The 144,179-nt window shown below is 28.5% G+C and overlaps 3 protein-coding genes across 4 annotated transcripts; 2 read left to right on the forward strand and 1 right to left on the reverse strand.

The window, feature by feature from the left end:
- The first annotated feature begins 357 nt into the window (after nucleotides 1-357).
- LOC132937423 (uncharacterized) lies at nucleotides 358-41,642 on the forward strand. Its single transcript, XM_061004241.1, has 2 exons — nucleotides 358-469; nucleotides 40,274-41,642. Exon 2 carries the CDS (start codon nucleotides 40,280-40,282, stop codon nucleotides 41,000-41,002), a length of 723 nt encoding a protein of 240 aa, XP_060860224.1. The 5' UTR covers nucleotides 358-469; nucleotides 40,274-40,279; the 3' UTR covers nucleotides 41,003-41,642.
- A 16,693-nt stretch (nucleotides 41,643-58,335) lies between these two features.
- Nucleotides 58,336-105,808, forward strand: LOC132933649 (uncharacterized). Of its 2 annotated transcripts, XM_060999914.1 has the most exons (6): nucleotides 100,624-100,726; nucleotides 101,191-101,465; nucleotides 101,560-101,874; nucleotides 101,943-102,358; nucleotides 103,730-104,048; nucleotides 105,627-105,808. In XM_060999914.1, exons 1-6 carry the CDS (start codon nucleotides 100,624-100,626, stop codon nucleotides 105,777-105,779), a joined length of 1,581 nt encoding a protein of 526 aa, XP_060855897.1. In that variant the 3' UTR covers nucleotides 105,780-105,808. The 2 variants fall into 2 exon arrangements, 1 of the variants encoding a protein (XP_060855897.1); XR_009662917.1 differs by lacking the exons at nucleotides 100,624-100,726; nucleotides 101,191-101,465; nucleotides 101,560-101,874; nucleotides 101,943-102,358; nucleotides 105,627-105,808 and adding an exon at nucleotides 58,336-58,500 and having other exon boundaries at nucleotides 103,730-103,863.
- A 2,287-nt stretch (nucleotides 105,809-108,095) lies between these two features.
- LOC132936521 (cullin-3-like) lies at nucleotides 108,096-115,358 on the reverse strand. The gene is made up of 10 exons (XM_061003261.1): nucleotides 115,148-115,358; nucleotides 113,300-113,419; nucleotides 113,052-113,234; nucleotides 112,747-112,941; nucleotides 112,397-112,573; nucleotides 110,444-110,614; nucleotides 110,240-110,371; nucleotides 110,037-110,164; nucleotides 108,516-108,753; nucleotides 108,096-108,445 (listed from the first exon to the last, which is right to left on the reverse strand). Exons 1-10 carry the CDS (start codon nucleotides 115,211-115,213, stop codon nucleotides 108,278-108,280), a joined length of 1,578 nt encoding a protein of 525 aa, XP_060859244.1. The 5' UTR covers nucleotides 115,214-115,358; the 3' UTR covers nucleotides 108,096-108,277.
- Nucleotides 115,359-144,179: the final 28,821 nt, after the last annotated feature.

Consider the following 144,179-nt stretch of genomic DNA (forward strand, 5'->3'; position numbering starts at 1 on the left):
ATGGGACTTGCGAAGAATAATTTTTCAAACCAAATTAAAATAATTAAACCTAAACGAATATTGCAATTAAACATAACATATATTGGGATTCTTGTACAAGTTATTAAAATAATTAAAATAAATATAAACCAATAATATAATTAATAAATTATGATAACAATAACCTGCAGCAGTATCATGCATAATATAACAAATAACTGTACTGTCTACCACAGAAGTATATTATATAGACTATACACTTTACAGGGCATTATAAATCTACATGATTACATTTATAGTTTTCCTTTATAATTTTTTTTATTGTTATTAATTATTATTGAACAAAATACATTAACAGCTGTAGCAACATTAGAATATATTATTTAAAATGTTTTTTAATCTAATATAATTATGCAGTAAAAACATTATTATTTTTAATTATACTGAATATCAATGTCAAATACTGAAGCATAGAAGAAATTTAGCAACGGTAAGTAAACCAAGAATATTATGCATATAATATATAAATATCCAAGTTAAAATAACTTTATACTAATATTATTCGTGATTATATTGTTGTAATAATATTTTTAAACAAAAAATTGCTGTCTGGGATATAGTATGATACATTAATTATAATATAATATTTTTTTTTGATGCTATCGCTGAAGTAATTATTATTATTTTAGATCGTGTCCCTTAATGCCGCCTTTGTATTCACTTATTTTAATATTATACTAAAGTTATTATATCATTTGTCCATTTTTTTATTTATTTAACTTTATTAATTCTATGATAATACATTTAAAATTTTATTGTCGTAAATTATACAGATACAGTTCTAAATTTAAATAGGCACCTACAGCCTTGACAATATTTCATACAAAGTATTTCATAAGTTGTTCTTATTTAAATTAATTTAAATAAAACCTTACTTAAAGCTTTGCTACTCCTAAAAGTTATCGTCATCAAGTTCCAAGGACATATCGTAAGTTAAAAAATATATAATAATGCAGTCACGGGCGTCGATAACCGAAAACACCTCACTCAAACGTCAGACACATGTATTATCATAATTCATAATAATATTATAATGAATAATATTACATCGTTTATAATATATTTTAAAAGATACAACGACAACAACTATAACTTCGTTATATTATTCATCTGCGTGTCATGATATTTTCTAGATCAGATACAAATACACAATTATTCAATATGGCATATGCCCCCAAAAGTAAAAAAATATCGCTTCGTCGCTACGGCAGAATGAGCCGTTCGACGCGACGACGACAATAACATAGTGGTGTATACTGTATTATATACATTATACAGTTTTTTTTATTGTATTTTTCATATATTTCATTGTATATATGTGTTCAGTGTATAATATTATAATACCCATAACCGTAACACAACGTCATTATTTGAAAAGAAAAACAAACCGAACGCGATGACTGGTATGATAACTACATAATAATAATAATATGGTGATTTAAAAAAAATAATACGGTCTATCGAAAGAGAGATAGTAATAATGTGGTAACCTATTACCATAACCAAAATGTCTGCTCATTATAATATATTATATGTGTAGCGTACTATGTTGCGTCTGATAATATGTTAATAGACATCGCGCATAGTACCAATAATGTTATTATTGTTATTATTTTTATAATTATTAAGAGCTCACGGTCGTCTGGCGGCGATAGGTTAGGTTAGGTTACCTCTTGACAGCAGACATGTCTGACACTGACCCACCACATAATATTTTATGTTAAAATGCAGTAGGTACTCAATTCACCGCGTTTCTACAAACAGCGGTCGGTCGAGGTATATACGTCCAGCGTAAATGTCCACTCGACAATTTTAATGTAAATCTACATAGACATTAGACCGTGAATATTAGATATTATTGAATTCTTAATGTTGAGAGGTCAGAGGTACCGGTTTTGTACACTTATCTTATTAGATATGTATATAATCATAGAAATATAATATGTACACGCAGAAGAATACGTACAACAATAATATATTATAATGTATACAAAACGCACAATTTAGTATGCACGCATTAGACGAGTGACTGCATCGTCGTATATTCGTTGTGTTTTCCTCGGGACTCGATAGCACGTTTTCAAGCACGTTTCACTAAGACGTCGTTTTAGATGCCTACGTATACCTACTATTATACCTATATAAAATATATAGGTAAGGTCAAAATAAGATTAAAAATAAAACCACTTCGCTGGTGCAGCAGGAGATTTGTGTGTAATACATCTAATTATTCGTGGCTACACGTGGGGATTTTAAAAAATAAAAACGTGAAAATGTTTTTATAAAACATAATATTATATCTGTATTTTAAATTGTAATATAATATGTGTACCATTAATTTGTATACATGTTGACACATAGTAGGTATATATTATTAATATATATTACTATATAAGCACTGTATGCAAACTATATACACTATATGTATAACAACTATTTGCTGCTCCTATACTAGTAGGGTTGACTCTCGGAATAGAATATTAAAAACACAAAACTATCTAAAACGGCAATTCTTGTCTGTCATTAAAGACTGTCATCACATCTCTTGATTTATATATTTTTTACCCGAGTATAATATAATTATATTATTTTATGTATTATAATTTATAATTTATAAATGACTAGGTGAATAATATTTACTATAGAAGGCTTACAGTTTATTTTATCTATTCGCAAATTACCGTTTATTCCGATGTACAAACGTGCAGTTATAAATTTTACCTCAAGTTGTGTATATTTTAGGTGCGGATATAATATGGACAAAGGCCTACCCTAGGGTATCACGAAAATTTTTTTCAGGTTTTCAATATGTCGAAGGAACATAATAATTATAACGTAAATTTCATATTACATAATTAGATAATTTATATTACCTTTTAGCAGTACCTATCTCCCGTTTTTGTCATTTCTATTTATTTAACTGTGAGATTTTGAACGCTTAAAATGGTTTATAATATAAAAGAAATAAAAAATTCTGATTGATTTTATAAATTGCATTCGATTTAAATGTAATAATTATTAACAGTTGTATCAAATATTTGTTGGATTAGGTACATTTTTATTGAGTATAGGTACCAACTATTACCTATTATAATAATATAGTATATAACATGTAAATTGTTTGAATTATTATAATTGATTCAAAAAATTTTAATATATTTGATTTATTTTGATCAACGTATTAGAGTGAATTTACTAATTATCAAGCTTTAAGTTAAGTTCTAACGTTGGCTTTAACGCTTCTAACCCTTTTTTAATTGTTTTAAAATCGAAATATTGTAAAAAAAAGTCCCTAAAATTAAAAATAATTAACTATTAAAAATAATAGACCCTCCAGTGACAAAATATATGTTGCTGCCGTTTGAAGCGTTATATTGATTCGAAAGTTTTATTTATAATATGAAAGTTTGTTAACAGATATCAAACTCTGATCTTGCATACATTTTATTAAGAACGTGCTCTTTAGTTCCAAGTTGATATTAGTTATCTTTATTATTAATTGCAAATTGCGATATAATTTCCAAGTATAACCGTCGCTTGGCCAACATCAAATATTGGTACAGTAAAATAATTATTATCAAATTGTTGGTATTGGTTACAGAAAATAAAATATTCATTATGACTGTCAACTATATTTCAGACCTGTATTTTATATTACTGACATATATTCTGGTAGAACAACCAGAAATAACTGTTCTGAAATATATTTAATTTGTCACGCGCAATTACAAGTTAAGCTATAGGTACACCTAATATCGACCGAATCGATAATAATGTAATATAATATAATAATATATGAATTAAAATCGCTAATATTTGCTCAAAACAACAAAATATAACAATGTACGTTTATCGTCATTGAAAGTTATTCATCTAAGAAAAAAAATACTTTAAACTAGGTAATAATGTACTCGGCATAAACATTTATCTAGCCTATAGTAGGTGCTATTACAAAGTTTTGAAATATACCAAAATATTTACCAGACAGTGCAAAAAGGTCGTTTTAGATATTTATATTATATTTCATACGTAGATAATCCATGCAGTGCACTAAATTATTATCATACACTCACAACTCATTATATAGCCAAATTAATTTATGAAATCCAAGATTCAATAGTCATACTTATAATATTTATTCCACGACCATGCGTAAATTATTTCACGTAGGTATAATATGTTTGATTACACCAAAAAAAGATGAATATGCATAGTTGGAATAGTTCGTGCATACGGAATTAGATAAATTTCGCGTTTTGCATTTTAGCGTTGGTACAATTATTGTTTCACGCGAGTACCTACCTTTTCTGTAAGCCAATTATTTTTATATTTTTTACAAATGTCGATATTGATATGCTAAGATTTATATGCTAATTTATTTCGAAAAATAAATAAAATCTGATTTTTCACTAAAACAAATACTGAATAGCGAATAATGTATAGTCCGAATTTGCATTATACGCTTAATTTTGATTACATGTAAACGGAATTAAATTAAAATATTCGTTGAACTGTTTTAATTCCCACGTTTGGTCGTATTACCTATAGCTATTTTTTCTTGTGATCACAAGCCAATTAATCGCACGTCATTTCATTGCGGTCACATTAAAATCATTATAGGAATTATTGTTCGCAGAGAGAGGGTGAATTGAAAATCTTATAAAAAAAAATAGCTTATACATCGCTAAAACGTCATAATAATACGTAATGATAGTATACTCGCCCCGCAGGGGATAGAAATAAAAAAAAACCTTTAATTGAATACCTATTTATAAGAAATTCTGAATACCTTTTGTAGCGCCGACATTAAACACGACGATGTTTATAATAAATTATTATTGCAAACACGATTCAAGGGGTAATCTATATTGTAAGCGCACTATTATAGCGCAGCATTTTTTAGAATTTGCGTTTGAATGTTGATATCATACATAGGTCTTTTATAAATGTACAGGTTTTTTTGTGTGTAGTAATAAAATAACAATTAAGAATCTAAAAATTATATTATAATATTAATATCATTACATTTAAATATTTAGTTCTATGATGTGGGCGCCTTTTAGTAATTGATGTTTGTATATAGTCCATATTTGTTAATTTACACAAAACACACAACGCTTGTAAATGTCGACACGGTTGAGTTTTGGTATTAATAAATAATAAGTGTTGAACATAAGGCTGTCTAGTGCTTACAACGTCCCGAGGATAGACTGATATTGACTAATTCCTAATACCTACTTTAAAACATAATTGCGAAGAGTTTACTTGAACACTTAGTAAGTCCGACATTATTTCAGTAGCACACTCAAAATTAAGACGTTATTGCTGCATATAGATGTATTTAAAATTATTTAATTATTTATTTTGTGTGCATCAAATATTGTAGGTACTCGTTAGTTAGCGAATGAATAAAATGAAACTGCGATGATAAAATGTGTGAAAGTGTTTTAATTTTGAATAATCGAATGCAAAGTATAAAACCTTATAGGGCATATATTATAATAACAACTATAAACGCCCCGACACACGAAGCGTACCTACGACGTTTATATAGCGCGGTAAACTTCAGTCGTTTGGAGTTTTTGGGTACAATAATAAGAAATAACTACGGTAAAATATTTTCTTTGTTGCACGTAAATCGCACGGGAACCTGCACGCCTCCTTGTGTGCCACCTCGCTGTCGGCTATAGACGTTCACATGGGGAGGATTTTTATTATTTATTATTATTATCATAATCATAATCATCACCACCGTCATCGTCAGTGTTATTTTTTTTGTTCGGCCGGACACACACCGGCTCCACATTGTGCCTAGGCCGACGTGTTTGTTGTGTTCATGCACATGCAGCATGTTGTTATCGTTTATTATTTGGGTCGTTCGCCGGTGCACGTGCAGTATATAAATCACATAAACACACCCTCTGAAACCGGTCTGGGCATTCTTGTAATAATTCAAACGTCGGCGTCGCGTTGTCGCACACCCCTCGACGGTATAACGATGACGGGGGGAAAAAACTGGACGCCGAACGCCTCTCATACAAACTCAAGGTGAAATTCCATTTACCTAACCGTGCACGCAGAGCATTTTCTTCGAACATGTTCGACCCTCTCACTAACAAACAGTTTATAATATACTATATAGCAGGGGTGCCAAACCACAGCTCGCGTCTTAACATTTTTACCAATATAATATAATATTGTTATGTAAGTATTATGTGCTCTCCGTATTATTTTTCACTATATTTTTCAAGTGATTCTCTTATCGCTGGTCATCCCTGCTATATAGAAATATGAAACGCGAAAATTACGACCCAGCGCTGTTTAATAATATTATTTAATATTATGCAGCGTTTTTGTCTGAAGCAAAATAAAAAAATCAAGATATTACATATTATATATAACTTATTGTGTATTGTTATAATCAATTTAATAATAAGGTGAAAATAAATTGAGCTGAATCGTCGTCTGATCCAAATAGATATCAACTTAAAATACGAAATACTGCGGATGGCTTAATTTTAGGCATAAATATTTAATAAAAATACAAGACCACTTAAAAAATGTACCATTTTTCATGCTAACAAGTAATACGAATTCTGTACTAAAATAACGCATAAAATGTACTAACGTATTTTATTAGGTTTCTACAAAACGATTAAGTTCGGGCCACGTGAACATTATCTTGCCTATAATATAGGTCTTTGGTAGTTAATATCAGTGTTTTTAAAGACTTAATTTCTAGAAATGCATTAACTGAAAGAAAATACGGGCATCATACTATATTATCAAACGTCGATAACGCGTATGTAAAAGATAAAATACAATGTTTGTAGTTTCCAGCTAATCGTTTCAAAATGTATTTCGATTACAAACAAATATTTTATTTCAGAACTTCAGAAAATGTTTTAATTTTCTTCTGGCTCAAAAATAAGTACAAAAAACGAAAAGCAAAATATCTATAATTATGATGACAAAAACGTATTTATAAAATAAATAGTAAGGCTGGGCATTAACGAGTTAAAAAGTTAATTTAATTTTAACTTTTTAACTTAACTAGTTACTTTTGGCTTTTCATTAACTTAACTGTTAACTTACTAAATTTCTTTCCTAATTAACGTGAAATTAACGAGTTAATTTTTCATTTTAAGAAGTATATTTCACTATTTCAGTCTATTTCGTTTTCATGTAAAAAAAAAATGTATCGTAAATTGTTTAAAATTAAAAATTATTATCATTCGAATATAACTTATATGGAAATACTGTATGAAGTATAAATACTATATCCTATAATTTAGTTTTGGGTTGGAAAAAATTAATTACGCTAGCGTTTTATAAACAAATTAACTTTTCTTTAACTTAACAAAAAGTGTGTATTAACTTTTAACTTAACTGAGTTAACCTATAGTTAAATGAACTTTTAACTTTTAACTTTTTGTTATTGGTGCATATTAACTTAACTTAACTGAGTTAAAAAAAATCATTATCTTGCCCAGCCTTAATAAATACCGTTTAAAATAACAAGAATGCAAAATAATATTGTTAGTTTTTTAATACTATCTATAATATGTATGTGTGAAATACATTTTGTATTTAGAAAGCATTGGGTTACAGGCTTGAAAAAAAATTTAATTTGTAATGAAATCCACGCCTTACTTATAACTGTTCTACCTAAATTTTATATCAACTAATTAAAACGTAAATAATTACATTTTCTAGACCCAGAAACAATTTGTATTCGTGACTGGTGCACGGTAGTTTAATAATAACGAATAGAAATGAGACAATCACATAGGTAGTTGTTATTTAATATATTTCTCACACAATGTCACAGTTAAAATATATATGCCATATGAAATGCCTAACATTACTCCTTAAAACACATCAGCCTAATAAATATGATTATTTACAAAAGGAAACATAATAACAATATTGTATTTTAAATAACATCATACAATTATTTAGAATGGATATCAGGCAATTGGAAATTTATTTTTTAAATACATTTTTAAATGGAGAAGTATAACAATGCATTTTAGCGACGTGTATTATAATAATTGTATAACTTAGAACAGTTAAAACAACCTATCATACCTCACATAAATACCTATAGTACTAGAATGGAAAACTTTATTTTCCCTAAGGCAAATACAACAAATTTTTTTAATAGCCACAAAGACCAGTGCAGACATAATAATATAATCACCTAGCTGGATATAATTATTGTAAAGATGCAACCGGGGTTATCAATAATACGGTTACATGTTCAAAAAATATTAAAATAATAAATGCGTAGTGATAGATAATATTCTTTTAGATTCAATACCGAATGTTTTTATAAGGAGTTCGGTGTAGGCAATTTCTTACTCGTTGGAGTTTGTACGTGTAATGTGTGTAATTGTGCGTAATAATTATTGTAAGTGATCATTAGTGCGTATGGGCCTGTGAACGTGCTACCCACATAATATCAATAACTCACTACACAAATTTTAATTATTTTGTTTCTTTTGGTAAAAAGTACCTATCAATATTTTGCCAATAATATTAACTAACATATTTATCTGATAACATATTTTCTGAAAACATATTTGAATATTCTTCATGAAATTTGCTTAAAAACGATTTGTTTTTCTAAATTATGTTTTGTCTGCGTGTCTATTCCGCATAGAGAATCAAATAAGCGCATATTTATGTACAGCTTGACATTGGACCTGCGACAACAGCTGGCTATCACTGATTATCGATATTCGTTCCTTCACTTCCTTCCAGCTCTTTCACTTCAAACTGAACGTGTTGATCGTGCAGAAATATGCAGGCACAAATTAACATAGGTAGACAGCGAGTATCGTGGGTGTAGGACGTTTGTGCCAAGGCTTGAAATCGATTTTAAATATCGATAAAAATCGATAAAAATCGTTAAAAATTATCTAAAAATTGACATTTCACATTGAAAACGAAAACAATTTTAACCAATAATGTATACCAAAATCATAATCGTTTTAAAACTTTTATAATCTACAAATCGATTTAAAATTTTAAAAACAATTAATTAAATTTAAAAATCAACAATAGGCTGATAGGCCTTTAATATTGTTCATATGTAGACAATAATAAGTACTTAACTAATATTTCGTTTTCTCAGGTTGTTACACAGCCGTGTGAACGACGATAGGTCTCTTATATGGTTCGAAATTAAAATCATAAAATCATAAAATTTAATTGATATTTTAAATCGAAAAAACAAAGATAAATGATGTTCAAAATTTAATTAAAAATCATAATACAATTAAATCGATATCGCTCAACGATTTAAAAATCATAAAATCAATACATTATTTTTAATTTAAATCAGAAAAAATAAATAACGATAAGTAAAATGAAAATTTTTCATTTTAATTTCAAAATTTGTTTTGCGCATTGCTTTATTGTAACAAGTAATCTTTCTTGGCCATTTGCATATCGCTATTGTTAAATATGCATATATATATATATATATATTATATTTATAGTATATAGATTCGCGAATTGGTCATTAATTTCATTTATAAAATAATAAATTACGATAATTGACGGTATAATTATTTTTAAATCTGATTTTTTTTGAATCTGTTATTTTATAACAATGGTCATATTCACGTATTATAGATTATCGGTGTATCATCACCATCGCCCTATACCTGTTATAGTGTACCTATATTGGATCGTGCGATGCACAAACGAGTATTGCAAACTATTCGACAATCGATATGAAATACAATTATTTGGACATTTTGGCAGCCGTTATCCGTTTTATTGCTGGCTAGACGGAATGTTTGAAGACAATTAAAACTAAAATGGACGGTATCGGTGTATAATGAATAATGACATTATGTATAAGGGGGGAGCCGTACACGTACGTGTAGACGCCACGGCTGTGGTTTACGGAGAGTGGATAGGCGCTATCATTTTTTATATTCAGTGTGTGCGGATGGCCACTGCCGCCGACTGACTAAATGTGACAACTCTACACCGTTATGCAAAGGGACACGTTGTTCTCGCCTTCTACTGTTCGGACGTGAAATCAAACGTTTGACGAATCGAGTTAGTCCGATACGGTTTTCAAGTCGGCTGCAGCGAATTCAGCCGTTGTCATATACCTACCTGTTTTATCAGCTGTTGGTTAACATCTTTTTTTTTGGAAAAGGTATGAATCACTTATTTTTTCATTATTATTATTATTATTGTTATTATTCCTATGTTATCACAATAATATTATATACTATATACTGCAATATTATTTTTCGAGTGAGAATATTATATCATAATACATGATATGTCGCGCGTTTATGTTTGGTTATCTAAAAATAATATAATATTAGTATTCGATATAATATAATAGAGTATTAATATACTATTTCCAACATTTAATAATAAGTCTTTTACTATAGCCATATAAAACACAGTATAATATGTGTTGATGTTTTAGTACAAGTGACAACCAGCCTACACTACACGCTATCGTGAAAGTAGATTAAACACTTATGAAAATGTATCGGCTATTTTGTATATAAATGTGTCCTTAACTGTTTACAATTTACATATATTACTGCTCGTATAATGAAAATTTATTTACATAGTTAATGAAATACGAAACGGTTACCGTTTCATGAAGTGGTCCACCATTTTTAAAAAAAAATATATTTAAGAATACTTAAATATTTATAAATATTGTATAATATAAATATTAATATTAATCTTGTATAATTATGACATATATAATTAATAATAAGATTAATTTAGTGTGGTCAATGGCCAATGTATTTTAAATGATAATTTCACGAAAAAGTGACTGTTTCGTAATATTTTTTGGTAGGTATTTTCATATAATATATTTGTATTATGAACACTAACCTAAGAGAGATTTTACAACTATAAAAGAAAATTGTCAGCCTTTTTGGTGGACTTAAGAGTTGTTATCAACCAATCATTATGATTTATTTAAATAGTTATATTATAAACTTAGCTATTGTCCTATTGATATGTTTGATAAGTAAACAAAATATTATAATATCACATGGATAACAAATAATGTACTTGAGTGGTGATAACGACAAGTAGAGATGACTAATATTACACGTAGGTAATAACACAAAGATGGCATTATTCATAATATTATATAGTTACAAAAAAATCTATCAAAAAAATATTAGAAAGGGATCATTATAATAGTACGCTTGACTCATTATACCTATTTATATTTAAAACATAATATTATGAGATAATTATTTTTCTTTACTGACATCTAAGGTAGTAACGTCATTAACTTTCCATACATTTTAAACACTGGAAATTTGTTTAGCTTCGTGTTTTATAATTCTTATTTTCGTAAATTGTTGTAGAACGATATCGCTAAATCGCTTAAATAATTCATTGAAGTGTTTACTAAATCTTTTTGCCCAGTCACAGTAAGTGATCCTTGGATTATACGAAGGCACTTCCACGTGGAAACCGAACACTTGAATATCCTCACTATTTTACGTTTGCAATGAGTAAATTATCCGGAAAACTTCATAAATACATCCGCAGAGCCGAGAGCATCTTTGATTAAGGCACCCGGTACCAATATCATTTTGTTTACAGAATAACACATTACGGGAATAATGACCGTGTCTTGTATAATCAATAAAATTTGATAATTTTTTTTTTTCAAATTTATAAAGGGTAATATTCTTCAGGTCATATTACATTCCATTTTTCAATATTTTAATGTCAATAACTTCATTCGATCACACATGTCTTCGAATCAACCGATGAACAATAGTCTGCGGGGAGAACAGTAACACCGTGCGCAGGTCGACTGACGTCCGCTAGAGTATGTCCATATTATTATAATTATTGAGTATACCTATTGTTAAGGGCAACACAGTATTATACATACGATCGTTTGCCGTTTAAGTTTCTGAGACAAGTGTACAGTGAATTAGTGCATTGTAAAATAATAAATTATTATATTTACATATATTTTATACATACTTAAAATATTACAAATGCATTATGTCGACATGATGGGTCGTGTGCAAGTCAGTGACTTGTGGTCTGAGTATATATTTTATAAGCCACTTGAGTACCTCTCACATACACACACACGCAAGCACGCACGATCTACCTGTTGCGATGCCGATTCCTAGATATCTCTTGTAATATTAACCTGTAGTTTTAACGCAGCAAAATATTGTATTTTAGTCGAGCGGGTGGGTGGGTAACATAAATATGTTGTATTGTTGTTGATATTGTTGTTGAATATTCTGTTAGGACCAGGAAAAAAAATAATCATAGTATGTTTACAAGATAATATGCACTATTTCAAATTTTTATATTAGTATGATCCATGTTAAATAGTTGGTTCAAATTATAATAGATATTATTATATTTACTACGGGACCACTGCAGATGCATAGTGCGTAATATAGGTAAGCGTGTGTTTGCAATGATAAACAGAAATAATAATGAAAATTATAGCATTTCATAGTTTATTGATGAGACATTTTAATTTTAAGTTATGCGGGCGACTATAAGGTTAACGACAGTCGTTGTCAATGTCATCTAATATGAGGTTTTGGAGTCTATACTGTGATGTCTTTATTATCAGTTGATTTCATTGTACAAGTAATACTATTTGATGAATTATTGCAATAAACAATTAATATATTAATAAAATGCGATACCAGTATACAGTGATATTCATAGTAAATTTAATTTATAAAAAATTGTAATGTTCTATCTAAAAATAAAATCATAAAATTAAACTTCATACGTTAGTTTATATTGGTACGTTTAATATACTTAAAAAATTATAAACCATAGATACTCTTGAATAGCAAATATCGAGTTACTTGTGAGCTACGTTAGTACGGTCTAAAACATGTGTCATCGCGATCGCATACAATAATATTACGGCAGCCAAAGAAAAATATAAGAAATTACGCCCGAGTCATGTGTCACAGGAACAGTGGCAGATTTACGGGAGGGGGGGCATGTCTGGGAGCTAAGACACCCACCGTTCCGCATATCGAACATTATTTTTAATATACATTTCTTATCCATTAGTTAACATCACTACAAACGTATCAACTATGTAGACTGTACTAACACAGAATAAGTTTAATTTGTTCATAATAAGTACCTAAAGAGTATTCTTAAAATAGCATCCACTTTGGAAAAAATCCTTTATCCATCATTGAACAGTGCACATGGGCATCCCGTAAAATGTTTATATAGTAGGTATATTATAATTATACTACTCCGCTCTTTATAATTTCAAATACCTATACTAACAACTATAACTCAGAGGAAACCAACGGGCGAAACACGGTCCGCAATTCCGCATACACGATTTTCTACGGACCCTAATGGCTGCGTAATTGTAAAATATATAATATTATAGTTTTTACATTACATTTTTATAATAAAATAACGAATAAAAATATTTTCCGATATTATTCTTAGTATGGTATACATATATAATATAATATAATATCATATACGTGTCTCTTTCACCAAGCGTTACGTTGAAAGCACATAGACCTAGCCTAACCTGACCTAGCTCATTTGTAAAAATTAATTCAGAGAAGTTGACTGATAGCATTGATTATACATAGTAATATACTATGTATAATCAATGCTGATAGCTAATACGTTAGTCGTTAGCGCTACTGCGTTATTTCTATGTCAAAAAAACGATATCTAAGAATTTCCAAAGTACGTTTTATTACGATTTAGTGTGATTGTTATTAATTGTTAATGTGTGAAAAAAGTCATTGGGTATTTAAATGTGTCTTGGATCGTGGGAAGTTTGGTAAGTTTCAAAACGGACCCTCGTAGAAATTAGTTGTGACCCCTGCAATAGCTATAATTATAAGCTAGTTAACTACTCATTTGAAATTAAATTTTTTTACATACAAATTTACATACATTTATATATAAATTATAAATTTATTTCGTACACAAACGTCACTGTATACCATGTATAAATATTTATATAATTATTTATTTATATTTATATAGATAAGTAGATTATATTTAAGCATATCCAACAAGTTTCAATTTTCTGTATGGATTTCTGTAGAATCCCTCAACCTATTTACCCCCAACACATATTCACTGAAAATAAGTATTAAAACTTTTCACATACTACAAAGTCACAGTCTCACAGAGTTCTAAATAATTTAATATACACCATAAATACACTGGATTTTACTGATTATATTCGGTATACAATGAGTTATCTAGCCATAAAGACGACAGCGCATGGTGGTATAAAATGCAATGCCTATCACAATTTTCATATGAATAAATTTAATTTGCTTGTATCTATGTATTGTGATGATCAATACTAGATAATTATAAATCATAATTAATATGACACGTTTTGTTCTAATATTTTTTCATATTTTTCATTCTAATAATTTCCCAGATTATGTAAGTACCTATCTAGTTTTCAAAACTAATTTATTATTCGGAAAATATATCCATACAAAAATAAAACTAGTAGATCTTCTTTAACTAGTGTATGAGTATGAGTATCTACAACTCACATATAACCAGTATTACCTACGTATTCAATTTGTTATTACATAAATTAAACAATAAACATTGCTTTTTTATTGTGGGGAGGGGGGTACAATATTGGTTTGAGGGATTACCTACCTAATCCCAATTGTGTCATTGCACGGGTATTTGGAAACGTCAACAGAATGTTGTTCAAATGGACCCGTCGTCGTCGTTATCGTTGTTACCGTCAAACAGACTATTTTCTGTTGTTGTTAGGTAAATGAGCAAGTATGAGGACAATGGCATGCCTGAGGCCCTGATAATAACTTTATTTTAGACATAATCAATATTAAATAGTAATTAAAAGTTTGATAGATAAGGGGAATGTAAACTTTTTTTAAACACTTTTTTACATTTCTGTCCAATTGGTACCGACACATTATGCAATGACTACGAAACTAGTATCAAAAATCTACCAGGTTTTCGATAGATTTTGCTAGAGCCCCTGAACTTTGTAAATACACAAACAAACATGCCGGTCCCATCTTTGTGGGTGCACCAGTACATTGTATTTTTAGTTATATTTGTCCAGTGTTGACACATTTTATAATCGATAATGTACAATTATTATATTATAAAATGGGTAAACCCCAAAAATTAATATTTTAGATACTTCCAACGGGTATGATATATTGTAATACGTTTCTAATGGAGCAAAAACATTTTTGAATCAACATTAAAATCCTTTTTAAATGCAATAATAAAAAAAGAATACTTTTAGTTAGGTTTCTATATTAATTACATTTATATTTATTATTTTATTTTTAAAATTATATATAAATACGTACATTTTAGAATGTTGCTTCAAAAAAGTTTCAAATTTAGTAAATTAAAGTTTGATAATGTAAAATTGTGGTTAATGAGGTACCATATTTAACTAATGTATGTATATTGTATAATAACATCGTATAGATTTCGTTATGCAGACTTTATCACGGTATATTATATTATATTATAATTATTACCATGTATAATACATAAATACGTATAAATATATAGTACGTTTATGTAGCCACATGGAATATTATAATACACATACGTTTATGCCTATATAGACATTGACTCCTTAAAACGCGCTGTCCTTTAGTGACTTTTAGGAGTTTAGTATAGGCAATACAACAAGTGAGTGTGTATATTGTATCACTGACTGATTGCTCCTCAAATAACCGAATGTTATAATAATATATTATTATAAATGATTCATAAATCATAGATGCGCCAAAAAATATTTTTGTTTTAATATGGACACAAATATTGAAATATTACGTCAAAATGCTTGAATATTGAATACATTCCTCATGTTATATTGACTATACTGCAAAGAAAAAAATGATCTAAATCTACAGTAATTATTTATGATTGTTTGAAGTTACAATTTAGAAAACTTGGATTTTTTGTGTAATAATTCGAAGAAAATTGATCGTAAAAACATTCCAATATTACTAAAATAATCATTTGCTGTAATTAATAGCAGGGACTGAAACCAAACCTAAAAAACCAGTCCTGGTACCAGAACCTTTAAAATATTAAGAACTGAAACCGAACCAGAACTTTTAAATTAAATAATTTTATTTATCATTATTTAGTGGTATTTCTGTTTCGTGTATAAACTATGTATGATCATAATATGAGTTTTCTAATATTTCGCATACTATTAATTAAACCCGCATTGCAGGTGGATATTTAAAATTATTATAGTTTTCGGTACCTAAATTATCTGGAACCGATATCTTTATTTTTTTACCAAAAAACCAGAACCGAACGGGAACAGTTATTTTATTTTAGGAGAACCACTAACCAGTACCGGAACCGATACCGATAAATTCAAAAAGTTCCAGTCCTTGCTTAATAATTATTACAGACTTATACCCATTTCAATATACATTTGTATTTCGAATTTTTTAATTATTTTTTTTAAAGCGTTGATAAAGAACTTGAAAATTAAATACAAGGTCTCCCATAAGTTATTCTTTTAAGAATTTAAAATCCATAGGTACGATTTTCTTTTGTAAACTTTTTAAGTTCAAAGTTCAAAGTTTAACAGAGTTACGAAAATTTGTAAATTCATTATTATGTACTAATAAATGTATAAGATATTCAATTTTTATAGTCTAAGGTTCAATACAAAGTTCTTCACAAGTAGTATTGTAGCTCTTACTAAAACCCAAAAATCTAAATAAAAATATCGTCACGATTTTTTATTATAAACATTTAAATTTTGATGACTTTGGATATTTCAATTTTAAAATAATGTAGTTACTTATAGCTATAGCAATTTTAGTTATTTCGTTATAATTCAAAAATATTCATGGGGACTACTTGGAGTATTTCTAATTTGTATATGTATATAATTATATTTTACTATATGTATTAATAAACTTAGAATGTACATGTATAAGTAGTAAAATTAATTATTAAAAAAGCAATATATAAAATGGATATTATGATAAAATATGCTTAGTAATTAGTTATAATATCGGTAAAAATATTCAGATTTCTTAAGAAAAATTTGTCTTCATCTTAAAGGCGCATTAGATGTTTCGCGCGCTTGGCGACGTCTCACTACGGCAACAGCCGATGGCCTGTCTCACCTGCTGCGTTAAATATTTCACATCAAAAAGTTGAGCGTAAATCATCAATAATTGTTCAGAGTTTTTGAAGTCCTAAATCCAATCCGTGACTTGCAGTTGCCCAACTAGGTAAAATTATTTCTCAAAGCTAGGTACACTGACACCGATTTGTCCGTGAATCGACGTATTCTAAAACTGAGCGTATATACGATATTTAATTTATTTATACAGGATTTGCTACTAAATAAAACTGCACACGGGCAAAGACGAAATAATAAAGATGCAATATTTTCGCAAAAATTTATTTGACCTGCCGTATAACTAACAGATATATCTAAGTAGTATATTATATTTATATAGGCTGACAAACCACCTTCTCTTAAAATCGTTTTTCGCAAGCAATTTTTTTATCATTCAATTAAAATTCAACCAAACACATATGTTACAGTGACTTAGGTACTCAATGACGAGGTACACTCGTCACCTATACAACTGTACAGCAGAGTGGTTACCTATGACTTCCTACCATTTTTAGTTATTCTTGCTAGGTACCTATGCTGTAATACAGATCGTTCCTTTTTGTCGGTGACAATGGTTTTATTGGGGATGGCCGATTTCTACGAACGACAGTCTGGCCATTATTTATTATTCTATAAGAGTTTAGTTTATTTATTATAATTATGTGTGAGCATATCTTTACACTAAAAGCTACAAATCATATACCTATTACCTATATTCGACGGTGGTCATATAATTTCAGTATTTTTAACATATATAGGTACCTACATGCAAAATATACTTGCTATTCATTTAAGTATTGAATCTTATTTGGAACTCTAGTGGGTAGTAGAGTAGGTACCTACTTGTACGAATATATTTTTTGTTTTCTATTTGTTATTAATTTTTCACCACTTCTCCGGGATTGATGGTCACCATTCGGTTGAGGTTGCAGGTAATCGTACTAGGCCCGTGACCCATAAGTACGAGTCATAACATAATAATAACTTTTCATATTATGTTAGATGTTTAAATTTATTTATTTATTTATTTACTTATTTATTTATTTACTTATATATTTGTTCTATATATATACTTTAAAACGTTTCGCTACACGATTATACAAAAGGTACACCACCATCCCGGATCTACATTGTTCACCACAACGAGACCATCACTGACAATGGCAATCTATATATAGAATTAAAATGTATAGTATATTTAGCCATGTATGAAAAACAAGGTGAAGATAATAAATAATTGACAATATATAGTATATAGTACTAAGACGTCACGGATGATTTACAAATGTTTTCTTTCACCTTGATGATTTATTAGGATCTAGGGATGACCTACGTCCGCACATGGACATATTTCACCGGAATAACAGTATCTATATTGCTGAGTCCTGTAGATGTATTATTAAATTCTGTGGTACCTAATACTTATTATAGTTGTACTGGGCATCATCGATGAATGTCGTACAGAGAGCCTTTCCAAACGACGATGGACAATAATATATGGCTGTACAATAGATCGCAGACTAAATTGTTGAAATGTTTTTTTTTTGTGTTGACCGGATGGACTTCGACGAATCAGTAGAAAGGTTGTCTTTACACCAGGGGTGTGCGACTAAGGGCGAGGTTTGTAAAGGAAGCACTTTATTATATAGAATATAATGTACCTAGCATACTCGCAGACAAGCTCTTTTCATTGTTGTTGTTGTTGTTGTTGTTGTTGTTGTTGTACATTCCTAATCATCTATATATACCGTCCATACAGTTAATATAACGCGTTTATAAAATAGTTCTCCACAAAATCACTCTGAAGAGTGTACACAAATGTACGTAGTAATAATCATAACATTAAAATAAAAAAATTGTTATAACCTATAATTATGATGTTTGTGAGTTCCTTCAGACCTCCCTCCCCCCTTGATACAATACTATACCTACGTGTTTAGAATATTACATTCGACTTACATTGAAATCCATCACCTCGTACAATTAATAATGCCGCCTGCCACCCGTTAATTCAAAATAATACAATATTATTATTAAACTATCTAATTGTTTCGTCGATACTCCTAGAATACTTACGCTTTGCTGCAGTTGTCCAGTTTTCTAAAAAAATTCCACAAATCAAATATGTTGTGATGTTAGAAGTGACGACACACCTATTTATTATAATATGTAGGTACCTAAAACGTATATTGTACACATAATAATATTATATCTTATTATTATACAACAAATATTTTGATCATAAGACTGACATCTAGTGTATTGGTAAATATATTTATATTCATCTACGCACTAATAAAATATGTATATTATAATTTTTTTCTCGCTCCATTCCAAAAATGTAAGTTAATCCCCAGTTTATCACTTCTAATATTACTATACAATTATATTATCGTCGATATTCAAATATATTATATACTACAGATAAAATCACAACCCTTTTTGCATAAGTTTTATGTTTTGTAGTTACACAAGAAATCAACATTGTTTCAGTATAATATGGAAAATAAATTGTAAATATGTATCGTATTGGTGAAATGGTATAATAATTGTCATGTTCGTCACCATGTTAAGTTTTTAAATATTTTTTAGTTCTAATATTCTTTATTAAAAACCTTAATAATTATTTCTTATTAAAGGAAGAACCTTTTCAGACCACTTCTTAAAAAGTTTGTTCCAAAACGCCTATAAATTTGTTTGAATATTTTAAATTGACAACATTTTAAATGTTGATTATTTGAAAATTAAATAGGTATCTTAAAATGTGGCCTGATCGATCACAAGTACACGTCATATTAACGAATACAAATCAGTTTTCAGAAGTCTTATCGCGTTATCGGGTCCAACGGTTAAATTGACAAAAACTACATACAAATGAGCATAAATTGTTTACTGTTCACGTGTGCAACGTCGTGACGGTGACTTGTACGTGCGCCTGCGCGGGAGCGCTCAGCTATTTTATGTACACACAGTCACACACACTAATATTATTATCATTTACTACACACACATTTACTAGACCCACACACATATAATTTGAGAGTTGCCTATTTTGAACTCATTAAAAACTGTCCGTTTGCAATCCCCTTTAATCACAGCGTATACTGCTGTTATCTTCAACAGATAAATAGTACATTAAAACATCATAAAAACTTTTTCCTATGAACTATTAAATAAGTTTTATTTGGTTTTCTAGTTATTTTAGGAGCGTATAACCTTAAAATGATAATATTTTACATAAGGTATACGCCGAAAATCGCAATTCTGCTGACGGGTAAATGGCGTATACCTCCGTACGTAGGTACCAATACACCTCTGTAGTGACATCGATTTGATGTATATTATACCTATATAAGGTACAAGCATTGTTTTTTGAATGTACATTTTACTAACACGTTTACTAACTATTTTCTTTTATTTTATAAATTGGTTACGTTACTGCTTTTTATATATTTTTGAATTACCGGACATCGCCCGATAACATTTTTAAAATTTTATTTTACCTAACAGATTGCGTCCCAAGTGTATTCCAATTTTCATATTTTAACTGTCTTAACGTCATCACAATAATAATACCTATTTGATAACATTTTTTTTTTACTGATCTACTCTACAATGCTTTTCCAATGAATATTCATTTTTCCCCGGCTATATTATAAAACATTGTTCAAGTTAGACAAATTTAGTACGACAAAATGTATTTGTGCATTAATATAAAAATATTAACCTAATAAATAGATACAATATAATATCACTATTTATGACTGTTTTTACTATTTAATATTTAAGCGTTGCAAAAATGATTTTAAAATTAAAATTAAAAATAATAATTATACTAATAAATTTTAACCAAGCCAACAATATATTTTTGTCGATTCCAAGCCTGTAAACTGAAATAACAATCATATTTTTCGATAGGATCCGCTTAGACCTGCGATTTGCACCTAAGGACATCCAGACGATATGCCGATCATAAAATTTATAATTGATTGACTCGGAAGACTGCGTATTACAATTTAGCAACGTTTCACTAAATTTCGTATGGAATCGTGTAATTTTTTGGGTACAAAATAATTTTTGTTGTCATCAAATATTATAGTGATTGTCCGAAATCGAGTTGCGAAAAAGGTAAATCGTGTTTCACCCGTTTTTGGCGCCCACTCGACAATTCCAAATCATAAAATAATTTTATTTGTAATTATTATAATATTATATATAAATAAAATAAATGAGATGTCATACTGAGTTATATCACTCAATGGTTTCGAGACCCCTTCTAGATCACGACAGTGTTATATTATTATTAGTTATTAGTTATTACGATATCGTGGAGTTTTTTTATTGAGTGGGGTGAGCCGAATACACAAAAAACTAATTATTGACTGTTTTTCCGCAAGAACCAGTGCAGGACGGCTAGATGAACTAAAAAATATGACGCATTAAGTCGTAAAACATACTTATGGACAATTACACATACACTATCCAGTGTGGTTTCAGAGTAAAAATACGTATCACAAAAAAGAGAGAAGAATATAATATTTTTAAGATAACCTCATAATAACTGTTTTTGAATACTTAAATTATTTCTTGATGAGTTATTAAATTAAATATTCGAAGCTCTATTTATTTTACTTTTTTAAAATAACTGTAACTTTTTTAGTATGCTGTACCCATTTAAAAAAAATGGACATGAGGTTGACTCTAAGTGTGGTTTACTTTGCTTTAAAACCACTATAGAACAATAAATTCATCACTATTCTCCGTATATATCTGCGATGTTTTTACACTACAAAATTGGTGGTATCACGTCTTCTTAAATAAAAATTGTTATTAAAATTAATTTTCTGAAGAATCAACAAATATTTTAGATTTAAGCTGTTATTATAAACAACTGGACTGGACTGGAACCGAACCTAACAGAACCGGAACCTTTAATTCAATAAATAAAGTACCGGAACCGAACTAGAATTTGTAAATTAAATTAGTTCTTTTAGGTTCAAAAATAAAATTATTTTATTTATCATAATTCATAATTTAATGGTGTGACTGTTTTCTGTATAAGCTATGTATGATCATATGAGTTTTATAATATTTCTCATACTTTTAATGAAAACCGCATTCCTGATAGGTATTTAAATTTATTATAGTTTTCGGTAGTTACCCTAAGTACCTTATAAAGGCTAAATTATCTAAAATTGGTACCAAAATTATTGGGAACCAATACCCTTATTCTTTTAAACAAAAAACCAGAACCGGACCGGACCAGTTATTTTATTTTTGGAGAACCAGAACCATAGGTTCCATACCGATAAATTCAAAAGGTTCCAGTCCCTGAACTGAACCGAGTTAAAAAATTGCATTAACTTTCCCAAGCATGATTTAATTTAAATATTAAAATATTCAATATAATGTTATACATCTTATATTATATAGCGGCTGAATCATAACTATTTATTAAGCAGTACCACTATTATAATAGACGTCGACTTCGACCATAAGTCATTATTTAAAAATGTTTGTATAAATTGTATATAATATGTGTATGTATTTATTAATTATTTTATTTATATGTTTGGTTCAACTGGTCAGAAACAAAATTAAATATACGTCTTATCGGTTTTTTAAACACGATGAAAGATTGTCAAGTCATTTATATTATTATAAGATAAAGAATAAATGATATTATGTGGTTAATATATATATATAATTTATATAATATATTAACATTTTAATAAAATCATTTTTATATAATTATATTATAAGAATAATTAAGGAATAATAATAACCCTGTGCCTGGTAGCAAAGTTGCGAGTTGGCCAATTACAACATAATAATATAATATTATAGATAATAAAACATTTGTAACAAGTATAAAATACATTTTTAAATAAAACAATATATACTTTATAAAGATTTTTAGTATAAAACTTTAAATAATGTTTTTAATAATTTATTAAAATAAATGGCTATGTGGATTGTGGGTATACAATTAGTTTATCTTTTTTTTTAAATCGTATACAGCGTGTTACAACTAACAAACAAACGTATGTCGTAAAACGTATGTAGTTGAACGTATGAGAAAAATTATGAAAATTATATGGTCAATAAATAATTTAAGATTTACATGTGTGCCTCACGTAGTATGCGAGTATGTGTCTTTCTTTAATTCCATGATAAGTAATTTCATACGCAATACAACGACAGTGTCTGTCAGCCTATATATTACTAAGTATATTCTATGATATATATTTTTATAATTCTATCAAAGTAATATGGTAGCCACGTGGTCGTTTCCACCAAATCTAGGTGAGACATAGGTATTCTGGTACTGTTTTCTAAAATATTTTCGAGAAATATTTTAATTTTACACTTTGTTATTGCAGTTGACGTGTTAGTTATTCTGTTTTGAACATATTTTATTTTTACTATATAATTTGGATATTAATTTATTTAAAACTGTTTATTTTGTTTATTTTTATAATATATTATATAATAAATACCTAGCTACATACATTAGATTAAAAACTTGAAATTAAATGTTTAAACTTTAAATATATATTAATATTAAAATGCATATTTTAGGACTGTTCATTGAAGTGTGCATGGAACGATTCGTAATAATTTGTAGTTCTGCATACACTATCACTGAAATTAGAACACACTATAGGAGCAAACGTACTATTATTGGAAATATAATTTTCAAAATACCATACATTTTATCACACAAAACCAAAACTATGTGTAGTGGATCTTAAATCAGAAACGATAATTTTGGAAAAAAAATGATTTGGTGGAAACGAAAGCAAAACTTTTTTTTTCCTTTTGGCGGGAAATGATTGTTGATGGAAACGAATATTTACTTTTTAGTATTGGGTGGAAACGATGCATGCTCTCTTAAAAGGATGATGTCATAAATCGCGTACATCTTTAATTTTTTTGACTGGGAACACTTTAAAAGTTATGCCAATAAGTGACTAATTATACGCTGGGTCAATGATTCGGCACTATGCAACCATTTAAATAGGATTGTGACATAATGGTCCAGAATTATTCTTGGAACGTGAAAAATTTAAATTCCAAGCTTCGTTTTTTATGATTTTATTCTCAGCCTGCAACACACTAAAATGGGGTGGGAGATTATGTAGACGAAATAATTTTGGGTGCAAATTTAATTTATTATCAGGGGTGCTATTAGTTCTGACTACAGTCGTTAGGGCAGGTTGAATTATTTATTGCCGAAAACATTGCATTTTAAAATATCGTTGTATGTATACAATATAATATTATATTATAGCACATACCAAAAGTTTTAAGCACCTACGAATAATATTTTTAAATTACAACTAAAAATCGTTATTCTTTGTTTAAAACTCTGTAATTTTTGCCAAATTTTAACTTATATAATGTCTGTATAAACATGTATTAGGCATGTCGTATACTTATATTATTTTTATAATAATAACATCCTATGAGAAACCTTGTATTATACTTTCAAGCTTTTTGACTAAACGAAAATTACTACTTTAGTAATTTTACTATTTCTAGTTTAGTTCTATGTTATATGCATGACCTTCAACATACTATAATAGTAGATAATTTTCAAATGCGTGACAATATTGACATATAATATGAATTTAATCAAAATTCAAAAGTAAATAATATTGTGTTAGTGTTAAACAGACAACAGAATGACCGTCGACCTATACCAGTTTGTTATCAGTGTTTGAACCTATTGTAACCTTAGTGAGAACTATTAATAATCACCATCGCATGCATGGAGAATGGAGTTTAAACATGTATAGTTGATAAAAGGTTCATTTCATCATAGTTTACATTGGTCATCTGCAGCTCGAGTTTTTGTACATTATAATATCTGTTGAGTTGTAGCCCGAATAATATTTATAATTTTAAGTTGTGTCTATCATACATTTATACATATAATATTATAGCTTTCCGTTTAAATTTTACGACGGTTGACAATTATAATATTAATCTTTTATTGTTCGTCGTTTTATGACATGGCTATCATATATTATATGTTATCGATCGTTGTCTGTTTAATAATGACAGTTAAAAATAAGGAAATTAGAACTAACAAAAAATATTAAACATGTTTTAGCCAGTGCCATAATGTCAATTTAAAATATATAAATTCATTTTTATAATGTATATTTTTTAATTAGTTCGTACCAAAAAAAACATTGTCCAACATTTTTATATGTGCAAAAAAAAACTGGGCTGCAGAAATTCAGAAGAATATTTTTACCGCGAGATGCAACTAGTAGCCACTATAGCCACCTAAAATTTTGGGGACCTTGAGTTTTATAAAAAAATGTAGGATAAGGCTCGTTTTGCAAATATGGTTTGACACTTTATTAGGTATTTTATTTTTGGTATTATAGGAGAACACTACGTAGTACGTACTCTTAGCATCTTATAATTATATCTACAAGTTGTTAAGCTAATGGAAATGTGTGGCTACCTAATTGTGTACCTGGAGCGCCATCTTCTAATATTGGTTGGAAATAAATTAAGCTATCAATGTCTATTGAAGAAAACATAATTCCAAATCCAAATATGTATTGCTGGAATATTTATATTGCTTGGATCGATTAAAGCTAATGAAATGCATGCCTTATTAATTCACCGGTATTTTTTTGAAACGAATTATAAAAAAATATTATAATTTTATTCATAGAGATTGCACAAATTCTAGTTTAGAACTGATTGTGAATAATAAATTACCCATACCATGTGTATACGTCAGGTAAAAACCCGATTTCATTGACTAGTTGACTAAATAAAATAAAAAAATAAACGTTTTTAATATTTTAACTCACGAACACGAATTATTATTTTATTTTCAACAAATGCATACGGACCTTAACATATCCAGTTACATAATGCATTCTAAACTACCTATCTAATCTAATCACCGATCTCGAGTCTCCGGTTTATAGGCAGTTTAGTCACATATTTGAACACGTTTTGTTGTCATACATTGGACAAACGTGGGTCCCCTTTCCCTTCTTAACCCGAACACACGTCGTGTCGGTCACCCTCGGCGGCGATAGACGGCGTAGCTGCAGCATCGGCACCGTCCTGTTCAATGCTCGTGCTGCAGTCACGCAACCGCAGCCGCCGACAGTAGACGCATTACATCCGAGCGAGCAGCACGTGCGCGTGAAAGTTAACAATATTACTATTGTTTTTACTTTTTTTTTGTTGTTTTTTACCGACGGAACAGTACTAAAATGTCGACTTTAACGGAAAACATTCCACTCAGATTGGGTCGGAAAATGAACATCATTAAAGAGGTGACAAATGAAAATAAACAAAATAACGAACTTCCGTCCGAGGACAGTTGGGACGACACTTCAATACCGTCGATGTCGTCCGAGGAGGAGGTTAAGGACCAGCAGCAGAACGACGTCGATACGATAGTCAACACTCATCTTCGGTCAAATGTCGGTCAGTATAAGTCTTCCTTCCAGCCACTTCCTTCGCCGCCGACCGTACTGCCTCGCACGTTGAAGTGTGGCCCGTCTCCGAACGTTGGCTGCACCATCGTCGTCGACGTCGCCAACGAGGCCGGTCAGCGGTCATCGGACGATGTCGAACTGGACGTTATTGGCACACAACCACAGCTTATGCAATCAGAAGAGTCACAGATACAACAAGAGCAGCTCCAATCCACCGCCGTCCCTTCCAAGGAGAATCGTCCAATAGAATTTGCCAGCGAAGACGAGCCGGAAATCAATGGATGCTGTGAAGCCTGCCTCTACTACACCATTAAGTGCTGTGATTTTTTTTCACTGGTTTGAAGACACCATTGCCATGTAATATTTTAATCAGCATATATAATAAATAGAATAGCTAAATTAAAATTTCTTATAAAAATGTCATTAGGTGTTTCAACATGCAATATTATTATGGACGACTATTAGCCATTAGTATGTATAAAAACTAGTATAGAGGATCCCCAAAAACAGTAGGCTATGCTATTCCATATTCTAAAATATAATTGTCAATCTAAAACTGGGCATTCTAACCTTGATTTTCTAACATAATATTAATATTAAAAAAATGTTTCCTTAACAGGGCGTCGTACCCGCATACGCAGTGGTTTCCGTCTTGCTAACAACTAAATAAATTTAACAATATATGTTTTTATACTTAATAGTTAATATTAGGTACCTTAGTATGTAACATAGCCTGCTAGTGCTGGGGAACCTTTGATAATTAATATAGTATAATAAAATAGTCGTCCATAACAGTAATACTACTGCGTTATGAATTTTTAATGAATAATTAACTTTTTTTTTTCTTTTAAATTTGTATTTTTATAAATTACATTTTATATTTTTCCGAGATTATTATGTTAATTTATTGATAAGCTAAACCTATTTATTTACACACAATTTAAATGAATATAATTATAATTTACATTTGACATGAATAATTCAGTTTAATAAATAATAAGATGTTAAATACATTTTTGTTTTTATTTTTAAATTTAATAGGAATGTATCATTGTTTAGGTATGTGAATATACCTACAAATTAAGGAACAATTTTCGTACACAGTGGCGTAGCCAGGGGGGTTGGGTGTTCAACCCTCCAATCACCACCTCATGAATGATCCTGACTACGCCACTGTTCGTACTACTAAATTTTCGTGTCCGTTCTCTTATCAAATATAAAAGTAAAAATATAATTTAGGTTTGTAGTGGTTTGTTATTTTATAATAATTCAATTCACTTAAGAGGATGCTACCCATGCATTAATTGTTGTCTCCGTGTTACACACGTCTACGACATATCAAATTATCGTTCACTAGTTTCAATAGTGTGCTGTTAGTTTTTATATTAGAGTGATTTGACCTATTATCAATTTTTTAGATAATAACATTATCTATGTTTAAGGAGTTAGTTTTTATTCGATATTTTAATTTTCAAGCAAGATATGAGCATTTTTATTTTTTGATATTTCACATAACCATATCGTGAACATAAAACATTGCTCTGTTGTGGCGGCCAGTTTCACTATAGATTTAGAGTATGATAATTCAACGGTGTTTTATTGATAGGGCGTAACCCTAAAAAAAAATCGAGATCGATTTTTTGGTATAAACATTTTTAGAAAGTTAGGTGCATAATCTGTAAAAAGGGCGTTTATTAGATAAGAAATATGTCTAACTGATAACAATTATTATACTGAATGGAGGCGCCCTTTTAATAAAATAAAAGTAAAAATATTAGTAGACATGTAAAAAGGGCGTTTACCACAAAATTTTTATTGGTTATGATTTATTATAAGAAGGGCGTTCAAGAATATGAATTTAAAAGGGCGCATACAACGACTACTACTTTTAATGATAATAAATATAACTCACATACATTTAAGGATTATAATGATAACTTTTATCAAATTATCAACATGTCTACTATATGAAATTATATTTGAGATGGACCAATATTTCAAAAATATACTTTAAAAACACTATTTAGTTCCTCCTGAATAATTTCAATTATGTGGTTTGCGCTCTTTCAACAAAACACCGTCGATATGTAAATTCAACTAACTAGGTAGACTTTTTTATATATCGGCGAATTAAGGTTGATAACCAAAATTGCCGAACATCCCCCTAATCTTACATCTATTATCATATTTAAATAGTGGTGGGAAGGAGGAGGGGGGTTGGTGTCTCACTAAATGTTCTAGAAATAACAGTATTTTTCATACTGATTGATAACATTATTTTACTTTGGTTTTCTTACACAAAATACTAAGTAGTATACATTTACTGTAAAATAAAAAACAAAATGGTAATAGATAATGGAGGAAAACAATATACGTTTATGCAGGTAAGAATGTAAGATACTCAAGACTGCATGCGGATCATCGTTCCATCATTCCTAAATGGTCTGAAGAAAAAAAAATGTATATACAATTAACAATAATTTTTATTGTAAATTATTCTTAGGTATTATTATTATTTGTGTAGCAAAATCCTGTTATCCATTTAATTTTAAATAACTTTTGTGAACGGGTCTTATTCCCATAAACTCCCCCATAGATAATCTACTTATGGTTATTATATAATATTTTTTTGCGATGCGATGATACCAGTTGCAATACCTATAATAATTTAATTCTATAACAATCTAGTTATTAAACTATTTAAAAATAAATTAAAAATTTCAAATCAAATTTGATTATTTTAAAAACAGTGTATTTAGTATAGTGTGGTTAATATTAGCACACCAATTTGCCTGGGACACTATGATTAAAATGGTTTTATTCCAACCCACTGAACGGAACAGGAACATAAAATTATATTATACATACCCAGTCACAAAATACTTCGTACACTTACTACCACATTCGGTATGCACACCACCAAAATGTAAATGTTTGCGTGTTTACTTCGATCAACAGTGATGACCTACGTGTATGCTGCGACTCTGCAGCTGTGAGTGATTTGTGTGTGTATACTTATAACTTATAAGTTATAACTACGGACAACAAGGTAGGTAAATAAAATATAATATATAGATACACATACGACATACCTATATAATATATTTATTTATTCGTATGACTTTACGATGAGCGGTAGCACTAAAATATTTTCTTATTAGATACATAACAGGTTAAATTTAATTATAACTATTATCATTATAAAATAAATATATAACTAATATAAATAAACATTTCAAGGCACAAAGTACCCTAATAAAGCAAAACAGAACAAAAATCACAATAAGTATCACATTAAATTAAATTAAATTAGTTTATATGTCTATAAATACAGATAAATACCTATATAATTGGTAGATCGTCACTAAAAGGTAGACAAATATGGAATTCATAGCAACACAAACAAAATGTGTAATATGATTAATCTGATACCACACACCACCCACGTAACTAAACAAATAATAATAATTTAAAAGTTACAAGCCTGTACAAGTTAATCATAATTTTTGATTGAGTGAAGTTAAGTTGATTGAAAACATTTTAATAAGTTTAAAGTTTATAGTAAGTTATCCTATTTTTTTCTTCAACTCAGTTAAGTTAATAGTTATATGAAAACTTACAACTATCTTATTAACTTAACTTAAGTTAAGTTATTTTTTTTTAATTTATAAAAAGCCAGTAATATGGTTTAAAATAATAAAAAGTAAATTTTTATGCAATATCATAATATTAATATCATCAATAATAATTTTATTATATTTATTATTTAATTATTTATAAATTAACGTAACTTGGATTTGATTAAAATTTAATAGTAACTCGTTATTTATAAAGTTGATATCAATAAAAATCAGTTAAGTTAATAAATATAAAGTTTTAAAAAGTTAAAATTAACTTAACTTCAACTTTTTAACTTGTTTATGCCCAGGCTTCGAAAGTTATATCTCTATGACTCACGCACGCGAAATAAACACAATATAGTAATGGTTTAAATTATACTTATAATACCCATAAGTAATTGTTTTGGGATAAATTATGCGTCAACAGAATGTGAAGCTAAATAGCGTTTTTTTACACACGACAATATTATAATTATGAATCTTCAGCCAGTCGTTCACGCGACAGACAAATTGTGCCGATATTGGTAACTAAAATTTGCAATAAAACATGTAATAGTGATTAGCACCTATATTATAAATGCATAAAATATACTAAGTAAAAAGGGGTACCTAAGTGGGTTACGGTCTGCTGTACAGGGAGTTACAAGACGTTCACTGTAATAGATAGTGTTATATTTGAATTAAATGATATATTATAATTTATAATATCATTGTACACGAAAAACAATTCTTAGCGAAGATCAGAAAAAGTCAGTCCGACCCATGGACCGGAACCTTTATGATTTTATCAGTTTGGGTTTAGGTTTCTGTTCTCAAAAACCTAAAATTTTGGTTTTGGTTCTGGTTTCGGTTTTTAAAAATATCAAGTTTCGGTTAATACCGGTTTTGACCCTTATTATTTAACTTTTTTTTTATTTTATTTTTATCAATAAAGTGAAATATAAAAAAAATTAACATATTAATAATCTCTATTTAGTGACAGGTATTTGTAATTAAGTGTAACTATTTCAGAATTTAGGTAATATTATAAAAATGAATTATTAAAAAAAAATAAATAAAAAATAAGAATGAATTTTTGACATACCCATGTTGTAATAATTTAAAACTTATATATACAAATATACATTTTAAAAATATATACTGCAGTAACGGTGACGGAAGAACAGTTCAGTAGTAGGTAAAGTCAAAGTGTCGTACAGAGCATAGTTCTATTAAGAGTTAACGATACCCGCATTAGGTTTAGGTATTTAATATTATCAGTGACGGGTAATTAGTAAGGTAACAATTTATTATTATAATTTATAATTTATATGACAACTTCACTGAATTCTGAAACACTTATAAACGTTGAAATTGCTATTATTTTCAGAAATTCTACAGTATCAATTGCGAATTGCGATTTTATTAATATCGGTTACATGGAAATTAAAATTTGGATTTTTGGTATTTCTTTTATGGCAATTCTGTTGTACACATAATAATATTCTTATTTCTTATCAATGATAAACTTTTATAGATCTACGGTTTTATAATTATTTATTATTAATAATAATTAGTTATTACCTACTTACACCATAGATAAAGTATCTATTGGATTTAGGAACCGAAACAACCCGAAAAACCCGTAAAAACATCTACATCAAAATATAGGTTTCAGTTTGTATTGAAGGGTTCAGGTCCGGTTTCGGTCCCAAGATTTTTAAAAGGTTTCGGTCCAAAAACGGTTAATTTCAGTACGGTCCCAACATCTGGTCAGCCTACGATATTAGTATATACATAACTAAGTATATTTGATGATATTTTTGTGAATAAATTAATTTGCTCATCTATTTACGTGGAACCTTGTTCATATTTTTCAATCCTTAGCTATACAAATTTAACATTTTATAAATTTTTAACTACAAAATAATTTTTAAATATTAAATTTGATACAATTTAAACTTTAAATGCTTAAAAAATAATTGGGACTTTGTATTTTTAACGTTTTTCAACTGTCATTGTAACAATATATTAGGAACGTTGAATTCTCAAGCTTTTTGACTCAACAAATAAAATAAAATTGACATTATTTTATAGAAAAAAAAACTAAAAATATTGGAAACTAAAAATGTCCGTAAACAGTTCAAAGCAAGACAAAATATTTTGAAAGTCTTATGGTGTGTATAAAATGCTAATATAAACATTCAGTGAAAATTTCATGTATCTTCGGAAATAAAACATTTTAAATTTAAAATAAAATAATACACATCGCATTGTAAATCAATACATTCATTACTCCGCTCAAAATCAAAAAATTAATATGTTCGCAAGCAGCTCAAAATGAGTCAAAATATTTTTAAAATTTTATCAAATTTAGAAAATGACAAAATGAAAATATGTTGTAAACATTGGAACCATAAACGATTATAAAAATATAATTTGACTTATCAGTAACATTTTTTTTGATAAAAGTAGAGAAATTTAATAGGAATATTATAATAAATTTTCAAATCTTAGATATAAAAAGAACATTTTTATGAATTTCTAACTTGAAATAGTTAGCAAATTTTCGTGATTTTTACAAATTTTGTAAAAATTCGAACTTCAGACGCAAAAAATATTATGTATTTACGTTCTATTTTTTTTTAATTTCCACTAACAACAACTTATACGAGGAACCTATTGTATAAAATTTTCAAGTTTTTCGACGGTGTGAAATTTTTATTTACCTTCGGAAAAGATACCGAAGTTGAAAATCGAAGCATTTTTCAAGTACTAATCATGTAAGTACACAAATACAAAAAAAAAAAAATGTTTAAATTAAAAGAAAAACACATCATTATAAAATCAATACATTCATCACTCCGCTCAGAATCTAAAACTAGTTACATTTGCTTTCCACGGTTTAAGACGTTTAAGTTAGCACGTTGTTTGTTCGGTGAACTCGCGAACTTATAACATTAAGTACGATATAAGACTAAATGTTTTACAAATAATTAATATAACTCACGCGTAATAATTAATATTAAAGCTAAAAACTAAAATAAATCACAAAAACCGATAATTTGCGGATTGTCTGTGTGTGTGTGCGTGTGTGTGTGTGTGTGTGTGTGTGTGTGTGTGTGTGTGTGTGTGTGTGTGTGTGTGTGTGTCGGATACAGGGTGCCTGAGGCTGAAATCGTGATACAGCAGTGGTGTTGGGTAGGAGTACATCATTTTTTTTAAATAAATAAATTATAATGTTTGTGTGGCGGTAAATGGTGATGAGTGGCAACACCGCTGCAACTATAATGGTTTCTACTAACTAAATAGACGTATTTAGTGGAGCGTGGGCATCTTGCACCATTTTTTTTTTTTAAATTTTGGTATTATATAATTTTCATTTATGTTATTGTGATTTGTGAAATGGATTTAGGACCGTAAAGCCAGGCTGTGGCAGGTTGTGAGCAATGGGCGGCAGAAAATCATATATAAGGCTAGCAGTGCGCCATGACAATATGGTGTTTATGATTGATAATATTAAGTCGATTATTTGTATGTTTATCAAATACATACGTGTTCAAAACAATTTAAACAAAAATCTTGGAATAACAATAAAAAATGGGTGGTCTTAAAATATTAATTATTACGATAAAGTAACAACACGCGTATTTGCGGTGCTATATCAAGTCTGCAATTCACTCGTTTTCATAACCAATATTATATCATACCTATCCTAATAATCGATAAATCTATACAAAACTATTATAAATAAGATCTCTCAGATTTTCTAATGAATTGTAGTATTTTCTTTTTATTGTCATTGCCTATAGTGATGAATTGTTGATACATTGATTATAATGTATTTCACAACTATAGATAATGAAAGTGCAGATTTATACAGATTAAATTACCTTAAGATGATGTCCAAGCGCTATTTGTCTTATTTATCCGACCCACATGGCCACATGCCACATAGCATATTTCCGTTCAGTAGAACCAACCTTGACTCTTGAGTGTATATATTCCTATGTTATATTATATTATACTATTATTAGGTATTATAGCCATTAGGGTAATAATACTCGCTGAAATGGTTTCGGTGAACGCGGTCAACTCGAATTTTGATAGTCGGAGAAATTATATTTTTCCAGGAAACGGCTTATATATACAACATTGCATCTATATAATTATTATGGAGATAACACTTTGTTATTTTCAATTATATTTTATTTCGTGATTCTATCGCTTTCAAAGAATTTTATACATGTAATTTCATTAATCATACAATTTTATTGTTCTGCTTATTAGCAGTCGGTGTGCACGATGACCGCGACAGTGCAACCACAATACGTTTAAATGTTTATAATTGTTCACAATTACATTAAAATATATTTCTTTATTTAATTTTTTTTTTTATTTAAGACTTTTTGGAAATTAAAGGGAGATTATAGTATCTTGCTTGTTGGCGTTAAATGGCATACTCCTCTAATAGTCAGCCTATTATGATTTTACTATTGAATTTTGTCACCATTTTAATTTCAAAAGCTTATAAAAAAAAATTGTAAAATGTGTTTTTAATATTTTTAGTTGGTATATTAACTTCTAAAGAATAATAAATTAAATTTTCAAATCATATTGTTATAAATTAAACATTTTAGACTTTTTTAACTATAAAATAAAATAAAAACTTTTGAAATGTCGACAAATTTCGTAAAAATGCTATAGCTTTAACCCGCCAGCGCCGCTCACCTCGTTAGTATTTTGAGAGCTACTTATTTATTTATTAGTTGATTCATCTGATACTATTTATACCTTCAATCGCCACATGTTTTAATATACTTTTGCCAATATAATAATTTTATGAATAATTCTTGATTAGATATCGACATGCAATGTTGTTAATACCCATAAGTTGAGCGTTGCACTTACTCAATAGATTAACCAAATACTTTTTCGTAAACTCGGATCTATTTTTAAGGAGCACACAACGTTCATATGCGTACTGTATAATAATCAGCAAAATATTTCAGACCACTAGGGCTAAGATGAATGATAATGATTATATTATTATATAATTATGTATAAAAAATTATAAATTAATTTTTAGTGGTGAACAATTTATAATTAAGAAAAAATGTAAGAACATTTTTTGTAAAAGATTAAAATATAAATAATTTGTTGTTGGTTTCAATATTTTATGTTCATTGTATAATAAATAATGATGAAAAAACCACGAGGTGAGCTCACTCATTACTAAATGGCAGGACCCTGCATAGCGATACCAACGACGAGTTAAATTCTTATAAAAAAAATATGTTTACTATGTATTAATTCAAATAAGATCAACTTAAAAGGAACCTTATATTACATTGTCTCAAGGTTTTAGACCAAACGCACAATTTTTTATCAAAATTTATTAAAATAAAATTAGAATGTCAGTCGTCTAAAGCAGTGTTTCTCAAACTTTTTACTGTGGTGACCACCTTTTTGAATTTCAATTTTTTAGCGACCCTCCATTCACTTATGTTTTGTATGTACTCGCATAGAATATAAATTTTTATTAATAATCAATATTAAAAGTACTGTTTATTGTACACACTACACAGTATAAAATACATGTAATATTATAATTATTATTAGTTAAGAAAAAGTATTAAACGTTAAATTTTACTTCATATGCGACAATAAGTGATAAAAATGCTATTATAAACATTTGGTAAAAATGTCTAGTATCTACGGTTAATCATGTGATATTTCTTCGTTTTCGAGTTACATCATAACAAAATAAAATCATTACTGGTATGTAAAGTTTTATATCACATTTTTAAAAAAATTAAGTGTAATAAAAATAATTATAAATGTATATGTTTTGTTATGTCTACTTATGTAATTTGTAATATAAAATTATAATTTTGGTTATAATAACATGTGTTGTTTTGTAAAAAAAGAAAATATTCAATAATAAATTGGTAAGGGGGTCCGTGATTTCTAAAAATCTTTCTTCAGGGGTCCGTGATCTACAGAAGGTTAAGAACCGCTGTCATATGGTGTATAGTGTATATGAAGACGTCGTTGTTATTCGTCAGTCACACACAAAATATTATACGAGTGATATTGTAAAATATTTAGTATACACGCTGATAATAATATAAAGGTAAACAATATCATCTTCGATGGCGTCTTCTACCATTGTTATCGTTTGTTCGAACCTTGAACTTATTACGTAAATATTTAATAACATCAAAGTTTTTGTATTTTTTCATTTAAAACTGTATGTATATATAAAATAACTTAATTTTAATTTAATATGAAATTTACTTATATGTCAATAATACGCCGTGTTTCACTATTCATTTATTACTTGTTTTAAATCTATTTGAATTGTATTTAAAATATTTTCTGAATGGATGTTTTATGTGGACATTATAATATTATGTTTATATTAACTATAATACGGTTGTTAGTGTCCGTTTTTTCAAATTACGAAATTCTATAAAATTTTAAAATTATATTTTATATTTTAGTTACTACCTTAATTATAATACTTTTACACTAATCTACAGATCGATACCTATTTAGGGGGAAGGGGTGAGGGGTAGAAACTGAGTAGATTTTGTTAATTTATTTTTTATTTAAAAGAAGAGCAGAGGCTCTAAGTAGATATAAATGTGGCCCCCACGTCAATTTTAAAACCATTAGAATTATCAATGTATATTATGAGAAAAACAAATTATATTAAGAATATTATATTATACTAAACACGTATTATAAATAAAAAGGTGAGTTAAGTGGATGTCGCTCTGCTGTACAGTAGGTTACAAGTGGGTCACTGTAATGGATGGTGTTAAATTTGAATTCAATGATATAATATCATTGTATAAGAAAAACGATTCTGAGCAAAAACGGTCAGTCAGCCTATGATATTACCAAGTAAATTTGATGATATTATTGTGAATAAAGTAATTTATATATAACCTTTTTACGTGGAGCCTTGTTTTCAATTTTCAATCCATAACTATAACAGTTGAATATTTTATAAATTTTTAACTACAAAATAATTATTTAATTATAAATTTGATACATTTTGTCAACATTTGAACTTTAAATGCTTATAAATAAAAACTGTGACTAAGGATTTTTAATTTTTTTCATCTGCCTTTGAAACAATAACCAAGGAGCTTTCTATGAAATTTTTAAGCTTTTTACCCAACAGATAAAATTTTATTGATATTTATAGAAAAAAAAACTAAAAAAAATGGAAACTGAAAATGTCCATAAACAGCCTAAAAAAAGTCAAAATATTTGGAAAATGTTATGGTGTATAGAAAATGCTGATATAAACATTCAGTCAAAATTTCATGTACCTACGGTCATTTGTTTTTGAGTTGCGTTAAAAACCAAAATCGATTTTTTCGAAAACAGATTTTGTGTAAAAATTCCCGTTTTTCCTTAATTTTTCTTTTGTTTTTCCCGTCGCTTTTGAAAACTACTTTTAACCCCTCAAAGTACCAAATATATTCACTTTCCTATCAGAAAAGTTACTGTTTAAGAAAATCCAAGCACTTTTACCATCCTAAAATGTGATGACAGACACAAAAAAAAAAACACACACACATTATTGTAAAATCATTACATTCATCGCTTCGCTCAGAATCTAAAATGAATGTACAATAATTATTATTGTATAGTCGGATAGTGATAGAACAGCATACATAAATTATCGATAAGGGTGATGAAACAATTAAACTCGTGTGACACAGCAATGTCCTATGTTGGTAGTGGCCCTGGGTGGGGAACTCTTAGGGTTGGTAATTTTTTGATGTCCGAATAAAACAAAAGTTTTGTAGGTTTTTAATTAAAAATATTTTTTAAGAACACTTTTAAGAACTTATCAAACATCGTTTGATAAATATTCTTATAGTAACAAATTCACATTTTCGGCGTTAGAAATTTTATTGTGGCGATATGGTTTTTTTTTACGGATGCACCGAAGCGATATTGCATCACTGACCAATGTGCAGTGAATACCTTTATTTTGGAAATACCATAGCGCTCACACAGTCACATTAGTTTCAATTCTATTTCCATTCGTAATATTTTCTAGTTGGTATTGGTATTAGGTACCTATTCTCTGGCCCACGAGAGTCCATACGTAAATCGCGCATCGATACTGACGTACCCGACGTCTGCCGGCCAAAATTTCTCCCACTATAGTGCCATTCCCACCACTCGGCAACGTGAATACAGCGGCTCATAAAAACACAGCTATTAATTGCTGTTTTGGGGGTGTCATATGATTCTCCATATTGAATAAAAAAAACTAAAAAAAACAAAAAAAAAAAATTCGTTATAAATGAGTAGTATAATACTTATTGAATTTTTTATACACGTATAAAAAGTTTAAAATTTTTATAATTCCTTGTATTATAGCTGAATGATTATTCAATTCCGTGCTTATCTTTTAATATGTTTTACTCTCATACACATCGAATGAAAATTATTGTTGAGCCCTCGACCCACCGAAAAACGGAAAATTTAATTTGAGGTCAAAACGTAGGTATAAACAATTAGTACGCTATAACGGACAAGGTCAAAGTGGACGCGTCGCGGTCGTTGTGAATAATTACGATAATTGAAGTGGATTTTGGACGTATTGCCGTGTGATATTTGGGGTTCTCAATATGTTTGAAACATGATTTCGGAATCTTTGCCTTACAATCACTATTACTCATAAAACAAATATATTATTTTGTATCCATAAAAATTACACGATTCCTTACGAACTTAGCCAAAAGTTGCAATGTTGTGCGACGCTCATCGATTATAAATTGTATGATATAGGATACACTAAGAACGAAACGTGTGTTCTAAACTGAGAAGTATTTACAGAAATTATTTATAATATTATTATAATACGTTCAGATATATACATTATAATAATATAATAATAGTTATTATATTAATAACATTATTACCACATTATCGAAGTATTATTTATACATTTAGCAACATTTATCCGCAATTATGTCGTTTTGGGGGATGATAAACTCTTCCGAATGTATGGTTAAGTCTCCAGGTATTAGTAGTTTTTAATTTGGTAGTTGGTACTGAATTATTATCACAATAATTTTTTTTTACACGTAGGTAAAAATGCGTAGGTATATGTCATTATAAAATTATATTTTTCATATTTTCCCGTATTATAGCTGAACGATTATTGCATTTTGTACTCATTTACCCTTTAAAATCTAGTATGCATTATTTAATTATTATTTAATTACACTCTCATACGTTATATATAAATTGTTTACGAAATTAAATATATTTTTAATCAGTGGGTTTATATTTGAAGCATTTAGTGAAAGGCGATAATTTACAATGTATCTTTAGGTGGCTTTATATATGTCTAACACTGCACTGAATCGGAGGAGGGCTATATTAAAATATAATACAAAACATAATATATATATATACCGTTGTACGAAAACACATTTGGGTTTTAAATAGTGAAAAAAAAAGTCAAGAAGGATCAACACCCCACCCCCACCTTGCACCTTTTGTACATCAGGTAAAAAGTAGGTAAACGCGTATACGGTATAACGGGCAAGGTCCAACCGGATGCGACGTTGCAAATTGTGATAGTGGAAATGTTTTGGACGTAGGCATTGTCGACCGATATGTGGGGGGTTCTTAATATCCGATAGATAAAATTCCGATAGACCTCGCACCGTTATTAAGTATATCGCTGACCGTGGACATTTTATAACATTGTCAGTCGCTCTGTTGTCACCGTAACCTTCGGACGTGCCCGTTTCATTAGCTCTCCGACCGTTAGGTACGACTGTGCTGTATAGGACTGTGCTGTATAGGACTGTGCTGCAGGTATAGTGATTTTTTTGGTCACTCGTAATTTTTATTTTTATTTTTATTTTATTTTTATAATTAATAATTTTATTTTTTTATTTACAATATTGTTAATTTCTTGTTGAACATAGCGAAATATGGAGAACAATACGAACAACAATGGAAACGCACGCAAGAGTAAATCGGTGAGGTTCACCCAGGAACCTCAAGTATTTGTTTTTCAGTCCAACAACGACGGGGAACCGATAGCGACGAGCCCATCTCCTCTTACGCGACCGGAACAGGGCTCCGTCCGTGAACGCGCCAGGCGGTACGATCAGAATGTGGCGTGGCGCTCGATCCCTCTGCAACCGAGGCCCCCAGCACTGCCTCCGAGGAACCCTGTTCGGGCGCCCGTCAACCGGGCAGCTCCGAAACCGTTACCGCCAAAGCCGCTGCCACGAGCCAAAAATGACTCGACTGTTACAAATATCCGCCAAAAGGTACGCATTTTCAGGCGTTGCCCAGACACCCGTCCCATAACCGAAGGGCGTGAAGTCATGCCGCTGGTACCGCACTACCGCATGAAGGTGCCGGATACGCCGCCGCCGCCGCCACCGTCTTCAGTGCCGTTAGCGCCGTTGGCGCTATCAGTAGCAGCCGCACAATCCGCACGATCCACTCCGTCCACGTCCTCCACACCATCCGCGCCATCCGTGGACGACGACGACGACAACGGTATACGTGTAGCGGACCAATCCGACGACGTTCAGACCGACGGGACCACCGCTGCCGACGGCCACGATGACGACGACAGACCAGGATGCATACAGGGTTGCATTCTGTTCATCGTGGGTTGCTTCTCCTGCATCATTGGATAATTTAAGGTATTTCGCGTAAATGTATAGTAAATATTTCGATTGTTTTCGATTTTCATACGTTAGTCACATTACCTAGTTAGTAATTTTAATGTTAAGTTAAGTACACGTAATGTGTTGTCTCTGTCTTACACACGTACGACATAGATAGATTACGACTAGCACAGTTTTGGTTTCAAGAGTAAAAATACCTATTTTAAAATGAAAACATGAAAATATTTCTAGAATCACACTCAATATATTTTTTAATGTCCATATGTATTTCAATTTTTTATTAGATATTTTTATTCTAAAACCAAAATTGAGTTCTACTCAGACTGCGTAAACGCGATTTGTCCATGTCGTACGTGTGTAAGGCGGAGACAACACGTGCGGGTGTATCACAAATCTCAGTAATATTATGTATACGTACAATTAACATACGTCGGACGGACTACATTAGAGCCACTTATTGGCTATCGTCAAAAATGTTTTCTTATAATATTACTGTAAATATATAAGCCGAATATTCGTCTGACGTGTACTTGTCATTATTGTATAAATAATAATCTTTTTTTTTACGCCGGACGGACTACATTAGAGCCACTTATTGGCTATCGGCAAATCTTCTCATAATAATATTGTTGTACATATATAAGCCGAATGTCCGTCCGACGTTTACTTATCATTAATGTGTAAATAATAACTTTTTTTTTGTTTAATACAACAAATTCTTATCTTGTATCTAAAATATGGTTGTTTTGATTTTTTTCCCCTGTGGCTTACCAATCCCATACTAATATTACATTATATTTTACTTAACATTACGACAATTATAGTTCGTATGTTATTTCAAGGCAGCTATAAGCGCTCATATGCGCAGTGTATAATATAGTTACACAGTGTTCAGTCGTATAGGTATGCAACAGTGCATTAGTATATAGACACAAAGTAAGTTTAAAATCGTGTTTTTGGTTTTTTCCCATCAAGTTCATACCTTGATAAGTAGTAGGTACTACCCGTATAGGTACTTAAAAACGAAAAACCATTTACACCGCCATCTGATAATATAAACTCCATATATTGTGTCACGTAATGTCTACGCATCTGCCGAGTACCTACCTACAAGGGTGTTCACGTATAGGTATAGGTATAATTCGTCAAATGGATGTCTACCTTATTATCATATTTTTTGTTATATAATAATATGCTATACGTGTACATAGGGTGTAGTATACGTGTTTACTCTGTACATATTACATAATAAATAGGTTCGTACGATGTTGCTTTAAACTTTACAACAGATCAGAATCGATTTGCAAAACTTTTTCAGGACAACCGCAGTAATAAATATATTATGTAAATTATAGCTGTATAGGCGTATCGTCAAAAATAATTTTAAGCAATTAATAATAATAATATTTTATTATATCGAGTAATCCGGTAAACGAGGTAAGTGAACCACCTGTAATGTATTTAGGTGTCGGTCGTTCGTCGAATGTAATATTTGCACCTATAGAACTGAATAGGACAAACGTAAATTGCATCCAATACATTTCAGGTATACATTTTTATGCACCTAGTAAATTACGCAAAAAATAATAAAAAATATTATATATAACAAATATTATTTATAAGATAGCCATTATAAGCATTATCCAGATGACACCACGAGGAGGCGGCTATCACTATTCTCGAAAAATGATTTTTGTTTTGGTTAAAATAAATAAATAATTAAAAATTGGAAAAATAAAATGTGTTTAAAACAATTAGGTTGGGTGTGTTAAATCGTTTAAAAAATATTTGTTAGATTAAATTATATGTATATAGGGTAAATAACAATAAAAAATAAATTATTTACACCAATAAAATAATATGTTCAATGGTGTTTAAAATAGACATTAATTAATTATTCAGGGTTACTTAAATACTATGACGGCCGCAATTTACAATCGCACATTGGATCAAGGTTTATAAGAATTAACCACCCCATAAATAACATTTCTGGTTATTATTATTTTTCTTTTTTAAATTTTTAAATAACTAAAACTGCAGAATAGTATAAATGCATAGTTGTAATTAATAATAATAAATTATTGTTTTAGCTTAATTATTACATCTCTATGTATTAATACGCAAGCGCGTTTTTGCCTTGCCTACCTGCAATAACTCAAAGTCTCCAACTATATACAGTATACAATAGGGAAAAATAAATATATATCATTGAAATTAATGTACTGTGAAATAGAAAAATAGGAAACACAAGAGTAAATTTGTACACATAATATTATAATGGTCCGGTGTTATCCAAATATAAAAGACAATGGCTGTAGTAGCTTATATATTAGACACTCTTATTATTCTAATTATTGTTGCATAACACATAATAATATAAAATATAGACGATACGTGACATGTCTACAATACATTGTATCTAATAAATAGATAATTAATCGCTTCAATCATCACAACAAGTTTGATTTGCGGAAATTTTTCAGGAAAGCCGGACAACTGCAGTAGGTACGACCTAATGCGTATTATTGAAGTATCGTCGAAAGTAATTTATTTGGCCGATAGTAATAATATTTTATTTATTTTTTTTTTTTTTTATTGATCTTGAGTCCGGCATCTGAGGCCATTAGCTATTTTTAGTTTTTACTGTAGGTTATTAAGTCGGTACGGGGAGGAACACGTATGTGTTTAGTTTGGCAGAATTTTTGATTGGGCACCCGTAGGTATCTGCCATGCCCGGGTGGGGGATGGTGACACTTGTTTTCCGGACACCGTGACTTGTCCGAAGAAAAATGCCGCCCATGGCCTAGGAATCGAACTCGGGTCGACTGCGTAACAGCCGACGCCTTAGTCCGCTCGGCCACTCCGTGCCCCTATTTTATTTTATCGAGTAAACGGATGGTATATTGGTATATAGGTATACCTAGTACCGGCCCAATGGATTTAGGCAGGGGTGGACTGCGAGGTAAACGGCCCAAAACCCTTTATAACAGCTTCTTTAGGAATACCTATTTTTTCGGGTAGTGTATCAAATATATAATACACCTATTCATTCGTCTTTTAGTCCAGAGAATCTCTGAAAATATACCTACTAAATACCTTAATTATTGCAAATATTTCCGATTACAATTTATTACAGTGATAACACCATATAGGTACTCAAAATATTAGGTATTGATTTCAAGTAGACCAAATAAAAACGCAGTTACGTCTCTTCTGCTACGAGGTATAGTATATGAGGATACCTCGTATTTGAACTTTAAATGCTTATAAAAAAAAATTGTGCATATGTATTTTTAATATTTTTTAACTGATATTGTAACAATATATCAGGAGCCTTGCATTAAATTTTCACGCTATTTTACCCAACAAATAATATTTTATTAATATTTATAAAAAAAAAAAAACTAAAAAATTGAGAACTAACAATGTCCGTAAACAGCTCAAAACGAGTCAAATTATTTTCAACATTTTATCGTGTATAGAAAATGAAAATATAAACATTAAATAAAATTTCCATGTATCTAGTTTTTGAATAACAACAAAATAGCAAAATCGCTACATGAGAAATCGAATGATTACCCGATATTATAAAAATATGAACTACAAACACTCATAAAAATTTAATTTGATTTACTTGTGGACATTCTTTTTTTTTATAAAGATAGACAAACTTATTTATAATCTTGTATTATATTTTCTAACCTTAGATTTAAAAAGAAAAATGTGTATGAATCCTCAACTCAAAATAATTGGTAATTTTTGTTAAGATTTGAACTTTAAATGCTTATAAAAAAAAACTGTGACCACGGATTTTTAATATTCTTCAAATGTCATTGTAACCATATAGTATGAGCCTTGTATTAAATTTTCAAGCTTTTTTACCCAATAAATAAAGTTTTATTGTCATTCATAGAAAAAAAGTTTAACAAAATTGGAAACTGAAAATGTTCAAAAACAGTTCAATACACATCAAAATATTTTTAAAATATTATCGTACATAGAAAATGCAAATAAAAACCACCAGTCAAAATTTCCTGTTTATACGTTAATTTGTTTTAGAGTTAAACCAAAAACCAAAATCAATTTTGTCAAAAACCGATAATGCGTAAAAATCCACATTTTTCCTTAATTTTTATATTATTTTTCCCAGCGCTTTTGAAAACTATTGAGATTTTTAAAATTTTCCTCCTGAATGCACCAATTACAACAACATACTATTGAAGAAAATCCAAGCACTTTTACTGTTAAATAGTGATTACATACACAAAAAAAAATTTAAAAAAAACACATCATTTTCAAAAATACATCTCTTGCTCATAATCTATAATAGTTTTTAGAAATCAAATTTATGCTAAACAATATTTTTCTAGCATAATTCAAGTAAGTATTTTTTCCATTAAATCTGAAGTATTTTTCACAGTTTAAGCATATTTGAAAAATCTACATTTTCAAAAATATTACATTCAATAGACATTTTAAAATTCTTCGACTCTAAAGATGACCTCAGTCATTTAATTATTTATAGTTTACTAATAACCTCTCACATTTTATTTGAATGCACGACAGAGTTAAAATGTATTCATACACAGAGTACATATTAAAAGAAAAAAAATTAATATTTTAATATTTCAAAGAAATGAGCAATTTATTGACATAATATATTAAACAACAATATTAATTGTAATGGACATTTTTTTTTTCAATTTTATAACATAATACATCCTAAAATAAAATTGATTTATTTCTGAATGCATTAAATGTTTTCAAGGAAGACCTGACGGATGAAAGAACTTTTGTTCTAATCAAATAATTAGGTATTTTTATTTTTATAAATAATTTAGTCACTTGAACTACGTGTATAATATAAAAAAAAATTTTTCTAATGAAAATTGGAAAAATTTAAAATAGACAATTTGTAAAACTAATTATAAGAACAACTTTGTAGGTAAAAACATTTATCTCAGTCAAGTAATTTATTTTTTAGAATTTTTGATAGTATAAATATTTTTTTGAGTAAATTAATTTAGAATGTAATTTTTTTATAACTTTTTTCAAAATATTAGTTTTGGAAAATTCTGGACAATAGACTTTCACAATTTTTGTCTTTTATTTGCATCATATTTTATTTTTTTTATCAAGTCTTCCTGACACATCCTGTATATAAATTATAAATAGACAATATGTTATATTATATATTTTATAAAAAATGATAAATATATAATCTTTTTGATAATTTTGATGTTTGTTTACTATTGTTTTTATAATTTATTTCATAATTGCAATTCATACTCATATTAAACCAAAATCATCTTGATCAGTTTCAGAATCATCGAATTATTATAATCATTACTTTTAATATAAAATTATAAACTTCTCTTTTGCAGCAAACCTACAATATTTTCATAAATATTTGCAAATAGTTCAATGATTGTAGTTTAGCAATAATATTCTTGCGGTCAATGTACCAACCAAATCAGATAAAGTGTTTAAACATTTTTCTGGATAAAACTGATTTTTAAAATTGTTGGTTAACTGGTTAAGAAATTATAATACAATATAGGTACAACATACCTAATATGCTCATAAATCATAATATTATTATTATAAACTTATGGTTAGACTATGAACTTATTTTAGAATTGTACCAACTAATAGTGGTTGTTTTTTAAACTGTTTCGAATTTAAATAAATTTATTAATAATATCTTAAAATGTTAAAATGCCCCGGCGACCCGACCCACAAATATATATGTTGCGGCACACCAGCCTGGTCCACCCCTGGATTTAGGGGCCCAGTGCAAAGTTTGGCCAGGCTCCGTATTTATTTTCTTATTAACGGACTTACTTTGTTTTTATATAATTTTATAAACTTTAAGGTCTTGCCAGGCGTGGATGTATTTTTTTGGATAGGTCTATAAATATAATCCCAACAGTTATTACATATTATAACACAAAATTTAAATAAAAAAAGGTGGGTTAGTGGATGGCACTCTGCTGTACAGTAGGTTACAAGTGGGTCACTGTAATAGATGGTGTTAAATTTGAATTCAAAGATATAATATCATTGTATAAGAAAAACGATTCTGAGCAAAAACGGTCAGTCAGCCGTCATGATATTACCAAGTATATTTGATGATATTATTGTGAATAAAGTAATTTAAATATTGAGCTATTTACGTGGAACCTTGTTTGAAATTTTCAATCCTTAGCTATAAAAGTTGAACATTTTATAAATTTTTAGTTACCAAATAATAATTAAATTTTAAATTTGATAAATTTTATCAAAATTTATACTTTAAATGCTTATAAAAAAAAATGTGCCAATGTATTTTTAATAATTTTTCAACTACTATTGTAACAATTTATGAGGCACCTTGTATTAAATTTTCACGTTTTTTTACCCAACAAATAAAACTTAATTGATATTTATAGAAAAAAAAACTAAAAAAAATTAAAACTGACATTGTTCGTAAACACCTCAAAAATATCAAATTATTTAAAAAATTGTATGATGTATAGAAAATGCTAATATAAACATTCAGTGGAATTTTCAAGTATCTACAATCATTCGTTTTTTAATTACAATAAAATAAGAAAATCATTACGTGAGAAATCGAATAAATATCAAATGTTGTAAAAATATGAATTTCAAACGCTCGTAAAAATTTGATTTGCTTGTAGAAATTTTTTTTTGATAAAGGTAGACAAACTTATGAGGAATCTTGTATTTTATTTTCAAATCTTAGATTTAAAAAGAAAAATTTTATGAATTTTTAACTCAAAATAATTTGCTAATTTTCGTGATTTTTCCGTATTTTGTCAATATCTGAACTTTAATTTCTTATAAATAAAAACTGTGACTAATAATTTTAATATTTTTCAAATATCACTGTAAAAATATAGTAGGAGTCTTGTATTAGATTTTCAAGCTTCTTTACCCATCAAATAAAGTTATATTGACATTCATAGAAAAAAAGACTAATCAAATTTGAAACAGAAAATATTCCTAAACAGTTCAAAACAAATCAAAATATTTTTTAAATTTTATTGTGTATAGAAAATGCAAATATAAAAAACCAGTGAAAATGTCATGTATATACGTTCTTTTCTTTTAGAGTTACACCAGAAACCAAAATCAATTTTCTCAAAAACAGATTTTGCGTAAAAATTTCCGTTTATCTTTTGTTTTTTCCGGTGCTTTTGAAAACTACTCAGAAAATTTTACTTTCAACCCCTCAAAGTACCAACTAGATTCATTTTCCTATCAAAAAAGATACTGTTGAAGAAAATCTATGCACTTTTACTGTCCTAAAAGGTGATGACAGACACAAAAATAAAAATGATAAAAAAAAACACACATCATTGTAAATTCAATATATTCCAAGTTTCACTCAAAATCTAAAAAAAAAATTAACGAAATACGACTTTTCTACTGGCTTGTGAGAACTGGAAAAACTGGCACCGACAACCTTAAGATGTATACTTATATAGAGTTTGATGTTGAAACAAACATTTTTTTCCCTAAATCACATTGTATTTTAAACTTCTCAAAATATTGGTTGTCCGTAGAAAACTTTGATAATTTCATAAATGTTATTTAAGTCTAAAGACATTTAATTTTTGATTACACACTTCCGGCACTGCAGCTTTCAATTAGTTCTGTTTGATAATATTTTCGATAAGGATATTATCAATTATTTAAAAGTAGGTATTGACTTCTCATTTATTTTGTAATTAGTTATTTCGTGATTTTGTCCTAAAAAATTTGTCACATTTTTTCTTTTTTTTTCTGTAACTGTAACGCTAATTACACTATTTATTTCATCTACAAATCTAAATTATTCAATTAGAAAATAATATGTGTGGATTTTTATAATTATGCATAATGTATATTACTCATATTTTGCATATAAAATTTGTTAAATAAACAAGAAATATGAAGGTTTGACTTAATTAATAACTATATCAACATCATAAATAAGTAATAACACTTGTCTATTTGGCGTATTGCGTGCATTCTCGGCACGTCGGTAATTGCCAATTGGTAAAAACTGATCACAGTAAGGATGCATTTTCAAAAGTTTACAACAGACATAATATAACATTACAAGCACGCGTGTGCCGTATGCAAGGGAGGCTCCTACCCCCCTCCCCCCAATCTGTATTTCTAAACAATTTTATAGGTACTTTTAAAAACAAAATTTTAAATAAAAATTACTGAAATTGTCTGAAAATTATGACTTGCTCCCCCTCCCCCTCTAACCATGTCACTGGAGCCGCCTCTGGCCGTGTGTCAATATTAACAATTTGGATATGAGATCGGTGGTGCCTATAGTCGGCTATCCACGTGCACTAGTTATTTCTTATAGGATTTTAATCGGCGTTTGACAGATGACTATCGATATTTTGATGCAAGTATAGTACATAGGTTAATCACTGGGAAAAATTATATTTTATTATAGAAGGTACCTACCGATACGTACTATACTGTAGTTTTGTGATTTTCAGTGTACGATCACAACTATACCTAGATAAAATAATAATTTTTTTTAAATAAATGTTTATATTTATATTTTGTTAATAAATTAATTAAATTTTACAAAAAATATTTTTAAACAGTAATTTGGATGACGATACTTAAAATCAATATAATTTGTTTTGAACATTTTGGATGAGCCTTGGCCCGCCTGGCCCACCCCCTGGATCCACGCCTGGGTCTTGTTAGATATCTAAATTTGTATTTATAATATTATAAGCTAATAAAATCCAATTTGTATTTTTATATTAGACACACAATTTGTAGGTACCTACCTTCCTACTTAGGTATAAACAATATATACATGATACAGAAATATACGATGTATTCAGTATGGTTTTGGTGATAAGTAAATGGTTATGAAAAAAAAATTCCTATATCAGTCTTGTTTGTAAAATTCAGATATAAATGATTTTAATGATTCTAACACAGAAAATATGTTGTAATCCACGGATAAATGTGAAATTTGGTTTGATGCAAAATGATGTTAATTTCGGATATTTATAGAGTAAAAAGATACGCTTAACGTATCAAATTTCAATGCTTATTATTATGTGCGTTACATTATGCGTGTATAACGACTACCGGGAACATAATATGGACGTATAATCATGTCGAGATATTAAAATATCGTACACATATTCCGTAGTCCACGGTCAAATATATATTTTATTTTATGTAGGTAATTCAAATACACAATAGTTAATATACACCGCACTATGCGGTAACCTGATCGAAGCGACGTGTGTTGAAGATGAACAAAATAACAATGATAAATTCAGCTGCTCATTGTTTGTCATTAACACGTTGATTGTCGTGCGTAGTAAGTTATGCGGGTTGCTCATATTGTAACCTTTTGTGATTTGTGGGCTGTATCGACATTATTTTCGTAGTTCGATACAAAAGAGTATTATAATTTTCGTTAATAATTAAATGACGACAGCAAGATAACATTATTATATTATATTTTATACTATGTTATAGGCTATAGCTATTATAATATTATGTTGTGTACCATCATCGGTCGTCGTCGACGATAAACAATTTTCCAAGTACGGCTTACGTAAGGCTACGTGGTACCACTACTAGTATTTATAATCAATAGTGGTACTGATTAATTTTTCTTATAATTAAATAATTAAGAATATAAAATATGTTTGAGTATTATTTATTTATTTTCAAGCCAATTAAAATAAGTAAGCGTGTATAATATTGCTGCTGCTTTGTTTTTCGTCGATAACTAAACATATTATTATATTATAATATTTTATAATATATTATTCTAAATCGGGTCGAAATTTGCGTACTATTGGGACAATATTAATATGATTATTTATAGATAAAGTGATATTCAGTTTCAGAGCCCGGTGCGACTCTCTAGGACCCCCTAGGCGTACACCTATTACATTGTTCGATGTAAGTGTAGGTACCACCAGTGGTGGGTAGAGGTATAGAAAAAAATTAACCGCTCCCAAATATAATTGCAGATTCTTACAACTATTTTAATTTTAATTTTATTGATCTGATAATATTATTAGCGACTTGTACACCCTTCAGAGAAACGAATGTAAGAACTATTTTATAAACGCGTTTTGTTCATTTTAGGGTAGATGGTTAGGAAGGGTCGAGGGGAGAAGACCTTCACGGCTTCACGGTTCACTTGCAAGAACAAAAAAAAATAAATATTTAGACAGTTTATTTGATATAGGTACTTTCTATCTACTATGTCGCCGAGTATTGTTAGTTTTATCGTCATTTGGGTTTCATTTAGACAGGATTTTTGTACGACATTCCTTGGGGCGCCCCGTCGGTAATGTCCCGTACAACTATAGTACATTTACCCACCTCAACACTATACTGTGTACGGTAAAATCTCCATGTGCGGTCGAAGGTCATCCTAAGACTACAATTTTTCAACAGCACAATAAAATAAAAACATTCGTATATTGCACGTGCACCGTCGAATTACTTTGGTACGTATTGATGACAAAAACTAAAAACCACAGAGAAAAATTTTGAGAAGCCCTGGGTTAATATTATAATATCATATAAAATGTACCTATGTTATTTTAGTCAGTGATGATTTCGTTGAGGTGAACTTCAGGATTAGGCCGTTCGTACCGTAAAATCGTTGAACAAAATATATAGGTATAATCAGGGGCGGACTTGCCATTTTTCCGCCCCTAGGCACTACAACACTAGCGCCCTTGGCGTGCTCCCATGTTTAATCTTTAATATTATAATTGATGTTTTCTTATAGGTAGCCAGGTAGGTACTGATTAAAGTAGTGAGCTCTCTATATAGTCTCTATAATCGTAATCGATTAGCAGATTTCTGAGAAGTATGCACTATGCAGGAGTCGGCGACTGTGCCGTCGTCGCAATGTTTATTATTATTAATCACTTTATTAAGACATCTGATTTCGAGAATTAATTCCAGTATTCTAAGAATAGACTAGTTTGGTGGCCGCGCCCCCGCGCACATTTATTGTGGTGCCGGGTGCGGGGTAAGGCGGGACATTCCATTTAATATCAAATAATTTACTTGCTAAGCATTGTGCGAGCTGTCCCTCACCTAGCTAGTAGAGCGGCTGTATACAATGTAACCGGCGGCCCGAGGCAGTATATTTGAATGCCTTGGCTGGCGTTTTGCGCATGCGCCATTCACAATATCGTATGTGTTCACGCCGCACACCCTTATACCACCCACCTCCCATGCATTAACATAGGCAACGCCGGCAACTGCCTCGTCGAGTGTCTATGTCGAACCTCTAGCGGTGGTGGCGCGCGCCGTTCGCGGGATTAAACTCAAACGGCAAGGTTATTATAGCTTATAAATTGAAACGTTACTGCGACGTGACCATTCTCCAGTGTCGTGCAAGTTGTATACAAAAAAAAAATTAATATAAAATATAAATTTAGGTAAATATAATCAAGGCTGATCATGTTAACGATTTTTTTTAACTCGTTAAGTTAAGTTATTTTAAAACAATAAAGTTAGGTTGAATTAAAAGTTACTCGTATTTTTTTCGTTAACTCGTTAAGTTAAGAGCTAACTTTGAAAAAAAAGTAACTTAACTTAATGTAAAGTTAAAATTTGCTAATTTGCAAAAATAAAAAATTCCAGACACATAATATACATTATTAGATAGTTTTTTTTACGCTCAAGAAATATACTGGGGAAATTAAAATGATACATCAAAGCAAAAACCCATTCAAAAATTTGCATTAAGGTCCCCATACACTGCAGCGGTGGCGGTGGCGGTGAATTGATGCAGGACACATTTCACCGCTTACCGCGGCGGTAAAACCAAGACAATAGAATTTAACGCCACCGCCACCGCTGCAGTGTGTGGGGACCTTTATTCTTCGGACGAAAATTAACTTAATTTAGATACTTTTGAAATAAAATTAACTTGAAGTTAACACGTTAATATTGTAAAAAAGTAACTTCAAAAAGTTATTTTGAAAAAAAAGTAACGAGTTAATTAACTTAACGTTTTGATTTAATTTAAACTTTTAACTCGTTAATGCTCAGCCTTAAATATAATTATGAAATTATGAAAGACTAAAAAGTAAAAATTAACTAAAAAATTGCACCCTAGACACGTGCCTTGGTGGCCTATGGGTAAATCCGCCCCTGGGTATAATACCTCATAATAGTCATAATTAATACATATTACTATATTAGTGGTATAAGCAGCCAATGAAGTCTTATGAGACCTATAATCAGTGATGTAGTGGGGCGTATACGCGGGTATACGGCGTATAACGACGTCTCCAGTTTTTGGTTGATGCGTATACTTATAATATAATCTGTGATACGCAGGTATACGGGTATACTGTATAGCTATAAATCAATAATATAAATAGTATTAACGAATAATCAATAATACCAAACATATTTCCTTGTTATCATGTTCATTAGGAACTGTTATTATTTTTACATTTTACACATCTATTTTTAACTTCATTGCATGGATTTCTATTTATTATATATATATATTATACGTCTAAAATTATAAGCTTATCGATAACGATAGCCGACGCTGAGATTCACGGTCACATGCATTACTGAAAATAATTTTGTCAAAAAATATTATTTTATGTACCTACACTGTGTCACACAATAATTACATAAATATAACAATTGATCTACAAAAAATGATGTTTTCATTTATTTTTAGTCTTTCAAAGTTGTGATACCTAATTTATATACTACCGAGTATACATTTGAGGCTATAAATATTAATAAATATTTAGGTTTTTTGACTTAAAAAGAAGTTGGGATAGGGGGGTTAAGAAATTAACATAGGTAATCATAAACAATTTAAATGTATAATCATATATTTTAGGAGTATGATTGTAAACTATAGAGACTCAATTGCGGTAAGGTGGTAGTAAAGTGTATGTAATTATAAATATATCATTAGTAATAGCGTAGTATATATAGTGGTTGGGGGGGGGGGAGGGGAGAAGCCCCCACGTTTACATATCAAGCACATTAAAACGTATACTCAGTAAAAAAATTACGACTACATCACTGCCTATAATATAGAGTAAATCTTATGACGATTTGTTTAATTCTGAATTCGTAGGAATAAATACGTTAATTTCTTAAATTAACTAATAACTAAATAAACTTATAACTTAAATAAGAATTACATTTATTATTAAGTATTAAAAAATTCCAATAGATCCATTAGCTACACATAAAAAATAAAAAACATATTTATTTACGTATCATCTAAATATCACCTAAATAAGTAGGGGTGAAAATGTTAAAATGTTCTAAAATAATTATTTCCAGAGTTACGAACAGTAAAAAAATGAAAATTGTGCACATTTTGTAATATTTCTGTTTATTGGCTGTAACATGGTTAATTTTGGACTTAGGAAGTAGGTAAAACTACCAAAATGTATAAAAAAAATTAGGCAAAAAATAATTAATAGTTAAAATAGGTGGTTGCCATTTAAGAAAAAAAAATGATACTGTGCATGCGCAAGTCTAATTAAGTCGAAACAATTCAAAAGCCGTAAAAATGTGTGTTTATGTCATAACAACCGCAACTATACTCATAGGAATCAGAATTAAAATTGCAGGGCTCTACACCTGGGCTCAGTGTACAAACACTCAATATATTATATTGAGATTTCAATTAGCGTTTACACACTGTAATATATAATATATATAATACAATGCTAAAATATTGCTATATACCAGGTATATATATATTATATATTATTTACAATATATCACGTCGTACTCTTGCCAGCAGCTGTTGTTGTGTCAATAATATTATAACCACTACGGTCAGCGCACCCCAAATGAGCACACTTATTATACTTACAAATATGATACACAGAGTACAGACAGTAGATATATAACTAATACCAAAAAAGGTGGGCAAGTGGTTGTCGCTCAGCTGTATAGTATTTGAATTCAATGATATAATAATATCATTGTATACGTAAAAAGATTCTGAACGGAGACGGTCAGACGGTCAGTATATAATATAACTATAAGTAGGTACATTTAAGGATAATACTGAGATTAAAGTAAATCATTTTAATACCGTCTGGTAACCGTATGCTTTGTCTGAGTAGGATATTTTATACAATATGTCTATTGTTGTAAATGTTGTAATTATATAAATTAAGCCGGTAAGTTGTATTCATATTATTATATTTCAATAATTGTATATTATAATAAGATGTTGTTAAATTTGAATTCAACGATATCAAATCATTGTATACGAAAAACGATTCTGAGCGAAGACGGACAACCTACTATAAGTAGATATATTTTAGGATATTATTGTTTTTAAAGTAATTAATTTTAGTAATAGGCATTAGTCTACAACAGTAGGTAAAATTTATTTTCGCCAAAAAATTACATTTCGAAATGCCATTGTGTATTTATAAAATATAATAATATACTCTAAAAGTTTTATATGTCTACCAATAATATTTTTAAATTACAACAAAATAACTAAAATCTTGGTTACTTAGTATAAAATTCGTCCAAATTTAAACATAAAATAACTATAAAAAAAAACTGCGTTTTTATATTTTTTTAGATATTTTGGTTACAGAATAACCTACTTACGTGGAACCTTATTTAATATTTTTAATCCTTAGCTATAAATCTTGAACATTTTATACATTTTTAACTACAAAATCATTCTAAATATTTACATTGATAAATGTTGTCAAAAACAAATTAAAGTTACACCAAAACCAAAGTCGATTTTGTCGAAAATTTATTTTTATTTTATTTTTCCCTGTGCTTTTAAAAACTTTTTGTAAATGGACATTAATTATATTTATGTCGGTTCCTTTTCTTAATTTATTTGTTATTTTTCTTTCCAAATATGCACTGTGTACACTGTACACATTTTGTAAAACAAATTTTGGTTCGTACGAAAATGTACGATCCAGAAATACTTGAATTGATACCGTGAGTCATTTTAAATTAAAAATACAAGTAAAACTTCAAAATCGTAATGCTATCGGTTGTGCTACTCATGTCTTGTGCCCAATCATGTATTAATAAATGGGCCCAAACGTGTTAGCAATTTTCCGGTAAATTTTCTAGGAATTTCCCAACATAACTAGATATAATATTTCTTAAATTTTTATTACCCATATAATTTTTATTATTTTTGTCAAACATTTAACTTGTGACAATTTTTTTTTTTTTTTTTGTCAAACCTAATTGTTACACCATATAGTATACTTTAATACAACGAGTTCCGCTTAATGAGATCACTGGTTTATATATAATCAACCGTTTATTGGAATCAAAAAAAATAAACCTAAATAAACTAACCAAACCGTATGTTACGAATATTAAATCACTTTTATAAACATTTTTATCGATTTTATTGCTTTTCAAACTGATTATGTTATACATTTATATTTAAACAATGGAACATAATATACAAAGTGATGAATGCACAGAATAAAATGAACCGACGTACAAAGTGACCTCCCTCATACAAATAAATTATCTTTTATAGTTTTAAATACTAATTATTATCAGTTGATGTAGTCATTGTCATCAGATACTTCTCAGGATCCAAAAGTCGTATTTGCTCAGGGCTATTAATATATGAAAATTAGGTAAGATATATTATGTTTAAATCGAAAATTTAGTAATTACTATTTCAGGATTTGTAATGACCATGTACTACAAATGTATACAAATTAATTTGATGTTGTAGCCCACATAGAATTTCACAATGTTAAAACTTGTACACACGTTGAGATTGAGTTGAAAAATAATTAATTGTTAATTTTTAAACAATTAAATTAGAAAAATATTCAATGTTGGATAAACATTTAATTTATTTGTTATCTCATATAAAATAAAAACTACTGCCTATATTAGATTGTTAAAACAATATATTTATTATTTCTTCAACTCCCAAGGTTTTAAATTTTACGTCCACACTGAAGATGAAAATTAGTGAGTACTCGATTTTTTAATCGAATTTGATCGATTATTTCGATTGTTTAAGAAATTCTCGAGTGATTCTCTCGGTATCGAAATTAACCGAAGTAAATAATCGAGAGAAAATTAATCAGCTAGTGATTTTCACAAAATTAAATCGACTGATGTTTAAAAGTAATGTCTAAATCTAAAACATAAAACAATAGAATGAAAATTAGTAATTACTAATTACTATACTATTACTAGGTTATTATAATATACATGATGAGAATAATAAGGAACCTATATAGTATCTACCTATATCCTATTCGATTAATTTTTTCGCACTTCTCGCCCATACTTTCGAAATATTTTCAATCGAATAAAGGACGCCACACACTGCAGCGGTGGCGGTAAAATTCTTTTGTCTTGGCGGTGCCGGTAAAATTGTGTCCGGACTCTTTTTGAGTTCCACGTCCCCGGCCCCCTCATTTTGTGTAGCTGCTACCGCCACCGCCAACCATCACCGCTGCAGTGTGTGGGGACCTTTATTCATATTCTTTCATTTTTCCATTAGGTTTTCTCGGTATTTAATCTCTTTAAATGAAACACAGCAACACAGAATGTCAGAATGTATTAACATTAAATAGTACGGAGAAAGAGAACTACACACATATTATTATGTCAATTAATATTTCGTTATATTATTTATATTTTATACAATTTACACACCATGATATGTATTAATAAATCATCAGTTTATAATATTTATAGTCTATAAATATATGTGTTCCATACAATACATGTATGGGTACATGCGTTTATATTAATATTATAATAGGTCCAATTATGTTTATTAAGAATATTTATTATTAGTTTTTATTTTCCTGTCTTCCCTTCATTCGGTCTGATATGCACGTGCCAGTTCCCACTAAACATTCGTTGTTGCCTAACATCTCTGCGACGTGTGTTTTGTGTTGCATACGGAACATCACATTGCTATGTTAATAGGACATTTTAAGGTCTGTTTTAATTGTCTCATTTAATTATAAATTTATCACATCCATACAACGTTCAATCTTAACTTTTTCGGAACATCACATTGCGATGTTAATAAGTCATTTTGGGATGTTGATAAAAATCCTCATTATATTTAATACACCTATATAATATGGGTAATAATCGTATGGAAGGGTGGGTGGTGGTGAGGTGATTCCACGTACAACACTATTCTTGCTAATCCTACTTTATTATTAGAAATTATATAATGTTATTAGAGTTTTTCCATGTCGTTATTATCAGCGCGTTGGCGGCTACAACAACAATATTATTAGGTAAGCTTGCTGTGCTGGTCGTGGAGTTGTGAATGGTTATCATTATATTATAATTTATAGTATTGTCAATTGTCATTGTGTATTTCATATTTTCATTTTTCTTTTTATGACCTGTGAATTAATTTTAATTGTGATTTGTGATTTGTACGATGCGCTTTACACTTTGCAATATCTTCAAATGGTATAAAGCAACAATTTGTTAAGGTAAGTTTAATAATTGCTAGTATCTACATAGTAGGTACAATGCATAATTTACATTTTTCACTCTAACTAATTCAGTTTCGGATTTTCAATATTTTACTTGGGGGGTCAGAAAAATAATATAATATAATTTATATTATTACCTACATACCTATTATTTTTATTTTTATTAAAAACAAGTATTGTATGTATTAAATTCTGAGCGCAGCGATGAATGTATTGATTTTACAATGATGTGTGTTTTTTTATCATTTTTTTTTTTGTAAAATTTATAATTTATTTCCAGACTTTATTGAGTATGACATTTCTTAATTTTGTGAAAGTATTTCGTAATTTCGTTGCAATATTAGCTAATATCATAATAATTACTACGAATTAAAGGCAAAAATGGATTGGAAAAATCATCGTTAGTCTTTGTTTTTTTGTACTACTTAATTTTTAGACCTGCAAGAACCATCAATTTACGGCCTGGCCCTGCCCAGTCTCCGTATGAGCTTTTGACGATTGAGTAGGGCCGGCCCAGCCCTTGCAGGTATTTACGAGTACTTTTATCATCAGGCTAAACTGGTATTTTATTTGATAAACTTTCAATAAATAATTAACGTATTAGTTTGAACATTATTTTACGTTTCAATAGGTTTAAGAAAAAAATATTGAATGTTTGGTTGTTTTTTAGACGAAATTTTATTGAAAAACAAATTACTTAGTAGTTAGTACTTACTCTTGATATTTCATATTTGTCTATCATAGTGCGAACGTCAACAATACTGTCGATGATCAAATAAATATCTATTACCTATACATTTAAATAGTATGAACAATGAAATAACGGAAATCCTCGGAAAATGTATTGTAATTGTCTGCTTTAGAAAATATGTAGTAAATGGTGGAAAAATAAACCTATCATCGCAATCCCAATATAACCGATTATCGGGAATAACCGGTACTGTGGACGATTTTATTAAAACTATAAATATATTATTGTTGAAAAATTAAAAATTATAATTCAACATATTATTTCAATATGTTTAAAATAGCCAATATGAATACAAATAACCCTGTATACTGCGTATATAATATAAAATAAATATTTATATTTTAGCCTGTGGGGGACGGGGTCCAGTACTCCTAGACCCCCGCCCGCAAATAATATTATTTAACAAATAATATTTTTAGATTGTTATTGCATTGCATTGCATATTACATTCTTAGTACTTATAGGTAAGTATCTAATACAATTTATTAGATAAATACGATTTTAAATTTTATATTATTTTGTCTTACCTAGTACCAAAAAAGTTTTTCGCAGGTTTTTGCATGTGCAAATAGAATCATTTAATAAATAACAAAAACGCACGCAACGTTGCAATCAAAAAGCAATCAAATACTAATAATACTGTCAACAAATATTATTGCTATAGTAGGATTAATATTAGGTACCTACTGATAAATATATAATATATTTAACCTTCTAAAAAAACATTAAAAGTAGAATTTTTCCAATACAATATGGACCGGTACTATTTTAATTGCGGACCGGCGGTTGAGTACCATTGATATACAACACCAGTTTCTACTTATTTTATTTTTAAATGCAACCTTGTAACAGGCGGCGTTCTGTAGTATGGGATAATTTTTGGAAAAATTCAGATAAAAATGTTGTTGGCCAAATTTGCAAAAAAACAATTATTATATATTTGGAAATTTAATGAACTTAAAAGGTATATGGATATACGTTTGAAGCTATCATATTGTCTGTCATTTAAATTAAAGAGTTTTAATGCTACATCTAAATTAAACCTTATTAGGTTACCTATACTATACATAGGTAATAAACATTTACAATATTGTTTAATATACAAAATATGTAAAACAAACTTACAAAAATATTTTATTTTATAAATTATTAATTCTCAAGAGTTCTTGAAGATTTTCTCCTAATTAAATTTGTTCATTTAAAATTGAATATTTTAATTATTATACATTTTAAACATTATATCAGTTTATACATTATTTTTAAAAATTATTTTTCTTCTTTACCAATTAATGTCAATTGTTTTATATATGAAAGCGATAACGTCTTTATTTATCTTCAGCGATTATCGGATGCGTTGTGTACTATTGTGTCTTACTCAAACAAATAACAACTAATTTATCAGTTGGAGATATATCACGATGGCTTTTATTTACTTTATTGGTAATGTATGGGTATTTACTGTTTTTTTATGTGTGTGGCTAAACCTATAGGTTTTTTTAAAATTATAGTTGTTAGTTAAGATAAAGAACCGTTAAAAATACTGAAAGTTAAACCATAGTTGCATAGTTGCATTGTTGCATACCTATAAAAAAAATGCTAGTCATTCTTTAAGCGCGTTCTTTAGCTTTGAAAAGGTATTTTTAGGGAGTTTTCAGTTCATTTTTAAGGACATTTTTTGATAATTTTTAAAACATTTAAATCTGGACCCTACTTGTAATTTAATTTATATCTATTTCTATAACAATATTACTTAAATATTTGTTCCTTATCGCCGCTAGGTCATCTTATTCAAGAAAATCGTACGATAATAAACTACGTTTAAAATGATGAAATATTATTTTTTAAATACTTTTTTTTTTTAAATTACATTTTTTTTTTAAATTCACATTTATTGTTATTAAAGTATTACCTATAATATAGTACACGCATATTATTATACCAATTGTATAAAATCATGTAAGTGAACCCACATTATACACCCATATTTTTTTTTACACAATTTTGAATTCAAACACGCAATATATTATTAAGGGGTATGAATAGCATTCAAAAATTCTATTAAAATGTACTTTTGTATTTCCAATAATATGGGTTATTGAGCGGTTTGAGAGTAAATACACCTATTATCAATATTGTAGAAGCGAAGTTAATTTATGCCTGTATAAAATTCAATTTTAAATATTTTAATTACTATACTCAATATTTCAAATTGAAAAAGTAAAATATCACAAGTTTTAAGAGTTAAATATTGGACTGAAAATAAAATATCGAAAATCGACTCCTATACAAGCCTAGATAAACTTATTCTCTTCAATTTGTATAATAGGTGTTCATACTGTAATGTCACTCAGTAAGTTATATTATTGGAAATATGAAACTAAGTTTCAGTGTTTCACTAAAATTCACACTTGTAATATAGCGTGTAAAATGTTGTGTTACTGACATGTGCACATGCGGGTGCGCTTCGCTATTTATTTACACACAGTCACTCACACTACGCACACATTTACACGACCCGCATGCACACAAATAGAAAATTGGCTCTTTAGTCAGTATGCATATCCCTTTAAGTGAAATAAAAACATATTGTTTTACATGTTGTTTTTATGTTGTTGAAGATGTTCTTTTGATAAGTAGGATACAAACAAAACACGGTCGATAATAATATTGTCGTATCCCTTAGAAAATAGGGCGAGAGAATATAATAATATTATGACCTTGTAACATTTTACCACAAATACGTGTGTTTGTGAACTGTATATTTTACTCGTTTGCCATTGATAGAGAGAGATAGATTTTATAATTTTATATTGAATGTACACAACGTACATAATAATTTGCATTTATGTGTCGACATTGTTATGTGCATACTATGTACAATATTTGCTAAAAGTGCGTATTATCATTGAGTATTGATAGTATATATAGTACTCAATTGTATTATTCATTAGGTTATTATTTTTATTTTTAATACAATTTTTAACTGCGGAGACGCGCGACGAGTCGTTGAATGTGCAATGATGGCACGCTATGTGGCCGTTTACGAACCGCGTTAAGTTAACCGTCCACATAATGGGACCCTGGTAGGTACCGAGACTAAAAAAAGGGCGTAAAGACTACGAGCAATTATTCTTAGGTATTATATATTATTATCTCGTCACCTCCACTGCCCGCAGTCGTAATTGATAATAATAATAATAATTTATTAAATTAGATCGAGTGCAATGTATACGGACTATCAACGCACTATAAAATATTACAGCACCGCCGCCGCACGGTAGTATAGGACATAATATAATAATACAATTTATTTTAGCAGGCCAATACTACTATTTTTATGAACTCAAAAATTATGTTTTTTTTTTATCAATAATATTAATTATCATTACGATATGCTGAGGCTAAATAAAGAGTTTAAAATGAATTAATTAATATATCCTAGTCAATATATTATCTATTATATTCTCAAAATATTAAGTATAATTTAATGGTTTTTAACTTTTAAAATGATATATAAATGTCCACAGTTACACTAATATTGTTCAATATTATAATATATTATATCATTATCTATTTGTAATGGAAATTCATAACTGCGTTTAGTAGCATCAGTAATTTGGTTTTCTTATAAATATTAACTACTATTGTAAACACCAAGGTTTTGGCAATTTCGAAGATACTTGATAATATTTAGGAAAATATAATATTATAGCTGAACCCGCTGGCACTTCGTTGCCCGTTAAATGTATCAATTCTATATGACTCAAACTTTGTTCAATTCGTTATTTAATATTCGGTGTATGGTGTATGGTGTTCTTAATTTATCTTAACTTTTTTGTTGCCCGGAATAAAAATTCTGATTCGCAGCAGTATATTATCAGGTAGGCAATCTACCTGCGGTAGATCGCGGGCCCCGTGCTGTTTGTACGTAAGTGTATGATTTAGCTCTAAAGTATCAACATTGTACCAAGTTTATCATTTTTACTTAATTTCACCTACGGAGGATTAATATAATCAATTAATACAAAAGCCTAACGCAACCGTACTAAAATCCGATGAATAAAAAAAAAACAAATTTAACACTTTTTAAATTAGCCTATCTTCTTCCCAGAGGTCTAATCTACACACAAATAATCATTTTTATCTATACTAATATATAAAATGATAGCGTTTGTTTGTATGTTTGGGATAAACTCCGAAACTACTGAACCGATTTCGAAAATTCTTTCACCAATACAAAGCCACATTCTTTGTGAGTGTCATAAGCTAATTTAAAAAGGGAAGTGATCACCCTCGATAGGTGCTCAAACAGGAGTTTTGAGATTTACGATAGTAATTTTTGTTTTGTAATGGTTGCTATGGGTTATATATATAGATAAAAAAAAAATTTTATAGACGCTGTTGTTTTTTTGGCCATGTTGCCAGGTGTGATACCATAACTCAGGAACCACTTATCACACAGCGTACAAACTTCACAGAAACCATCTACATATCAATCTTAATATGTCATGAGATTCAAAATCGGTCTGGTAGATCTTGAGTTATAAGATTTATTCAAAATGTACACTTATTTTTATATATATAGATAACGGAATATATAAAAAAATTACGTTTTCTTATACTATTATAGATAATAAAAGTCGTATAGGTGTCGACGTCAAGGTCAAGTATACAAAAATAGATTCCTAGTTGTCAAATATGATTTCAATAATTAACTGTCAAAAATGATAAATACAAAGTTGAAACGATTCTGAGCAAAGATGTTCTGTCAGCTTATTATGATGTTATAATTAAATTTTGTCAACATTTTAATTTAAAATTGCTTATAAAAAAATTGTGAATATGTATTTTTGATATATTTTAATTGATAATGAACTAAATTTAAGGAACCGTAAATTACTGCATTTTTAAATCATTGGTATGATCATTTTAGACATTTTTAAGTATGCAAACTTTTGCAATTATGTCGAATTTTGTAAAAATTCTAGCCTTAAATACTTATAAAAAAATTTTTTGTCATTATATTTTCGATAATTTTTAATTAATTTTTGACCAACCTATAATACGAAACTTGCATTACATTGTCAAGGTTTTTGACCAACTAAAACAAATTTTTTAATCGGCATTTATTGAAAAAAAATGAATATGTAATATGTTAATCGTCTATAATATTATATGTATAACTCAGAATATTTTGAATATTTTATATTTTTATCATATACAGAAAATGCTAAGTAATATAAACATTTGCAAATAATATCAAGTATCTACTGTTATTCAATTATTCGTTTTTGTGGTACATCATTAAAACAGAATCGATTTCTGGTGACACAGTTTGAGTTTTGCCTTAAATTTATTTTGTTTTCCCAGAATATTTTGGAAAAAATTAGGAATTTTCAATTTTGACATTTACCAACTAAAAATCACTAGAAAATATGAAAATACAAATTTTCTACGTTATATCATTTACTTTGTATATCTACCAAACAAAAAAAAAAACACACATCATTGTAAAATACTAATAAAATAATAATATATCTACCTAATAATATATATTTTAATACATTCATCAATCAACTCAAAATCTACTATGATCATATCTCACTTTAATATTAAAATAGTTTCATATAGGTACCCACGAATACTATTTGTATGATATAATTACACCAAAATAACTAAAATTAATTAAAATTAAAACTAAATTTGAACTAAAAATGTGTATAAAAGATAATTGAATTTATATATTTTTTAGATTAGGTTGGTAACAGAATGAATAGTTCATAAAAATTCTTGTTTTACATTTTCAATTCTTAGCTATAAAACTTGAATATTGTATTTATTTAAATTACAAAGTAATTTGATAATATTCAAGATTTTGATGAATTTTGTCAATATTTATACTTTAAATACGTATATAAAAAGTGGGTAAGTGGATGTTGGTCTGCTGTACAGTAGGTTACATGTGGGTCACTATAATGGATGTTGTTATATTTGAATTCAATGATATACTATCATTGTATAAGAAAAACTATTCTGAGCTAAAATAGGTTGGCCTATGATATTACTAAGTATATTTAATGATATTATTATATACGTGGAATTTTGTTTTAAATTTTCAAACCTTAGCTATGAAAGTTGAACCATTTTTTTTTAGCATTTAATTAAAGCGTATATAAACGTAGGACTATTGGAATAAACTGTTGACGCGTATACGCGTCAGCAGCTTTGAAAGAGACACTACGACGCGGCGGCAGCAGGCTCATATCAAACTGAATAATAATAATAATAATAATAATAATAATATCGTTGGTCTGTGAGGTTGGTTTGATATTGGGTTGATCGGGTTGATCGCTAAACATACGAACTAAATCGAAAAACAGGGAACTGGAGTAACCAGGGACTCATGTTCTAATCTTTACTTTTCTTCAGTTTCGGCGGCGGCGGCTTGGCGGCTATTGTGACGATACTCGGCAGCAGCTGTAGCTACACGCTCAACGACAAACATACCGCCGCGCGTAGTATTTAGCAACTTTTATTATCCAAATAACGGTCCTTACAATCACCTCATGGTATAATAGCAACTTTTATCATCTAAATGACGTTCATTATGATCAACTTAGGTGCGATAAAAATTAGCAAATCATCTTGGTACTCCAACTCTTTATTTTTAGATTTAGTTCGTACGTTTCATACGTTTTTACTATCCCAATCACAGACCAACAATATTATTATTATTATTATTATTATTGTTCAGTCTGATAATAATATGAACGTGCTGCCGCCGCGTCGCTGTGGCGTCTCTAATATACTTTAGACGTATCCGTATTTTTTATTTCAAACAGCCGTGGCCCAATGATTAAGATTATTATTAACAATCGATCGATTAATAAGAATAGAGATATAATATTATGTATATGTGTGATAATAGTAGTTAGACAAGTAGTTTGAGTGTGTAGCTACAGCTGCTGCCGCGTATCGTCACAATAGCCGCCGAGCCACCGCCGCCGAAACTGAAGAAAAGTAACGATTAGACCATGAGTCCCTGGTTACTCCAGTACACTGTTTTTCGATTTTAGTTCGTATGTTTTGTGATCAACCCCAAAATCAACCAGACCAACAAAATTATTATTATTATTATTGTTCAGTTTGATATTAGCCCGCTGCCGCCGCGTCGTAGTGTCTCTTTCAACGCTGCTGACCGCGTTGCCTTGGCGTCTCTGGTTGAACGAGTTGATCGGATCACAAAACATAAGAACTAAATCTAAAAAGAGTGTACTGGAGTAACCAGGGACTCATGGTCTAATCGTTACTTTTCTTCAGTTTTGGCGGCGGCGGCTCGGCGGCTATTGTGACGATACGCGGCAGCAGCTGTAGCTACACGCTCAACGACAAACATACCGTCGCGCGTAGTATTTAGCAACTTTTATTATCCAAATAACGGTCCTTACAATCACCTCATGGTATAATAGCAACTTTTATCATCTAAATGACGTTCATTATGATCAGCTTAGGTGCGATAAAAATTAGTAAATCAACCTGGTACTCCAACTCTTTATTTTTCGATTTAGTTCGTACGTTTCATACGTTTTTACTATCCCAATCACAGACCAACAATATTATTATTATTATTATTATTATTGTTCAGTCTGATAATAATATGAACGTGCTGCCGCCGCGTCGCTGTGGCGTCTCTAATATACTTTAGACGTATCCGTATTTTTTATTTCAAACAGCCGTGGCCCAATGATTAAGATTATTATTAACAATCGATCGATTAATAAGAATAGAGATATAATATTATGTATATGTGTGATAATAGTAGTTAGACAAGTAGTTTGAGTGTGTAGCTACAGCTGCTGCCGCGTATCGTCACAATAGCCGCCGAGCCACCGCCGCCGAAACTGAAGAAAAGTAACGATTAGACCATGAGTCCCTGGTTACTCCAGTACACTGTTTTTCGATTTTAGTTCGTATGTTTTGTGATCAACCCCAAAATCAACCAGACCAACGAAATTATTATTATTATTATTAATCAGTCTGATATTAGCCCGCTGCCGCCGCGTTGCCTTGGCGTCTCTGGTTGATCGAGTTGATCGGATCACAAAACATAAGAACTAAATCTAAAAAGAGTGTACTGGAGTAACCAGGGACTCATGGTCTAATCGTTACTTTTCTTCAGTTTCGGCGGCGGCGGCTCGGCGGCTGTTGCGACGATACGCGGCAGCATTTGTAGCTACTCGCTGAACGGCCATCACGATCAACACATACGTTCCTGTTACATTCTGTTAGAAAGTTTGTCATAAGATATTGAAACACCAACGTTTCTGTAATAGTTTTCTGTACCTAGTACAGTAGCTGTAACTGTAGAGGGACAAACAAACCGTCGTGCGTCATTTTTAGCAACTATTATCATCCAAATAACGTTCATTACGATCACCATAGGTGTAATAAAAATTAATAGTTTAATTTGTACACCAATATAAAAAATCCCGGAAATTACCGAGAGAATAAATTTGCCATATAAACAAATGCAAATAGGTAGATTAAAATATAATAAAATAAAAGATTAACTAAAAAAAGGTGGGTAAGTGGATTTCGGTCTGCTGTACAGTAGGTTACAAGTGGATTACTGTAATGGATGGTGTTAAATTTGAATTCAATGATATAATATCATTGTATAAGAAAAACGATTCTGAGCGAAAACTCCGTCAGCCTATGATATTACCTAGTATATTAATTGATGATATTATTGTGAATAAAAAAATGTATATATCACCTATTTACATGGAGCTTTGTTTTAAATTTTCAATCCTTAGCCATAAAAGTTAAACATTTTATACATTTTTAACTACAAAATAATTTATAAATTATAAATTATAAATTTGGTAAATAGTGTCAAAATTTGAACTTTAAATGCTTATAAAAAAAAATTGTGCCTATGTATTTTTAATATTTTTCAACTGCTATTAGAACGATATATCAGGAGCCTTATATTAAATTTTCACGCTTTTTTACCCAACAAAAAAATGATATTAATATTTATGGAAAAAAAACTAAAAAACTTGAAAACTGACCGTTAACAGCTCAAAACGAGTCAAATTATTTTCAACATTTTATTGTGTATAGAAAATGAAAATATAAACATTCAATAAAATTTCCATGTATCTACTGTTATTCGTTTTTGAATAACAACAAAATAGCAAAATCGCTTACATGAGAAATCGAATGAATATCCAATATTATAAAAATATGAACTACAAACACTCATAAAAATTTAATTTGATTTACTTGTGGACATTCTTTTTTTGATAAAGATAGACAAACTTATTTATAATCTTGTATTAAATTTTCTAACCTTAGATTTAAAAAGAAAAATGTTTATGAATCCTCAACTCAAAATAATTTGGTAATAATTTTCGTGTTTTTTTCGTATTTTGTTAAGATTCGATCTTTAAATGCTTATAAAAAAAAACTGTGACCACGGATTTTTAATATTTTTGAAATGTCATTATAACAATATTGTAGGTGCCTTGTATTAAATTTTCAAGCTTTTTTACCCAACAAATAAAGTTTTATTGTCATTCATAGAAAAAAAGATTAATAAAATTGGAAACTGAAAATTTTCCAAAACAGTTCAATACACATCAAAAATTTTTAAAAATTTCATAGTGTATAGAAAATGCAAATACAAACCACCAGTCAAAATTTCCTGTTTATACGTTTGTTTGTTTTAGAATTACACCTAAAACCAAAATCGATTTTGTCAAACACCGATATTGCTTAAAAATCCCCATTTTTCCATAATTTTTATACAGTTTTTCCCAGCGCTTTTTAAAACTATTGAGATTTTAAAAATTTTCCTCCATAATGCACCAACTAGATTCACTTTCCCATCAAACAAGATACTATTGAAGAAAATCGAAGCAGTTTTACTGACCAAAACTATGATGACAGACACAAAAATAAAGAAAAATTAGAATAAAAAACACACATCATCGTATAATCAATATATTCATCGCTCCGCTCAGAATCTAAAATATAACAAATATAATTTTTTGGCCTTAAACCCTGCAATTTGTGGTTATTAAGAAATGAATGTACCTATACTCAGGAAAAGAACAGAAAAACAGTAGTTAAATACATTTTTTTGGACCCCTTTCTTGAACAAATCCTGATTGCGACACTGTTGCCCCCCATCACCACGTGGTGGTGGGGGGGGGGTGTAGGTTAAAACTTTTATGACTGAAGTCGTAAAATCTCTAAATAGGTTAGGTTACCTATCGGTCTGGTTACCGATCGGTCCACCTACCTGGTAATTTTTTTATTAATTTACGACATCGTTGTCAATTGCTATAATATAGTTATGTACATAATATGTATCGAAATTAAATTCTTCGGAAACATAATTATTTATAAATTATAATGATTCGCCGTGTTTGAATTTATACATTTGAATATTAGATATTATATTAAAATCGTCGAGCACCTTTAACAAAATAAATTTGGGTAAAAATCTTATGAAATAATGCAATTAAATATACAGTGAAACCTCTGCTTTCAATACCTCTAAATTATGGATACTGATTAGTTGACGATTTTTTTTTGGTACCAAGTACAAACTACAAACTTTCTACAATCTTAACATTATATTTATTAACTTTTATTATATTATATCACTACGAATATGTCATATTTTTATTCGTCAACCACACACAAAATAATTTATGAGTGTAGGTAGTGTACACTATTTAGTGCATAAACTCTGATAATAAAAGGTAAATAATTATATGTTCGATAGTATTCTAGCACGCTGTTATTGTTTGTATTATCCTTGAAATTATTATGTAAATATTTAATAATAATATGTACATAGATATTTTGGTCTTTAACATTTACAGAGTCCAATGGGTCTTAAGCAAGAGCGTCCAACCCGCGGCCGGCCAGTGGTATAGATTTTAATCCTAAACCTCGTAAATTTCAAAACCATCAATTAATTAGGTATGAATATTATTATGAGATAAAAAATTATATAAAACTAAAAAAATATAAAAAATAAAATAAACCGTAAAATGATTTAATTGTGTAATATGAATGTACCAATCGGATAATGTATATTCGGATAGCGATTGAACGGGCACACATTAATTATCGATACTGGTGATCAGACAATTAAACTCGTGTAACATTTCCTATCATGGCAGTGACATGTTAAGACTTATGATGAGGGGGGGGGGGGGGGAATGGGGCAATGACGCTAGGTGGTTAATTTTTTAGAGGTAGTAACTGTTTGAAGTCCGAATAAAACAAAAGTTTTGTAGGTTTTGTAGTAACCATATTTTCTAACAAGACGCATTCATTGTTTTATAAATATTCATATAATAAAAAATTCACATTTTCGGCGTTGGAATTTTATTGAGGTGGTATTGTTTTTAACGGATGCACCGCAGCAATATTGCATCAGTGACCAATATGCGAGTACCTTTATTTTGGAAATGCCTTAGCACTCGCACTGGTATCCATTCTATTATCATTCGTAATATTTTCCAGTAAATATAGGTATAAGGCACGGTTATCTACTCAGGTTGGGAATCGGTGTATAATTCTCTATAGCGAGTTTTGACCCGCGTGGCGTGCATGCGAACTAACAGCGCTGCCTGTCACGGGATCATTGGTTAACGAATAAGTGATTACAAACACTTGTTTATATAATGGTTTTTACGTATTTTTTCGTATTAGTAACATTGTTTTCATGTATTAATTACTATTAAATATTGTTGAGCCTTTGTATAATTGTATATTAGTGTGTGGGTAGTTATTTTATTTAATTTTAAAAGCTAAGTCGTTTCATTATTAAGTGAACATAAAAAATTAGCTATTTAGTATTTTAATCAGTAAGCAAAACGATACTCTATGAACATGTTCAATTCCCAGTGGCGTGCCCAGAAATTTAAAATGGGGGGACAACAACATTTTTTTTTTAAATAAACGAAAAAAGCGGGTAAGTGGAAATCGGCTCTGCTGTACAGTAGGCTACAAGTGCGTGACTGTAAATTTGAATTCAATTATATATATATTATGTGTGCAAAAAACGGTTCTGAGCAGAGGTGGTTTGACAGCCTAGGATATTTTATATTATACTTATATTGTTATTATTAATATAATAATATATATACATTTTTAACTACAAAATAGAAAATATTACAAGATAGTTAGATAAAATTTTTTATGAATTTCTAACTCAAAATAATTTGCACATTTTCGTGATTTTTATGTAATTTGTCCAAATTCGAACTAAATGCTTATAAAAAAAAATTGTGATTGTATTTTTAATATTTTTCCACTTTAAGAATATATTAGGAGCTTCGTATTAAATTTCAAGTTTGTTGACTCAACGATTAAAATTAATAATTTGGAAAAATTAATGACTCTTATTAACATGCAGCTGTAATAATTAATAAGTGGTTTTTTGTAGGTCGGTAAAATAAAGACAACGGGGGTGGGGGGTATAATCCCTATCTTCCTCCCCCTGAGCACGCCACCGTGATAATTCCTGATTTTTATACTTAATTAAGAGGGTGTCATCACACTGTTTGTTTTCTCAGTCTGGCTTATAGACAAAACACATTTACGAAAAATCGTTTTTTTTTTCGAATAATTTTCGAGTAAAATAACCTATTACAAAAACGATAGAGAATAATATTTTTGAGGGTATGATACATCGATCTAAATATTTTTAACATCTTTAAATAACAAACTTTTATTTTTATTTGATAGTCGAATACAAAGTCAAATGATAAAAAAAATTAAACTGATTATGTCATACCTTCAAAAATATTATTCTCTATAATTTTTGTATATAGGTAATTTTACTTTAAGATTACTCAAAATCATAAAAAACAATTTTAGGTAAAAGCGTTTTAGCTAATATGTTGCTTGTGGTTCTGAAAGAAAATAAATATTGCGCTGACATCCTCTTAATATATTATACAAATACGTGAAGACAATTACACTTACATTTGTTGTCTCTGTATAATTGAGAGATATCGAAGGAGAAGAAAATGTAATAAGTTTATTATAAGACAGTGTATATAAATAATAGGAAAATTAAATTTTAGAAACAGTGTGATGAAATTATAATATTATAGTATAATTTATGTATTTTATTTCAGGGAACTAATTATCATTGATTTGTAGATTAATTAAATTATTAAAATAAAGGTACTGACATTTTCTAATTAAGTAATTTAATGTACCTATTTTGTTTGTATTTTGATCATCAATCTTTATTTAGCCACTATAGAAAAAAAAATCAAAATCAATTAATAGTAAAATAAATACTATAATATTGTAATTTGTAATGTTCTTTATACCTCACCACCACCGTTATAAATAACTGCATAAAACAAAATTTCTAGTGGGCGATTGTCCCACTAACTCTTCCACAATTTTATTACGCCATAACCTTGTTTACAATTAATATTTAAATTTTTACATGACGAAAAAGATTTACATTTTGTAAATTCCCGTCCATAACGATATAATATAATTATTATTATGGTCCCGTGACTACTAGCGCTTAAGTTCATCAAAACACCGTTTTGGGGCCACAATTCTTATCTCGTCTTCCAACCTGAGATAACCGTGGTATCAGGTATACCTCACATTAATTTTTTTATACACGTATACAAAATAATATTTTTCATATTTCCCAGCTGAATGATTAATGAATTTCGTTCTTATCTAAAAATATGTTGGTCATTATCCAATTATTATTTTATTACACTCTGATAGAATATAGAATAGAAGTTATTGTTGAGCACACAACCTACCAAAAAACAGAAAATTTAATTTTAGGACAAAACTTAGGTAAACAAGTACGGTATAACAGGCAAGTTCCAAGTGGTTGCGTCGCGGTCGTTCGCGGAATTGTGATAACGGAAGTGGATTTTGGACCAATTTGCGTGCAATATATGGGGTTCTCAATATGGTAGGAACACGATTTCAGAACCTTTACTATTTTCGCAAAACCATTTGAACGTCACTGTAACTCATAATATCAAAAATTACACCATTCCGGACAAATTAACGAACAGTTGCCATCATGTTGTGTGACGCCCATATCGATTATAAATTGTATGATAGGATAAACTAACTTAACAGGTGTTCGAAACTGAGCAGTATTAAAAACAGAAATTATTTATAAAATGATACAATTATAATACGCTCGGATATATAGTATATATACATTATAATGATATAATAGTTGTTATATTAATAACATTATAATATCATTATATTACCACATTATCGAAGTATTATTTATACATTTGGCAACATTTATCCGCAATTTTATTATGTCGTTTCTGGCGGTGGTAAATTCACCCACATGTATGGGGAAGTCTTCCGTTTTTTAAGACTATTAAGCTCTCCCGATGGTAAACTCTACCGGGTGAACATTATGTTTACCTGAAGGAAATGTTTAAGATCCCCAGAGTTCTATTAAATATTATTACTACACTATGAATTGAATATATTTTTCTTGTACTCTTCATCCATCTCTGTTTATATTTATCAATGACCTAACAGATTTTCAAACTGAAGTAAGCATACAAATTCAAAGTTACAACGAATAAAATAAAATAAGTAAAAACACTCATACCAAAAATAAAGAAATAAATCATATCAAAAAAAATTATAGACTAAAAATCAACATATAACTTAAGTTTTTTGAATTCTGTTTGTAGGTACTATCATAAAAAAATTAATTTAAATGTTTAGAATTTTAATTATAATATTATTGCTCACAGCAGCTAAAGGCATTAATGTTTTTTATTATATAATTTACATTATTAAAATAAAATTTAGTAATTGGTACTGAATTATTATCACAATCATTTTTTTTACACGTAGGTAAAAATGTGTAGGTATGCGTCTTTATAAAAATTATATTTTTCATATTTTCCCGTACCTATATTATAGCTGAATGATTTTTGGATTTCCTACTTATTTACCGTTTAAAATCTGGTGTATATTATTCAATAAACTCTCCCGGATGTATGGTAAAGTCTCCCGATTTTTAAGACTAGTAAGCTCTTCTGATGGTAAATTCTATCGGGTCAACATTAATGTTTACCTGAAGAAAATGTGTAAGCTCCCCCGAGTTGTTTTAATTAATGTTATTGCTACACTATGAATAGGCTATTTATCTAGTACTCATCCATCTCTATTTATATATTTTATCAATGCCCTAACAGATTTTGGAACTGAAGTATACATAAAAATGCAAAGTTACAATAAACAAAAAAAAAATAAGTGAAAACACTCATACCAAAAATAAAGAAAAAAATTATAGACTAAAAACCAACAAATAAATAACTTAAGTTTTTTGAAATCTGTGTGTTTGCAGGTACTATCATAAAAATTAAATTATCAATGTTTTTGATTATATAATTTACTTTATTAAAATTAGATTTATTAGTAGGTACTGAAGGGTACTAGAGGGTTTACATGCTCCCATTTGGGTAGTACTGAATTAGACCCGGGAGATATTGCATATTCCCGTCGTTACTCGGTGGTCCATTGTTATACTATATTTAATCGTTCACAATTTTTTTAAAAGGTCAGTCTGATAAGACCCGTCCACTTTTTATTACCGATTAATTAAATTTCGATACACCATGCAGTGTTATAAAATGTACGGTTAAACGTGGACATTAATTATTGTCAATCCTTCCATTAGTTTAAAAATTAGAATATGAATCGACTGTTGTTATGAAACAGTACGGTAAGAACATTATTTGTGTTAGTATGCGGATTTTTAACGATACTTCAGTTTATAAGTGATTTATGGGCATTTTTAATTTACTATAATATTTTATATTCTAAACTTGCTAAAAAATTGAAATATCGAAAAAAAACACTCATACAAACAAAAATAATGTTCTTTCCATCAAGTTTCATAATAGTTCATATCACTCTTATTTTTAAACTAACGATGCTAAACGTGATCTGTTGAGAGTAAATTTGCCATGAGAGACAGAGACAACAAATGCCCGTGTTACGCCCTCTTAACACGGCCACCGGGCCACTCACACGCGTTTGTTTTCGCAGTGTACGCCCGGTTATAATCAGTGGCATGTGATGATAATTTAAGTAGCACCAAAACCTAATTCCATGTAAAGTCTTATAAAAAAATGTTTTTACATATTATATTTAATTGTTTGTAGTAAATTTAATGTATGTCTATAAATACTGTTCAAGGTTGTATTATTATTAACAATATAAATATATTATGTATATTATTTAAAATAGTCGTACCGTGGGAACTCAATGCTGATCGAAAACGACATCAATCCGTAATGTGACGGCAAAATACATACAATAACGTACTTACACATTACTTCAATACATGCACTTTGTACTGTTTGTCTATTATCTTATCTTTCCATACCACGGCACTTTATAAACAGAAAATAAACAGTATATATTATGTATAAAGTATCCAATGTAAATTTACAAAGTGATATACCAAGCATGCTCACATCCATTTTTCCTTTAATTATTTAAATTTTGATTTTTCCAATTTTTAAATATGGATTGATAATTTTTTTTATATTTTGAATTTTTTTTTTTATTACTTAAGGAGTGTCCTGTGGCGATTCAAACTTCTATATTACAAATTAGAACCCTATCTTTTACTGTAAATTATTAACTGGATTTTAACGTATCAGAATCAAATTTCGAACGAGTAGTTTTTGTGTTATTTAAGTTTGTGTACCTACCTGTTAAGGATAATAGTTCCATGATAATGGGTTTAGAGAATATAGGGGCTATGGTGATTTAATCATTTTGGTAATTAATATAATATATCAATAGGTAAAATAAAAGTATATAAAAATACAATAAATATTAGACCAAAAAATGATTTGTTTTATATTTTGGAAAACCACTTTTAAGGACTATTATATCCTCATAATAAACTTTTTAATAACTGAGAAACTACTCAATTAAATTTTGAATTAGGAACATCAAAGTTATCAAAAAAAGTAACCACTTTATAATTTACAGTAAAAATAATATAATATTTATTGTTTTTTTAAATATATATAATGTTTTAATCCTATGCATATAAACATATAATATTCGATGAGTATGTAACAACTAATAAGTAATCAAGTGATAAACTACTCATGATTGTTTGAAATCTATAATGTTAAGTACCTACTTACATGACATGACTATCCAGCCACTAAGTTAGGTCTACCTAGGCATATCTACGTATGCTTATAATATTTTGTTTAATAGGGAATAATATAAGTAAAATATTATATAATTTTTTACTATATAAAAATCTGAATAACATAAACTATCCATTTCATATTAAATGTATTGTTACTTGTAACTACTCGAGACTTGGGCTAGGTCGGGCAACTGCCCCCACTCAAAAAATTTAACGGGGGCATTGCCCCCTTGGTATTTTGTAAATTAATTTGAAAAGTATTATAAAAAAGGCATTTTAGATTTGTAAGAATTATTTTTTCAAGAAAACTGAAAAATATAATATTTTTAGAATATTAACTAGGTACAGAAAAAAAAAAATGAATTGATTAATCAAAATGTATTTATTTATTGCCATTTGCCATGTGCGATATGCCATCATAATACATCATGATAATAAGTAAGAACCAAACCAAACAGCAAACTGCAGCCTCTTGTGTTCCGAAATAATCATTAAGGTTTGGTAAAGTCTTTGTTCATATACTATGGATGGAGCCACAGCGTATTATTTTGTTGCCGATATTAGCGACGAGTCTCCGAACTAGGTGATCGATATGCACATGCGCGATGCAATTCTTCGCATAATTATCCATAAGTTACTATTACTGAATTATTCTAAATCATACTTCGTGGTTAATTATATAATTATAGTAATTATTATAATATTATTATAACAGACATTATACTGTTTTTTCAATATAATATTATATTTAAACATAATATGCTGATTTGATAATAAATTATTTGTGGATAAATATGTAAGAAGTTGTGTCGCGCATGCGCATATCGAATACCTAATTCGGCGACTCATCGTTGATATTAGAAAAATTTTTTTGTATTGGTATAATACGCTGTAGATCCATCCATAGTATAATGATCTAAGGGTAAAATGAAAGGCTGTTTTCCTATTCGCGATAACTGTTTAAATGTGAACTTCCACTGATAACAATATGACCCGACACGTTCTCTTTATCTTGTATTATCCTTCACTATTCATCGTTACGTTTGACTGTACGAGCTTTGAGCGTAGTGTTATAGAATTACTACATTAAAATATTACTATAATACTATTTAGTATATACTATTCTAATATCTTTTTTGTACAATTCAAGGTACTTTTGTATTATGTTATATTTGTGTGTATGACTTAAGTTATTATTTGTATAAGCTATAATTAATATACAGATGCACAGTGTGATACATTTAAAAATAAGGATATAAACATAAGAACTATAAATTATAACATTAGGTATATCGTATATCATTCATTATATTTATAACGTTATGACTTATGGACTTCGGAAATAAATTCCGTTTTATGCAAAAATAAAGTAATATTTTATATATAGAAATGCAGAATGTTTTTATTAAATGAACCATCGTCTTATCAAGATTTTTCCATAATATCATTTAATTTTACATACTACAATAAAGATTTAGTTTCCCTTATATCCCTTATATCCCCCCATAAAAATTTCCCAAGTTACGCCCATGTCTGTATTTAAAATCAAATATTATTTTTAAATACTTTTTTCGTCTTACTTTATTTACAGGGACGTCAAATTTAAATAAAATAATACAAATTTATAATCGTACAACATTTTTATTTATAGATCGTTCATCGTTGTATTTTGGTACATTGTAATATTTTTAGTCTAAACATTTTTTATCTAAACATGATATACGCAACCCGGATTCGGTTATTCCTGGTTATCTGTCCTTGCATTATCGCAGAATATGGTTGAATGACATTGTACATTTATAACTATGTTAGTGTATGATTTAGACTAAACTATAATAATATGTTATGTGTACTAGATAAATCTTCAAAGCATCAAGTATCAATACGACAATACGTCATTTATATCGTGCTGGTTTTATTATGTTTTTTAATATTTAAAACTAGATAGTGCTAAAATAAAAATCCTAACTCAGTTTACTAATGATTTAATTTATCTATGATGTCATAAGACCAAAGTAAAAATGTAAAACACAAAATAAAGTATTTGAAAGTATCTATCTAAAAGTAAATACTTTTAAGTATCTTTTACAAGACTGTGTACTTATTATCATTATTAATATGTATCGTAACTAAAACAAAATAAAGTAACTTATTTAAATTTGACACTACCCCATCCCCTTCCCCCAAACACACACATAAAACAACCCAGATTGTTATCATCCAACATTTTCAGATTTCAGGAATAATCATTAAGATAATAATATAAAAATCATGAGTCATGACCTGCTTATGACTAATACAAATAAAGACTAAAGACAAATTCAAACGAGGCCGATACGGCGATATCTTTATTGTTAATTGTTACACATGATTATCAAATCCCAAAGTTGTAAAAGTTATAAGTGATTATCATGGTTGAGATTTCATAGCACTTATAATTGCAAATATATGGCTATAATATTAATTTTAATATAGCTGAATATGTGCTAAAAATATGCAATAATTTGAATATAAAAACAAAGTTAAGCACAATTTAAGGCGGTACAAAGAATAAACGCAACACTTTCAACCGAAAACACAACTAGTAGGTATAGTATGTACAAGTAGGTTCACTAAGTAGTCAAGTAGACAATTGTATGATATAGTTTACATAATGCTTTCAATATTCGTTTGGTGATGACCACCATAATTGGCAAATAACAAAACTTTAAAATTAAAACCAAATATCTACCTACCTAATAAGAAACGATGCGTCAGCGCGTCGTGTAGTCGGTCTATTTTACTTAATCTATATTTACTTTTAAAGTTAGATAATAATCAAAAACACATTTATTATTATAACGTTGTTTTATTAAGTATGATCAATTTTAATTAAAAATAGGGTTAAATTTCAAAAAAATCTCATTATAAGTCCAGAAATATCACTGAAATCTAAAAAACAGATATAAACAAATTACAGAATTATAAAATAGTATAAAAAAAAATTATTATAAAAAGGATTTAATAATTAAAATATATTTTTTTATATGATGAAAAAGTATTTCAGCGTCTATACTATAGTTATTGGTGCATATTATTTAAGATAATTTAAAATATTGGCATTATATATAAATATTAGCATTCTGATTTCCTGCCATAAACTTAAAGTACCTAAGTTTTAATAGTTGTATATCCTTAATTTTTTTCTAAGATATATTTAAATTTAGCTGCCCATCAGTAGTATATGTATATATTTTATAATATTATGTTATGTTGAATTTAAATAATAATATTTGGTGGGTATTTGCGACTAATTTATGATTTTTAACCACTGGTTGCGAGACTGGGAGATGTTATTTTGCACCAATTTAATTACTTGTAATTTGCGCCACCAATAGGTAAATATATTATATCACAAATATATTAATAATATATTTATTTATATATACATAGAGTATGTATAATTATATACATTTATTTATAATTATAATATTACTGATTTTCTATTCAATTAAACTTAATTATTTGGTTATTTAAAAGTGGCGTAAATTACAATTTTAGTAGGTAAATGATGGCGCAGAATACTTATTGCCCTTTTATTTAGTTTTAAGTGGCGCAAACCACATCCTTAAAAAGTGGCACAAATTACCTAAATTAATTTTTAGATGTGGCGCAAATTATACATATAAATTTTTTTGGGGAGTAGTTTTCGGCGCAAATTATATACGCCCGCGAGACTGACGCGCGACTATGCGGTTGTCACGAACCACGGCATCGTCCACATGGGGTCCTGATATCCAGCCCACAAGAGAACATTACAGTTTCGAGTATAATACTCAAGTTTATAATACTCACAATGAATATTACTGTTTCGAGCATGCAAGCCGGTTTCGACTGGTGCCGAACAGCAGTCAGCATGCCGGGGAACGCGCAGAGGACGAACATGGGGTCCTGGTATATATCGGGGTCAAGTACTCGGGCCACACAAAATAAGAATAAAGTCTCGAGCATGGAAGCCGGTTTCGACCGGTGTCGAACAGCTGTGGAGGTAAGCGCGGGATCGGACGAGTGTTCGTCGGGCGACTGTAATCTTCTCTCGCGGTCAGTAGACTATAGTAACGTAATAAACGGCTGGCTGTATAATATAATAAGCACTAACGCACCAAAGAACCGTACAAATCATTTGTACCAATATAAATATATTAGGTAGGTAGGTATCCATAATATATAGCTATAATCAAAAACATATCAACTTCAAAAAATGCATTAAATTCCTTTATTCGTATTATATTGTTTTGTAATATTAATTTTCACCACGGTATAGATTATGCGAATACTTGATACTTACTACGTAAGTATAGGCAATTACAAGTTACAATATTGTAATGTTATAATAGAGTGTGTAGTGGTTTAAACTTAAAAGCATCAAGTATCTATACGTAATTTGTATCGTGCTGGTTTTATTATATTTTTTAATATTTGTAACTAGATAGTGCTAAAATAAAAAAATTAATTCAGTTTACTAATGATTCAATTTATCTATAATGTCATTAGACCAAGATAAAACACATAAAAGAAAGTATTTAAACGTATTTTAAATACTTTTCAAAATAAGTATCTGTATCTGTATTTGAATACTTTTTAAAACTATATTTTACAAGACTGCCCATTACAGGCAAGAATTAGGAAATAAAACTGGCAGAGTTTACAATCGCCCGTCCTCATCCAACCATTCATAGAATAATATTGTAATAATTTATTATTATAATACTGGACGGCTAATCTGTTACGAACTATAGTCAATCTCCCGTTGTACAAATACTTACATCCATTCCCATTTGGTTAAAAATATATTGATGTTCTTATTAATTTCATATGTGAAGTAAATTATTATAAAAATTGGCATAGTATAAAAAATTAAACCTTGGTATTATAGATCATGAATTTAAAATGTGTTAATCTTGGTGCTTTTTGAAATGTATAATAACTATGTAAAATGAATTATAAATAGAGCTGGACCGATAACACTTTTTTCCGATATCCGATATTCCAATTTTTATGGCCGATATTAAACTGATAACCGATCCGATATTTTATTTCCATGAACCGATATAAAAAACTTAAAACCAGATATATTTTTCAAAAACCAATGAAAGTATGTAACCATATAGATCATGCGATATATAAAAACATATTAGATTTCCCCAAGGATAATTAATAATAAATAAATAAATAATAATTAATAACTTTAAATATTCTTTTAGTTGAATAAGTGGACAAAAAAATAAAACAATATAGGTACTAGTAATATAGTTATACAATATTATAATTATTAAAATAATCAAACTGATTAAAATGATGAAATCACTATACTTTTTAATAAATATTAAATAATTATTAATTAAAAATTAAAATATTTATACATTTAAAAGTTGAATTTAATGAAACTATAATAATTAATAATTTTTGGGTTATTATCTTAATCAATTATTATATATCAATAAAATCATAACCACGGATAACAAGAAAAATAATTAAATAAACAAATTTTAATTGAAATTGTGATTGCATTGTGTTTGCTATGTTTACCTAATTATTTATTGTTTTTACTTTTTATTATAATATGTTTAAAAATAGCTTTATTGGTATAACCAACACCATTACATACAAATTGATATGCGACTGCATTATATCGGTTTTATTATCGGTGTTTAAAAAAAAACCAATAGCCTATAAACCGATAGTACCAATATCAGCCGTGAGCCGATATTAATATCGGGTATCGGTATCGGCCCAGCTCTAATTATAAAGGACTTTCAAACACCCCGTTTAGGTATTTACATATTTGCGAAACCTTTTTCGTCCAGAGCTGTTTGGGAACCAAAAAATAATGAATGGGAGTCGTTTAGATTGCACAGCTATTATAATGTAAAGCTGGGCAAAAGACAAATGCTACCGTTATGAAGCTGCTTTAACTGCAAAAAATTATTACGTAATAATAATTTGATATATATACCAGGTGATCAATTAAATTTAAAACATTCATTATTTAAAAAACTATAAACGTTTTTGAAAATATTTGTTAACACAATTTTATGTTGTTAAAAACAAATTTTTTAATATTTATATTATGTTATTTTTATATTTTACTATTTTTAATGGCAGTATGCATTTTTAATTCATTAATACTCCAGATCAAAATATTTTTTTGTAATACTTTGAAGTATAAAAATTAAAATAAGAACGACCAGTTTATAAGATATAAGTAGGTACCTATAACTTATAAACTACTCTGAAATTTGATTTTTTTTATCAAAAATTGGAACGAAGTTATGCTTCAGAATATGAAATTAAAAATGTACGTACCTACATAAAACTATGTAAAAGAAATATATTTAAAAACAATTTATTATCTGAAATGATGAGTGATTTAAGTTTGATGGATCACCTGATTTAAGAATAGCAAGGCTGGACAAGTTAGGTTTTTTTAACTTGTAAAAGTTACGAGTTAATTAGAAAATAAAAGTAACGTAACTTAGTTCATGTTCATATAAAGTTACTTTTTTTTAAAAATAAAATTAATAATTAAACCTACCTACCTTTTTTAAAACTATCATAAAATATAATGATAATTGATAATATTAAAAATGATTAAGTATACCTATGTTAGGTTATATGTCGTGTATGGGATAGGTACTGAGTAAATTGTTATATTTTTCTTTTGTTAATGACGTGGTTACCCCTATAACATTTCTGTCTATAATATAGTTATATAATATTTTCTGTGAACATGCAATATAATAACTTACTATTATTATAAATTATTATTTACTAAAATATATTTAATATTTCGGGTTTCTTTTTAATGAAATCAATTTTACAAAATTGAATTTATTAAAAAGATGTGGTTTGGGAAAAAATTAACTTAACGTTCCAATAAAATGAATTAACTCGTTAAGTTAGAAGTTACTTCTAAAAAAAGTAACTCGTTAATTAACTTATAGCATTGAGTATAGATTATATACCATCTATACTCAATGCTAGGGATTGTAAATTGAAAACAAGGCTCCACGTAAATAGGTTATATATAAATTACTTTATTCACAATAATATCATCAAATATACTTGGTAATATCTTAGGCTGACTGACCGTTTTAGCTCAGAATCGTTTTTCTTATACAATGATATAATATCATTGAATTCAAATTTAACACCATCCATTACAGTGACCCACTTGTAACCTACTGTACAGCAGAGTGACATCCACTTACCCACCTTTTTATTTATAATATATGTTTAGTATAATATAATATTCTTAATATAATTTGTTTTTCTCATAATATACATAGATAATTCTAATGGTTTTGAAATTGATGTGGGGGCCACATTTATATCTACCAGAGGCTCTTCTTTTAAATAAAAATAAATTAACAAAATCTACTCAGTATGAACCCCTCACCCCTTCCCCCCTAAATAGGTATCGATCTGTAGATAAGTTTAAAAGTATTATAATTAAGGTAGTAACTAAAATATAAAATATAATTTTAAAATTTTATAGAATTTCGTAATTTGAAAAAACGGGCACTAACAACCGTATAATAGTTAATATAATCATAATATTATAACGTCCACATAAAACATCCATCCAGAAAATATTTTAAATACAATTCAAATAGCTAGATTTAAAACAATTAGTAATAAATAAATAGTGAAACACGGCATATTATTGACATATAAGTAAATTTCATATTAAATTAAAATTAAGTTATTTTATATATACATACAGTTTTAAATGAAAAAATACACAAACTTTGATGTTATTAAATATTTACGTAATAAGTTCAAGGTTCGAACAAACGATAACAATGGTAGAAGACGCCATCGAAGATGATATTATTTACCTTTATATTATTATCAGCGTGTATACTAAATATTTTACAATATCACTCGTATAATATTTTGTGTGTGACTGACGAATAACAACGACGTCTTCATATACACTGTACACCATATGACAGTGGTTTTTAACCTTCTGTAGTTCATGGACCCCTGAAGAAAGATTTTTAGAAATCACGGACCCCCTTACCAATTATTTTTGAATATCTTTTTTTTTTACATCTCATGTTATTATAACCAAAATTATAATAATAATTTTATATTACAAATTACATAAGTAGACATAACAAAACATACACATTTATAGTTATTTTTTGTACACTTAATAATTGTGATAAAACTTTAGATACCAGAAATGATTTTGTTTTATTATGATGTAACTCGAAAACGAAGAAATATCATATGATTAACCGTGGATACTAGACATTTTTACCAAATGTTTATAATAGCATTTTTATCATTTACTGTCGCATATGAAGTAAAATTAAACGTTTAATACGTTTTTTAACTAAAAATAATTATAATATTACATGTATTTTATACTGTTTACAATAAACAGTACTTTTAATATTGATTATTAATAAAAATTTATATTCTATGCGAGTATATACAAAACAAAAGTGAATGGAGGGTCGCTAAAAAATTGAAATTCAAAAAGGTGGTCACCACAGTAAAAAGTTTGAGAAACACTGCTTTAGACGACTGACATTCTAATTTTAATAAATTTCGATAAAAAATTGTGCGTTTGGTCTAAAACCTTGAGACAATGTAATATAAGGTTCCTTTTAAGTTGATCTTATTTGAATTAATTCATAGAAAAAATATTTTTTTATAAGAATTTTACCCGTTGTTGGTATCGCTATGCAGAGTCCTGCCATTTAGTAATGAGTGAGCGCTGCGCTCACCTCGTTGTTTTTTCATCATTATTTATTATACAATGAACATAAAATATTGAAACCTACAACAAATTATTGATATTTTAATCTTTTGCAAAATATGTTCTTACAATTTTTCTTAATTATAAATTGTTCACCACTAAAAATGAATTCATAATTTTTTATACATAATTATATAATAATATAATCATTATCATTCATCTTGGCCCTAGTGGTCTGAAATATTTTGCTGATTATTATACAGTACGCATATAATTGTACGATTGCCGAATTATTTCGATTCAACATAATATTTTACCTCCCTATACAGCCAAAAGGGAGAACAGGGTGAGTTTGGTTCGTCTGGATTATTTGGGTTACAAGGCGAAAAAGGTGAAATTGGAGAAGCTGGGTTTGAAGGGATGACAGGTATTTATTATTAATGTTTTGTTAGTTATGTAAGTTTATTTATATTATTAGACATATTGGTTATTAAAAGTTCTTTTTTTTTTTGTGTTTCCCTTAATTGTCCTTCTTTACACCAAATTATCACATTATATAATTTTTACATAAATCAAAATTGTTTAAATTGAAACAGTAATCATAAAAATGATGAATGATTTAGTGCTTTTCCAGAGCAAAATAACGGTTACCTATTGTGAGCAGTATTGTGATTTTGTAAAATGTATGGGTAACAACAGTGTTCGGACTTATCTAGATAATTATATGTTCATCTTTTTTCTTATCTAGATAAATAGTTGCGATAAATAGTGCTCCTTAATAATAGATCTGAGTTTACGAAAAAGTATTTGGTTAATCTATCGAGTAAGTGCAACGCTCAACTTATGGGTATTAACAACATTGCATGTCGATATCTAATCAAGAATTATTCATAAAATTATTATATTGGCAAAAGTATATTAAAATATGTGTCGATTGAAGGTATAAATAGTATCAGATAAATCAACTAATAAATAAATAAGTAGCTCTCAAAATACTAACGAGGTGAGCGCCGCTGGCGGGTTAAAGCTATAGTATTTTTACGAAATTTGTCGAAATTTCAAAAGTTTCTATTTTATTTTATAGTTAAAAAAGTCTAAAATGTTTAATTTATAACAATATGATTTGAAAATTTAATTTATAATTCCTTAGAAGTTGTTCATATACCAATTAAAAAAAATTAAAAACACATTTTCACAATTTTTTTCTATAAGCTTTTGAAATTAAAATGGTGACAAAATTCAATAGTAAAATCATAATAGGCTGACTATTAGAAAAGTATGAAATTTAACGCCTACAAGCAAGATACTATAATCTCCCTTTAATTTCCAAAAAGTCTTAAATAAAAAAAAAAATTAAATAAAGAAATATATTTTAATGTAATTGTGAACAATTATAATGGAGTATTATTGTTGCACTGCTGCGGTCATCGCGCACACCGACTACTAATAAGCAGAACAATAAAATTGTACGATTAATGAAATTACATGTATACAATTCTTTGAAAGCGATAGAATCACGAAATAAAATATAATTGAAAATAACAAAGTGTTATCTCCATAATAATTATATAGATGCAATGTTGTATACATAAGCCGTTTCCTGGAAAAATATAATTTCTCTGACTATCAAAATTCGAGTTGACCGCGTTCATCGAAACCATTTCAGTGAGTATTATTACCCAATGGCTATAATACCTAATAATAGTATAATATAATATAACATAGGAATATATAGGTACACTCAAGAGTCAAGGTTGGTTCTACTGAACGGAAATATGCTATGTTGCATGTGGCCATGTGGGTCGGATAAATAAAACAAATAGCGCTTGGACATCATCTTAAGGTAATTTAATCTGTATAAATCTGCACTTTCATTATTTATAGTTGTGAAATACATTATAATCAATGTATCAAGCAATTCATCACTATATGCAATGACAATAAAAAGAAAATACTACAATTCATTAGAAAATCTGAGAGATCTTATTTATAATAGTTTTGTATAGATTTATCGATTATTATAGGATAGGTATGATATAATATTGGTTATGAAAACGAGTGATTTGCAGACTTGATATAGCACCGCAAATGCGCGTGTTGTTACTTTATCGTAATAATTAATATTTTAAGACCGCCCATTTTTTATTGTTATTCCAAGATTTTTGTTTAAATTGTTTTGATCACGTATGTATTTGATAAACATACAAATAATCGACTTAATATTATCAATCATATACACCATATTGTCGTGGCGCACTGCTAGTCTTATATATGATTTTCTGCCTGGCTTTACGGTCCTAAATCCATTTCACAAATCACAATAACATAAATTAAAATTATATAATACCAAAATTTAAAAAAAAAATGGTGCAAGATGCCCACGATCCACTAAATACGTCTCTTTACTTAGTAGAAACCATTATAGTTGCAGCGGTGTCGCCACTCATCACCACTTGCCGCCACACAAACATCATAATTTATTTATTTAAAAAAAATGATGTACTCCTACCCACCACCACTGCTGTATCACGATTTCAGCCTCAGGCACCCTGTATCCGACACACACACACACACACACACACACAAACCGCAAATTATCGGTTTTTGTGATTTATTTTAGTTTTTAGCTTTAATATTAATTATTACGCGTGTGTTATATTAATTGTCTGTAAAACATTTAGTTTTATATCGTACTTATTGTTATAAGTTCGCGAGTTTATATTAGCAATTTCTACCCTACATTTTCAAAATATTGGGACTTTTTTTGAGTTATTTATAAAGTTATAAGGAAATGTCGTGTCGTATTATTTTTTTTTTTGACTATTGGTGATCAAAATTTCAGAATATCAAATATCAGAATACCACAAAGACGCAATTCTCAGCACTTATAAATTCAAAAGTTCTTCGTTAACGAATCACCAAAGTTCGTTAAATTATTTTTTAAATACCTACATAGAGAAATGAATAGTTCGTCTTTTCTTCTAATATATATTCGTGTTCTTTTCAAATTACATTTTTGGCGCTCTATGTACAATTTAATTTTACAGTATTTTTAATATATACAATAAATATGTATCATTGATATGATCATACTGCATTTTCTATCCGCGACAAATTTAGGAATGCGCCATCTATCGGCTGCTATCCCTTTGCGCGTATCACATATTTCAGGCATTTCAGCTATAGATGGTTTCTCTATACTATCTATATGAAATACTTTTTTTAGTTAAAAGCAACTTAACTTTAACTTATTAACTCGTCAATGCCCAGCCTTGAAGAATAGTATTGTTTAACATAATAATTATTTGTAATTTTTATTTTTATCTTCTTGGTCGGACAATAGTGATGCTGACTGGTTTCTCATCGAAGTATTATTTATAATTGTGGCAACATTTTTCCGCAATCGTTTCGTTTTCAGGGTGCATTGTTATACTTTAATTGTTTGCAATCGTATTATTAAAAACGTCGCCCTGATAAGAACCGTCTGAAGTCGTGCATCGCTATTCAGTATTTACTATATATATATATGATTACATGACTGCAAGACGACCCTTCTCTACATCCCACATTTTATGTGTACCTATAATTCAAAGTGTTATAACTTAGTATTTAAACCTAAGTATTATACGAATAACTATTTTTATACGTATTGGAAATAAATAGTTACAATTTTTAAAACATTTTCATGAATTAAGATGCATATTTTGTGAACAAAAATACAATTTGGGCTACAGGAAATACAAAAATTAAAATATAATGTAATACGTTGAAGACTATTGAAAAAGTTAATACCTATATGCTATTAGGCTAATTTGTTATCCCCTTACATTGTCCACATGTACTACACCTTCTTTATCATGACTTAAAAAAAACATATTATATATTTAACCTTATCATTTTTGAAAACTAAATAATTCCAACTTTTTCTATCGTCGTTCCGTAGTCACACGTGCATTCTATTGTAATAGAACTTACATGATAATAATAAATTAATATATAAAAAAAAAACAATGTCATACACAAAATATATGCATACATTCATTCATATTTGGTCTTATTATAATATATCACTTAATAACTCAACAAAAATTGTTTGAAATAAAGCGACGGGAAAGTGAGTCTTTCACTGTCACTTACTATGCATATTATACATTATACGCGTACCTACTTGTTTATTTTACAAGGATGATAAAATTATATACATTTAGAACTCTCATAGGTACCTGCGTGTCGCCGTTTGAATTTTAATATAGTATGTTGTCGTAACGACAACCTTACATTATAATGGTCTGACCTCTGACGCTCTATCTTACTAACTTATATTAGAAAAAAATAATCATCTCTATTTTTTTTAATGTATAATACCTAAATACTAATAGGCCTGTAGAGAGGTGAGGCGCGCGGTGTATATTAAACACATTTTTTTTTATGTAGTATTTGAATACAAGAATAAATCGTTTTAGAAAAAAGAAACTTTGAACACACTCCGAATGCTTAATATTCAAATACTCAAATACTTATAGTATACTGAAATGAAAATAGTTACCTATAACTGGCTTAATAACTACCAGCTACCATTATCATATAATATTATATAAATATTATAATTCGATATTTTGGATATTACACAGTGGTATATTGGTCAGTAACTGTAACCGCAATGCATTTTATATTAATACAAAATTAGTTAACCCTGCAATATTATCAAATGTTATCAAAAAGGTAAGTATAATATTATTGGTTTTTATTTGTTTTTATTGTGTATGCCAATTCGATACAATTTGTCATACATAGGTACTACGTATGGACTACTCTAGGTAGTGTTTGAAGTATGAAATATTTCACTATATGGTGAAATATTTCACAAAAACGTGAAATATTGAAATTTTTTTTAACACAATATTCAGTGTTCTTAATTCTAATGTAAGAATTCAGTAGGTATACAATATACATATATAATATTGTATACCTACTTGTATCATTTAAACATTAAAATATTTAAAAAAATTGAATAAGTACCATTTTAAATGTATAATACCTAAGGTTGGGTATACATATAGGTACCATACAATTATGAAGGTGATTTATGACAATTATATGTAAATATAAAACTTATTTAAAAATAAAACAAAATTTATTAAAATACTGAAATATTTCATTTTTTTAAATTTTATGAAATTTTCAAACACTACTCATAGGTGCTATCACTGATTATAACTGGTTTACTATAGTATACTATACTAGTATTTATAATTAATGATACTATGTATGAGTTTATTATGAGGTCTTAAAATGGACGGACATTAAACGATAAACGTGCATGTAGGTATGCCATCGTACCTCATCATAAGTTAACAGTGACGGTGAAATTGAAATTTTTATGGGGATCATTAACTTGGAGTATACGAGGGGAAGGCGTTAAAGGTTTTACTGCATGTTACTCATACGAGTTATACGATAACTTGGTTACCTACCAAAAAGTTGGACTATCTTCTCTCAAAGTCTCAAAGTTGTTTTCATCGTATACAATAATATTATTTATCGTTGTATTAAAATTTAACACGCCCATATTACAGTGCCTTCCCAATGACGAGGCACACTCAACTCCTACTAGTCCTACTGTATAGCGTTAACCTACTTTCCACTTTTATTTTTTATTTAATTTTGCTATCAAAATATGTGTTAAGAAGATGTCAGTGCATTATCTCTTGAAATACGTGCAACATGACATATTTTCGTTTAGCAGAACCTTCACTGTGTTATATACATATATTATGTATGCAGCTTATTATTATAGCTATAGCCTATAATAGAGCGAATTATCAAACATAAAGTATCGTTAAGAATTTTATATTATATGTGTTTATACGTTAGCTTTTTTAAGATATTTCTTTCTGCAATATATGGGAATTGAGCATTTTTAAATTGTTATATTTTAAATATGCATTAGTTACATAAAATGTATTTTGCTCATGGTTAAATATTTAAATTTTTCAATCCTATTGAGTATAGGCTACTTATTATTTATATTATACTTAAACATTTCTGCTCACACTTATAAATATTCGTGTGGTAATTTTTGTAATATCAACCAGTAAATATTAAATTAATTTACATTTATTTTATAATATTTAGTGACATTTACCAATATTCGTTAAAAGGATTGCTTTCAAATAATATTCAAATAACTTGAGTTTTCCTACCAAAAAAATTATTTAGTGCCTAAAAAACAAAACCCTGGATCTCAGACTATCAAATCACTTAAAATATCACGATATTATGTTCCTTGTAAATTAAATATTATTTATTATTTATCCTACCTATGCTGTTATTCAATAGGTACTCACTTGTCGCGCCCCTCATCGCCCCTCTTTTTACTGGCATCGACGTCGACTCGTCAGCCGACTCACAGACGACGCCGCCTTCTCTCCGCACACACCTACTCAAGGTGACGTATCAGAGTTCCGCAATTTTGAACCGTTCTGTGTATTGTTTTAAATTATTCACTTTTTTTGTCATGTCATTCGTGACTTTTACTGATTACCAAATAAAACGTTACAAACTGCGTTTGGCGTGGATCGAAATAATGAGTTGTTTCATTCATTGCTCAGTTAGCGCCCGGTGCTATGTGATCTGGTCCTCAAAAACACACTTTACGGGAATAATGATCCTACCCTATAGAATCAATCAAATTTTATTTTTATTTTTTTAAATTGATGAAAGATAATATTCTACAGCCTGTATCAAAATTCGTTTATTAATATTTTAATTTCAAACTTAGTAATAACTTATTACTAATAAGTCTTTAAAAATAGACAATTTTTAGCTTTTTTTACAAATTATTTTATATCATTATTTAAAATCAAATAACAATCTGAGTTTAATGCAGGCTGTAGAATGTTGTTCAATTAAAAAATAAATTATCTTAAACTATTCAATTGTCGACGTGTTATCCATAATACCGTGAAGGCCGAAACGCCTGAAATGGAAAACTTACTAATATTTTGTTATTTGTTACATAATGACATGTACCTGCGAGTACGTAGTTCATATATTCCCGCTCGTTCGATCTACTCACCACTCATATTAATAACGATTCACACAAGATCGTAGGACGCCGAAACGATATGTGAATTAGGTTAGCAAATAATTTTCTCTTTAATACATAGCCCTTGCTGGGAACCTTAACATAGATAATATACATTTTTAACATAGACAAGGAAAACAGACGAGTAATTTATAGTTTCACCAAACTATGCGGTGTAAAATGATCTATACAAGGTTAGGAATGCAGAACATGAAAATTCGATACAATTGATATATATTTTACTGTTTTTGTAAAAAAAAAAGTTAAGTATTTTTAAGTAGGTATTTATATAAATTATTTTTAAAGACCCTATTTGTATTTGTACTCAAATACGTACTTCAAATCAATTTCAAAAGAAGTATATTCTGTGTCTGTATAATTTATAAAACATTCTGTTGGCTCCAATAAGGGCCACAGTTAATTTTATTTTTTTTTGTGCTTATATTTTGTAACAGCAAGATGACCAACGATTTTTAAATTCCAAATGGAGGGATAAAAGTATTGGTTTTACAATGATTTGATTTTAATTTTGTGAACTTTAGATTTTATTCGACGTTAGGATAGAGTTGGCATTTGTAACGAACAACGAAGTGCACGGGGTCAGCTAGTTTTTCAACAAATATTGTAATACATATTATTATTAAAAAAAAATATTGTTTCTTAATTAAAATTAGTTTTATCTGAATAAATTTCTAAAATTGAAAAATCTGACCACCTATTCATCGATGCACGTCCATTGATTATAAATAGTTAAGTAGGTACTATTTTTTTAGTATTTATTATAATCAATATTTAATGGTATCTACCATATGCGAAAGACCTCTCTAGCAAACTACCACTGATACCGAAACCTGAAATCCTTCTCTATTAATTCCATCCACAAGATAATTGAAATAAATGCGATAGTAATGATTATAGATTATATTATTAGTAATATTTCCATTTACATTTTTTCAAAATAAATATAATTATAATTTTTGTCCACCACAGATTACCTATAGATAAGATTTTTTATAACAATATAGTTACAATTTTATTTTTTTTAAATGTTTGGAATTTAAGATGTATGAAAATATACAGAATGATTCACTAATCATGCTCACTCCCTCCTTTTTTTTTAATAATGCAGTTATTTAAAATCTGATTTTTGAAATTTTTAAATACACCTACATAAAGACCATTTTGAATGTTTATATTAATATTTTGTATACACTATACACCATAATGATAACATTTTCAAAACATTTTGACTCTTTTTGAGTTATTTAAGAGCAAAAGAAATTTTAAATTTTTGTATGCTTATGTATTATTAAATTACTATTTACAATAATATTTTCATTTGGTCAAAACCATTGAATATTTAATACAATGTTCTTCATACGTTTTTCTGCCTTGATTAAAAAAAAGAACTTTACCGACGAGTCAAATTTAGTTTTTAACAGCAGTTCAAAATTGTTCGACATCATTTTAATCATCCGTCAATTAACAATTTCCCATCGAACGATTTGTTATGTAATTGAAAAACGAATAACCCCGTAGATACTTGATGTTTTCATCAAATTATTATTTTATACTTTATTCTATATTATATTATGATAATAATATAAAAGTAGACAAAAAATAGTTTTTTTCTTAAAAACTACGATATTTTATTAATAATCGTCATATAGTTTAATTGTCTACAATAAATAAAATAAAATGAAATTGAAATGTTCATCAATAAATGTTTCTATGTTGGATAATTTACAAAGATAGTATTTAAGGACTTAATAAAAAAAAAAAAAAGTTACAATTGTTATTAACCCGCATGTGGTCAATGAAATGTACAATGTTACAAATAATAAGATAATAAATCTATTATCTTTTATTATTTTTCTCATCGAGTTACACGACGATATTTACACCACCAGTTTAATCACAATCTACTGATTACAAAAAGATCATCATTACTTGCTCATATTTGCTCGTTACTTTGAAGTGAGCACTTGAGTTTGAAAGTTTGAAAATTTAAAATCGTATTTTACTATGGTTTAGGAATACAAATTAAAAATTGAAGTCCAATACTAGCCCTGTAAGAAGTTTCTCTTACCAAAAAAAAAAAATTATCAAACTAGTACCTTTTTACATTTTTTTTACGAAACTTGAGAGTTTTTCCTAGCTGTAGGAAAAGTTTTTGAGATAAAAACAGTTCACGTGGAGGCTCGTTAAGTCGGTATATGAATACGAATTATTATTATAATAATTATTATGTAAGTAACAGATCATTTTATACAATTTCTGTGAAAATTTGACTTTTGGCCAACTATTTTTCATTTTTGAACCACTGTACGGCGTTGCGCTCGTCAACGGTAATTTATGCTCGTTTGTTTGTACTTTTTGTCAATCCTACCGTTGGATTCGAAGATTTCTGAAAACTGATTTGAATTTGTTAATATGTTTAGGTACTTGAGATCGATCAGGTCGTCACATTTTAAGATACTTAATTTAATTTTCGAATAATCAACATTTTAAATTGCGTACATTTTAAATATTCAAACAAAAGGAGTTTAGGAACAACATTTTAAAGTTATAGCCTGATTGATCTCAAGTACACATACTAACGAATTCAAATCAGTTTTCAGAAGTCTTATCGCGTTATCAGGTCCAATGTCCTTCGTCCAACGGTATGATTGACATAAGATTGGTACATATTGGTTGAAATTATTGTCCGTTTGCAATCCCCTTATCGATAAAAATGTAATCTTAGAAGTTTTCGGTTTTGTCTGTAATATTTTATGCCTATACATTTGCGATGAGCGACGTGAAGTCGATAAATTGCGTCATCCAAAAAAGTAAATATGGCGACGTCGCGACTATAATAATAGAGAACAGAGGTCACTGAATGGCAGATATAAAATATAAAATATTATTACCTATATTATACCTAATATTTCAATTTCGATAGTTGATAATATTTTGATATCATATACTAGTCCAAGAGTCTCCAAACTTTTTTATTCAAGGGCCACAAAAAAAAAATCAAATGCCAGTGGGCCAAACGTTTATTAACACATATAATTTTTAATTTTAAGAAAATATAGGTATATAAATATGTTTACTTTACATTTTTTTATAAAATATTGTTTACTTTACAATATACTTAAATAAAAATAAATATAAATCTTACATATTATAAAACAAAGTCCCTTTTTCTCTCTGTATGCTTAGATTTTTAAAACTACGCAACAGATTTTGATGGGGTTTTTTTAATTGAGAGAGTGTTTTATATGTATATAACATGCATAATATAGGAAAGAAACACCCCTGGGAGGTACTCAAAAAGGTTTTAAAAAACTCAATAAAAGTTATTTCAATAGTTTATTACTTGAAAACTGGAGGGTGTATACAGCTTGATTTTTCAACTCATATATTTCAGGCTGTCGAAAGGTAAAGGATAGCTCACACATGATTTACATGTATACGAAAAATTAAATTTTTTTGTCAATCTAAATGGTTGCAATTTGTTACATTATTATATTAATATTATATTATTATAACTAGAATAAATAAGGTATATATACATATTTTGTACAAATATATTTATTAAAAATACAAATCTTTGGACTGAACAACGTCGGGTGGGACAGCTAGTATAATATATATTATTATTATAATAACAATACATTTTTGAAATCATTTTTTTATTAATGAGAATTATAAAATGTTTTTCTGCCAATATTTTATCGAATTGAGGTTGTATGTCACTAGTTCCAATTTTCAAAATCGCCTCCAAATGTTTGTCCGTCATGTCCCATCTATATTTTGATTTGATGTATTTCATTTTGGAAAAAGTTTGTTCGCACAAATAAGTTTTAGCAAATACAATAATCAAAAGCAAATTTTTTTAAATTTGGATATTGTGTATCCGGTAGAAATTTATAAAAATCGACTTAAGTATCTTCGCGATATTTCATTTTCAGTGCATCGTTACATTGCAAATCAATAATTTCCAATTGAAGGGTAAGAGGTAACTTCTCAATATCACAACCAAATGGATTTTGAAAAATATTTATGTCTTCAGATTTTACGTCAAGGCCAGATAAACGTTGTTTAAATTAAATTTTCAGTTCAGAAATTATTTTTTGAGCAAAGTCGATTAGAAATTGTGTTTTACATTCTTTATTATATTTATCGCAATTAAAAAAAGGTGGGTAAGTGGATGTCACTCTGCAGTACAGTAGGTTATAAGTGGGTCACTGTAATGGATTGTGTTAAATTTGAACTCAATTATATAATAGCATTGTATATTATGAAAAACGATTCTGAGCGAAGACTGTCAGGAAGCCAATGATATTACTTAGTATATATTTTGATCATATTATTGTGAATAAAGTAATTTATATATAACCTATTTACGTTGAACTTTGTTTTAAATTTTCAATCCTCAGATATAAAAATTGAATATTTTATAAAATTAATAAATATATTCAATATATAATGATAAATACATTTATTACCTTTACAAAATATCATTAAAAATAAAAAATGTACTTTATTGTGTTATTGTTATATTTTTATTCATAGGTAATTATATATTAATATGCTTGAAATTTAAAAATGTAGAATGAATTTTGTTGACAAATAAATTGTATTTTATTATACATTATACCAATCTCCTGTGATAATATTTTCTTATATTTTTTAAATATTGAGTGGAATTTCTAGGAATTAAATAATTTTTTTAATAAAGACGTATTACATGTGTATTCATATGCTACACATATTTTTAAATAATTTTTTACTATAAATATTGATAAAAAATGTTTGCTGGGACAGAAACTTGAAAATGTAATATATTAAGGTTTTTACTACGGTTTTATTATAACTTATAAGCATTTGCGATTAAAATGTTGAGTTATGACAAATGACAATAGCACACATCAATGTAAAACCTAAACTTCACTATCCTCTGTATTATACACCATTATAATTATTTTAATATTACACCATAATGTACCTACGGTTTATACTTATCAACTGTTGATTTTGTCTAACTACTGTTATCAATTATCACACATTTATTATTTATACATAATATTATTTCTCTATTCTTATTAATCGATCGATTGTTAATACTAATCTTAATAATTGGGCCACGTCCGTTTGAAATTAAAAACACGTATACGTCTAAAGTATATTAGCTGCACGTTCAACGCCGCCCGTTATTCCGGGAACAACGGAAAAAACAAAAACTAAAACCACCCATACCTTTAAATTTATAGTTCATTGTCAATGGCCTATCTTAGTTTCAGAGTTTATTAAAAAAAATCCGATTTAATCATAGCGTATATAAACGTAGGCCTATTGGATTAAACTCTGTTGACGCGTATATGCGTCATGCAGAGGCGTTGAAAGAGACGCCACGGCGATGCGGCGGCAGCAGGCTCATATCAAACTGAACAATAATAATAATAATAATAATAATAATATTGTTGGTCTGTGAGGTTGATCATTGGGTTGATCGGGTTGATCGGTTGATCAAAAACATACGAACTAAATCGAAAAACAGAGTACTGGAATAACTCATGGATTAGTCGTTACTTTTCTTCAGTTGCGGCGGCGGCTTGGCGGCTATTGCGACGATACGCGGCAGCAGTTGTAGCTACTCGCTCAACGGCCATCACGATCATAGCATACGTTCCTGTTACATTCTGTTAGAAAATGTCATTAGATATGGAAGCATCAACGTTTCTGTAATGTTACAACGTAACTAGAGCCGTAACTGAGGAACAAAGAAACCGTAGCGCGTCGTTTTTAGCAACTTTTATCATATAAATTACGTTTATTACGATCACCTTAGGTGCGATAAAAATTAATAATTTAATAATTTAATTTGTACACCAATGTTGAAGAATTGCTTCGATTATTTTCACTGCACCATGATGACAGTCACAAAAATTAAAAACTAAATAAAAATTTAAACGTTCAACGTCACCCGTGATTCCAGAAACAACGAAAACAACAAAAACTAAAAACACCCCTACCTTTAAATTTATAGTTCATTGGCCTATCTTAGTTTCAGAGTTGATTAAAAAAAATCCGATTTAATTATAGCGTAAATAAACGTAGGCCTATTGGAATAAACTCTGTTGACGCATATACGCGTCAGCGGCGTTGAAAGCGACACGGTGACGCGGCGGCAGCAGGCTCATAATATCACACTGAACAATAACAATAATAAAAATATTGTTGGTCTGTGAGGTTGGTTGATCATTGAGTTGATCGGGTTGATCGCAAAACATACGAACTAAATCTAAAAAGAGTGTACTGGAGTAACCAGGGACTCATGGTCTAATCGTTACTTTTCTTCAGTTTCGGCGGCGGCGGCTTGGCGGCTATTGCGACGATACGCAGCAGCAGTTGTAGCTACACGTTCAACGGCCATCACGATCATAACATTCGTACCTGTTACATTCTGTTAGAAAATGTCATTAGATATGGAAGCACCAACGTTTCTGTAATGTTACAACGTAACTAGAGCTATAACCGAGGGACAAACAAACCGTCGCGCGTCGTTTTTAGCAACTTTTATCATCCAAATAACGATCATCACCTTAGGTGCGATAATAATTAAAAATTAAATTTGTACACTAATATTTAAAATCCCGGAAATTACCGAGGGAATAAATTTGCCATATAAACAAATAGCAAATAGGTAGATTAAATAATAAAATAAAAGATTAACTAAAAAAAGGTGGGTAAGTGAATGTCGCTCTGGTGTATAGTAGGTTACAAGACGTGCGTCACTGTTATGCATGGTGTTAAATTTGAATTGTGTAGAAAATGCTAATATAAACATTCAGTAAAATTTTCAAGTATCTACAGACATTCGTTTTTTAATTGCAATAAAATAAGAAAATCGTTTCATGAGAAATCGAGTGAATATCAAATGTTGTAAAAATATGAATTTCAAACGCTCATAAAAATTTAGTTTGATTTGATTGTAGACATTTTTTTTTTGATAAAGGTAGAAAAACTTGTGAGGAATCTTGTATTACATTTTCAAATCTTAGATTAAAAAAGAAAAATTTTATGAATTCTGAACTCAAAATAATTTGTTAATTTTCGTGATTTTTCCGTATTTTGTCAATATTTGAACTTTAAATGCTTATAAATAAAAACTGTGACTAAGGATTTTTATTATTTTTCAAATGTCATTCTAACAATTTAGTAGGAGCCTTCTATTAAACTTTTAAGCTTTTTTAACCAACAAATAAAATTTTATTGATATTTATAGAAAAAAAACTAAAAAAAATAGAAACTGAAAATGTCCATAAACAGCTCAAAATAAGTCAAAATATTTGGAAAATGTTATGATGTATAGAAAATGTTAACATAAACATTTAGTCAAATTTCATGCACTTACGGTCATTTGTTTAAGAATTGCACCAAAAACCAAAATCGATTTTTTAAAAAACTAATTTTGAGTAATAAATCCCGTTTTTTCTTAATTTTTCTTTTTTTTTTCACGGCACTTTTTTTTTACCCCCTAAAGTACCAACTAGATTCACTTTCCTATCAGAAAAGTTACTGTAGAAAAAAAACTAAGCACTTTTACTGTCCTAAAAGGTGATGACAGACACAACAATTCTTAACGAATTTTGCAAGTAATAAATCGAGAAAATTAAATTTTTCCATATAACTGTATCAGTTATCAATATCAATTACTAAAAAAAATTAATTAAATAAATAACAATTATTCTATACGTAATTTAAATTTGACTGTTATAATATGGTTTATAACTTGTTTATGTTGGGATTATATTTATAGACCCATTTAAAAGGCCGGTTAAAACTTGTTCGCGGACCGTAGTTTAGAGACCCCTGAATTAGTTTATAGGTACCTGATCAAATTAACAAAACAATTATCAAAATGTTATAGGTCAACTATTTGATGTGGGTGGGAGGTAAGCTTGTTACCCCCCCTTGGATGCTCCCTTTGATAAATATGAAAAATACATAGTCAGATTTTTTTTATAATCATTTCAAATTCAAATTTTGACAAAATACGTAAAAATCACGAAAATGTTCTTATTAACATAGACTAACATAGACGTTTTGTAAAATGTGTATTGTAGATTTAAAAATATTTCTGTCAAGCTAAAATTGTATTGTTATGTGATCTAATATACAATAAATTGTTGCCATGTTATTTAATGGACAAATAACAATAAATAAAAATATTTTTGTGTTCTAGTAAAATTTTACAAAATTTACAATTTTAATCTTACTATAGTTTCATTTTTATCAAAATGTTCCGAACTGATGATGCAGGACCTAAGTTATGGTTCAATGAGATATCGGTTACAAAATCTATAGCTGAAAGAGAATTTCAAAAGCATAATTATGAAATAGGTAAAGTGTTACAAAATCATTGATACAAATTAATAATTAGTGTATGGAGCAGCTAAACAATATAGGTACATTACATATACTCGATTTATTTTAATAGTCTTGTTGGAGAAAAATCGTATAATTATACCCCAGGAAAACATACAGTTTTACCCCAAGTGTGGGGTGATTTCGTATTTTTCAAAAAAAAAGTAAAACACAAATGAAACACGTTAAAAAAAAAGTAAAAAAGCTTTTCTATGTATATCAGTTTTAAAAGTTACATTTTGTTAAAAATTACATGATTTATAAAGCATGGGGGCCTAACCATACGGTACTGCTCCGCCTTCCCCTATATGTATGTATTTATTATGTATGGTTATAGTGCGTATGTCTGTTGTTACTTACCTATTAGTTATTGCTATTGGTTAATATAATTGTATACTATAATATATTTTTAAAAACCTTCAAAAATCATTATATTTTAGCTGCTCAATACTGCGAAAAAGTATTGGCGGTGTCCAAGTATGATTTAAGCACTAGAATCCTTCTAAGCAAATGTCAACAAAACTTGTTTCAACCGAAATTGGCCTACGAAAATCATTTGCTAGCAGAAGCTGAATTTCCTAATGAATTATCAGTCTTGGAGAACAGAGCAAGTATAATGCTAGACAATGAAGAATTTGAAGAAAGTCTAATCACTTATTTGAACGGAGTAAAACATAGGACTCAGCCATTAGATTTTGTACTGGGAGTTTTAAAGGTATTTTCCGTGATACGAATACCTAAAAAATTGTACGATGAGATTATTATTTTTAATTTATACTATAATATAATACAAACAACAATAATTTTAGGTGTCAGAAATAATAAACGGCTCGACAAATTTAAGAAAAGAAAAATATAGAAAACCTTGTTTGGGAAATGCAGTTATTAAGTTGGCAAAACTGGGGGGTTTGGATAACGGAGCAGCCTTGCACTCGATACTCTCTAAAACAAAACTTACGTGCAAAAAAAGAAATCAATCATTTTATCTTGGTCGTTTAGCACAAGACAAAAAGTACTTCGATAATGTGCTAAAATCCGGTGGTCCTAAGCGGCCCTTTTACGTGGCAGAAAAGAACATTTTTGGTCACATGAAACGAGTAGTCGACACACTAGATGTAGCGTATGTACGTAAATTTATTTTTAACATAAATATTTTTTTTTGTACGTCAATAATTTTTATACTTTATTTAAGGAACAATTTTATAAAAGAAAACAGATTTTTGTCTATAAATGTGATGAGCCTAAACTGAAAGGCGATAGACTTTTAACTCAAATAAATAATTCAAAACTTATTAAAGACATGCGAAATCTTATGATTTGTAAATACTTAAACATTATTGTTCAACTGCTAATAAACAACGAAATCAAAGAAGCTAAATTAAAAACAGAGCTTTTGATAGAGTTTATGGAGAAAAAATCTTATAAATTCAACAGAATTTTAGATGCGATTTACCAAAGCTTTGGAATGGTGCAATATATTTTATTTCAAAACATAAATCGGTGGAGCATAAAAGATAATCATCAAAGAATGCTAGTTTTTTTAGGAGCTGCTAAAAATAACATACCACTCCAGGAATCTTTATTTGGACCATTAGAAATAAATCCAAAGTACGATCGAACTTGAGATCATGAGATGATTTTGAATGAATGATTATAATAGTACATAAAAATAGGTATTTTTCAGCATTAAAGTGCTCGAATTAGTTGCTTGTTTCACTATGAAAAAACAAACTAATTACAAAATACCTACAAATTAGTGACAGATACCTAATGTAAGATTTTTTTTACAAAATATTTTAAATCTTAAATTGTTGTTATACCTCAGAGGTATTTATAACATTTAGACATGCAAATTTGGTGAGGATTCTATATAAGAACTTAATATTACCTAATATAATATTATAATCTTAAAAATATTGATAAAGTATAACATGATTTACTTTTAATAAAATATTTGTCATACTGACTAAAACAAGTTAATGTCCCTTATAATCACGTGTATTTTATTATTCAAGAGCAGGGCAAGGCCTTTTATGCACTAAAAAGTCATGAAATGCAATCAAAAATACCTATGCACTTCTGCATCAAAAAATTTAAAATATGTAGTTAAATATGCCACACAAAAAAGTTTATTACACTAAAAAATTATAATTTTCTTTAAATATTTAATATAATACAGTCAATGCGGATATCATTCTTCATTCAAATTTATTATGCTGTACTTAATAAAACAAAAAAATATATTTAAAAATAATTGTTAAATAATTCTCAATATTTATCTTACCAAAATTGGAATTGTACTAAATTTTTTAAATCTTTTTGATATTTTCGATTAGTAGTGAACGTCGGTTATCTGTCAGCAGGTTCTTATATTGTAAAATTTTGGAAACATTTTGCTAACTTCTTTTACAACTCTGTGAATACTATGAGTCAACACGTAAAGTGAACTATTTTAAAATAATTTTGCTTGATTTTCAATAAACCATCAAAATATTCACTAAAAATTTAAAACTAGCTCTTATTAACAAACATTTTTAAATGTACTGTGTACTTACTAAGCATACGATAAAGTTAACCACAAAAAATATACAAATGCTGAAAGTCCTTGTTCTATTCAATGAGTTATAAGTATATTTGAATAACCAACTAGATAATATGTTACCAAACGTTGTAAATTATGTACGGATTATTCGGGAAATTAATATATAATATATATATATATATATATATATATATTTAATATATTGAGTCATGACTCATGGCTGTTCATTTTTTAATTATATGCTAGGTTTAGGCATTATGCTGTAGGAAGGTACCTATATATTTATTTAAATAATTCACTCCAATAACGTAATGATTATACTTTAATAATAGTTTAATTTATGGATTATAAACATTGACTGTCATGGGTGTATTAAAAGTTATTAGTTTGTTAAATTCTCTGTAGTCATAATATACATTATATTATTTATTTTACAGAATAACTATAGATAAATTATGTGCTCGTTTTGAAAAAACGGATTCCATTATAGAAAAAATGTACATATATTATGAAGAAGCTAAATGTTATCTAGAGTTGGGATCTGAAGACCTTAAAAAAGCTCGGAATAAAGCCACCAAATGTTTACAATTAGCTAAAGAAATTAACAATAATACATGGGCTGTGAATGCATTGATTTTACTCGTATCGATTGAATTTCAATTAGACAATAAACCTAAGTGTTGTACCATATTATACAAGGCTCTTGTAATTGCAAATAAGCTCCAAGTGCCGGGAGTCATAATGTTTTTAGAGAAGGTTAGTAAATGTTATAATATTGTAACTAATTATAATTTTCTTACTCTTTTGATACCACAAAAAACATTTAAACATAAAAAATGGGTAAGCGCTTTGTTCCTCTAGAGAGTCTCTGTAGGGATATGTTAAATTTGAATTCAATAATTATTGTATATAAAAAACGATTCTGTTGAAGGTGGACTGTCAGCATATAATATTACCAAGTAGATTTGATGATATTTTTGTGACTAAAATAATTAATTTTACTATTAGGTATTAGTACAAGAGTAGGTTAAATTCATTTTTACCAAAAAAATTACATTTGAAAATTTCATTGTGTACTTACAATAATTAATAAGCTATATACAATTTAACAATATAGTTACTCTAAAAGTTTCAAATGCCCACGAATAATATTTAAATCAGGGACAGGAATTTTGAAATTACCGGTATCGGTTCCGGTACCGGTTCTCCAAAAATAAAATAACAGTTCCGGTTCGGTTCTGGTTCTTTGATGAATAAAAATAAAGGTACCAGTTCCAAATAATTTCGGTAGCGAAAAGTATAATAGTTTTAAATATCTATCCAGAATGCGGGTTTAATTAATAGAATGAGAAATATAAGAGTACTCATAATATGATCATACATAGATTATACACAAAACAGTAATACCTTTAATATAATTGAGATTTGAATACATTTTTTCAAAATTTGAATTTTAAATACTTGTAAAAAAAAAGAGATCATGGATTTTTAATATTTATCAATTTCTACTATAAAAACTTATAAGGAACCTTGTATTACATTTTCAAGGTTTTTTGACTCGACGAATAAAATTTTATTGACATTTATAGAATAAAAAACTAAAAATTTTAAAATTTTAAATGTCTACAAATAACACAAAACGAGTCAAAATATGTCGACAATTTTACTATGTATATAAAATGATAAAAGAAAAATTTGATAAAAAAGTAAAGCACCTATAGTTAATAGTTTTTGAATAACAATAAAATAAAATAAAATCGTTGTCTAACATCAAACGCTCGTAAATTAATTAATTTGACATTCGGGTAAACTTTTGTTTTTGTTAAATATAGGAAAACTTAAGGAGAATATCGTGTAAGAAATGTAAATCTGTGATAGGTATAAAAATAAAAATGTTTATGAATTTCTAACTCGAAATAATTAGTTGATTTTTGTGATTTTGATGCACAATTTAAACTTTAGACGCTCATAAAAAAATATTGTGGATTTACACTAATTTTTTTTTTTAATTACTACTAACAACAACTAATGAGGAACGTTGTATTACATTTTCAAGTTTTTTGACCGAGTGCAACATTTTTATCGACAATAATTTAAAAAAACTAATAATCTTGAAATTTTCTTACGTCTATAAATAGGTAGCGCAAAGATAGTCGCAATATTTCGAAAATGTTATGGTGCATAGAAATAGTTGAGTTTAAAATAATAAATATAATAATTTCAACATACTATAATAACTTGAAATTAAATAACGTTAAAAAAATTATTTATTTATTATATTATGTGAATCTTTTAATCATTCAATTACATTATTTACTTAATTTTTTTTTAAAGGTGGCTAAAATGATTTTTGAAACAAAAGCTGTACGTACTTCAAGAATCGATAGAAAGATAACTGATGTATTGAATTTCATGCCAGATGTTTCAGCAAGAATGAATGCGATGTACAAGCTTAAACGGTTGTCCACTATGCCGATAAATTTGTAACTGTACTATGGAATGAAGAACGTCTATTACGAAGTCTTAAAGTAGGCTCAAATAAAACAGCATACTTACATCATTTATTTCTCTCATCATTCCACCAAAATATATAAATATATAATATTGTATACCTACATATTTTTTTTTATGAAAGAATATTTACAATCTGAGTATTATAGATACATAAATATCTTATTTAGTTACATCAAAAATCAAAATCGATTTAGTCAAAAACTGATTTTGCGTAAAAATTCCCGTTTTTCCTGAATTTTTTTTGTTTTTCCCCACTTTTGAAAACTATTGGGAATTTTTAACTTTTGACCACCTAAAGTACCAACTTATGGATTCACTTTCCTATCAGAAAAGATACATTCGAAGAAAATCTAAGCATTTTTAATGTCCTAAAAGGTGATGACAAGCACAAATAAAATTTAAAATTTAAAATTAATTTAAAAATTTAAAAAAACACATTTCATTGTTAAACCAAAACATTCATTGCTCCGCTCAGAATCTAAAATGTATAGCAAGAAAGTTAATTGAATGTTGGGAAGTAGGGACTTGAGGTCCATTAACTCTACTTTAAATGTTATTATTTTATAGGATTTATTTATATTAGTTTGAGAAGGATATTTTGATTATGAAGGTTAGACATGAATTTGGGCTATTTATCTGACAGAAGAATCATTGGTTATTACTGTGATAGGATGATTATAAGTTTTTGATCCTAACGTATCAAAGGCAATATTGATAAGGTTTTGCATATTGATTGAAAGGAGTGAAAAATACAAACTTATGAGTTAAGTACATATGTTTAATATTTTAACTGCACTGCATAATTAGATACCGGATGAGAGTTTATTACAATTTACGACAGTATCTACTGTAGGTATCCAGTGTTTGGTAGTTTTACGTAACGCAAATTACTTTTGCAGTAATGGTGTAGTAATTTAATTTTCATTTATTTAAATTAACGCAATTGTATTAAAATTAATTTTTAAAAGTAATTTCTATGGAGTAACGTGTTATTTTCCAAGTTATCAAAATAAGTTATGAATGACAAAAAATAGGGTCTAGGATATTTGATAAAAATCAAAAATCAATAAAATTAATTAATAATCAACAATATTTTTAAGCATCCCAAGAATTAAAACTAATACATTTTGTTAATGTATACCATTATGTCATTAAGAATGTACCTACTACCTACTTATTATCCATTATGGACTGATTTTGTAATTATTTTATAAAAAATATAAAAATATTGGTAACGCCCTATTTTTTGAATAAAAAAGTAAAGTTACGTGATAAAAATAATGTCGGGTAACGCAAATGTAATTTAATAAAAAATATTTAATGTAACGAGTAACATAATTTTATTACTTTTCAAAAGTAATTCACCCAACATTGACTATATCAAATGTTTATAACCCCACTCAAATAGTAGTTTGTACCTACATCTGTTATAAGAATTGCAATTAGTATTTTTTTTTTTTATATTTCCAAAGATTGTTTTAATATATTTGGCTTATTTAAAAATTGAATTAACAAGATTTGGGGATAGGTAACAGAATATGAAGCAAATTTCGTAGCATATAAATTCAACAACAATCAAATGTAGGCTGCAGATTTGCATGAACATGATATATGGGGTAGTAATGAATTCATTAGCCAATTCATTTTTTCAATTTTCAGATAAAAAAGGTTTTAATAATTTAAAAGAAAAGATACAAACTGACACATTGAAAGAAACAAGTGATTTCTCATAATTGAATCAATGCACAATATATATTGTATTCATAAACATTAATTTGTAAGGTATACCTACAAACTAAGTGAGATTGGTAAAAAGTTGTTGAAAAACATGATTTATAAAATATTCAAAAAAAGTGTTTGATGACAAAATATTGTATAGTAGTATTAATAAAAAAAAAAAAAAAATAATAATAATAATAAAAAAAAAAATTATAATAATAATAATGGAATCAATTAAATGTATTACACGCATTTTCATATTATATCAAATAGTAAATTATCATATAACATCAAATATTATTAAAATAGAAAAAAGTAGAAATTATTATCTTAATGAACACTTTGTAAAATGATAATAGTTATATTATATTTTAAGTACATTATTCATAATTATAATGTAATTATATAGTCTTTTAAACATTTTGTAAAACAGTTGTTAAAAACAATCAAAACAAATTTAAAATCAGATATATTATCTACACATTTAAAGAATTAAATATGTTAAATATTAAAAAGTAAAAACCATCCTATTTAGTACTATATTTATGAAAAATATAAATTATTCCCTGGTGGTTTTTGATCTTATTACATAACTAAACAAATACAAATATACTTTTTATAAATATATTTAATTAGATTATTTTAAACATAAAAGTACATTAATTACTTAGTTTAACTTTTCCATCAAATAATTATTAAAAATTATACTTCTATGTTAAACTTCCTTATATACATTATATTTATATTTACATTTATATACATTCAAAGGATTCGTTAATAAAAAATGTATCAGTCATATTTATTTCTCGGTCCCTTGGAGTTTTGATAAGTAAATTCTTCAAATAATTGCCAAAATACATCATGTCTTGTAAAGACTTAATTAAACTATTTTTAGGAATCTTAGTTTTATTTTGTATTTCCTGTAAATTAATAAATGATGGTAATAATTTTTAAAAAAAATTTCATAAAAAATAAATATGAATAAATTACTTGAAAAGTTAATGTATTATTAGTATTGAACAAGTCAAGCACACACATCTGGTAAGTTGTTACTTCAAGTTTGATCTTTCGATGTTCCCGCTTAATTTTATTTTTTGGTAATTCATTATCAAATTCTATATCCAAAGAAGGCTTGCCATACAAATTTGCGTTCAATTCAACTGTACCAAACTGAGGTAATAACATTAATTTCTTATTGGCGTTATCCCGGATATTTTCTTTGTAGATTCTGTTGAATAAAAACAAAGATTGATAATTTATCATAATATTATATAAATAACATTTATTTATAATTTGTTTGGGTATTTATAAACATTTAAAAATTAATTATAGATTTATTTATTTATGGTGGTAAACCACTGTTCGCTCAAGTAGTACAACTTGTATACAAAAAAATAATAACTACAAATGCATGGCCACAAATTAACACCAATAGAAATTGCTTCATTAGAATTATTTGACAAATAAAAATAAAACCATAATTGTATGAATTTGATATTATTCATCTGATATTATATTTTTGTCTAATAAATTCATTTGAACTGCTTAGTTCATTCACTGCATTTACTAAAATGTAAAATTAATTGAATAGTAAAAAATGGAAGTTGAAGAAGAGGGGAACAAGTAATATATAAAATAAATACATTAGTAGATTTATTTAAATGCGGGTTACATAAAGAACAGTCTGTAAATTGGTTACCGGCCTTGTAATTTATTCATTCTATAAAGTTAATGATTGTGTTAAACTATGTTAGTGTAGCATAAAGTAATATTAAATTATTGATAACTGCGATTACCAAATAAATTAAACCACCAATAACATTGATAACATCAATGATATTTCACCGATCTGTAAGTTACCGAACCAAAATCCGATCTGTAGTTTACAGGTCCGGTAATTGATCGCTTACAGAACCATTAATACTATCGGGTGTTCAAGCTACACCCAGTTTTATTTAAAGAACCGTTAGTGGTCCGATAACAGTTCGGTAAAGAGATACAGGACGTTTATGCAACCCATCCTTATGGGCTTAAAGCAGAAAATAAATTGTCATGGTAAAATCTCAAAATAATAATATAGTTGTAATTACAATATTCTATGATATTTAATTTTAAAAAATGTATACAATTTATTAAAATAATATAAGAAAAATGATTATATTATTGTATTAATAAATATATAAATATATTGCATTTAATAAAACCAGCAAAAAAATTATATTCATTTTGATAATTAGTATAAGTAAATGTGTTCTAATATAACTGACATTCAAGGTTCACAAGGAACACTTTTATTTATTACTAGCTGATCCCGTGCACTTCGTTGCCCGGCAACCAATAATTATTATTATAATAGCTTCAAAACCCATGTCAACCAAAGGACACACACAGGCAGACAAACATTCATTCACCTTTTGGAGTTGGTTGCCATGGTAATATAGACACACAGACAGACATACATTAATTTTTATACAATATATAGATTATAAAATATAATATAAACTTGTTTACGTTTTGAATTCATTAAAAGCACACAATCCAAATGACGGTATTTCATGTTTTAATTTTCGATCGACTGGCCAATTAACTGGAGTTATTACATTTACATCAATGTCAAAATCAAAAGATTTTGAAATGCCCTACATGTTAAACAAAACATATTAGTAAAAATGTAGGCATGAATTCACTGTAAAATAAATTACAATTTTACTTACAAAAATACACTTGTTTACATCAACCCTGTCTTTATAGTGGCTCATAATAATTTTGGACAACACAAACTTATCCCATATCATACTATTTAATTTGGAAATAAATAAAGTGCCACTGTCATTGTCATATGTACTCTATATGAAATAAAATAACATTCTTGTTGAAAATTTTATTTATCAAGTTACCTTATATACAATTTGACTTACATTAAGTTTGGCGATCATTTTATTCTCATTGTCCACGCTGAAAAACTTCAAATGAAGTAATCTATTGCATAAATTAATTTGATAGGTATATTCAAACGATTTTTTGTCCATAAGATATTTTACCATGAATATAATGTTGTTAATATCAGCTTTCGGTTTATTTTTTATATACTAAAATATTTCATACAATAAGCATTAATAAAAATCTGATTAAACAGAATGTTGTAATAATATTATTATAAATACCAAATATAGAATTTAAGAAATAACATTTGTCCCTGTTCATGGAACACACTAAATCCAAAAATTGATTTTTCCAGTTTATTATTATACAGAATTCAGTTTAAAAATATCTACAATAATATGCTATATTCAACAAGTCCCAATACTATCCACATGTGGACTTTATGTGTTGTGCATGAATCGTTGGTAATTCATAGAATATAGTAAAACTAACATGTAAAATTGATTACATTTTAATCATATATACATGTTTAAAAAATGTTTTTTAAAGTTATTGCATTTACTGACTTACAAAAATATCCTTCTAAAAACCCAAAAGACGATTATGAAAATGGAAACTTTAGACAAATTACAAATTAGTAAGTTAAAGGCTGGTAAAGAATTACTTGAGGACAACCCAAAGTGACTTCTGTTTAAGCGATTTACTATTACTTTCCTCGGAAAAAGACATAATAGATGATATTAATTTACTTAAGTTGTAAATGCCAAACAATGATAAATTTAAAAAAAAAAATTGTCTTTAATACATTTTTATATCCATTGCTTCATTTCTTGTAAGTTCATCCCCCAAAAATCAATTTCATTTTTGTATAAATAACAGTTTTAAATTTTAATATTAACTTAAGAACATCGAGAAAATTGTATAGTTCAAAAAAAATATTTTATACATATTATATAAATTTTTTTTTTTATTAAGTTAGTGAGCCAAATTTACTTGGATGCACCCTCTCCCCCTCCTAAGAAAATGACTTGGTTATGCCTCTATACCTAGTATAAATGCTTAAATTCCAATATGAAGTATTAAAAAAAAATCTTTTTTATTTGATATTATATTGTATTACATTGTGTATTTGAGTATTTATATATACTTAAGTTTCTTCTATCAATGACAGGTGTTTTTGCCTATTTATTACTAAACACTAATTAGTATTGAATTCAAGTTTGAATTTTATTAGCAGGTATCATTTTTAAATTTTACCATTATTTTAAAGTCTGAGGTTATTGGACAGTTTGGTCAAATTTTTAGAACAAGTTATATCTCCTCATATTTTGTAAAACTGGAAAACAAAAATTTTTGTTTAACTGTATTTAAAATAGATTTTTAATATTTGATACTTTTAAGATAAAGTCACGGAATTATACTACGCACCGGAAATTTTAGTTAATAATTTGCTGAAAATGATATAAATGTGCTTTACTTACAATACCACACCCGAGTTTACAAAAAAAACATATAAAATCACTAGCAAAATTATAGAATAGCAGATACTGTTACAAAATATGTTAATTTTATTAACATGCATAAATCAAAACTTTAACTAACTATCAAAAAGTCAATTTTAAGAAAGAAACACAGGCGTGAGTGTTTATATGTAAGTTTGAACCCTAATTGTTAACCAAGAAAGGCGGCTAATCAGAAAACGGATAACAGAGGTTCTACTTAAACTGTACTAATGTTGAGCAAACTAGTGGCGGCTAAATGTCTTACCTAATTAGTCTACACTATCTCTATCAAGGCACTCTAGTTCAATATGAAAAGATTAAATATGAACAGGGAAGAATGGAGTCCCAAATTTGTCTATTAGACCTTACAACTAGCCTTTCGAAGAATAATTAAATTGGTTATAATTTAAATTAAATAATAAACAGCCATAAAACTGTTATCAAGTACACATATCAATATAATTATAGATGGATAATTATATTTACCGTATTGTTTCCTCTTCTTAGTTTTTCATCAATGAAAAAAGATAGATAAAAAGGTATTAAAGAATTCAAGTTTAAGAAATAATGAAATTCATCACCAATAGTTTCTTCAAATAAGGGGTCATTGTTGAATAAATTTACCATTAAATCATCAAACTTTTTTTTCAAATCCAATAAACTCTGAAAACAAAAATATATTATAGATAGGTAAGTAATTCAAATAAAATAAATTTAAAAATAATATTTATCAAGAAAAATTTAAGTTTTAATAAATTAATAAAATTTACTGCTAAACAAAGTTTAATTATTTATTTTGGTACATATTCGTAAGAATATATTACCCTCAATATTACCTGAACACAAGTATTAAAATTATAAATTTCTTTTGTTCTAAGTACAACTGATTCTCCTACTTCACGAAAATATGGACGCATTCCATCAAACATCACTTTTACACCACCATTCACAGAACTCAAAAAATTGTACATCCATTTCAAATCATCATGTTGGTTATTCCTCAACATATACACAACGCCACAATTTTCCATCTGAAAGATATAATAGTTGATTAGGGATATCAAATGTAGAATTTGAATTTTGCATGTACAATTTTAATGGTTTGAAAAGTTTTATACAATTCAATTAATATAATATTAACCTCTACAATTGTCTTCATATTTTTGATGACGAGTTCTGTTTTAATAATATTAACATATTCTTCAATTCTAGTCTGTACATCAGTTTCCAATTTCATTTTGTTAATTTCTTCAATTATTTTGGCTTCAACGTTTTTAAAATAACAACATGCACAGTATTTAAATAAGAATTCCTTGCTTACCGACTGTAAGTAAGTCATATAAGTTAGCTTGAAAATAATAATATTGTTTATGTTATTTCAATTCTTACTTGAAAACACTCGGTATATTCGTTCAAATACAATGGTATTACATCGTTAGTCTTAATATTTTCGTTTTTTTGCACAATACTCATTTTGGAGACATCTTTGGCCATAGACAAATGAGATCCCTGAAATAATATTATATAATAATTGATTACTAATGAGATAAAAAAAATCACCCTGAGGTATTTTTTAAGTGATTTTGAAAAGATAAAATATATAACTTATTACTCCACCAAAAAGATCAAAAATATAATATAAAAGTAAAATGCACATTACTACAATTTGTGTTATTAACCACTATCAAAAACTTATATTTCTATGAACACCTAAATGCAGATTGGACCTATTAGATGCACATACAATTAAATACTTCATTAAACTGCTAAATAGATATTATAAAATATCATATTTGATTAATGTGATCAACATTTTTTTGAAATAGACAGTGCAGTGAAAGTTACACAATGTTATATTTAAAAGCTCTAAAAGATAACTGATATTTTTATCAGTATAGTTTTGATTTAAAAAAATATGTAGGTATCTATTTTTATACCTAATAGGCAAGGCTGGCATTAACGAGTTAAAGTTAAGTTAAAAATTTGATTTAATTTAAACTTTTAACTTAACTAGTTACTTTTGGATTTTCATTAAATTTAATGTTAACTTACTAAATTTCTTTTTTAATTAATGTAAAATTAACGAATTGGTTTTTCATTTTAAGATGTAAGTTAGGTTAATTTATTTTGTTTTTAATTTTATTACATTTCATTATTTCAGTCTATTTCGTTTTCATGACAAAAATATTCACCGTGAATTGTTTATACTCGATTAACCGTCACTCTCTGTTATCCGTCATTGTCCAAAAAAACTGCATATGCAACGTAGGTCTTATTTCTCCGTAAAATTCGGAAGTTTGTCGCTCAAAAATATTAAGTCTCGAAGAAACAAAAGATAATGACGAACTATTTTGTAAAGTATGTAATATGTATGTTTGTATTTTTCGAGGTATTTTTTTTGTATGTAGGTACACACACGTTGACGTTGTAGAATACATAGCCACGTTTATGGCTGATTTTCTGTATAATAATATGTACAATTTACTTTACCTTATAATTTCCATTGGTATTTTTTTTTTAAATTATTACAAGTACAACCGTTATAGCATTCATTGAAAAGTACTAGTAAATAAAATTAATACACGAGTGTATAAGGATGAGTATAAACTGGTCCCGTGATCAGTTAAAATAAATTATACAAATTGTGATTAAATATAAGAACTATAAAACATTTTTCATTTTAAAAATAATGGGAAAAGTCTAGATTAGAACTTACATGTTTTTTTCAGATCCCAATCAATGAACTAAATGCATTTTTGTTAACAAAAATCGGTATAGATTATACCCAATATTATAAATATAATTATAACTAATTCTTTAGGATTGTCTGTTGAAAAAAATTACAGTACACAGAGTTTAAACAATTGTGACAATAACAATGATTAAAATAAGCCTATATAATATCTTGGTATTCAGAATTACACGTATTTAACTGAATAGAACTGGATTTAAATAATGTACATAAAATATAGGTAGGTACTGCTATTGAACATTTAATTTCCACGCATAACTTGTATATAATAATTATATATAAACATTAAGGGAAATCATTAAAATTTCAGAGGGGCTTAAATTTGTATTCACAATGTGAGCGGGGCTTCGATTGTTAATGGGGTTGGCTAGTGGGATAGTTGGAACGGCTAAGACCACCCTCCCCAAGTTCCCTCCCATATGTATGAATTATAATAAATTATTTAGTAATTATAATAGTAATGCTGATAGATTAAATAATATTACCTCGTTTGGGTTGGAGTTATCGTCTACAACGTTATCTTCCATTAATTCGTCATTATAACGTTCCATAGTTTAGGGTAACAAATTCAACATGTATAGATGAAAAAATGGTTAGAACCACAGGAATTCACTGGTTTAAGCTCTTAGTGATGTGCTTTAACTTGAAAAAGTTATAGAGTCTAACGGTTTAAAACTGCACAGTAATTCTACTGTCGTAACAGGTAGTACTAAATTACTAACTGATAGGCGCTCCCGGCGAGTCGGCGAATGAAACTTCATCCCCCTCTCTCCAGCCACCCATAGCTCGTTGTGTCGTCGCCGCCGTCGCCGCCGCCGCCGTCTGTAGATAATAATATGTTAACAACGACGCCTGGAACCACTACCACACTGTTACGAGGACGTCGCGGCGCATGCGTGTTGTCTACACACGAAGTACGACATAGCACGTTGCCGTAGGTACTATGAATGTTGGAAGTGGAATATCGTTATAATATAATATTATTATACCATTATAATATTTTATAATACTATTATGATTTTATCAAAAATTACTGATATAAAGAAAATCAATTAGATACACAATAATTTGAATAGTAGTATGTATTAAAAAATATTATTTTGTAGCAATGTTGTATAATATTATGAGGTGTTATTTATATTATTTATATAGATTTTTAGAACTATATTATACATAATTACTCTCCAACTATAACTACCTGTGTAGTTAACTTAAATGTGTATTTTAAATAAGGTATCTTTAAAAAAATATAATATTTTACACTACTTATAAACACTTTTATCATTTTATGAAATAACATATTTGGAGCCCTTCTGACTTAATGCATCCGGGGCCCTTTAAGTACCAGGCCGACACTGATAGGGTGCTGTCCGTGTTGACATTAGAGTGAATGGTCAATGAGTAAATGACCAATCATTAAATTTTTAAGTAACAACATTATCTGTACTCTCTCGTTGGTTATTTACAATATTTTAAGTGAGTTATGAGTATGTAAAACGTTTATATTTTTAAATGCTCATAATTCACTTAAAAATTAAAATATCGTAAAAACCAACGATAGAACACAGATAATATTGTTACTTAAAAGTTTGATAATAGGTGAATCCACTCTAATATCAAAACTGACAGCGCCCTATTGAAACTAGCGAACAAACATTTGCTATGTCGTACTTGTAATTTGCTATGGGTAAGACGGAGACAACACGTGTGGGTGCGACGTGCTCTTATTTCTTTAAGTTATTATTATTTGAAATGAGTATAAGCAAAATCTTTAAAGAAGAGACTATAGGCTACCCAGCTACGGCTATAAGGAACCGGAAAACTGTAAAAGTAGTGCGGGATAATTATATCTCCTGTCTGATTTTAAAAGCAGTCCGATGGGCCGGTGCCGTTCAACCATTATATTTTATTGGCGCAAAACATGCCTATTTTATAATATTTTCAGAAAATATTATACTGTGTAGGCCAGGGACTGGAACCGAACCTAAAAGAACTATTTATCAGGTACTATTTTGTTATAGGTTTTTTGAAGTACCTACTCAACAACCGAATTGACCGAACTCTATAATATAATCGCATATTTTGTGTTATCGGTGTGAATTGGTATTTCAAACATAACAAATTGAATTCTTGGAAAATAACTAATTAATTTAATTCAGTTTTATGTTCATATTATATTATAGTATTATTATTAATGTGTTTTCTTGCCTACTATGATAAGGCAGCGATAAGACGGCGTGCATTCGTAAGTTCATAACCCGAAAAAGTAAAATATAGTGATAATATTAACAATAACACCTAATTATACAAACATCAATGTAATTTTACAATCATTTTTATTTTGTTATACGATTCTCTTCGTCTCGTGGATTCGTCCGATTAGGTTATAAATCGATTTGTGATAATATTGCGCTCATTATTTTTTACTGGTGAATTCTATTAACTAGTAAATACATCACTCATCGAAACACTACAAACACTCACGCATATCACTATACTACCAATAATTTCATACCAATGGCCAATCTATAATACCTAATTAAAAGTACCTAACTCGATATAATGCGACCGTATAAAATACGTTCTTTTAAAATAATTTTATTTATTGTAATTTAATGGTATTACTGTTTTGTGTATAAATTATGTATGATTATATGAGTTTTCTAATATTTCTCATACTATTAATTAAACCCGCATTCCGGATATAGGTATTTAAAATTATTATAATTTTCGGTAGGTACCTAAATTATCTTTAACCGGTACCGAAATTATTTGGAACTGGTACCTTTATTTTTTTCATCAACGAACCAGAACCGAATCGGAACTGTTATTTTATTTTTGGAGTACCGGTACCTGAACCGATACCAGTAAATTCAAAAGGTTCCAGTCCTGGACCCTGGGTATAGATACATACCTACTAAGATATTATTGTCACAATAATTGATAGTTAGAATATATTTATATTTAGACGCATGGGGGATGTGCATTTATGTATGTTTGTATGTTTGTTTGTAAGTGTGTGTGGGTATGTGTACCTATGTGTAGTTTGTGAAGGAAAAGAACATAATATTGTTGTACGCACAACAATAATAATAATTAATATCATAATCCATATAGTTTTATTTCTAAAATCTAAATTCAATACAAATTCTAAAAACAATAACCGATTGGTAGGTATTTGGTACTCTCATGTATCATTGACTTCAGTTAACTTGCGAGTTGCGAAAGTCGTGTATGGTAATGGTATACTATTTAATTATTCTGTATCGTGTTAGTAGGTTCCTTATTCTACCTTTATTACATTTTAATTTTTTCGTGACGTGTGTTTACATTTAATTTTAAATATGTCTTAAAAATAAAAATAGGTAGTGCGGATAAAAACATACGTGCAAAAAAATAAAATTACTACAAATCACTTAAGAATCGAAAACAATTTCTGATATGTTTGATAATAAATAAACAGACAGAGCTTGAACCATTAAGCAAGCGATAGGTAATAAATAAAAATAATTTTCACTTGAAATAATATTAATTTATAAATATATTCTATATAGGTACCTATAAATGATGTATCAGGTTAAATTGATTTAGATAATGCAGTTTATATATTTTCAAAAATGAAAAAAAGAAGATATTCTTTAATAAGCTAATAATAATTTTGTTATTGAATAAAAATTGTCATAATAGTTTGCAGAGTTTTAATGTGTTTATAATATATACAATTGTTTTAATAAAATATCTGCTCGCTTATATTTGAGGTGTGTAGAACCATATCAGCTCAACTCACAAAAGCGTAACTGTGCAGGACGGGCATTTAAAGTTTTGAAATTATATTGTGTTAGGTAAGCCGCCCAAACAATTATGTGCTGCTATCTAGCGAAATAATTTGTTTTAGAGTTGGACCAGTAATATATTTTCAAATAAAAACGCAATTTGATTTCTTATGGGTTGGGCCGATATGGTTCTACACGCCTCATTAGCAAATTATGTTGTTACCTAGTTCATAAAAAGGGTTGTACAAATTAGAGTAAAAAATATTTAAATTCTAAAATAATAGTGAGGTGGGATTGGTAATTTTATAAAAATGTAAGTAGATATGTGGTTGTGAGCGAAGCGATCGATTTTTTTTTAGCCATTCAAAGCATTTGCCCCCTCTATTGAAAACTGAAATGACGCCACTGGCTCAGCGCCATTATAAGTGCAATTCGTATTTTTTTATACATCTGGTTAACCTTCCCTCCCTCGACACTTTGCAAGCCAGTGCAGACGACCGCCATATTTGCACGATCTTCATTGGCGCAAAACAGCAGTGTTTGGAAAGTACTACTATTTTATGTGAACGAGCCACGAACGCGTTCAATCGAAGGGTATTTGAACGTGTTCGATTATTACGCGAACGACTATTTTCGTTAATTTAACATTCATTACCTATTTTAAAAGTAAAGGTAGGTAGTATATAGGTACGGCGGAAATACGAAATAGGATTTATGATCTGCAGAGCGTCGGCGTCGGCTGGTATCTACACATAATAATATAATATATTATATTATACACAATGTTTTATAGTGCTTTTGAAATCATCCACTTTCCACCCTCGTCTACGCCACTACTCCGTAGTCAGCCAAAGGCATTATAGACGGACAGATATTATATACTGTCGAATAACGATGTGAAAACATTAAGCAGTATCAGTAGCATATTTGAGGTGGGGGATTTACAAACAAAATTATTCAATACGATTATGTTAAATTTTTAAGTTATAGAAATAAGCCTTATAAATTAAAAAATGTTGCATTATGCGATTTTTACTATATTTTTTAATCATCATATATTTATTTTTTTAAATTCGTATATAAATATTTAACCTTTTCCGCCGTGTAGGAACTAACATACGTAGGTACCTGGTTTTTTTCCGTGTAGGAACTTACATATTATGTCCGTGTAGAAACTAACGTATGTAATTGTTTACTTGCTACTCTTGACTCTCGTGTAGGAACTTACTATTCCCCAAGCCGATACCAGAATTTATCAACCGGAAATGTGATCCTAGCATTTACAACTAAAACGTTACACAATTTTTGCGTTTATCGTTATTTAGAACTACAACGTTATACAAGTTTTGCGTTTATCGTTATTGAAAATAGTGTTAATAGGTACCTATAAAATTTAAAAATATAAATACTAATTCTAGTAGGTAATGGCCCGGATATGAAATATAATATAATCGATTTCCGTTATAAATACGTTTAAAAATTTCAATCGTTTTTTGTCAAATATAACGTTTGCAAGCCCTAGATCTTAGCCTTACTCTATCTTTATAATATGGAACGTAATACTTATACAACACAGGCTAAAATATGGGAGGAAAATAGACATAATTTCAGTCAAAAATAATGTGGAGGAAAATGGGAACCAACCTATTTTTTTGGAGGAAAAACGGTATCTCATTTTTGGAGGAAAATGGAACCGACTTCTATAAGACACGGGGCCTGTGGCGTGGGTTCCGCTCACACCGGCCTTAGGACAGCCCGGCGTGCAGTGGCGTATTTAGGGCTGTTTATAATATGCAAAAGTTTTCTCCGAACTTAAAGCCTCTAAGTTTAAAGGCTGGGCTATTGGATTCAATCATATTCCCCCCTCCCCCAAGACAAAAACCTTAATACGCCACTGCCTGCGTGTGAATATAATATAGAGTGAATAATATTCAGTGTGGTGTTTCAGTGTATATATTTTCCAACCTTTTCACCCCAGCAAACGTGGAACCGAACATAATATATTATGTGCAGCTGTCTGTTGCGGGGATAATAATAATATTATATAGGTAGTAGGGTATTATTTTCTACCCCCAAACCTTTAACACAAAAGCGACCGGCTTGTAAAATATTTGTCTGTACACTCAAACATCTGCCAGTGTTAGTCCGAAAATCTGGTAAAATTCCGAATTCGTCATGGCTCGTATATACACTACCAGTTGTACAATATAATATTTTATTGTGTGGCACACTAAGGATCTTAGGTATTTTTAAAACGTGTCACATATAATATACGAGTACCGAGAAAAATATCTGTGGAAACGTGTAATATGTGTGTACGTGTTCGCTAAACGAAAAGGACCTCCCACCAACAAACGGTCTTTATCCGAAATGATAATAGTAATAATATGTGTCTAAGCGTCGTATACAACCACCTGCTGTAAAATATTATGGTTTTGATCGGATATTTTAGAGATTATAAATTATAAACTAATATAATATATTCATTTACTATACCGCGTGTTAGTAAGTGTGTAATATTATATGTAATAAATATATTATTCAATAATTATTAAAGTAATTTATTTTAGTAATACAGTAGGTTTAATTAATTTTTGCTGAAAACATTACATTTGAAAATGACATTATGTGTATCGTACTACCTTTATACTGTATAAAATATTATAATACACTTTAAAATGTTTAAGTACCTATGAATATACATATGTTTAAATTGCAATAAAATAACGAAAATCGTTATTCTTCGTTTTATCATCAAATTTCGTCTTAATTGGACTTAAAATATCTATAAAAAATTGGTTTATTAATTATTTGTATGTGTATTTAATTCAAACCAACCACTGAATGATTTCTTTATAATTTATATGCAAGAACTTAATTTTTTTCAAGCCAATAGATACTTATTTATTTAATCAATCAAATTGATATTATATTAACATTACTAATGTTATACATAAAGCATAGGTACTGCATTATTAATTATTATGAAACTGCTGTGTACAATATAATCATAAGTTTCCATGAACAATTAATAGGACTGAAGTATAGACATTAGAGATTAGGCACACTAGAAAGTAGAAATACCTTTATTCAATTATTTATATTTTGAAAAATTCATTGAATATAACTGATATGAAACATATTTTTAAAAGACTATTCGACACAATGAAATAAAAAAAGTAATTGAAAAAAAATTTCTGTCTAGAAGCGCTATTTTTATAAATATTAGAATATTATTGTAATCACATTATTACTTTTGTATATCTTAAATTACCAATTGTTAATCATCCTTAGTACTTAAAAAATATTTTTAATTATCATGCTAATACCTGTTAAAATTAATAAGTATATTGTAAAATATCCCTAGATATAGATAGCCTTAGGCTAGGAATGTCTTAGTTTAAAATAAAAAAATTAAAAATAAATAAATACCAAAATTAATTTCTTGGGCAAAATTATATTTATTTTATAAAATAACATATTATTTAACGCCATCTATTGATTTAATAGAACATTATAATTGTATCCATGTTGGGCGTTGGTAGGTAATCGACGAGAATTTTTACACAAAATCGATTTTTGACAAAAATTGTTTTGGTTTTTGGTATAACTTTTTAAAATATTACCGTAGATACATGCAATTCTCACTAAATATTTATATTAGTATTTTCTATACGCCATAACATTTTCAAAATATTTTGACTCATGTTAAGGTTTTAAAGGTACATACAATTATTAAAATGTTTGATTATTATGAGTTTTTTTTAAAACTAATAACGATAAAAAAATTTTTGCTGAGTCAAAAAACTTGAAAGTGTAATACAAGTTCTTCTTGTAAGTTGGCGTTAGTGCAAATTAAAAAAAAATGTTGAGCATAAATCCACAATATTTTTTTATGAGCGTCTAAATTTCAAATGCTGACAAAGTTTTAAAAACCACGAACATTTGGAATCTATTTCGAGTTAGAAATTCATAATTATTTTTATTTTTATATCTGTGATTCAAAAATGTAATACATGATTCCTCATAAATTTGTCTATTGTTATCAAAAAAAAAAAAAAAATGTTTACCAGAATATCAAATTAAATTTTTATGGGCATTTGAAGTTCCATTTTTTAGAACATTGGATATATTGGTACCGAGGGTCTATGCATATTGCATGTATATATATATAAACGGTGTCGTTTTCGTTATAATAGAATTTAATTTCCGTTAAAAAAAAAAAAACCCTGCACATTCTTAGGCGTACAATAACGCATTTTTCATCGCTTATAATGCTGCCTGCATGACGTCGCTTACATTGTGTCTTTTACACAAAAAGAGAATTTAATCTTATAAAATTCCTATCCTAACTATACCGTCGCTTTTTTTTGGGTGTGTCACCAATGTCTAGACACATTAAGCAAGTGATTAACGTATAAAATACATGTATGTTGTATTAAATAATATGATATATCCATTAGGGCTGATCATGATTATAGGTAGGTTAATGTTCAGACATTTACGTACATTATAGATATTTGAAAAATGTAGTAAAATCCATTAGATTAGTATCTATACAACATTTCGACAAAAACACTGTCGCCATGACGTCAATGCAATCTTGACAGATATATTATATTATTATGTCTGCTACGACCCTATCTGCAGGTTAAAAAGCATACTGGCGCTGCCACTGACACATTTTAGGATACCTTCACATATATATATATATTTATAAAATCACATTAAATGCACAGACAAGAAAGATGCTTTTTTAGGTATACCTATACATATATTATACAAAACGTTAAATCATGCGACGACCAAATGTCCCTGTAAAATGTAAATATTAAGTCTATAATATAATATTATATTATATCTTCTTGAAGAACATCGTTTTTGAAACGTATAGGTTCTATAATGAAAAGTAAAAACGACCGTTTTAGATCTACCACTAGTCACTACTATAATATACCAAGCTTCTATTGGTAATATTTCTTGTCGTTTCGTTTTTCAGCTAGACACAATAATATACTCGTAGTATTACGGCAACATTATAAACATGATATATATTGGTTTTTATTATAAAAATTAAAATAATTTAATCAAAATTTATTCATAAATGGGTTTTTTTTTAACATTTGTGTTCGTAAATACTGAATAGTTAATATAATATAAAATGTATAATAATAATTAAACGAAATATTAATTATCATTCACATTTTCGACATGAAATATAAATATAAAAAACCAAAGAACTCACTCTGATGTTGTGGGTTCAAATGTACCACATCATGGAGTAGATCACGGTAATATTATATTAAATCGTGTTCAATTTGAATTAAGTTATAAATAAGTTCTTAGCGGAGATGGTCAACATTAATTTGTTGACTGGGAAAGAGGAAAATCGGTGCTGGAGTGGGTGACCAACTTTTTCTAATGCATGAACTATATAAGCACTTTTAACTTATTATTTTATCATCATATGAATTCAGGCACGTACACAGAATACAATTTCGGGGGGGGGTTTACAAAATATAGCAATACAAATTGTACAGCAACATAATAAAACAATGTCTTCCTACTTACTCATTATTTTTAATTTTTTAATTATTATGCTACATTTTCAAACTTTATTATGTATGTCATTTGTTTAGTGTTCAGAAGTAAGTATATTTAGGAAATAGGAATATTAGGAATAATAATAGTTATAAAAATAAATAAAACTTTAAATAATATGTATTATGAACAGAACAGAAATGTATTTGATTATTATATGCACATACAATTACTATATAGATAACTAGATAGAAGAAAAAAATCAAACAATTTATATATTTTATATAAAAAAAAAATACAAACTAAAGTATAAAATCCCATTTTCGTGGTAACATTGCAAATCTATCGATAATTTCTTCCACATTTAAATCAACATTTCGGTATATGTTTAGTAAAGCCAATCCAGTAAGTCTCGTTTCTCCCATATTGTTTCGTAAGTATGTTTTAAGTCTGTTTTAATATAATAAATTTGACTTAATTTTTAAAGAAATTATTTCGGGGTGGGGGGGGGGGGTTTGAACCCCAAACACCCCCCCCCCCCTGTATACGTGCCTGTATGAATTTGAAAATGTTAACCATCTGTAGTCTTTCATGTACAAATAAGGAATTGAGACTATCATTTGGGTAATCTGATGGCTGGTCCTAAAGTCTAAGAAGCTAGTAGGTACTTACTTAAAACTAACTTTTATGTAATAAAATGTATTGTTGTACAGTGGGCAAACTGTTATATTTATTTGAGATTTTGAAATGAATTTGTACGCAGTCTACCTAATTTTTAACAAAAATATATGTTGATAATTAATGTTGTTAATATTTATATGCATGTACATTTTAATTACCCAATAAATAATATTTTGTTATTGAAAATAATAATAAATAATAATATATATGGGTAGTATGCTAGTCAGCCTATGATATTACCAAGTATATTTGATGATATTATTGTGAATAAAAAAAATTTATATATAACCTATTTACATGGAGCCTTGTTTTAAATTTTCAATCCTTAGCCATAAAAGTTAAACATTTTATACATTTTTAACTACAAAATAATTAATAAATTATAAATTATAAATTTGATAAATAGTGTCAAAATTTGAACTTTAAATGCTTATAAAAAAAAATTGTGACTATGTATTTTTAATATTTTTTAACTGCTATTAGAAGCTATAACCTAGGAGCCTTCTATTAAATTTTCAAGCTTTTTTACTCAACAGGTAAAATCGTATTGATATTTATAGAAAAAACAACTAAAAAAAATAGAAATTGATAATGTCCGTAAACAGCTCAAAATAAGTCAAAATATTTGGAAAATGTTATGGTGTACAGGAAATGTAATTATAAAAATTCAGTCGAAATTTCATGTCCCTACGGTACATTTGTTTTAGTGTTAACCAAAAACCAAAATCGATTTTCTCTTAAACAGATTTTGCGTAAAATTTCCCGTTTTTCCTTAATTTTTCTTTTGTTTTTCACGTCGCTTTTTACTTTTTTAAATTTTTACTTTTGACCCCCGAAAGTACCAACTAGATTCACTCTCCTATCAGAAAAGTTACTGTTGAAGAAAATCCAAGCACTTTTACTGTCCTAAATGGTGATGACAACCACAAAAATAAAAAAAAATTTTAAAAAAAACACACATCTTTGTAAAATCAATACATTCATTGCTTCGCTCAGAATCTAAAATTAAAGAAAAACGGGAATTTTTACGTAAAATCTGTTTTCGAGAAAATTGCATTTGGTTTTTGGTGCAACTCTAAAACAAATGACCGTAGGTACATGCATTTTTGACTGAATGTTTATATTAGCATTTTCTATACACCATAACATTTTCCAAATATTTTGACTTATTTTAAGCTGTTGACGGACATTTTCAGTTTCCATTGTTTTTATTTTTTTTCCTATAAATATCTTATTTGTTGGGGAAAAAAGCGTGAAAATTTAATATAAGGCTCCTGATAAATCGTTCTAATAGCAGTTCAAAAATATTAAAAATACATAGGCATAATTCTTTTTTATAAGCATTTAAAGTTCATATGTTGACAAAATTTATCAAATTTATAATTTAATAATTATTTTGTAGTTAAAAATTTATAAAATATTCAACTTTTATAGCTAAGGATTGAAAATTGAAAACAAGGCTCTTAGGCTCAACGTAAATAGGTTATATATAAATTAATTTATTCACAATAATATCATCAAATATACTTGCAGGTAACATCATAGGCTGACTGACCGTTTTCGCTCAGAATCGTTTTTCTTATACAATAATATTATATCATTGAATTCAAATTTAACACCATCCATTACAGTGACCCACTTGTAACCCACCGTACAGCAGAGCGACATCCACTTACCCACCTTTTTTAAAATTATGTTCTTACATTCAAAGAAGTTTGGCTTTTATTATGTAAAAATAAATAAATAAAAATAAAATGTTATAAAAAATAAATAAAATGTTTGGCCCTAAACTTATTTGATCAGACCATTGTTTAACTACTACAGTTATTATTAAAATTAAAATTTTTACCATATTCGTATTTAGTTTACATAGTTTCTATAAACACGCCCATATGTTTCAGTGTTTTCAGTATTTTCAGTGTTACAATATTTCTGTAGGCAGTATATTATTACATTATCGTGACCAGGAGGTATAATTCATTTATATTGGGTAATATACTTCGCCCCTATATACTACGCTTATATTATAATTAACGGAGTGGGTGATGGGTGATAAACCAAAATTAAATAACTGAAATTGTTTGTATTGGAAAAAGTTAATGTACCTATGTGAATCTAGGAAAAAAAATTCCCAAAGCTATACCTAACCGTACTGTCAAAAATAATAATTAATAAAAACAAAAATATATAATACATTTGAATGATAATTATTACATTATTATAATATTTATAAATAGGTACATATTATATTATATGATATTGCTATATATATATTTATTTATTTATAAACGGATAGGTAGGTATAGCCTTTAGTAATAAAAATGTAAAGTACAGTAAGTTGAATCTCAATTCGACAAATATACTGAAATTAAATAATATTATATTATAAATTAGTTAATGTTTTTAAAACTAATCGAATTCTTGTTTATGAACCCTATCATCTTAAATGATTTTTTAACTAAAGAATTAGTATGTAATATACTATTACAATTATAAATTTTATAATTAAAAGTAATAACTAATAATATTACAACTGTTATATATATATATATATATATATATATATAGTAGCATCTAAGCCTTTAGGTGCTATATAGATCACTTCTACAGTTCTACCTATCATATAGTCCATCCCAAAAATTATTTCTATATACGCCACTGGAGTGAATTGACTTCTTATAAAAGTTAAAGTTAAGATTATTATCTAAGCAATATTATATAAGCGCTATATTATATTTTAATTTTAAAACGAGTTATGAGTATTTTATGATGTACAATTATATATAATTAGGTATTTGCTTTGGAGATTTTTGATTTTATTTCCTAGGATTTTTTTTCCAATTACCACCTATGTATATTATTATTGTCCTGGAGGTATCTATGCGGGTTTTAACAGAATACGCCGACGCGCCGACACCTGTCAATGCATCACGCTTGCGGTATTATTTAACGCAAAGTCATTACTCATCAAGTAAATAATATATTTGGCTTTCGCTAATAATTACATCTTAGATTACTTTAAAATAGCAATACCGACATGGGGTAAAAACAGTACCTACTTCTCGATAAATTATTATGATTATAATATTCGTCCATCTGGTATTCTAGTATTATAGGGCGTTACAGTATTACAAAAGTTTAATAAATAAATACTCAATACATAAATATAGGGATGTAAATCGCAATGTGCACATATAGCATGCTATGAACGTTTCTGTGTATAAATTCCAATCTGGTAACTCACATGATGTAGAACATATTTTATGTCATACCATTGTGGCAAGTATAACAACATCAGAGGCGCCAGTTGAAAAAATCCTATATAAATTGAAAATTAATATTTTTATTTCTTCTGCAGTTCCGTATTATTATCATTGAAACGACCGTTCAATTTCCACTGTTGCTAAACGGAGACGTCTGAGCTATATAATAGAAATTTAATGTATATGTACCTATACCTACCTTTTAGATTTTATCATTTAAGTGCATCATGCGATAAATTATAATCGTATAAAATGTCTAAATTCTAACTGCCGCCATGGGTGTGTCTCCTGTATGCATTCAATTAAGATTTTAACAAAGATAGTTTCTTGTCTAGACGCATTACAAGTGATAAACGTATGAATTAGACACTAGAATATAAAATATATTATATTGGACATGGGTATTATTTTTGCCGCCTAGTGTGTAGTCAGCAGTGGCGTCGTGAAGACGGTGCTTTTGTCAACATTGACCAAGTACCTGCAATGGATATTTTATAACAATATTAATAAAAGTACCTATTCTGTCTAATGTAGTTTCCTGTGTGAAAAATAACCTATAATGGATTTAATATGATATATATATATTTATTTTCCTTAATCTAATCGACACATTTATCACTTGTAATGCGTTTATACGAGAGACTATCATTATTAAAAATTGAATGCATATATAGGAGACACACCCATGGGAACGCGACGGTAGGTAGTTAAGATAATATATTTTCAATTTAAAGAATATATAGAATTTTTTCGACCGACGCCGTTTTTGTCACATTGCAGTACGACGTTAATGTTCTATATTATGTGAGTCATATCAGAGCGGAGTATTCGGAATTCATACACAGAAACGCTCGTAGCACATATAGGAACCTATCCAATTTATGGATATATATTTATAATGCACTTAGTATTTATTTATTCAACTCTTATAATATTCTAACGCGCTAGAATTTTAGATGGACGAATATCATGAGAATATATTATATAAGTACTTTTTTTACCTCCATGCCTATATCTGTGTTGCTGGAGTTATATAAAACGTATGCGTTCCAAAGTATACGATAGTGTGTTTCGTTTTCATATGATTTCAACCTAATAATATATAGTTCTTGTTTCGTATTTTTCATATAAAATACTTGTACTGTTGAATACAAGGTATCACTCTTAAATATTTCTCTGTAAATAATAGCTATTATTTTTTCTTTGCATTTTTTATCGGCACCAATTTGATATAGATTTTTTTTTCATAGATAAATCATTTTTATTTTTTAAGTAGGTAATCCACATCAGGGTACGAAAAAATGTAGTGTTATAAATCGGTATATGCACGTATTTACAATGGACAATGCACAGATTACTGACTCTTCGTTTATTTCGCTCTCAGTGATTTTTCCAACTCAGGAGCATAGGTATATATTTATTTGCATACTAGTCAGTTCCAGTAGTCTAGTTTTTAATTGCAACGTGGAGACCAGTAGTTTCTATATTTTTTTAAATAACACTATTAGTTCGATTTTCTGTGGGTATAATATAATAATACCTTATTGATAAACCATCATAAAATCATCAAATGATTCAACAACTCATACTCATGTGGTCTTAATTAATATACAACCCTCAAGAACAGGGTTACTCGGGTGATAAAGCGTATAATATATTATCACTATTTCAAACATTAAATAAACCTTTGCATGCGTCGCTATATCGTGTTCGATTGTGTTAGTTTATGAACGTAGGTCATAAGTTTCTAGAACCTGTAAAATATGCATAGTTAAATGTCAACTATGGCAAAAAAATGAACACAATCTACAACAAAACCTATGTCCGATACGATACATTATACCAACTGCGACAATTTATTTTATAGATATACCTACTATAATATATACTATATGTCTATATACCTATATATTATATATACATATAGGTACCAATACGATAACATATATATAATATATATATATATATATATGTACGTAAATCATGATATATACCTAAGTTTATCGTTAAAGTAATAATGTTATGTTGCGTAAAAATTGGTAAGGTAAATTCAAATTTATTTTTAACGTAAAATACTAATAATGTCGATTTTTTACCTGAGAATTTAAATAATACCATTAATACCTACTACTTAGTAGTTAGTACTTACTAGTAAGTTAGATGTCGATAAAAGAAATAGTTTAATAAGACGTTCGTTTAATATTTAATTTAACATGACATTTACAACAATATGTGCGATAGCCATACAATTACTTATATCAAATCATTTATATTTAAGTTAAAAAAAAGTGGTTATAAAATATTGAAATGATAAAATAAAATGTTGGTTAAATCGGTTTTACTTTTAAAATATACAAGGGTACAGTTAATGCCAAAGAGTACAAAGGTACAAGAAAAATAATTGTTGGTACATAATTATGAATTATTTTAGTATGTATATTTGAAAAAGATTGTTTTAGATTTGTTTAAGAATAAACGACAAAGTATTAAATAAATTAGAATAATTACTTGTGAACAATTTTTCATTAATTTGTTATTTAAATTTGTATTTTTCCGAAAACCGATCGAGTCACCACATTATATAGAAAAAACATCACTTTATTATACTATTTTCATATTGTTTAGAATGTTTAGATTATATCATATCTAAATTAAAAATAAAGAAATAAAACATTTTATTAATTTTTTTTAATTATACGATCACTATAATAATTCACTATAATCTAATAAAATAATTAAATAACAATATTTTTCTATTTCATAATTTTAAAATAGTCTCTTCTTTATATTTACGCTTTTAGTGTCTATTTTTCTAAGTGTCTAAGTGACTCCTATTGACTATGACACTATATTATATACACACCATAGACTTATAACAATACATATGCATGTTGCAAGATAGTGTATAAACATTGTTAATTGTAAGGTAAGTCTTCGATCAAATGCGTATATAGGTATGTCAGGTATACCTATAATTACAAATGGTATAGTATAATAATGTGGTGGGTACAGGTCGACTGGTTGATCTTTGCAGGGATGTTTATCGATCGTATTAAAAATGTATTATACAGATTGATCACGTGCCTAATCTTAACCACACTTTTATGCTTTATATACAAAACAAAGTATTTATAAAAAACACAATTTTCCAATAAAGAAATAATAAAAGAAGAATATAATTATAAAAATTATTATTATGCCACATGTAATTATATAAATTATATACATAATACACATAAATAAATAGTAGGTACTTAACATTTTCAATGTAGCTCATTTTTGAAAAACGTTGTAGACCCCTAAATAATAGGTATATAAAATAAAAATTGCCGTAGCTTATATAAAATGTATCCAATTGGGTTTATCGGAGGTTATATTTTAATGTTACATTTTTTTTTGCGCAGTTTACAAATTGACGTAGAAAAATGGTAATTTTGCCGCACTTTAACATTCCCTTAGGATGTAACTCGGAGAACTTAATTTATACCTAATAGTCGTTCCAACAACCCAAGTTCTGAAGACCAGTTCGTAGTGTAGTAAGATCTGACATCTGAGAATAGCTAACTAACTATTCCTTAACTGAACGTAATATAGGATAATTTATAAAATATATCGTTAGCCATTTGGTTTGAAAGAACGAGGGAAATATGCATGAAAAATAATTTATACACAACATGCAACGACATTTATATAAACTCGAAATGATCAAAACCATAATATTTTAATTTGTACTCACCGCCTAAATATATTTCTATATGACGTTACCGTCAATGATGTAAATTAGGTAATATAACGTAAATGCCTAGCCAATATAATACATTCCTAACATACATAGTTGATATCGTCAATGCCCAGGCATTAACTGACAACATAGGCAAGGTTGTAAAATTCAAATATTTTGTTAACACATTTACAACTATGACTAGGAAATTACTTAAATGTCTAATTACTGATAAACAATGTTGATAATTTTGTCAATCAAATTATTTAAATTTGAAATTTAATAATACTCATATAAAATAAATTATACATTTATAGGTACTTAATATTATATAGATAAAATAAATAAATTGAATCATTTATTTTCATAGTTTGATGTACCGTGACACTTTGAAGGTAGGTAGATACTTGATACATATTATGCGATGTGATAGTGTAGGCATGCATGTGTACAAATACTATAATTCAATTAATATAATTATGAATTAATTAATATAACAAATAAGTGCTCGCAGTTTATACTGTAAACCTACAATATAGATGACATGTTATGTATCTTTTACTTAAAATGTACCTACTACCTAATGGACGACCATCGACATATTAAAGTCGGAAAATAAGTATTATTGTTAGTACTTACCAACTATAGATAAATCGATATATTATGGACTTTACGACGCAAGGCTGTTTCTAATTATTGGAATTTACAAATACATTATTTAAACTTTTACATACATAATTGTTTACAAATTATAATAAATACCTACATAAAAATATAGTCCACCTAACAACCAACTTACAATAAATTTTAGATTTTTAATTTGAATTGATTTAAAATTTTTATCAATTATGTCTGAAAAAGTCCGGAGATATCGTCGTTATACCTAGGAAATATTTCTAAATGCATCATTGCCTGAAACTAATGGACATATTATCGTTATTTCCTAGTCAATATAATATTATACTGTCTAATTTGATCGGAAATATCGTTATTGACTAGTCAATAACGTTAATTCCTTAATTTACGTCTTTGCCGGTAACATATTATACTAAAAATTCGCTAAATTAGACAGGCTTAAAATTATCCCAAATTATCCCGCACCGGGATAATGAACCATGTAAATGATAATAATATGGTCTAAACATATACCGGTGCATTATTTTTCACACTGGTTTAGTCTAGCGAATTTCTAGTCACATAATATTATATATTATTATTATAATCTATTGGATCAAATTGTGTGCCGAACACTCTGTATGCACATATAACACAGATATTTTTTCCGAGGTTCGTATATTTTGTAAGTGGCGCGTATTATAAGTTAGTCCATTGGTATACGACACAGTATGATATTATTATTGTATTGTGTACCCCGTGACGAATTCTACCAGATGTTCGGATTCTTCATTGTACAACACACACACACACACACACACACACACACACACACACACACACACACACACACACACACACACTTATATAAACATTTAAGTATTATTTATTTTATACGCATCCACTTTATGTTTAAGATTTTACAGCACAAAATATAACACAGACGCTGTACATGTTCAGTCCTGCATCTCCGAAGGCCACACTCAGGGTGGTCCAACCCGCAACCCTCGAAGTCTTTTTTTTTTGGTCCCTTATCCCTAGAACATTTATACAAAAAAAATAACTAAAAATTACTACAATATAACGTAGTACCTATACGTGCAATGAACAATGATTAAATTCGTACCTATTGAATTAGATTCGTACGTATATAGATATCGTGTTTGTATAGTAGCCACAGCAAATCCGAATACTCGTGGAGAGTGATTTTTTTTACTTTTGGCAGCCCCCAGTGTATTTATTAAAGTGTAAATTGACCCCCAAATTATCGTTTGTAAGATAGTTTTTTATTGTTAAATATTTAAATACAATTTTAAATTCGAATTTTATACTTGCAAAAACAAAACTGTTTAGAATAATATCTTAAAGTATGTTAGTTCAAAAAAAAGTAGGTACTTCCTAATTAGGTACTGATTTTAGTAATGCACGCGGCTAAAAAATAGAAGTGTGCGCCGCTAAAATGTTGGTTCTACTGTCATAATATATGTATATATTATAATTTGTATTACATAAAAAGTCCAGAATTATATATTTCGCAATGTGTTACTTACAGTGATTTTTGTACAGTACGCAATCTACAGTATAATTTTGCTGTACCACATAAATATAGATTGTATAATATAAAGATGGATTAATTGTAGCCCGGACAAAGTCAGGCAATACCTACGCGTGGTTATAATTGATAAATGCATCTAAAATATAAAATCAAAGGCTTAATCCAGATAACCCTTATGCGTTTTGACATATTTCTATAACATTTTTGTCCATAGATTCAACATGATCCGTATAGAGACACGTAATAGGCTACTTTTTACTTTTTAACACATAAATATGTTAATTTAGTTGTCTTACAAAAGTGATTAAATAAAAGTTTTTTTATTATAATTATTGTAATGTAGGTATTGGTTACAGAAAATAAAATATTTATCATGAATGTTTACAATTTTAGACCTATATACTTATATTTGGTCAAAGCAACCCAAAATAACTGTTCTTAAAAATATTCGCTGTTTAAATGTAACGGAGTCTAAGAAATAGGAAATTCATGGATTTAATTTGTCACTGCAGGCATGAGCCAGTATGTAATGTCGACCGAATCGCTAATAATATAATATATAACGTTATACGAATTAAATTCGCAAATATTTCCACAACACTACAGGACATATGATAAAAATGTATCATCAGACGTTGAATGTTGAACTTAGAAAAATACTTTAAACTATACCGAATAATGTACTTGGGCATTAACATTTATCGAGCGACCATTAATATTATTAAATATATTTTTCACAACGATATACGGACCTACAGCGTTGATACTATTGAAATGGGGCTTAAAGAATATATTTCATACAAATATTTAATCCTAAGTTTATTATAATAGACATTTCTCGAGTCACCACTCACCAATGATATTATTGTATTTATATTTTTCACTACAATAATACGGACCTACAGCATCGAAATTTTCGAATTCCTTAGATACAATACATAAAATAGGAAGAAAAGGGACGATATAAACAGCATGTGAGAAACGGACCTGAGCACGTATGTAGAGATTATCTACCTACATCCATTTTATGGTTCTTTCCGGACCCAAAGGTCTTAATATTGTCTGTTCGGTCGTATATTATATAAATAAAGGTATATCGACGACGATATTGAAAGCGGACTTATGATCTGCGGGACGTCGGCATCGGCCGAGCCGGTTACTATAATACCTATATACCTACAATAGGTACCTATACAAAAATATAATATAAAATAATGCTTTTGAAATCGGCTACTTTCCACCCTCGCCAATCTCAGATTTCGTTTGTATATTGTTATATTGTGTATAAGTAAACGTACCGAAGATGATCAAAAAAAATTGTAAAAAAAAATATATCTTAAGGTACGGTTTCCCCGCAGAGTCAAACAGTGGAACAGCACGTCCGCGTTGGGCTGGTAGGGACGCTAGACGCCGTGTTCAGACCTTAAGAATATAATATACCTAAAATAAAATATAAATTCACAGTTTGTTGAACATTTCAGCACACAAGAGTTATTACTTACCAGAGTCATTATATTAATAATAGCAATTGAAAAGCAATATTTTTATATTATTATACAACTACAAAGGTATTACCGAAAAAATATAGTATACATTCAACCTAGCTTGTTATTACCAGTGCGAGAAAGTTATTGTTTATTCTATAATTATTAATGATACGTTTTTGTACGAATACATATTTTATAAGTAAATATGATTCTTTGCATAAACTATTTAAACATTATTCCATACTTAATATTACATAAAAATATATGCATAGGTAGGTATCATAGTATTATTAATTATTTTTGCAATTGAGTGAGTTTTCACAGCGTGAGTGGCATTTTTCTTTTGACATAATATTATGTATAGATACATTTATTATTAAATCATCTCCGGGTACAAAAAAATATTTCAAAAAACCTTCCCCTTAAAACATTGATTTTTTCTTATTTACAGTTCTTTGAGAAATATTATCAATATCTATATCGTTTATAAATTACCGAATAAATTGAAAATTTTTATGAATTTGACGAATTTTATCAACATTTAAACTTCAAATACTCAAATCATGCCAATATACATTTAATATTTTTAAAATGGCTATAACGAAAACTTTTTTAATACCTTGTATTAAATTTTCAAGTTTTTTGGTTTTGATTGACAGTTTTTTTATTAATATTTATATAGAAAAAAAAACTAAAAAAGTTCTTTTATGTCTGAAAATAGCTCAAAAAGATTCAAAATATTTTGAAAATTAAACCATATTTCGTAGAAAATTATGATAAAAACATTTCAAGTGTACCTTCATCATTCAATATTATAAGTAACTAATGTACATACCTTTGATGATAAATTTGAATTCAATGACAAATCATTGCATATACTAAAAACGATTCTGTGCGAAGACCTATAATATTACTAAATAGTATATTTTATGATACATTTGTATTGATATTATTTTATTTTTCTATAACTGTATTAATTATAGTTAGTAGTAGGTAGAATTACTTCTGCCAAAAACATTGCATTTATTATATTATATAATAATTAAATTGTTATGATAGTATATATTTATAATTTATATCATATATTATTGTTTGTTTTTATTAACTTTCGAGTCAATACCGACTATAATATTATAATGTCCTAACTTGGTATTTAAACACTACAATAAGGGCTGACTGAAGGCGGTTCGAGCTATGCAGTGACACAGGACCCCGCGTATTGAAAGGCCCCGCGTATTATCGGATATTAATTTAATGCGGATTAAAAACGGATGGGTTTGGTCACCATATCACTATGCGTCAAAAACGTATACGTTTTTACCAAGGTGTATCAATACACGTTGGTTTTTACCCGTCCCTCATAAACAGATAGGTACCTATAATAGTGCGGACAGTGTAGCTCGACTCATTTATTCGTACCCGTGAATACGACACGTACGACATGACATAGACAAAACGCGTTTACACAGTCTGAGTAGAACTTGCTCAACTTTGGTTCTAGAGTAACAGTACCTAGGTACCTATTATAAAATGTGACAATATTTCTGAGGGAAAGACTGTGCGTTTTTTCCATTAATCACAATAAAACGTTCATTATATCGTTTAGAAATAGCGAAGATTTCAACATTTTTAAAAGACCTTCAAATTTTAAAAGTATTGGCCCTCTCCATATAACGAAGTTATTTTGGCCAAAGCTCTAGCAGTGTAACTAATTTTTAAAATTTTGGAGTTTGCTATTACGAAGTTCTCCTGATGATTATCATGCAATATCTACTGATTTACTCAACCTGTAATATAATAAATGGCACTATGGCAGAATTAGGTCCCCACGCTATCTTGAATTATTTACAGAGAATTAACGTTGATGACAGTGTGATTTACTATTTTAAATATGGACACTATTGACAGATTTAACGCAAACGGCTACACACAAAAAAATAACCGATTTTAAAATAAATAAATATACACGGACGAGTAATAAATGTATTATAAATTATAATGTGTATAATTATATTCGCATAGACTTCACGATAGTTAGGTAATTCAGTAACGACTAACGTTATTTATTTTGGATTTGTGACAGTGACGTAAGCAGGTGAATGGACCAACCGTATTGTTTTAGTTCTGTCCCGCCAAGCTGTGACGATATATCTAATTTTGCTTATATTATACCTTTACTTTTTATGTAAATATGTCCTTTTTTGGATAATTAAAAATTGTGTGTTAATAACATAACCCACAATGTGAATTGGATTATACACCTTGGCTATTAAAATGACAAAATATAAGCTTTATATTGCATTACATAGCCACACGGTTTTATACATAATAATATTAAATTATATAGAAAAATATAAATATTTATTTTGTTTAATTGATATTTAAGCTATGTGAGAATTGTAATTATTTAATTGTATTAACTATTTAACTGTGAACTCTTGAGGACCACCTCACGAACATGTTTTTTGGGGCCCATTATCGTGAATACAAATAAATAAGTAAATAAATATATAATATGTCACTATGTGGTAGGTATGTTATATTATTTATCACGCATGGTAATAATATAATAAAAACGCGTTTTCGTTGAAAAAACCTTTTATTGAACGTCTCTGACACTATAGTATTTATTTATGGGTAGTACCTACCTACCTTTATGTAGGTGATATGTACACACACACACATATGTATAAAATATAGATTATTATCGTATAGGTACCGAAAAAAAAATAACGGTTACCGACCCAGCTGTAACCACCACACCCCAATCCGCACCGCAGTAATCAGATAAAAAAAATTCTTGGTTTACGACTTTCATTTACCTGATTTATCAGGTAATGGATTTACCCGGCGGGCTGTCGTTTATTTAATACCCACTGTATACATATATTTGACGGTTCGATTATCTGTTGTAAAGATACATCTGCCCCGCCGTCGCCGCTGCACCCTGTTGCTATATAGGTATGGTCTATAAAGGTAGGTACACGATAAACGCGCCAAGCCGACGCCGAAGTCGTCTCTGTTGCATTATATTATACCTTTGTGTACAACTACACCGTATAGGCTGGGCTCCGGGTCGCTGTGTGGCGGGTGGTGGGGTCGAGGGTGGAATGCAGCCGGTCTGAAACGCATTATATTATATTTTATACCCAGGTATAAATACCTACCCGGCCGACGCCGACGTCCTGCAGATAATAAGTCTAGCTTCGTTTTAGTGCACACGTCATGTAGGTTTCTACATTAATATAAAATATACGACCGAACAGACAAAGATTAACATCTTAGGGTCTGTACAGCACAGAATTCCTTTATAATTGAATTTAGGTATTAAGTATATGTCCGTCTTCGACTGAACCTTTTAAATTATAAACCAACGCGCCTTAAAGCAATGATTTTCTTATAACGTGAACACACAGTTCGGTATTATGGAGTTTATGCTTCTTCTCTTTTTATTAATTGTATGAACGTTTTATATGGGAAAAAATAGGTTCCTATTTCAGTTGAGTGATTATCCCTGTCTCAACAGTAACATAATATGTGTAAATCAACTCCATTATACTTTTCCAATGATATATTTATTTCCCCTCTGCTATGTGTATAAGCGGAGTTAATTGAAATTTGTTTTTTTTTTTGGTAAACGAATCAAAAGTTTTCCATTAGTAATAGCTAACCTATTTTCAAATTAATTTTCAAGTACCTAAACATTATGCCAAATTCAAATATGTTTTCAGAAAATATTAACAATGAAAATCGACATCGGTGAAAATGTATATATATAGTGTATATAGTAAGTATGCATTGTGCACTTTTAATTTCCCGTGTACATACGAAAGTGTACATATGGGTTTTAACCAAATATGGTCACATATAAAACAATCCTTAAGGGGCCTCGCTACTGCCGTCAATTTTAGCTGAAAAGACCTAAAGTACTGACAAAATTAAAGTTAGTTAACGTTGTCCGATTTTGTTTCTGAAAAAAAATTTTAACTCACCAGAAAAATGTCTATAAATCCTACCAAGCACTTTGTAAAAACTAAATTTTATACTATTGTGAACTGTAATTGAAAATTTGAAAATATGAACTTTTTCGAATCATAATTAAAATTAAAATTAAAAATTAAAAACGGAAAATGTTTCGTACGCTCCATAGACATTTTTCTGCTGAATTCAAATATTTTTTCAGAATCAAAATCAGACAACGTTAACTAACTTTAATTTTGTCAAAACAGTAAGTATGTTTTTGTGAAATTCGTGTAGTGAAATTTATATAGTTATCGAGTGATTGACATGCGCATGCGCGTACGAGAGGTGTTTCCGTCGGCAGCTCCACCCCGTGCGCGGCAACAACTGCTGATACCCGCATTTAATTTCACTCACACTAATAACCATTTACAACCTACACATAGATACCGGGTGGCTATGACAAGATTGGAAATTGCCTAAGTGTCCTTAAATTATGACAGTAGCGAGGCCCCTTAGTTTTGAATATTTCTATTAGCCAGAAAAATATTTTGTTTATTACGGATTTTCGGTTGATAATAATTACTAGTGAAGTTGTTGCATTTGCATGTTTTTTTTAAATTGTTATATTTATTGCTGAGTGAGCTAAAAATATGTTTCATTAAACTCTTAATTTAAACCAAAAAAAATTATATTGCAATAAATGCAATTTTGGTGATTTTTTTAATTTTACTGCAATTTTAACTATTTTTGATAATTTTCGTTTACATTTAAGATTATATAACTTAATATATAAAATAAAAGTAAAATAGAATATTAATAAACCAGAAATTCAAAACTATTTTACAAAAAAATGAAGGATATCAAATAATTATTCGTATATCAAAAATTCGAAGTGGAGAAATACAGTCAATGGAGGGCTTGCCAGAAGACTTGACCAACAACGATTTAATCTATTTCAAGTACGCGCCAATAACAACTACTGACGTAGAAAGAAGTTTCTCCCGATACAAAAATTTGTTGTGCGATAACAGACGATCATTCGATTTTGAAAACTTAAAAAAATCATTTGTAGTGCAATGCAATAATGTAAGCAATATTCATATTTAATTTTTATTATTATTATGTATTAATATATTTAATTTTATTGATTATAATTAAATTTTTTTAAATTTTTTCAATGCAATTTTTAATATATTTTAATGCAATAATGCAATCAATTTAGTGTGTTTTTTAATGCAATAACTTCACTGCCCTAATAATTACTATAAGTTCGCAGAATAAAGAAAATATTATCAGAAAAAAAAAATAGGATATATTTACAAAGAATATTCGTATTTATGTTTAAATATAAAAACTAATATATTGTATTAATAAGTTACTTTAAAATATTAATATAGGTGTAGGTAACATTAGTCGCCCGTATGGAGAGATCGATGCCACTAGTTATATTCATAAATCATAATATTAGGTACCTATTCATTACTCATTAGTTATTAATTGTTTTTTATTAGTACAATAATGATTATCATATATTGTTTGAATAGTAATATATACATATCAATGATGATTACTATTCAAGTGATTATCACTAATTTTATTAAATAATACGTCATAAATGATTTTTTTTTTTTTATTAACTTAACTTATTAATTTAAGTTAAGTTAAGTTAGCAGTATTTGTTCACATTACGATCTATTAACATAATGTTATAATATAATATTATCTATTGTACAAGAACTCGAAGTAATTTGCCTGACTTATAGTATACTTTGAACATTACAATGAACGTCATTGTAATGACATACGTTACGACATACCATACGTGTCTATAAGAAATTAACTTATTTAACGTTTGTTAGTCTAGCTATAAGAATATAATTTTAAGTACCTATCATACTACCGGATAAATGTCTGATTATACATGTACTTATATGTTTAATATTGACGATATCGAAAATTGCGGAGGATGTCAACGCACTATTTGTTTTCTCTCTCTGGCACACGCACAGCATAGACAAAACACATTAACGCAGAATCATTTTTTCTATGTTTATAAGTAGTCTTAGAGTAAAATCACCCATTACCAAGAAGATAGAGAATAGTATTTTTGAGGGAATGACATATCGATTTTATATTTTATTGTTATTTTAATTTGTATTTGACTTTCAAAATAAACAAATAATGTTGTACATTTAAATGATGTTTAAATTGTTTTGAGACAATATTTAGACAAATCGATAAGACATTCCTTCAAAAATATCACTCTCTATCTTTTTTGTGATGGGTGGTTTTACTCTAAGATTACTGAAAACTATAGAAAAAATGATTCTGCGTAAATGCGTTTTGTTTATGTTGCGCGTGGGCCAGAGAGAAAACAAATAGTATGCTGACATCCTCTTAATAAAATATTAAAACTATAGAACCGAAGTGATATTTTTATAATTTTCATGTCTTACATTAATTTTATACCATATATATGGAGAGAAAATGTATTATTTATATACGAAAACGGTAAAAAAAACTTTTGTTTAAGTTATTGGTTACGCCACTGGCCATACATATTATAAACACATTACGGAGGGATCCAGAAAATCACTAATAATAATAAAAAATTTTTTTTTTTTAAACTATTATATATTATTTCATATTATTATGTATAAATTTATTATTCATATTTCTTATTAACCAACAGTTAATTGTGATAATATTGTATAGGAAGTTGTTCATCAAACAAAGACTCGGTTTAGAATATCATTACTACATTATAATATCAAAATGATTATAATAATGAATAATTCATTTTCTCGTTTTTATTTTTTAGATAAAAAGAAAGTATAGATACTAATTAGATATAACTTCGAGCTATGACGATGACACTTTTTTTACAAAAAAAAAAAAGATAAAATATTATTCCCCGCCGTTGCACTGGGAATGTGTCAGATCGAGTTTTCGTGTTTCTAAAGTACTGTATAAATAATATGTGTTCATGTGTGTTTGTGGGCCCGTGTTTTAAAAATTGGAATTTAACCTTGGGTTACGATAGCGATGAGGCGAACAGTTTTTTTCTCCGTCATTTTGTCGAGGGGTGGACGTCAAAGAGGCACCGACTCTTAAATTATCGTCGGAAATCAGAGGAACACATGACCGGTTTTACGGTGCTGAGTGCGTATTATGTAAGTAATTTATGGTGCACGTGCAGCTGCATCGAACGAATGGATGACCCGAATAATAAACATGTTGGCCTAGGGATAACGCAGAGCCGGTTTCCCGGTCCAAACTCGAAAATGAGACGCCCGCCATCACCGTCGTTGTCGTATATTATGATAATAATAATAATAATAATAAAAACAATAATAATAATAACTTTAATCCCAATGTAAATGTCTATCCAACAGCGATGCGGGATAAAAAAAAAAAAGTTGTAACCAAGTAATTTATTGACCTACGGATAAAGAAAATAATTAATTTTATTTAATAATTTGATACGACCAAAGTTTCCCACAGTAAAAAGATTTTACATTTTGTGTGTTGAGCCCTTATTTATAATACCATAGAATACAGTATAAAATATATAATAGGTATTATATTGGATTCATTATTTAAAAAATAAAAATTGTTTCATTGTTTTTGTTTGCGCTCGGATCTCGGATCTACCTTTTAAATTATTTGAATTTATAATTAGGGCTCTTTTGCCCTAAAGAGTGGCAAAAGCTATAAAAAATCAACTATTCCCTAAAAATTCCTATTCGACGTAATAATACTCTTAAAAATTAAATTTTGTAACGCAACTACGCAACTATATATGCAAGCAATAGAAAAATGAATAATTTAAACTTTCTGCACTTGTAAAGCTTTTTTATCTAATTTAACTAAGAATTATTAAATTATACAAAAACAAAATACCAAACTTAGGCACGCAAAATAAATAAACCGTATACTGGAAATAAATGCGATCGCAATGTATCCCAATGCAATGTACAATGTATAATGTATATTAATAAAATTACCAGAAAATTCTAAAAACCACAAGGTAAAAGTTTCACCTTTGAAAAGTACCAACCTGTTACATAAAACGAATTATGTACTTGGAATTCATTGTCCTAGAGCACTGTATATCTATTTGTTTTTATTATTATTATTACCTATAATTATTGTTTGTGGCTGTTTATCGGTGACTGTTCCATGCGACATAGCCGCTGCTACCGACCGGTTGACTAGTCTTAAATAGTTAAATGTATAGATAAATATTATATAGGTCAGTGGCCTGTGTCTATGATCGACCTGTGTAACACACGCACAGTAGGTCAATTATAATAATATTTGGTTGCCGTGAATTATTTTTATATTAAATTGAAAATATCGTGGTCGTGATTATCATAATAATAAATAAGTTTTATACAAGTACCTAGGTAGGTACTTGAGCAAAAGTACTCAAATACATATTTTAAATGCTTATAAAAAAATTGTAAAATTAATGCAAAACATAAAAATGATAAAAAATATCGGTTCAATTCTATAGTTTTAATATTTTATTATAACAACTACCGCCATTTTCGATATCGTCAATAGTAAACGTATAAGTACTCGTAGGTATAATTAGACATTTATACGTTGGTATAAGTAGGTACTTTAAATTCTATTCTTAAAGTTAAGCTAACAAACGTTAAATAAGTTAATTTCCTATAGACTTGCATGTAGGTACCTCATATTCGTGTCCGTTAGTTTCATAATATAATAATCATACATCATATAATATGATAATAACCATAACAAATAAATAAATTAGATTTTATATGCTTATGGGTTCTTCTCAATGACGAAATTATAAGCATAGGTTTTTTATGAGGTCGTCCATTTTCCGGGCTTTACATCATTACATGGCAGATATATTCTAGGAAGTTTTATGGTCGTATATATG

This window comes from Metopolophium dirhodum, chromosome 1, assembly GCF_019925205.1.
Source record: "Metopolophium dirhodum isolate CAU chromosome 1, ASM1992520v1, whole genome shotgun sequence".
Taxonomy (NCBI): Eukaryota; Metazoa; Arthropoda; class Insecta; order Hemiptera; family Aphididae; genus Metopolophium; species Metopolophium dirhodum.

Coding starts and splice junctions, on each gene's coding strand:
- LOC132937423 (XM_061004241.1), top strand. CDS start 40,280: ATGGAGAACAATACGAACAACAATGGAAACGCACGCAAGAGTAAATCG.
- LOC132933649 (XM_060999914.1), top strand. CDS start 100,624: ATGTTCCGAACTGATGATGCAGGACCTAAGTTATGGTTCAATGAGATA. Junction 101,466..101,559: donor TTGTACTGGGAGTTTTAAAG/GTATTTTCCGTG, acceptor CAATAATTTTAG/GTGTCAGAAATAATAAACGG. Junction 101,875..101,942: donor ACACACTAGATGTAGCGTAT/GTACGTAAATTT, acceptor ACTTTATTTAAG/GAACAATTTTATAAAAGAAA.
- LOC132936521 (XM_061003261.1), bottom strand. CDS start 115,213: ATGGAACGTTATAATGACGAATTAATGGAAGATAACGTTGTAGACGAT. Junction 108,754..110,036: donor GCTTTTAATGAATTCAAAAC/GTAAACAAGTTT, acceptor TTTATTCAACAG/AATCTACAAAGAAAATATCC. Junction 108,446..108,515: donor ATAATACATTAACTTTTCAA/GTAATTTATTCA, acceptor ATTAATTTACAG/GAAATACAAAATAAAACTAA.